Below are 144,179 nucleotides of genomic sequence, written 5' to 3' on the forward strand. Positions count from 1 at the left end.
CACATGGTGTGTAAACTCAACCGATTCATCTATGGACTTAAGCAAACTGCTAGGAGCTGGAACATCAGGTTTGACTCTATTGCCAAATAGTTTGACTTTAAGCAGTATCCAGATGAGCCCTGTGTTTACATTCTACTCATTGGGAATGATGTAAGAATGTTAACTACGGTGAAGGTATGGCTCTCGTAGCAATTCTCCATGAAAGATCTTGGAGAAGCCTCCTATATCTTGCGACTTCGACTCTATAGGGATAGATCAAAGAGAATAATAGGATTATCCCAATCTACTTAGATTGACAAGATTGTCAAAAGATACAATATGGAGAACTCCAAGAAGGGATTTATTCTTTTCAAACACAAAGTCACTCTCTCCAAGGGTATGTCTCCCAAGACTCCTGAGGAGATTGAGGGCATGAGAGAGGTTCCTTATGCCTCAGTCATAGGGACCATCATTTATGCCATGTTGTGCACTTAGCCAGACATTGCTCAGGTAGTGAGTGTGGTAAGTAGATACCAATCAAAAGTAGGACAGGAGCACTGGACAGTTGTGAAAAACATACTTAAATACCTTCGAAGGACAAAAGAGTTTTGTTGGTACTCGATGGTAGTTCACTATAGATCCTAGGGTATACCGATGCTGACTTCTAGTCAGACCCAAATGATAGAAAATCTACATCTGATTACATCTTTATGATGGTGTTCTATGAAGTTAGTTGGAAATGTAGCAAACAAGGGTCCATAGCAGATTCCACGGCCGAGGCTGAGTACATTGCAGCAAGTGAAGCTGCCAAGGAAGCCGTTTAGATGAAAAAGTTCATTCAAGAATTAGGTGTAGCTCCATCCAACACATCACCCATTCCACTGTTGTGTGACAACACTAGAGCCATTGCTCAAGCAAAGGAGCCCTGAGCCCACTCGAAGTTGAAGCATATCGAGACGAAGTACCATGTACTGTGGGAGATTATTGGTAGAGGGGACATCTAGATTTAGAAGGTAGCATTAGCAGAGAACGTGGTAGACCCATTGATTAAGCCACTAACACAGAAAGTGTTTGAAAAACATATGGAAAGTATGGGACTCCGGCTTATACCCAATTGGACTTAAGTTCAAGTGGGAGCCGTTAGACAGTGTATGCCCTTAGCTCCAATCAGATTGATGTACTTTTGACATTTACTATAAATGAATAGTAGTACATAATTGATTCATGTTATATCTGGTGTCTTTTGGTGTAATACCCTTAAACTGGACACTTATGAAACTCGTGTTACTTTAGAATGTTCACAACTGTTGGATAGACATAGGGAGGTTTATGTTGCCAGGGCTGACACTAATGTGCCGACAAGTTGGTTGGGATAGCTTGTCTCAACTGCTAGGGTGATACTCAAAGCACATGTAGTGTGGGTTTGCTTGAAACTCTGAAACAAACCAGATTCCAGTTGTGCCCTGGACCTTGGAGACAGATGGGCAAAACTGAAAAGTTACACCTGACCCCTAGACTCGATTATGGTACTACACTAGGTGTTGGATTGGACTGTCTTTGATATGTCAACCAGTGAGATCCTTAGTGGGGGTCAGTACTTTGGTATGTTGGGGTAGTTTAAGAATTCACCTGAGCAGGTGATTATAGTGACAAAATCAACCCCTTTGTTAGACAAAGTGAACGATCGGGGACATCACTCTCTAATGGAAACCTAAGCTACCGACAGTGAATTTCAAACTTGTTTGAGATTTGTTTTGCAAAATATATATTATATATATTATGTTTTTATGAAAAGGTTTGCAAAGGTTTTAATTCCCAGGATCCATCCTAAGCAGAGAGTGCGACACTACACCTTACAGCCGAGGGAGTGGTCATCTCTTGTCGGGTAGTGTTTGATCGGTATGGGCTGAGAGGTTAAGTGTAAAACCATTTAGGGCTTATAGACCTGATGGGCTAATCTCACTTAAGACCATAGTACTTGGGCTTTCATATAGTGGCTGGACCCAAGGACCATTTAGTGTAAATGTTGGGCTTGCTAACAGCCCATACTGATGGGCTCAGGGGTTCACTTTGTTCAATAGTGAATTCGGTTAGGCCTTGTAACAGATGATAGGCTAAACCCATATAGCTTTTGTGGAGATCAATGTTAGGGTCCCACGCCATACAAAGAGAATCAAATGAGCCAACAATTAAAAGGGAAGTGAGGCTGATAACTTAATGGGCCCAAAGCCCATATCGAACTGGGTTAATTTGATTAATTAAATTTTGGTGAATTTGGGTTTAGATCTAGATATGGATCAGTAAGAGGATAAGATAAATCTTATCCACTGAAGAGTTCAGATCCAAATAAAGATTTGGATCAAAGAACTCTTTCCTAATAGGATTTGGATGTTGATCTTGAAAGGCTATAAAGAAAGGGTTAATTCCTTTTGTTAAACACTTTTGCTGAACCCAGTTCTTTCCTTTGTTCTTACCGCTCTTCCCTGTTCGATCTCTAGAGTCTTGGACTGATCAAGATTTGATCTTGATCTTAATTTTTGCTAGAAAAACCATATCTGAAGTTGTACTCACCTACCTTGCGTGATCCTTGGTGAAGGACTGCTTTGCTGATCCTACTTCACCTCAAGTTGCACCATCTTCAATGAAGGTAGGATTTGGTGACCTCTTTGGGTGTGAGCACCTACGTTGGGAGCTACGTTTGTGAATTCCGTATTAGGTATATTCCTCCCTTATTTTTTTTTATAGATCTAGTCTGGTTTGTTTCAAGAATGAACCTTGCAGTTTTTCTAAATTAGGGAATACGATTCCCGAAAGGGTGAAAGAAATTTTTGAAAATTTCGCCCAGCCACCCTACATGGTCAACTATCCATATGGTGGATCTCCCTTCCCTTTAGGTTGGGTATTGGACCTTTCTCATGAAGTTTGCTGTGAGAAGCTTCTTGTCCTCCTCATCTACTATCCTCCACTGCTCTTAGGTGAGGTTCCTCTTCCTCTACCAGACTTGTCTGATAAAGGGTCAACATTTAGCCAATGAGTTATGACAAAGGGGTCTATATCGAGAACATAGGCTGTCGACCAACCAAAAACATCTTAATTTTTAAGTAAAAAGTTATCAATTTATATTGCAATGCCTCTCTGAGGCATGTTCTGATCTACACTATCTTTGTGGGTTAATATCTAAAACCGGCACCCGAACAATGTCCTCCATAGGGTGAGCTCTTTCATCACCGTTCTCTAGGGGTGGCTCCAAATCAATGTTGACATCTTGTTTGCCCTTCCCTTTCAGCGTGACCACGTAACACTTCCAAGACTTGAGTTGATCACCTCGCACCACTCCAACTCCATACTCTATTGGGAATTTCATCGATAAATAGTAGGTTGACACCACGACTCTAAGGGTGTATCGGATCGGTCAGCCTAAAATTGTGTTGTCGGGCAAGGTAGTCCCTACCACTAAGAAGTAGTGGTTGAAGTGTTCTTGATTTAGTGTTGAGTCCGCTGTCATTGGCACATTAACTTGGAAAAGAGGCCGTAAAACCTCTCCATTGAAGTCGACCAGGCAAACGTCGACTGAAAACAGGTCCTTCCTTTCCAACTCCATCCACTCGAACGCCTCTAAGAAAATGATATTTGTCGAGCTGCTGAAGTTGACCGGAATCTGCTTTACCTTGAAGTTCTTTATAACTTGACGATGAGGGCATCATCATGCGGATACTAGATCCTACGAGCATCATCCTTGGTGAAGTAGATTACTTATTCCACAAGAGGGCGCTTCGACGGGTTCTCATCTTCGTGCACGAGCTTCCGAATTGAGTTCTTTCTGATTGACATGCTACATCCTGCTACTATACATCCAATTCCATGATCATGTTGATTACATCACAGAAGGGCCACCCTACTAGTGGTGGGTCTTGTGGTGGCTGGTCCCTTTTCTGGTCCTTGCTGGTCTATGGCACTTCTCTTGTCTAGTCTGCAGGTCGGTCATAGTCTTCTTACTTGGTAAACATTTTGAGGTAACCTTAGTAGATCAATTCCTCGATCTTGTCCTTGAGGTTACAACAGTTTTTGATGTTGTGACCGATGTCGCGGTGAAAGTGATAGTACTTACTTGGGTTCCTGTTGGTGGGGTCTCCCTTCATCTGAGGTGGCCATCTTAATCCACATGATGATTTCCCCTCTCTTTGCATTTAGGGCAGTGTAGTTGCAGTGCTGGGCAGGAGGGGTGCGAGAACGTTGGCCTAAGGATCCACTTCTTCTGCATGACGACCTGCTATGCCTATTGTGAGGGGACCTATTATGCCTTGGTGACCTACTCTTCTGCCTTTGCTTACTACTCTCGGGCTCATCCTCCGATCTCTTTCTCTAACTACTTAGCTCTATTCGACACCCTAGCACTTCCTCAATAGTAGTGAAAGGTAGGGTCAGGACCCTAGCGCTTCCTCGTGCCAAACTACATGAGGAACTGCTCCATTGTTGTTGGAGGGTTCAACACGAGCTCCTAGCAGAAGTCAGGGTGCCAAACTTCATTGATCATCATAGTAAACTAAATAGCTGGGTCGGGGTTGGGGATTTGAAGCCACTCTAGATTGAACCTCTTGATGAAGTCCCTAAGCGACTCATTTGGATGCTAGATAACATTCATCAGGATTGTCGAGTTGTTTCACGGAGTGTGGTCAGAAAGACCATACATAAGCTCGCATTCGTAGCTCCATGAAGCTGCATCAAGGACTAGAAACCATCCAAATGGTTGATCGGGTCGATAGTGCCATCGTATGACTCTAGGTTGGGGGCCTTAAAATCTTTGGGTTGTGGGGCCATCAAGATCTCAACCGCTAGTGGGGATATGCATATTACAAGTGGTATCGACAAGGTGATGATCTAACTCCCTCTTCCTTCTTTTCTTCCTCCTTGTTTTCCTACTCCTCATCCTTTGGGGAGAAATGGCTCTTTTTGATGGCATAGTGTGAACGCCTATGGGGCCTCCTCTTGGACCCATCGATGGAAGTAGTGGTCTCAATTCTAGCTAAAGAGGTCTCTCAACTAATCTCCACCTGTGGGTCGTAGGTTGGGTCTCGGGCTTCCGAGGTGCAGGTCCCCACCTAATTGTGGTTTTCACGGTGGAGAGGAGGGTCCAACACCTGTTCCTAGCTCTAGCTTTAGTTGCCAAGCTGCTAGTTTAGGTTCTAGTTGGTGGTGACCTAGTTCTACTGCTGGTGGATCTACACTCTGGGTGCAAGTTATGGCTGCACCCCAACCATTGTTGCAAAGCGACCTTCCCAGTGCTACATCCACAGGTCTATACCATAGATGTATTGTACCAGCTCAAGGAACTGGTGGCCGTCAATCCCAGTGGGAACCACAAATGGTCGACTGACAGGAAAGGCGTGTTCATGACGAGTAGAGGGAGGTTCAAGCCTTAGGTGGTTGATATGCTTGGCATGGTCAGGGGCATAGTGAATTGCTTGATGGTAACAATGGGGACCTTAGTGTGCTTCACAGACTGGTCCTACTACTCGAAGATGCCATTGTAGTAAAAGTTGGGAGATAGGTGAGAACTAGCCTTTTGTGTAACGTGTTCCCACAAATGGTGCCAATTGATGGTGCATGATCTGGTGATCCCTACTGGCAAACAGCTCGGACACAGGGTTGATGAGGTCACTTGGTCAAGCTGCAAGAAGAACAAATTAGTGTCCGGGTTGCTTGACCTAGGATGGCACTTTAAGGAAGAGGACACCTTTATATAGGCTAATTTCCATGAGCTCCACGAAACATGTCTGAGATCTCTGACCCGTTTGATTTGGAGGTGGTTCCACGCCCAGAGATAGACTCCATTTAAGTTGATAATGCTTATTTGGTCTCGTCCGAAGCGGGTAGGACCAAGATAAGCTCCATCAACATGTCATCATGATCCCGGAGATCAGAGACAACAACCTACTAAAGAAGGAAGTCGCCCACCACATCGGACAGGTCACTAATTGGATCCGAGCTAGGTTGGTAGAGGCAGTTTGCCTCTTCACGCCATCCTAACATCTCCCGAGCTATTTGAAGGTCATCCTACCAAGGTGGGGCCAAGGAGGTTGAAACAAATGCCAGATCTTCGAGTTTTGCTTGTGCGGTGCTGATATAGATTGAAAATTTATATGATAAACTTGATGAGGGGTGATTTGGTCCTCTAATGGATAGTTCTGTAGTGCCATGTGTCGTGATATCATTGGAGAACCAAATCACCCTGAACAAGTTTATCATATAAAAATTTCTATCTATATATTAATATAAAATTTGTTATCTATCTATCTATATACATACATATATACATACATACATACATACCTACCTACATATATATATATATATATATATATATATATATATATATATATATATAGAGAGAGAGAGAGAGAGAGAGAGAGAGAGAGAATAGAGGAAGAGGAAGTGCGAAGGTTATGGGATAAAGTAGGTAAAACATCTCTCTAGATAAAAGCAAATCATTGAGATTTTTTCTTTTGTCTTTAAGTGAAAATACTTCCTACAAAATCTTTTTTTTTTCTCTAGTACAAAGATTTGTAGAAGACAAAACGTAGGTCATTTGGAAGACCGACAAAAGGTCTTCCCAAGAGCTCCCAATTCGTGAATTTACTTCACTATTTCTGTTGTTGCAAAGTTGCAAATTAAGTAGAGAAAGGAGTATGAGATGCGTTTTCTGAAGTGCAAATCCAGACTCTACCTAACCCTCTTCACTCTTTTTCTTTTTCTTCTCTTTTTTCTTTTACCCAATGCACCATACTTTGGAAAAAAAAAGTCTGGATCTTCTTTCAACAAAGTATTTTTAACACAAGGGGAACCATAGGGAAGATGATCAAATTTTTACATGAGATCTCAAACTGGGATGAAGATTTCTTCTTGAACTTTTGGGAAGATGAATAGATTAGATTTCTTTTGCATGGTGGATCAAATTATATGAGGAAGATAAAAAGAACAATAACAACTTCATGAAAAGGAGTGCTTACTTGCTATGGCAAATCTACAAGAATAGAAACCATAAAACTTTTACGAATATGGCTGCCCCCTCCCCCCCAAGCTAAAATATTTATTTATTTAAATATTTAAAATTTTTCATTATTTAAATTTTATTTCTTTTAAAGTTACTACATAATATTAAATATTTTGTTATATAATATTTAACTATTTTTAATATTTTATTTATAATATTTAGTTATTGAAAATTTTAAATAATATTTTTATTTTAAATGTTTATTATTTGAATAATATTTAAATTGAATAGTTCATAAAGTTATAACTTATATTGTTAGCACATAATTTTGTTATGAATTTCATGAAAGTATAAAATTATTAATAATATGAATATTATTAAATCTATGATAATTTTTTGTGTTATTAATGAATACTTTAAAGTTATGACATAATTTTATTATAGTATTTAAATAATTCTTAAATTTTTTAATCCAAACTTTCTTTTGATAGATATAGATGAAAAGTGGGGTAGGATAAATAGGAATTAGAGATAATTTTTGAGAGAATCTCTACTAGATTAGAAATAATTTAGGAGATAAATAGGAATTATAGATAATTTAGGAAAAAGTGGAGGATAGTGGTGCTACTTGGCTAAATTAGAATAGGTTTTGGTAGAGAGAGATTTTAGGAAGTAAACATAGAGGAAAGAGGGGTGGGTTCACATCTGCCCCCACATACTTGTCCCCCAAAAATGTCCCATAAAACCGGAATGCAACACATGTCATGACACATGCACATTAAGCAAGACGCATGCGGAACACATTTCAGGCCATTAAACGCACCTCCATTAATTCCTCTCTTGCCTAAAAGCATTTCTTCTCCCATACTCTTCCATTCTACTTCAAACTAAAACTCTTGGCGCCGGCCCCCTTTCGTAACCTAGTCACCGGAGATTAACCCGACTGAGTTCTGCCAGCCGACAAAGACGGCCATACCGGCAAGAGGTAAATACTCTTTAAGTTTTTCTCATTTCTTATATATATGTGTGTGTGTGTGTGTGTGTGTGTGTGTGTTTCCTCATTCGTTTTCTAACATTTACATATCTGAACCTGCCGGAGTGAGAGACTCCTGACGCCATTTCAAACCCTTGACACCCCCAAAATTCCAAACTCTCCGGTCATAAGCAATTAAAATTCATAATGGTAACAATTAAAATTCAAAATGGTAAACAGTAGTTTGGAAGGAAACATAACTGCCATGCTAGGAACTATTGGTGTGTTTCAACACTTTGACAGTAAGAAGATATGGCTGACAATTTGTGTTGATGCAGCATGGAGGAATCTATGTCAAATGAAGTTTGGGAGTAGGATTATAAAGAGAGAAGCTAGAGGTCTGAACTCTTTCAGCAGTTGGTCCTATCAACCATTTTCTAAAACCCTCTACAACTTGAGCGGTTTATCAGAAAAAGTATCAAAGAAATGCAGTGATATCTTCGAAACACCTTGTTTATTGCTCATGTATGCATTTAGGTAGCTGCTATGTCTAGAAGTGTGATTTTGGTAATAACCAAAGACCAGCAGTATTTCTACTATTGTAGCAAGGCAATGTATATTTATTTGTATATCTGTAGTAGTAGGAGTCATAGTGTTGCGTTGCAAGTACCTCAGTAGATATATACTTTCATTAGCACTAATGCTTCTTTAATTCATTGCTTTCCATTGTTGTTACATGATATCTGCAAATATGGCTTTTAGGTCTAAGGCTGCATTTGGCATTCCTTGTTTTAAGGACTCCCTTTTGCAGTTAAAATGCCCCCAACGTCAAAAAGAAATAAGTCCTTAAAATAAGGAAAGGCAAATGAAGCCTAAGGTGCCGCTTGATTGCACTTTTTAGAGGTCTGAATCTGAAAATGCTACTTTTCAGATTAACCACACACCTTGTTTGGTTATACCTCTTAATACATTCAGACGTGTTTCAGAGCCGGCCCAATGTCCAAAATATCCTTACAATTTTTCGTAAATGACCCAAGTTACCCTTGATACCCCAAACCTAGAAAACCAAAACATTCAACCTCTCTCTCCAACTTTCTCTCTCCCTCTCTCTCTCTCTTTCTCTCTCTCTCTCTGATGAACCTACAATTTTTCTATAATTTTTTAGGACTTTAGCATGGATTTTTATGCCGATTTTATTAATTTTTGCCTTAATTTAGCTTAATACTAAGAATAAGTTTCAAGGGTAATTAATCCAAGAAAATGAAGGAAAAAGGCAAGGAAAGAAGGTTCAAAAAGACCAAATTCAGCCCAGTCCGGTTGTGGAAGCAAGAGAGAGTACTTCGGCCCAAGAAGAGCAAGTGGATTCCTTGAGAAAACCCAAGAAAAGAAAGCCTAGCTAAGAGTATAATTCGGCCCAGCAAAGAAGGCCCATTCTCAGCCCAAAAGAGTAGCTCAAAACATAGCTATCATATGCTAAGAGAGAGCCTAAGTGCAGCCCAAATAGCAGCCCTTAGGAGGCTTCCAAGAGTGCTCTAGAAAGTTCAAGAAAGGGGTGTAATACACCCCATTCTAAAGGCTTCAAGAAGGGGCAAGAGCCCCCTTGAAAAACTATATAAGGAGGCCTCTAGGAGGGGGGAGAGGTGTTCAATTGCTTGAGAGGAAAGCTCTCCCACTCTTAGAGGTTCAACCAATTTGAGAGAAGAGAAGAGAAGAAGGCTTGGCGCAAGGAAGAAGAAGAAGAAGGGCTGAAGGAAGTTCAAGTCAAGCAAACAAGAAGAAGAAGGTGAGTTCGAAATTGGGGGTTTATGATTCAAAAATCTTTTGTAATAACTCAATTGTAGTTTCGTTCTCCTTTAATTTGAATTCAATTTCTTTGTTATATTTTCTTTCTTCTTTCTCCTTCTTCCATTATTTCTTGATGTATTTTAGCTTGTAAATTTTTAGTTCAGCAATCAAATTCTTTTTGATTCATTCGAATAGTTATGAATTGTACTTGAAGTTTCTTGAATAGGAGTTAAATTGTAGATTAATTCGGCCAATAAACCTTCAAAACTCATATTTGAATTTTCAGATTTGAGATTGCAAGATCTAAATTGCTTGAAAGAGAATTCAGATCTACAAATTTCAGATTGGTCGAATGGATCCAAAGCTTGGAATTCCTAGAGTGCTTGAGAGAGACTCTAGGAATTCAGATCTAATATTCAAGAACTGAATTGAGTGCAAAGTTATAGATAACTTGCACAATTCAGTTGGTGATCAATTCAGATTTGAATTGATGCCTTAGAAGTGTTTGAAGAAATGCATGCATGGGGATTAGATTCTTGCTAGAGATAGAAGAATCGTCACTCATGCATAGGATGAACATGCGCCTGAGAGACGCTGTTCATGACCTTGGGGTTTCACCAAACCAAGGCTCAATCATGATTTATTCGAATGATCCAAATTGATAGATTGCTAAATTCTAAGATTGCCATTTACTGCTTACTCTTCTAACCTAACTTGAAGGCAATTGAGTCAATATTTTAGATAGATTTTAGTTTATAATTTTTAGCTTTCATTAAAGTTTTGATTTATTGATGATCGGATAAGAAGAGCCCAGTTTAGTATTGGTAATTGTTTCCTAAATCCTCGTAAGAATGGTACTTCACTCACTACTTTATTACTTGAACGGCTAGTGCACTTGCTAGTGTCACAATGAGCCATGACACCAAGTTTTTGGCATCATTGCCGGGGATGTAGGGAAGCAATATTAGGAAACATTGGGCATTCTTAATATGATCTCATTTAGCATTGCATTCATAGTTGGTTTAATTTGCTTAAATTTTCATTTAAGCTTGGATTGCAATTGTTGTACTACTATAGTTGTGTTTTAGTAGATTACTTTCTTTTCTTTGTTTCAGTTTAATTTTAATAAAGGGAGACTTGTTTTCCTTTCTATCTTGAAGTTATTGTCTTCTAAAAGAAAAAAAAAATTAAAAAAGTTGAATGTTGCAGATCTGAGTTGCATTCGACACTCAGATTTGCTATAGTAGAACTGCAGCACTCAACTGAGAAAATCTGTTTATGTTTAGCCCTTTATCTTCTTTTTCTTTCATCTCAAAAAAAAAAAAGAAAAAAAAAATATATATATATATATATATAGAAATTGAAAAAGAGAGAGAGAGAGAGAACCATATAACCAAAAGAATGGAAACCAAGGATTTGGATCAAAACTCAGACCTGAGTTCAGATCTGAGTTTTGTTGTAGCAGATCTGCAACAGTTCAAATCTGAGTTCCCTTGAACTCAGACCTGAACTGATGTAAATTTCAAGGGTAATTGGGGGTTATCATCACCCCAATACACCCTACAACAAATCTGCAATCTCCCAAAAACAATTGGATAGCCTTGGGTAAAGAAACTCAGATCTAAAATCACCCAGATCTGAACTGGGGCTGTGAATAGAGCAGGATACAAGACAGACTTTGCAATGTTAGATAACTTGTACTCTGATCCATCTGAGCTGATTTGGTTGAGGAAAAGTTTGTTTATTTTGAGATTTTTTTTGAGCCTCAATAGTTTTAATGCAATGCAGCACCTCCACACAATTCTCTATTTCAGACTTATCTTTTGATATTGCAGATCTACAACATTTCAGATCTGAGTTCATAAGAACTCAAACCTGAACTGATGCAATCATGAGGTGAATTGGGAGCCATAATCACCCCAATTCACCCTATTATACATCTTCCAGGCCCGAAAAATAGTTGGATAGCAAAGATGGGCAATTGAGATCAGAACTCAGATCTGAATTCAGTTATTAACAATACCAAAAATTGCAATGTGTCACATTGCAATCTAATGCATCAGATCTGATTTATGATTGCAGTATATTTCATTGATGTGGACTTGTAGCAGTATACCAAAAATGTGTAAAAATCAAATCTGCATCATTGATGAAATAGTAGCAATTTGTGATGATATCAGAGTGCACTTGATTTCTACTGTGGACTGACTGATGACATGAGGCAGTATGTGGGCTGATGATCTGAAATCATATCTGTGGACTAATGTTTTTGTTATCCTTTAAATTACTTTCATCCGATCTGATTGATTGTTTGTCTGTGGACTGATGTTTGTGTTATATCTGTGGACTGATAATCATATATGTGGACTGATTTTTCTAGCTTTAAACCATTTGCACCAGATCTGAACTGGATGAGTGTAATATACTGGCATTCAGGGCTGCTTACAGTATATAGTTATCAGACCTGATTTCAGGTTTTTGTAACTACTTAATTTGAGCCATCATGATTTTAGGTTTCTGCTTTAAACCTCTTGCACATAGTCTTGGATGTCCATTAGTAAAATCAAAGTTTTAGATGGCCAGCTCTGATTGCTATGAGATCTGATATGAAATTGGACTCAGTTTTGTTCTGCAACACTGCTAAGTTGTAGCAGTAACAATGCCAAACATTGCAGACCTGATTTCAGGTCATAGAAGTCTTCAAGATTATGAAGCCATACACTTGCATAGCTTACAAACCTGAATCCAAACCTGGCTCAGGTCTGGTTGTAGCCCAATTTAAGTCCTCTGAAGGAACATTGACAATTCAACTCTGAATAGCAACCCACAGTATAGCAGATGTAAATGGTGATGTGCAATAGTTCCAATAAGTTTATTCAATTCAGACTCCAATTTTTATGGTTTGTTAATTGCATATTTGAACTCAGATAAATTGTATCTGAATTCAGATGCTATAATTAAGGAATGTAAATAAGATTGTTGGTTTGGACTCCCTTTCTAATAATCAAAATCATTTATGATCTAAAATCAGTGGTTATTTGAATGCTAATAACCACTGATTTCAGTATAAATGACTACTGTATTTTCAGATCTAAACTCAGATCAAAAGGTGATTGTTCTCAGTAGGTAAGTTTGCAGATCTGATTTCAAGTCTCTGCAATTTATTAAGGCATACAAGACATATAAATTGGGACTTGAAATAAGAAGTCTTAAACTCTTCAGTTCAGAGTTATTTCAGACCTAATTGCATCATAATTCAGACTTATTGATGTTAGGTTTTTTTTGTAAGACTGTTCTCAAAAGCTAAGACTTCAAGTCTGATTCTATTAAGAGCCTGAAGAGCAGCCTAAAGATACTAAATTTAGTAATTGATTTTAGATCTGATTACAGTAGATGTTAGATATGTTTACTTCTATTTAGTCTAGAATAATGTGTAATAATATCTATTGCTAATTTAGCTAGCTTTCTTTTTCATTAATGATCTACTTCACACTTGAATGCTGGTTTTCAATAATGGAGCTTTGTTTTTCTTGTTTATAAAAAAAAATAAAGAGAGAGAAAGAGAGAGAAAAAGTGAGAAGCAAATGACTTTGGTTTGTCTTATTAATTACTTGGCTTTGTAAATTTTTCTTGTATAGCTGGTAGATTAGGATTACTTACATTCTTTTGAATTGTGAATAGTAGTCTTTTTATTATTTGGTTTAAATTATTTTTAGTTAGAACAAAGCTTCTGATCTCTATTGCAAGTAAATTCTAGCAGAAGAGGCTCCCACCAAAAGAACTCTTGCATATCTGGAAATTAATCTTCAGGAAGTCCTCTTTACCCTTTTCTTTACTTGGTATTTCTCTTGTTGGTTTTATTGTGATCCCCTAACACTAGGAACATTGAGGACAATGTTCATCTTGAGTGTGGGGGAGTGAGCCCGAGGCTAGGGTATGGGGGCTGAAACCATGCACCTCTTTCACCCCAACACACATATGCAGGCAATGACATAACCAAAAAAGACTGGAACCCCTCAAGTTCATTACTATTTATTTGATGATTTTTAAGAAGGAATTCAATGAGTTGAGGGAGACTGATGTACTTGTTAAGTTTTTATTCTTGTGAATAACCCAATTTGATATATGCATGAGAAAATGGGAGCTGAATATGCCTTTCAGCATGACTAGCCCTAACTATCTTCATGTGTATGGAAGCCCTTGATTTCATGGTTAATGGTCAAGAGAGCTAGTGCACATCTGAAGTGCTGATTCTTGAGGTTCAATAATTGCAAAGAAGGACAAAAGCCCAAATTGACTCTGCTATTTTGAGCTGAATAGTAAAACTAGCAGCTCAGAACATGAGTCCTATTTACTTACCTCAAGCAAGTGACCAGTGTGAGATGGAGCATAAGATGCACTCACACTAAAAAAAAAGAAAAAAAAAAGAAAGAGAAAAAGAGAGAGAAAAGTGTGTGAGGTGGAGCATAAAATGTACTCACACCGAAAAAAAGAAGAAGAAAAGAGTGAGATGGAGCATAAGATGCACTCATTCTTAGAAATAAGTAATTGTGGTGACAGTTGAGGTTCAAAGGGGCACTTTAAAGTTGAACTCTCATTAAGATTTAGTTATAGATGTGAAACTTAGTGAAATTTGATTTTTAACCTTAACAATTAAGGAGTTGATTTATATGTGAATTAGGAGTGAATGCTAGACTATAATGAAATTCATATTCTCCTTTCCTTGGATCTTATATATATGTTAAATGGTAATTTACAAGAATAAGAGCTGAGCACTTACAAAATTTTCTCGACTACTCAATGCATTTCTATCTTAAAAAGTTCACCAGGTAAATGGTGAGAACAGAAGGGGGGAATGTTCAGTTTATGGCTGATGTCTTTGCTTGATGACAGATGTAAGTGTGGGGGTATTTGATGAACCTACAATTTTTCTATAACTTTTGAGGACTTTAGCATGGATTTTTATGCTACTTTTATTAAATTTTGCCTTAATTTACCTTAATGCTAAGAATAAGTTTCAAGGGCAATTAATCCAAAAAAATGAAGGAAAAAGGCAAGGAAAGAAGGTTCAAAAAGACCAAATTCAGCCCAGCCCAGTTGTAGAAGCAAGAGAGAGTACTTCGGCCCAAATAGAGCAAGTTGATACCTTGAGAAGACCCAAGAAAAGAAAGCATAGCTAAGAGTATTTTAGATAGATCCAAATTCAGCCCATGACCTTGGGGTTTCACCAAACCAAGGCTCAATCATGATTTATTCGAATGATCCAAATTGATAGATTGCTGAATTTTGAGATTGTCATTTACTGCTTATTCTTCTAACCTAATTTGAAGGCAATTGGGCCAATATTTTAGATAGATTTTAGTTTATAATTTTTAGCTTTCATTAAAGTTTTGATTTATTGATGATCAGATAAGAAGAGCCTAGTTTAGTATTGGTAATTGTTTCCTAAATCCTCGTGAGAATGATACTTCACTCACTACTTTATTATTTGAACGGCTAGTGCACTTGCTAGTGTCACAATGAGTCACACACCACTCTCTCTTTCTCTCTCGGTCTCTCTCTGCCTTGTCTTCCTACCACTGCCGCTACATTGCAGCGGCGGCTCTCTCTCCCTCTGTCTTCTCTCGCTCTCTCTCTCTCTCTCTCTCTCTCTCTCTCTCTCTCTCTCGCTCGCTCGCTTTCGCTCTTCACCCTGTATTCTCGCTCTCTCTCTCTCTCGCTCTCTCGCTCTCGCTCTCGCTCTTGCTTTCGCTCTCTCTTCGCTCCTTGTATTCCTGCCACCGCCGCTGCAAGCCGTCTTCTCTCGCTCTCCCTCTCTCTCTCTCTCTCTCTCCTTCCTTTTCTTTTCTCTCTTGCTCGTTCTCTCTCTCTCTCTCTTTCTCTCTCCCCTGTATTCCCACCACTACCACCATCGCTGCAAGCTGTCTTCTCTCGCTCTCCCTCTCTCTCTCTCCTTCCTTGTCTTTTCTCTCTTGCTCGTTCTCTCTCTCTCTCTCTCTCTCTTGCTCGTTCTCTCTCTCTCTCTCTCTCTCTCTCTCTTTCTCTCTCCCCTGTATTCCCACCACTACCACCGCTGTTGTCTTCTCTCTCCCCTTGTCTTCTCTCTCTCGCTCTCACTCTCTCCCCTATCTTCTCTCTCTCCCCCTCTCTCCCTCTCACTCTCTCTCCCTCCCTTGTCTCTCCCCTGTCTTCTCTCTCTCGCTCTCGCTCTCTCCCCCTATCTTCTCTCTCCCCCAATAGTATTTCAGTGAATAATACTAATGTTTTTATTAATTATTAATTACAAAATATTTGTATTAGTTATTTTAATATTTTTATTAAACATTAATTATATTTTATTAAATTTACTTGTGTTATTTAATAATTATTTTTATTAACTAATAATTTTAATTATTTCATTAATTTTTAAATTTTATTTTTATTTTTATTTGTGTAAATTATTAATTATTTTAATATTTTTATAATCATTATTTATTTTTTTAAATTTAAAATGTTTCATTTATTAAATAGTAATTATTAATTTATTGCTTTTTATTTATATTGTTTCAATATTATTTTGAGGTTGAAAATTATTTTTTATGAGATAATGTAAATTGAATTCAACATTTTCAAATTGTATATTTTAGGGGTAAAGTAGTAAAATCAATAAATTTCAGATGGTAAAAGGTTGATCCAACACAAACAAAATCATGGATTTGAATATTCTAAAACATACAAAAGCAACTACACCTCTTTTCAGATTTCAGACACATTTAATATCTTTTTAACTTTTCAGATCTAAATTTTCAGATTTATCAAACGCCACCTAAGACTTAAAAATTTTTATCATTGCTGAAACCAACTGCCTCTTCCGAGAGAGAGAGAGAGAGAGAGAGAGAGAGAGAGAGAGAGAGAGAGAGAGAGAGAGAGAGAGAGAGAGAGAGAGAGAGAGAGAGAGAAAGGGAGAGAGATTGTATTATAGTGTAGATACTAATAAAGAGAGACGAAATATTGACAAAGAACCTTTAATATTTCATGAGAGAATACATGGCAATCATTACAAAGGGAATTATGATCAAATTCATTTGTCATGACTGATCTCTCAGCTTCAACAACATCCTCTTCTTCCGCTCCCTCCGCTGCCTCTGCTCCACCATTGGATCAGAAGCAGTACTTATTGGTGGTGCAACAACAACAATATAATCTTGTCTTCTTTTCTTTCTATTGTAAACGAAGTTGTCGTCATTGCATAGCTCCCACTCCTCCCAGGCTGTTCCAACCATGGCCAAGCACCTCAAGTCAAAACTCAAATTCTGGAGAGTTTGGAATTTTGGAGGGCTTTCGAATTTTGGGGGTGTCATGGGTTTGAAACGGAGTTAGGGGGCTCCCACTCCGACGAGTTCAGATTTGTGAATGTTAGAAAACGAATGAGAAAAAACAATATATATAAGAAATGAGAAAAACTTATAGAGTATTTACCTCTTGCCGGTATGGCCATCGACATCGGCCAACGGAACTCGACCGGGTTAATCTCCAGTGAGTGGGTTACGAAAGGGGGCTGGCACCAAGAGTTTCAGTTCGAAGTAGAATGGAGGAGTATGGGAGAAGAAACACTTTTGGGCAAGAAAGGAATTAACGGAGGTGCACTTCACGACGTGAAAATGGGTTTAGCATGTGTCTCGCTTAATGCGCGTGTGTAATGACACGCGTTGCATTCTGGTTTTGTGAAACGTTTTTGGGGGGCACGTATGTGGGGGGCAGATGCAAACCCAAGAGGGGTAGGCCAAGCATAATGAGGTGTCATTATGAGAGAAGGAGAAGGAAGTGATGAGGTGGCTTTATGAAGAGTAAGGAACCATTCTGGCCATCGGTTTTTAGGTCGTCGATTTGACCATCCAGTTCGAACGGATGGCCCATTCTGACAACAAAAATTACAGGCAAAAAATTGACTGTGTGAGGTCAATTAAGAAATATCATACGTGTTATGTCATTTTAGCGTGTGATTCATACGACCCGAAGATGGAACTGTTCTGGCCATCGGTTTTTGGGTTTATAGTTTGACCGTCTAGTTCAAATGGAGGACCCGTTTTGACAACAAAAAATAAAAAAAATAAAAACAGCCAAAAACAATTGAATGGGTCAACGGGTTAACAGTTCGACTGCTTGGGTCAACCGGTCATTGATCGATTCAACGGTTTTTGGCTAGGGACCGGGATTGGGGTAAAATGGAGCCGGTTGCCTGGATGATTCTCAATTAAAAAATAAAAAATGACATTCGGCCGTCCGGTTCGAATGGACGACCCATTCTTACAACAAAAATTACAAGCAATTAAGCGGTATCATACGTGTTATGTCATTCGAGCGTGTTACTCATACGACTCGAAAACAAAATTGTTATGACCATTGGTTTTTGGGTTGATGATTCGACTGTCTGGTTCAAACAGTCGACCTGTTCTGACAACAAAAATAAAAAAAAATAAAAAAAAGGCCAAAAACCATTGAATGGGTCAACAGTCGACGATTCGACCGCCCGAGTCAATGGGTCATTGACCAATTCAACGGTTCTTGGCTAGGGACCGGGATTAGGATAAAATGGAATCGGTTGCTTGGATGGTTCCCTATTAAGAAAATAAATAAAAAAATGGCCAAAAACCATTGATGGGTCAACGGGTTGACGGTTCGACCACCCTGGTCAATGGGTCATTGACTAATTCAATGGTTTTTGGCTAGGTACTAGGATTGGGTAAAACGGAACAGGTTGCTTGGACGGTTCCTAGGCCGAAATGTTCGTTTGTCAGGGTCAACGGTAGTTCAAAAACCATGGTTTTTTATGCTTATGGATTTTTACTATTCAAAGGTTTCTTCTACCGTGGGCTTTATTCGAGTGTGTGTGGTATGTTCCTTTTTTTTTCCTTTTCCTTTTCTGTTTTTGTTTTTTTTTTTTTTTTTGTGTGTGTGTTTGGTCTTCTTCAAGATTCTCCAAAATGGTCTAGGGTTTACCACCATTTTATTTCTTCCCTTTTGCTTTTTCTTTGGGTTTTCTTGTGCAATGTTTTTTTTTTCTTATAAGACAATATGTTTTCTCTCTTTCTTAGATTGCATGTATGTTTAGCTCCATCTCAAAGTGGAACTTTGGACTCGATTTTTTTTTCCTTAGTTTTTCTAGTTTAGTGGATATATTGCCATTTTTTTCTGTGTTTAAGGTCACTTTGGATTTATCTTTCAATGTTTTGGAATCCCTTGCACTGTCCACCCTTCCCATGACTATGACTAAAAAGTTATTTCATCTAATTATTGACATCTAGAAAAAACAACTTGGAAATGGAATCATTCTGTCACCAGTTTCCAGGTCAACGGTTTGACCATCTGGTTCAAATGGATGGGTTGTTCTGGCAACAAAAATTAAAAAATAATAAAAAATAATAAAAAATAAAAAATGGCCAAAAATCGTTGAGCGGGTCGACAAGTCGATGGTTCGACCACCTGGGTCAACGAGTCATTAACTGATTCAATAATTTTTTGTCAGGGACTAGGGTTGGGGTAAAACAGAACGGGTTGCTTGGATGGTTCCCAAGTTGAACGGTCCTACCATCCTAGTCAACTACGAGTTCTCGTTATGAAACAAAGGATAACTATGAAGTAGAACTTAAAACTATCACTGTATGACCATGTTCTTTTATATGAAATGCTTTGCTGAAGCAATATTTAAAAAACGAGCACATGATGATCTCTTTTAAGTCTTTATACTAGCAGGGACCGGTGCAGTGCACGGGGTTTGGTAAAAAAGGTGAAATAATGCATTTATAAATGCTTATAATTAAATACTATATTTAATAATATTAATTAATTAATATAGTTAAATAATAAAAATTATGAAAACTAATGCAATTATAAATACTTCTAATTAAATATTGTAATTAATAATGTTAATTAATTAGTATTGCATTTTTATAATACTGTATTACAATCACATATTAATATTATACTGTAATTAACTATATATAAAAATACTGCAATTAATTAAATATATACTATTAATTAATATTGAATTTATTAATTAAACGAAATACCGTATTTAGTTAACTGTAATTTAACATTAATTAACAGTAATTAAATTACATTTTGCATTAATTAATAGTTATTAATTAAATGAAATACTATATTATTCTAATACTATTATTAGTTATTAATTATTATTATTATTACTAATTTTCTTTTAGGGATATAAAATTGCAACAACAAATTGAAAATAGCAGAATAACATTTATATTCGAAACATTTTCAAATAGATGGCAACATAAGAAAACACAAAGTATCTAACAGAATTACAACAAGTTGAAAACACATCAATCACATAAATAAAACAAACATTTTCAAGTAGATGGCAACAACAAAAACAAAAATAATCTACACCATTTTCAAATAAATAAACCAAGCATTTTAAACACAAAATGTTAATAAATAAATGCTGTAATTAATAATGTTAATTGAATAATACTGTTAATTGTTAAAACTATTGTCATTATGAAAAAATACTATTAATTAATAATACTATTTTTCAATAAATACTATAATTATAAAATTACTGTATTTATTTAAGTTACATTAATTTTTAGAAATTATCATATTTTTAGAAATATATTGGTAATTTCTTGGATAAAACTAATTAAATGTAATTTTTTGGTAATTACAGTTTAAAAATAATTTAGTTACAGCTTGAAAACAAATACTGTGAATTATATTACTGTTAATTAATAATTAGTGTTAATTAACTACTATTAATTAATGTTAAATGTATTTAAATTTAATTTTCTGGTAATTAAATGTAATTTTATGCTATTCATAGCTTGACTTATAATCACTATTAATTATAGTTTAAAAATCATTTATAGCTTGTAATTTTATGCTATTTATAGCATAACAGACATCACTAATATATTTTACATTATTTATAGCATAATAGCATAAAGTTACATTTAATTATATCACTAAATTACATTTAATACTGCATTCCAGTAGATGCTATAATTATGAAAATACCAAATTATTAATAATACTGTAAAATTAATTACTGTTAATTAATACTATTTTTTATAAATATTGTTAATTAAAAATACTGTATTTATTGAGAATACTGTTAATTATTAACAATATTGTAATTATGAAAAATAATATTAATTAATAATACAGTTTTTCAATAAATATTGTAATTATTATATTACTGTATTTATTTAAAATACAACAATTTCTGAAAATTATCCTATTTTCAGAAATATATTGGTAATTTCTTGGCTAAAACTAATTAAATGTAGTTTTCTGCTAATTACTGTTTAAAAATAGTTTAGTTACAGCTTAAAAATAAATACTGTGAATTATATTACTGATAATTAATCATTAGTGTTAATTAATTACTATTAATTAATGTTAAATGTAATTTTCTAGTAATTAAATGTAATTTTATGCTATTTGTAGCTTAACTTATAATTACTGTTAATTACAGTTTAAAAATCATTTATAGTTTGTAATTTGATGCTATTTATGCTATTTATAGCTTAATTTATAATTACTGTTATTTAATGTTAAATCTAATTAAATGTAATTTTATGCTATTTTAAATGTAATTAAAAATAATTAGTGTTAATTGCTATTAATTAAAAAATATATTATTTTTTTAAAAATAACGTATTTAGTAATTACTGTTAAATGTAATTACTTTGAGTTACAGTTTTAAAATAATTACATTATTTATTAATATTGCTTTTCAGTAAATATTGTAATTATTAAAATACTAAACTATTAATAATACTGTAATTATTAAATTACTGTATTTATTGAAAAAATATAATTACTGTTAAAATACTGTTGAAAAATAATTATTTAGTTACAGTTAAAAATATAAAAATAGATTTATAAATAATTATTGAAAACATATTCATAAAAACAATAAATAATGACTGAAAATAAAAAAAAATATTAATTATAGTATATATAAATATATAATGAATATACACTATTATGGTAAAATTATTACTAATAAATATAATTTTGTTGGTACTTATTTTCTATAATTATTAATTGACATAAGTGAAATTAGTTACTTACAATATTATTTAGTTATTGAAATAATATTGTTATTTAAATTCTTAAAATATTAAATGTTTATTGAATTTAATAATCCAAAAAATTATAATTTTACTATTATTACATAATTCTTTATTAATTTTATAAAATATTAAATTATTATTAATATGAATATTATGAATTCTATTATAATTATTTTTCTACCTTTAAGATTTTTTTTTAATTTATTACATAATTTCGTTATTTTAACTATTTAAAATTTTGCATGTTAAATATTGTGTTATTTAAATATTTAAATAATATGTAAAATTTTTAAAAATTTTCATTATTTGAATTTTATTTATTTTATTCTTATTACATAATATTAAATGTTTTTTTATATTATTTAGCTATTTTAATGTTTTATTTAAGATTTTTAGTTATTGAAATATTTAATTAATGTTTTATTTTTTAATGTTAAATTTTTATTATTTGAATAACATTTAAATTGTATAATTCATAAAATTATAATTTATATTTTTACTACATAATTTCATGATAAATTTTGTAAAAAATATTGAATATTAATAATATCAATATTATTAAATCTATTAATTTTTTATGTTTTAAATAAATATTTTAAATTTAGTATATAATTTTGTTATAACATTTAAATTATTCTGTATTTTTTTTTAATTCAAACTTTCTTTAGATAGATATAGATAAAAAGTGGGAGAGAGGATAAATAGGAATTAGAGATTGTTTAGGGGAGAATCTCTCTACTGAATTGGAGATAATTTAAGAGATAAATATGAGTTAGAGATAATTTAAGAGATAAATAGGAATTAGAGACAATTTAGGAGGAAGTGGTGCCACTTGGCTAAACATTAGAAAAGTAAAATTCTCTTTCTTTATGATTGTAGGAAATAGTTAAGTATACATGATTTCCTTATTGGTTTAATGGATAATTATGTGGAATTAAAAAATAAGTAAAAAAAATGAATGAGGGGGTTTCATGCAATTATATATATATATATATATATATATGAGTTTCAAAACTTAGATTAATTATAATTGCAAGTTTGTTATTAAGAAACCAATGCAATTCCAATCCTGTAACTCTGCTAGTAAACTCTGCTAGTAATTTATTGGTTTGGTTTGACGTCTTATCCAAGTTATAGCTTTCAACGGTGCCCAGTGGGACTCTTGCATCCAAACAGGCTAATTAGCAGATGGGCGCATGTTAGCAGTATTCATGTCAATTGTCTATTATGCGCTGGATTTCACAACGGCCCTTTTCTCCTCTGTTCTCCCAAACCTGAACGGCTGAACACCTTTACAAGCTCACCCGAAGCAATTAAATTCTGCCGGAGATTCCTTTCCGGCCTTTTCCGAAGGTCAAGGAATATAAAAGTCCCCATTTTCTCCATTCGAAGCAATCTCTTCTTCGTTGTTTAAATAGAAAACCCTTCTTAATTCCACCTTTTTCGAGACTGTTCCTGTCCAAGGTAAGGCTAGATCTCATCTGATTCTTTAATTTCTAAGGTTTCCTGGGATCGTTATAAACTGCTTACCGGGAGTGGGTTCATCGTTAATCTTGGCGGTACATCAGGGGAGTTTCTTCAATCTTTGATAAGAAGGGGTTTCTTGTCCGGTGGGTTTTGTTAGAAAACCGGTATAATTTCATTAGTTGGATGCTGAGGAGAGTTGGTGGTGGAATATAGAGTTTGGATTTGATGGATGTGGATGGCTCTGGTGGAGAAGCTCAATCTATCACGGCTCTTTCCAGGCGACAGAAAGGTATGATGCAATCTCCAAAACTTACTTCTGATTCTAGTTTTCTTATTTGAATCAATCATCTCTAGTGGTTAATCTTTATTAACGGATGCTTCCTAGAAGGATTTGGAATTATAGACATTGGTGTCAACTAAAACAACAAAAAGACCCTGTTTTTGTTTATTAAAAGACTAAGATCAGTTCTTTGGGTTGGAGTTATGAAAAATATGTGACAAAATAATAGATAAGATCAATGGGTTATTCTATAAAGTGTTATTCGGTATTAGCATGAAGTTTATAGAATTTATGAACTCAATTTGTTGATTGGTTAGTGGTGTGGTGTCCTATTTCCTGTGACAACGGATGAGACCCTGTCTTGGGCCGAAGTTCAGCACGAGCATGTTAGTGTGCTTCTCATTATGATACTAGAAATACTAGATCTATATTTAGTTAGAGGCCTGATCATTACATTCTAGAACAGTTTGTTCTAACTGAATATGTTCTTTGTTCTTCATCTCATGATATTTTTGAAGGTAAAGTATAATTTGTACTTATTTCATAAAGGGTTTAAGGTGTGTGGGTGCGTTGCCCATGATTGGGAGATATAAAATGGTTCAATATTTTTCCAAAACTAAAGAAGTATAGCTAATTGTCTTACACATAGAAATCTTCTAAATGGGAAAGTATTGAAGGATAAACTTCCTGACCTTCATGTGAGTTGACAGCCATAAGAACACCACCCTGGATTTTGCATATTATGGTGAAATGACTAGTCTCCATTTACTTTCTCTTTCTTGTTTAAATGCTCTACTTTCCAACTGTGGAAGCTTGTCCACCATGGACTGATGATTGAGGAAGACCAGCTTACTTGAGAGCTTCAAAGAATTATCACCATAGTTGAAATTACAATGAAGCAATAGGTGGTTTGCCACGTCAAGTATTTTACACAACTGAGTGGTTTGCATTTGTTGTCCAAGTGATCTGTTACAAGTTGAAGGGTCTAGAAGTGCTAGGGGGGATGCTAGAAAGAACATTTATTAAAGTAATGAAAAATGATTTATGGCCCATGATTTTTTTTTTTTTTTGTTTTTTGAAGGAGAATAACAAGAAGATATGTTATATAACAATTAACAAAAAGAGGATTTACAGACAATGGGAGCACTTTCCCAATCAGAATTCAGGGGCAATATTCCTGCTATACAAATCAGCTCTGTGCACACAGGATTTAGCTAAGCTGTCTGCAAAAGCATTATGCTCCCAATGAGTCCAAAAACATGACACATAGGTCTCTAGCCTCCATCGAGTAATGATTCAAAACCCAGGGGCCCCTTTGATTATCAGTTAACCATTTTATGACAATTGCAGAGTTGCCGACTACTGAGAAAGAAGATAGACCGAAAGTTCTTGCAATACGCAAGCTTGTAAGATCAACAAGGAGCTCTGCTTTCACAGAGCTGGATTCACCTATTGGACCACTGTAAACCCAAATTATCACCTATTGGTTACCCATTGAGCTGTCATCAAAGAATAATCTAAACTCTGTCGAGTTTCAGCACAAAGGTCTGAGCTGATGCTGCACCACTGGAGAAGAAGATAAGAGTTATGATAAGTTTCTGTCAAGGTCAATCCAACGGAAGCCAGCAAACTCCCTACAGATTGAGGCCCAGGATTTGCACAGATTGGCAATTCTAGATTGAATTTTCTGAGGCAACCTGAACCTATTTTCAAAGATTCTAAGCTAAGATTCCTCTCTTCTCAAATTCCCCATATAACTCCTCGAGGGATAAGATTCCAGAAAACTTTTCCCCTTTTACCCAAGCCCCAACACCTCCCAAAAAACATCAAGAATGTGCCGGGGTGGGGGTTGACCCAAGAGAGGCCAACCAGAGAGAAAAAATTGCCAGACTTTCCTACTTGTGTTGCAATGGAGCAATAAGCAATCTGTTGTTTCACCAACTTGCATGCAAAGTACACAAACATGAAGGGAGAGATAAAACGGCATCTTCTTTTCCTCTGTCTAAGATCACAAGTTGTTATTCTTCCCAAGCAAGCTTCCCATGCGAAAACACAAATTTTGAGTGGGACCCTTTGGTTCTCAAGCTTCTTGACAGGGAAAGGAAAATTCTGGACCTGTGAGGAAGTCTCTGAAGATACATTTCCAGCAGAACGCATCTAGCAAAAAGAATTAGTTGAGAACAAACCAGAAGGGTGCTCCAACAAGACTCTACTATCTGGTCTATTTGGAGAAATGTAAACCTCAGAAAGAGAGGATTGAAGGTTAGAAAGTTCTTGAGATTTCAAGTCTCTGAGGGGTCTATGCCAAGTGAAGTTCCAGGAAGAAGGCAAGAGAAGAAGAAAAGTTGGAAATGGGAGCTTTGGGGGTGAGGGGTAGTCTAAACAAATGAGGGAACTGAAGACAAAGGGGTCTATCTCCCCACTAGAGGTCTGTCTAAAATTTAATGTGGACACTATTGCCAACAAAGTACCTAATGTCGGAGATAAAAAGGGGGTAAATAGTGATGATACCTTTCCAGGGAGACCCAGAGCGGGGATTGGGGGTGCAGAGATTATTGTTCCACCTATGTGCAGTCCAAACTTGCTGATGATGACTAAGGTCCACATGCTGCCTTGTTCAATTTAAAACCTCTAGAGCCACTTCCCTAACAGCACAATGTTCCTAATCTTCAACTTCCAAATACCCAATCTCCCCTTCTCCTTTGAGCTGTAGACATGATCCCAATTCACAAAATGCTATCCTTTGTTGTTCCCTCCTCATAGAAAATCCCTTTGGAGTTACTCAATTTTTAAGATGACCTTTGCTGGGGCCTTAAACATTTAGAGGAAATATGTGGGAAGGTTAACCAACATTTATTTTAACAAAATGAGTCTGCCCCCTTTTGAAAGATAGTTCAACTTCCAACTAGCTAACCTCTTCTCACATTTGCTGATCACTGGATTCCAGAACTGAATGCGACTTGGGTTCTCACCCAAAGGAAAACCTAGGTAGGAGATAGGCCAAGATTCAATGCGGCAGCCTAGCAACTCTGCCAAAGAATTTAGAACACTTCATCTGTTATATTAATGCCCACCATACTACTCTTCAATAGATTGATCTGAAGGCCTGTAACAGCTTCAAAGCAAAAAAAGAGCAACTTCAGATTCTCCAACCCCTCTGGCATCTGCCTCAAGGAATAACAGGGACAGGGTGTCACCCGCATACTGTAAGTGATTTACTTCAACTCTATCTCTGACCAAAGCCTAGCAGATTCCAGTCAGATGCCTTCCTTAAGAAATAACTTAAAATGTCTGCCACTAAGGTAAACAAAAATGGAAACAAAGGACAGCCTTGCTTGATTCCCCTTGAGGCTCTAAAATAACCTTTTGACTCTCCATTAAGCAAAACAGAGAACCACGTGTTCTTGATGCAACTCATCATCAGTTTTGTTAAGATGTGCCGAATAGGGGTAGTTTAAGTCTTCTTCTGTTTATTAAGTAACCTGCTTATGTGGCAGTGTTATTAGAGTTACTCTGCCCCACACTTAAGTAAGGTCATTTCTGTCTTTGTAACTATGATTAGAACCTAATATAGATTAAGGGGGTCGACTGAATGGGCAACCCATCAGATTTTCGACAGACCCTTCTTCTTCTTCTTCTTCTTCTTCTTCTTCTTCTCCTCTTCCTGTTCGGACTACTGTAGCAACAGTCGAAACATGGTATCAGAGCAATGCTCCTGACCTAAGTCAGTTGGTAAAGCACCTCAGCACTGTTCGTGACTCTTCACCTTCGCTTCTGATCAGTCGATGGAGAGAACTGGTTCGCCCTAGGTCAGAAACAGTACAGCTTGTTTCTCTGCTGTGCATAACCTTCTTCAACAAGGAAAGTGACTTCAGTAGTGAATGGTTGATTGATATTCTCAAAGGAAGGTTGGTTCTTTCTTCTTCTAGTGTTACTTATATTTCTGGGTAGAAACCCTACAAGAAGCTGTTGTACTGAGTAGAACCTAGAGAACTAGGTTCATTGTTGCCCTAGGAAGGGCTGTGTGTGCAGTAGCCGAATGTGTAGGGCTGCTGTAAGTTGTTGTGTAATAGCCGAATGTGTAGGGCTGCTGTAAGTTGTTGTGTAATGCCCTCTTGATACGGTATAAGGTAGAATGCAGTGACCTTGCCGAACTCCTTGTGGTTGTGTAATGCCCTCTTAAGTGTCTTAAATAAGTCTGAACTGGGTGCAGCAGATTTGGCTGTGTTGTGGTGCTTGAGTGGTTGTAAGAGGGCCTCTACTTGTGATTAGTGAATGGTAAACTGATGCTTATGTGGGACATAAGTGTGTGAAGTCAGCAGTAGTGTGAATAAGAACAAGTGTGTGAAGTCAGCAGTGGTATTTAGAGGCTGCAATAGGGGCTGAAATATCAAACTGTGAACAACATCAATCAGCTTGTAGCTGAGAAGTAAAGTTAGAGACAACTGTGAAAAAGGTACAATGGCAGCAATAGGAGATGGCTACAATGATCAGAAACCTAGTGTAGTAATTTCTTCCGACTACCTAGGAGTACAAATGACCTCAATTAAGCTAAATGGGGAGAACTATGTTCCATGGGCTAAATCCGTGGAAGTTTTTCTCAAGGCAAAGAAGAAAGCAAAGCATGTTAGAGATGAGAAGCCACCGGTTGACTCTCCAGGGTTTGATGATTGGGAACAAGAAGATGCTCAAATCATGACTTGGCTGTGGAATAGTATGGAACCCAAAATCAGTGCCAACTTCATGTTCCTTGATACGGCTAAGGATATATGGGAGCATGCTAAGAAGCTATATTTTGGACAAGATAACACAACAAGAGTATATCAGCTGTATCGGGAGTACTTTGATTTGCAACAAGGAACCAAAACACTAGAAGAGTACTATGCCTGCATGAAGAATATAAGGAATGAACTCAATGTCTATCATCCCCTTAATCCAGATATTCAAGTTCAGCAACAACAAAGGGAGCAGCTAGATGTTACAAGATTTTTAGTGGGGCTGAAGTCGGAATATGAGCCAGTTAGAGCTCAAATATTGGGGGCCTCTACTCTTCCTACACTTGAGGAAGTATTCTCAAGACTTCGTAGAATCTCTTTGGGCCAGACAAAGAACCCCACACAGTATGATAGATCAGCACTTGTGGCAGCTAGAGGTGGTGGACATAGTACAAGAGGGGGAGGTCATTCCAGAGGGGGCCGTGGCAATTCCATGATTGGTAGGGGTGGCCGTGACTCAGGGGGAGGCCGTGGCAGAGGAAAAAATAACTCTACAAGGAAGTGTACTCATTGTGGTAGGGATGGACACACAGTGTATTTCTGTTATGATCTACATGGCCCTCCCTCTAAATGGGCTAATCATGCTGTAGCAGGCGAGGTTGCTATTAGTGACAGTAAACTGGCAGACCTAACTCCTTCCACATCTACATCTACTTCTGGGAGGGAGATGGTGAGTGTTTCGCGTGATGAGTATGAACGGTTCCTTCGAACTACTTCACAACATACCACTGCCACATATGCCCAATCAGGTATCGCTTGCATGTCATCTAAAACTCCTTCATGGATTATTGACTTTGGAGCCTTAGATCATATGACCGGGACTCCACGTGGGAACTTACTACTCTTCCACCTGGGAAGCATGCTGTGGGCTGTAAATGGGTGTATACTGTGAAATACTTGCCAGATGGTAGTGTGGAGCGTCTGAAGGCCAGACTTGTTGCTAAAGGTTACTCACAGGTGTATGGTGTGGACTATATGGAGACATTCTCACCGGTGGCATAAATTGGTTCCGTTCGTGTCCTAATTTCCTTGGCAGTTATGTATGATTGGCCTCTCCTTCAACTTGACATAAAGAATGCCTTCCTCCATGGTGATCTAGTGGAGGAGGTATATATGGAGCAACCACCTGGGTTTGTTGCTCAGGGGGAGGGTGGTAAGGTGTGCAGGCTGAAGAAAGCAATTTATGGGTTGAAGCAATCTCCACGTGCTTGGTTTGGGAAGTTCAGCAAAGTGGTGAAGAGTTTTGGAATGAAGCAATGCCAGGTTGATCACTCAGTGTTTAGCTATGACTCAGAAGCTGGGAAGATTTTATTAGTGGTCTATTGGATGATATTGTCATCACTGGTAGTGATAAATTGGGGATTGGCAAACCAAAGGTATTTCTGCAAAATCATTTTCAAACAAAGGACCTTGGAACATTAAAGTATTTCTTGGGAATAGAGGTTGCCAGGTCAAAACAATGTGTGAATCTGTGCCAAAGGAAATATGTCCTTGATCTATTGGAAGAAACAGGATTGCTAGGTGCAAAACCGGCTGAGACCCCTATGGAACCAAATGTTAAGTTGAGCAGTGATATAGGAGAAATATTTGAAGATCCTGGAAGGTATAGACAACTAGTGGAAAAGCTGAACTATCTAACTATCACGAGACCCGACATCTCCTTTGCAGTCAGTGTGGTGAGCCAATTCATGCAGAACCCTCGTATACCTCACTGGGATGCAGTCCTTAGAATTGTGAGGTATCTGAAAGGTGCTCCAGGCCGTGGGCTATTGTATAAACCAGGAGGAAATCTTGTGACATGGAAGAGTAAAAAGCAGACGGTTGTAGCCAGAAGCAGTGCTGAAGCCGAATATAGGGCCATGGCTCACACTACCTGTGAATTAGCGTGGCTGAGGAATCTCCTACAAGAAATTGGGTTTCACATGGATAAACCTATGAAATTGTACTGTGACAACCAAGCTGCACTACATATCTCATCCAATCCTATCTTTCATGAGAGAACAAAGCACATAGAGGTTGATTGCCACTTTGTGAGAGAGAAGGTTCTTGCCAGAGAGATAAATACAGAACATGTGGGCTCCAATGACCAGTGGGCAGATTTGTTTACAAAAGCTCTAAGCTCAGGGAAAGTGAACTATCTATGTAACAAGCTGGGATTATATGACATATATTCTCCAGCTTGATGGGGAGTGTTAAGATGTGCCGAATAGGGGTAGTTTAATCTTCTTCTATTTATTAAGTAACTTGCTTATGTGGCAGTGTTATTAGAGTTACTCTGCCCCACACTTAAGTAAGGTCATTTCTGTCTTTGTAACTATGATTAGAACCTAATATAGATTAAGGGGGTTGACTGAATGGGCAACCCATCAGATTTTCGACAGACCCTTCTTCTTCTTCTTCTTCTTCTTCTTCTTCTCCTCTTCCTTTTCGGACTACTGTAGCAACAGTCAAAACAAGTTTAATCCACTTATCTCTGAAATTTTTTAAGAATGGAAGCCATGGAACTCTAGTTCACTCTATCATATGCCTTTTCTAAATCTAGCTTAATCACCACACTAGTTTTGTTGCTACTTTTTCCATCTTCTACACTTTCATTTGCAATCAAGATGCCATCCACTATTTGTCTTTCCCTTATAAACACACATTGGTTCGAATCAATAACTGATCCTAGCACCATTTTTAATCATTGCTCTAGGACTTTAGGAATCACCTTATACAAACTGGTTGTTAGACTTATCAACCTGTAGCCCTTGACTTCTAGGGCTCCTCCCTTCTTGGGAACTAAGGAGATGAAAGTGGAATTAGTTTCCTTGTTGATGATATAAGAGTGGTAGAAGTCGGGAAACACCTCTAAGAAGTCTTCTTTCAAAGTCTTCGAGCACACTTGAAAGATAATGATGGGGAAGTCATCTGGCCTAGGAGCTTTGTCCCTGTCCAAGCTAAAAACTGCACTTTTCACTTCCTTTTCTTCAAAGGACCTTTCTAGCCATATTCGCTTCTCCTCAGAGAGGGTGGGACCATCCTGTTAGACAGTTTTGTATGCCCTTAGCTTCAATCAAAATTGATGTACTTTATGAGTTTATTGTAAATGAATAAAAGTACATATTTGATTCATGTTCCCTTGGTATGTTTCTGTGTATTACCCTTAAACTGGACACTTATTGAGACTCGTGTTAGTTTTGAATGTTCACAGCCAGTGGGTCGGTCTGGGGAGACCTATCCTGACAAGGCTGGCACTGTGGTGCCACCAAGTCGGTTGGGGTGGCTTGTCTCAGCTACCGGGGTGAGACCCTAGGCACATACAGTGTGGGATTAATTGAATCTTTGAACTGGACCAGATTTCCAGTGTTGCCCTGGACCTTGGAGATTGATGGGCAAAACTGGAAAGTTACACCCGACCCCTAGACTCGATTATGATACTGCACTAGGTGTCGGATCGGTCTGTCTTTGATGTACCAATCAGTGAGATCCTTAGCGGGGGTCAAAACCTGGGTATGTTGGGACAATCCGAGAATTCATCTGAGTGGGTGATCATAGTGACAGGATCAGCCCCTTTGTCGGACAAAGGTAATGATCGGGGATGCACTCTCACTGTTGGAAACCAAGACTGCCGGCAGCCGATTTCAACCGTTGAAATTTGTTTTGCAAAATATATTTTATATGAGATATAAAAGTATATATATTATGGTTTCTAAAATGTTTGCAAAAGGGTTTTAATTCCCGGGAGCCATATAAGTGGAGAGTGCAACACTGTTCCTTGCAGCCGAGGGAGAGGTCCTCTCTTGTCGGGTAGTGTATGATCATTATGGGCTGAGAGGTTAAGTGTAAGACCATTGAGGATAATACCTGATGGGCTAATCTTGCTCTGCCCACAGTCCCTGGGTGTTACAAGGTGGCTTGGCCCAGGGACCACTTAGGGTAAGTGTTAGGCCCATAGAGCCCATTTGATGGGTTTCAGGGGGTGCACTGTCTTTAACAGTGTATTCGACCAGGCCTTGTAACAAAGGCTGGGCCGAACCCATGTGACTGATGTGTAGATCAATGCTTGGGTCCCACGCCATACAAGGAAGCCCAACTGGGCAGCAGTTAGGAAGGTTAAGTGAGCACATAAGCTTAATGGGCCTAAAGCCCATTTCGAACTGGGCTATTAATTTAGTTAATTAAAGGGGCGAATTCTGAGATGGATTAGCAGTTAGGATAGGGTCTTAATCCTATCCACTCAGAGAGTCCAGATCTGAATGTGATTCAGATCTAGAAACCTCCTAATAAGATTAGGATAAAGCTAATCTAATCTGCAGATAAGATAAGGGTTTATCCTTATCATTAGAAGAGAAGGCTGATCCAAATATGATTTGGATAAGCACCTCCTAATGGGATTAGGAGCTGATCTTTTCAAGTTAACAAAAGGAAGGAGGGGGCGGCAGCCTTGTGAGAGACCAAGAAACACATCAAATCCTCTTTAGTGCTGAAATCAAGAAGAGAGAATTCTGCACCCTGCGAATACTCTCTTGCCGCCTCCCTGCTCTTGCCGCCCTGTTTGCCAGTTCGATCTCCAGCTGTGGGAGAAGTCAAGATTGGATCTTGACATCAATTCTTTGAGAAAGGATTGAAAAGGGAGCTGTGTTCACGTTCCATCCTGCTGTTTCTTGCGAAGGACAGAGTTCTTGGGGAAGAACACTACTGATTCTGCTCCATCCTGCACTGCGCCATCTTCAGTGGGAGCAGTCTTTGGATCCTTCCTTGGGCATGAACACCTTCGTTGGGAGATATTGCTTCTCCGTATCATGTATCATTCTCTCCCATTCCTTTTGGTTCAGATCTGGTTCAGTTTAAGGTTCAAGATTTATCCTTGAAAATATGATTTTCTAAATAGGGAATGTGATTCCCAATTGAATGGAGAGAAAAATTTTTTAAATTCGCCCCTTATTCTGCAATCTTTGGGCGTCCATGTGATGGATCTCTCAACCCTTTAGTGGTATCAGAGCCAGGTTCAAATCTTGAACCATTCTGTTTCAGATCTGAACCTGCGCAATTAGGGAGAAGGCGTTCTACCCAATTTGCGCAGATTTGGTTTTGGGAAATTTGTTCCCAAATCAGATGGGCAAATAATCTGAAATTAATTTTAAATAAATCTGATTATTATTTAGAATTGTTCTTTATAATTTTCTTGATTTATGGGCTGTACGTACAAGAGGAGATCGAATTCTTGGTTTGCGCAGGGAATCTGCGATTTTGCAGTTTTTGATTTTTTTTGGGTCTGTAAATAATTTTTTTTTATTTTCTAGACTCAATGTATAGGTATTCGATCTGATGTAATTATTAATAGAAATAGGATTTCTATTTATTTTATTTTGGATCGAAGATGGCGGCGCAGAGAAGGAGATTTCACAGATAAGAGAAATGCTATCTGCGATTTGCAGTTTGTGAAACTGCATTCTGTGATCTAACCTCTGTTTTGCAGGAAGGATTGTGCGAACAGCCCTGTTTGACTGATTCTTGTTTTTCATTTTATCAGTATTTAATTTCAGATTATTTTCTTGAATTAAGGATTTAATTAAAAATCAAACACTAGACCCATTCGAACCAAGATTGGTTCAAAACTGTTTGGACCAATTCTAGGGTTTAATCAAGGCTGAATGTCAGCCCTAATTTCCCACTAATGGGCCTAAGGATTGATATTTAATTAAATGGTTAATTCGGCCCAGCCTGTAAAGGCCCAGTTTTAAATAGTTAAAACTGCAAAAGCCCATTTCAAAGGATAAAGCTATATAGGCCGAACTGGGTAACCCTAATTCAGCCCATATACCTAGATAATATTAATGGTTAATATTATGAAATTTTAACGGGCTTCCAACGGGTCTTACAGATAATTAATTGATTGGATCAATTTATCCCTGCATGTGATGTATGGATGTGTGATGTGCTGCGTACATGGGCCATAAGTACTTGGCCCATGCTCATTCGACAGTGGCTCTTGTGCACACCATGGCTGAATGCACATCATTGCCATGGTGTCCCTTTTGGTCATTGGATGACTTCCCTCAGTGGTGGGCCCCACACCTCATCAAGAGGTTGCGTGCGGAACCCTAGCCGATTTAAGGCCCACCGAAATCTGGCTTTATGAAAGTCAGTGGGAGCCACTTTGGTTTGACCTAAATCAAACTAGGGCGTAATTTTGTTCCCTCCAGCTAATATGAGTGCGTGTGATAGGGAGATTCATATGATGAACTCTCTAAAGGCCTTCCATCATTAGCATGAGGATGGGTCCTTCAGTAATGAGGAAACGCACCAGAAAATGGGCTATCCATTTGCTGTTGGGCTTGTCTGAGTGTTTCATAAGATGATAGGGGCGTCATAGACCGATGTGGGAGGGGCTTCACCAGAAAATGGGAACTCTCTCACGGTACCTTGGCGTTCATGAATATGATGGGTAAGCACTCACTCGATAGAAAGGTTTACCTGAAAACGGCTCTGAACCTTGTCTGACAGGGGCCAAAGGGAAAACTCATATGATGAGTGGATGTGATCCTTCACAGAAAGGTGGAGGGGTTATGCAGCTGAAACAGTTGGCTCCATGCACCCTATGTGATTTCCCACATTTCCAGAGACAACCCATAGTCTCCGTCACTGAGAGAGGAGGGAAATCTCAGAGACGAATAAATGGAAATGGATCATAGATTAAAATCCATATCTATGAGATGAACATGAATCAAATTAGGCTGTGGACTGATGTTTGCTCTTTTATCAGAAAATGGCAAACGGATCTTTTGCAAAACTACTTGATGACAACAAGTTGAAGGGCCCAAACTATGCTGATTGGTACAGGAACCTTATGCTGGTCCTAGCTTCTGAAAAGCTGGACAAAGTGGCAAAGAATCCTGCCCCGGAGCGTCCGGGTGATAGGGCTTCTGAGACCCGAAGGAGAGACTATCAAGAATGGGAGGAGAAAAACTCCCTTGCCCGGTGTTACATCATTGCCTCCTTAGACAACCCGATACAGAGGCAGTTCGATCAGATCGAACTTGCCAAAGACATATTGGACAGTCTCAGGACAATGTATGAAGAGCAGAATCGTTCTACTCGACAAAAGGTCTTGAAACAGTTCATGACCGCACAAATGTCCAAGGGTCAACAAGTTCACGACCATTGTCTTCGGATGATGGGATACATGAACGAACTGGAGGCTCTTGGATCCGGGCTGGACTTTGCTACCCAGATAGATGCTATCCTTAACTCTTTGCCTCCTTCCTTTAATCCGTTCATCATGAACTATAACATAAACAAGCTGAATGTCAGCTTACAAGAGCTCAGCAATATGTTGCAAAGAGCTGAAGAACTGATTAGAAAGGATGAGCCTGTAGCCATGCTTGTTGAAACTGGCAAGACAGGCAAGAGAAAGAGGAAGGCAAAGAAGCCTCAGAAAAAAGCCACTAAGAGCAAGAAGCAGAAGAAAGACAAAGCATCGGATGCCTGTCACTTCTGCAAGAAACCGGCCATTGGAAAAGGAATTGTCCTACCTACCTGGAATCCAAGAAAGGTAACTTCGAAACTTGTGTTATAGAAACCAATTTGTTGGTAGCTTCTGCTTCCTGGTGTATTGACTCCGGGGCTTCGACTCATGCTTGTAACTCACTGCAGGGGTTCAAGGTAAGCAGAAGGCTGAGTGAAGGAGAAGTCACACTCTTCTTGGGGACTACTGCAACTGTTGCAGCCGCGGCCATAGGAACCGTGGAATTAATTTTTAGAGAAGGAATAATTGTACTGAAAGACTGTCTTTATGTACAAAATTTAAGGAGAAATTTGATTTCTATCTCAAAACTGTGTGCAGATGGTTATTCTGTCTTCTTTAGTAATACGATTACTATTAAAAGAAACAACAGATTCATCGCATACGGGGAACTGGAGAACGGTCTCTATGTTCTACATCCTTCTCTAGAAACTAACATAACCGAAACTACGTCGGCTGAAATCCTTAAGAAGAGAGCTCGTGATACAGTTAATCCCACGTGTCTGTGGCATTATCGACTTGGCCACATCGGTGTTGACCGAATCACAAGGTTGGTAAAGGATGGTCCTTTGGATTTTCTAACTGTAGAAGATCTTCCCACTTGTGAGCCTTGCCTACAAGGCAAGATGACGAAACGACCATTTAACGGTAAGCCTGAAAGATCTGCGGGCACACTTGACCTAATACATACTGATGTATGTGGTCCCCTGAGTGTTAGGACACGAAATCAACACGTGTATTTCATCACCTTCACAGATGATTTTTCACGATACGGTTACGTGTACTTAATGAGACACAAGTCTGAATCCTTTGAAAAGTTCAAAGAGTTTAGACAAGAGGTCGAGAAACAGTTAGGGAGAGAAATTAAGGCCTTTCGATCAGATCGAGGTGGCGAGTATCTCTCTGACGAATTCAGGGACTACTTAAAGGACAATGGGATAGTATCACAATTAGCTCCTCCTGCTACACCACAACTTAAAGGTGTTTCGGAGAGGAGGAATATGACCTTATTGGATATGGTCCGGTCACTTCTCATACACTCAGAGTTACCCACATCCTTTTGGAGTTACGCATTAGAGACTGCGATTTATGTGCTGAATCGGGTTCCAACCAAATCGGTTCCGAATACTCCATATGAACTTTGGACCGGAAAGAAACCAAGTGTCAGACACTTGAAGATTTGGGGTTGTCCAGCACACGTTAAGAGAACGAGTGCAGACAAGTTGGAATCCAAACCAGTCGTTGCCTATTTGTAGGCTACCCAAAAGGCTCTGTAGGTTACCTATTCTATGACCCAAGTGAGCAGAAAGTGTTCTGCAGTCGTAATGCGCAATTCTTGGAAACTGACTATATCCTGGACACCCATTGTCAGGAAGTTGTTCTTGATGAGGAGAGCTCAGGAGCAGTGGGAGATGTCCCACAAGTTCTAGGTAGTGACCAACCTAGAAGATCCACTCGGGTATCCAGGCCACCAGTCCGTTATGGTTATGACCAAGATAGTTACCTGGTGGAAACCTTGACTAGTGAGGAGGATCCCGTGACTTACACGGAAGCTATGTTGGACATAGATTCCCAGAAGTGGGTGGAGGCCATGAGAGCAGAGATGGACTCAATGGAGACCAATGGAGTCTGGACTCTAGTAGATCCGCCCTCCGGGGTAAAAGCAATCGGTTGCAAATGGATTTACAAGAGGAAGAAGGGCCCCGATGGTAAGGTTGAGACCTTCAAGGCTCGTCTGGTGGCGAAAGGGTACACTCAGAAAGAAGGCATCGATTATGAAGAAACCTTTTCGCCTGTGGCCATGCTTAAATCCATTAGGATCCTGCTAGCTGTAGCAGCATACCATGATTATGAGATTTGGCAAATGGATGTCAAAACTGCATTCCTGAATGGAGATCTTACTGAAGATATCTATATGCAGCAGCCGCAAGGCTTCATTGCTGCAGGTCAGGAAAACATGGTATGTAAACTTAATAGATCCATTTATGGACTTAAGCAAGCTTCTAGAAGTTGGAACATCCGTTTTGACTCTGCCGTCAAATCGTTTGACTTCGAGCAGAATCCGGATGAACCCTGTGTCTACAGGAAGTACAGTGGAGATAAGGTTACCTTCTTGGTTCTGTATGTAGATGACATTCTACTCATTGGGAATGATGTAGGTATGTTAACTACGGTGAAAGTATGGTTATCACAACAATTCTCCATGAAAGATCTTGGAGAAGCCTCCTATATACTGGGTCTTCGACTCTATAGAGATAGATCGAAACGGATAATAGGATTATCCCAATCTGCCTACATTGACAAAATAGTCAAAAGATACAGCATGGAAAACTCCAAGAAAGGAAATGTTCCTTTCAGGCACGGAGTCACTCTCTCCAAGAAGATGTCTTCCAAGACTTCTTAGGAGATTGATGACATGAAAGACGTTCCCTATGTCTCTGCTGTAGGGAGCATCATGTATGCCATGCTGTGCACTCGTCCTGACATAGCTCAGGCAGTGAGTGTAGTAAGCAGATTTCAGGCCAACCCAGGGCAGGAGCATTGGACTGCTGTGAAAAACATACTTAAGTATCTTTGAAGGACAAAAGAGTTTTGTCTAGTATTCGACGGTAGCTCACTAAAGATCCAAGGGTATACAGATGCCGATTTCCAGTCAGACCTAGATGATAGAAAGTCTACATCTGGATATGTTTTCACGATAGGATCGTGTGTTGTTTCTTGAGTGTCAGCAAACAGGGGTCCTAAGTTGCAAATTAATAGTCCACAACCCAAGCCGAATGCATTGCCGTAAGTGATGCTGCCTTATGATTGAAGGTGTTCATTCATGAATTTGGAATTCAGCACATCACCCATTCCATTGTTGTATGACAACACTGGACCTACGGGAGGATGATAGTAAGAGGTAGGATCAGCGGAGAATGTGGTAGACCCATTGACTAAGCCACTGACACAGAAAGTGTTTATGAAACACGTGGAAAGCATGGGATCCGGCTAGTACCTGATTGGACCTAAGTGCAAGTGGGAGCTGTTAGACAGTTTTGTATGCCCTTAGCTTCAATCAAAATTGATGTACTTTATGAGTTTATTGTAAATGAATAAAAGTACATATTTGATTCATGTTCCCTTGGTATGTTTCTATGTATTACCCTTAAACTGGACACTTATTGAGACTCGTGTTAGTTTTGAATGTTCACAGCCAGTGGGTCGGTCTGGGGAGACCTATCCTGACAAGGCTGACACTGTGGTGCCACCAAGTCGGTTGGGGTGGCTTGTCTCAGCTACCGGGGTGAGACCCTAGGCACATACAGTGTGGGATTAATTGAATCTTTGAACTGGACCAGATTTCCAGTGTTCCCCTGGACCTTGGAGATTGATGGGCAAAACTGGAAAGTTACACCCGACCCCTAGACTCGATTATGATACTGCACTAGGTGTCGGATCGGTCTGTCTTTGATGTACCAATCAGTGAGATCCTTAGCGGGGGTCAAAACCTGGGTATGTTGGGACAATCCGAGAATTCATCTGAGTGGGTGATCATAGTGACAGGATCAGCCCCTTTGTCGGACAAAGGTAATGATCGGGGATGCACTCTCACTGTTGGAAACCAAGACTGCCGGCAGCCGATTTCAACCGTTGAAATTTGTTTTGCAAAATATATTTTATATGAGATATAAAAGTATATATATTATGGTTTCTAAAATGTTTGCAAAAGGGTTTTAATTCCCGGGAGCCATATAAGTGGAGAGTGCAACACTGTTCCTTGCAGCCGAGGGAGAGGTCCTCTCTTGTCGGGCAGTGTATGATCATTATGGGCTGAGAGGTTAAGTGTAAGACCATTGAGGATAATACCTGATGGGCTAATTTTGCATCTGCCCACAGTCCCTGGGTGTTACAAGGTGGCTTGGCCCAGGGACCACTTAGTGTAAGTGTTGGGCCCATAGAGCCCATTTGATGGGTTTCAGGGGGTGCACTGTCTTTAACAGTGTATTCGACCAGGCCTTGTAACAAAGGCTGGGCCGAACCCATGTGGCTGATGTGTAGAACAATGCTTGGGTCCCACGCCATACAAGGAAGCCCAACTGGGCAGCAGTTAGGAAGGTTAAGTGAGCACATAAGCTTAATGGGCCTAAAGCCCATTTCGAACTGGGCTATTAATTTAGTTAATTAAAGGGGCGAATTCTGAGATGGATTAGCAGTTAGGATAGGGTCTTAATCCTATCCACTCAGAGAGTCCAGATCTGAATGTGATTCAGATCTAGAAACCTCCTAATAAGATTAGGATAAAGCTAATCTAATCTGCAGATAAGATAAGGGTTTATCCTTATCATTAGAAGAGAAGGCTGATCCAAATATGATTTGGATAAGCACCTCCTAATGGGATTAGGAGCTGATCTTTTCAAGTTAACAAAAGGAAGGAGGGGGCGGCAGCCTTGTGAGAGACCAAGAAACACATCAGATCCTCTTTAGTGCTGAAATCAAGAAGAGAGAATTCTGCACCCTGCGAATACTCTCTTGCCGCCTCCCTGCTCTTGCCGCCCTGTTTGCCAGTTCGATCTCCAGCTGTGGGAGAAGTCAAGGTTGGATCTTGACATCAATTCTTTGAGAAAGGATTGAAAAGGGAGCTGTGTTCACGTTCCATCCTGCTGTTTCTTGCGAAGGACAGAGTTCTTGGGGAAGAACACTACTGATTCTGCTCCATCCTGCACTGCACCATCTTCAGTGGGAGCAGTCTTTGGATCCTTCCTTGGGCTTGAACACCTTCGTTGGGAGATATTGCTTCTCCGTATCAGGTATCATTCTCTCCCATTCCTTTTGGTTCAGATCTGGTTCAGTTTAAGGTTCAAGATTTATCCTTGAAAATATGATTTTCTAAATAGGGAATGTGATTCCCAGTTGAAGGGAGAGAAAAATTTTTTAAATTCGCCCCTTATTCCGCAATCTTTGGGCGTCCATGTGATGGATCTCTCAACCCTTTACATCCCATCTACTTAGAGTTCACCTCTAATTACTATCCATAGTTTTCAAGGCACCAAGGCGTGGCTAGGCGACAGGGGGGTGCCTAGATGGATTTTTTATGTTAGAAACATAGATCCTAGGGTAGTTCCCTAGGTACCATAACCTTATTTCTTCAATAATTATTCATGATTTTCATAAGAAAAGTATAAATTTCATACTAAAGTATAGAAAATCAACATATTCATGAGAAGAAAAGGAAGAAGGGAAATAGAATTAAAAAAAATATAGGGGCTGAACCCTTATTTTTGTTATAGGAAAAGAAGAAAATAAAAAGTATTGGTAGTAGTACTAGAAGAAGAAGAAGATATATGGAAGAGGAAAATGTGCTGATTAGATAAATTCTTAGTTCTTCCTTACTTATTGGTTCAGGTTTTTAAGTCTTTGAGGGTTCAATACAGCATTTAGCAATGCTTGTGTTGATTAAACCCTAATAAATAAGAAAATAATAAAAAGAAATTAGTATATAAACACACAAAATGATTATTTTAGTTTAATCATGTCTATTTTATAATTATAATCTCAAAAAAGAATGAATAAAAAAGTATTTTATAGTAGGAAGTAGAAAACTGTTAGGCGATTAGGCCGAGGCGAGCCTCAAAGGGCGCCTTGTTGCCTAGGCGTCGCCTTGACAACTATGTTACTATCTTCAGAGAATGAACTTTGGTAGAAATTGATAAGGGCCTCTACAATCTCTTCAGTATAAGAAATTTCCTGTTGTTTGACAGTTACTCTGGAGACGAAATTCTTTCTCCTCCTACCCAATGCATATTTGTGAAAAAAACTTGTTTTATTATCTCCCTCCCTCAACCAAGTGATTCTTGATCTCGGCCGCCAATAAATCTCCTCTCGTCTAATAACGCTTTCCCATTCCTTTCTCAGCAAAGCCCTTCTTTCTCTCCCTTCAGTACCCATAAATTAATAATGTATATGGCACTAAACAAGTGGAATGGCAGAACTTGATTCATTTAGCTGACTCCATATACTTGGGACAAGACTTAGTTGAGTTGAGTTGAGTCACGTGTTGTCCAAAGTCCAAGCCCATGCCTCTTCTAACCTGTTATTATATCATTCATTGTCAGGCATTTCCCTACTGATGTTGTCTAGATCATAAAGGCTATCCTTCATTGGACCTAAGTTCATATACCGATTTTCTAGTTTATGAATCTCCCACCCTTGAATAGAGCCATCAAATTTTCATCACATATCGGTGGGTCACCAATACGCCAAATATGCATGCTTTGGTGTTTTAATCTGTCTCAGGGAGTAGAGAAGCCTTAGACTGACCCCTCTGAACAGGTTTTGAAAAAAATTAATAAAAAAGGGAGAGCATGGAGTTGAAACACCTGATACGCCCCATTAGGCGTATTGGTGTATATCGATATTTGGAACCTCGAGTACAGCTTGTTGAAGGATAATTGAGAACATATCTGCTTTATTTAAAAGTCAAATTCTTTAATCTGTTTGTCCTTGAAAAAGCAAGTTTCTATGCAATTTCTACCAACTACATCCATTGCATCAATCTCCAAGCAAGATGAAACCATATGTTCCAGACAACCCTTTCTTCGAGAACCTCGTACTCATATCATTCTAGCACTATAGATTCTTTATATCAGTCATGTTAGAAAGAAGGGGAACTGCCCTGCCGAGAAACATTATTGGACAGAACATGCTTCACAATCTTATTTAGACCCATTAGTCGATCTCCATGTTTATAGTCAGTGCTTTGAGTGGATTCTGGGAGCACTTTCTCTCTCTTGCTTTTCCACAAGGAACATCCATAGATTTGCATACCTCTTCTCATGTATCTTTTACTTATATATTTCAGTATGTTATGTTTGTATTATATATGTATGGCATTGTGATCTAAGTACTCATCCATACCCAAGTTCTGCCATCCTCAGTCAACTACAGCCATCAGACTGTAACATTTGTTACCAATTCTATTATCACCATCTCATGAAATGCCTTATTCCAGCATGTAGGGTTGCCAGGATAAATTATGTTTATCCACAATTATTCTTTTTGATATGAATGTTTCTACGTATTTTCTATATCTATTCTTTGCCATATGATAGGAAAAACACATTACCATGGATAGGAACCACTCCAATTTCTTAGAGAAAGAACAGTCTAATTTGCAAACTTTAAAATTAACTCACCTTGGCAATGAGGATACATGATTCCTTATGTTATTCCAAGATATGATTTTTAAAGAGTTCTACAAAAGAAAAACTGATTTTAAAGCTCCTTTTTTGTCAACATATAAGTGATGTGGTGGTTTTGCAGCATTATATCAGTTTACCCAACAAAGTCTTCCAGCCTGTAAACCTGTATTGACACCATCATGGGTAAGCTATTGCAACAAATTTATGTTATCTTCTTATATATTTAATATGTATACGTTCTAATATTTGTGGCATCTTTTACTACTTTACAGGTAATCACTACATTTTTGCTAATGGGTATCATTTTTATCCCTGTTGGTTTCATCGCCATTCATGCTTCACGGAGTGTAATGCTTCCACTAATTTATTTTAATGCATTCTTCAGCTGAAATACATTTTCACATTTCTTACTAAAATAGTGTAAAATCTACATTCTGCATTAAAGCTTATTTCTTTAAAAATTTGATTTGCAGGTTATTGAAATTGTGGAGCGATATGATACTGAATGTGTTCCAGAGGAATTTAGAGACAATAAGGTGGCATATATCAAAGATGAATCAATTTCCAAAAACTGTACTAGATACTTCAGGGTAATTTTCCAATTATAATTTCATCTTCTATATGGACATGCTTAAATTGTGAAAGTTTCCAAACCTTGTTAATTCTATGGACTCCATAAAAGGGCAGCCTAGTGCACGAGGCTCCCACCAATGCTGGGTCTGGGGAGGGACAGATGTACACAGCCTTACCCCTGCACATACAGAGAGGCTGTTTCCGAGATTTGAACCCTGGTCACCCAGGTCACAATGGAGCAACCCAACCATTGTGCCAAGGCCCACCCACATTCTATGGACTCCATAAACTTTCCAAATAGTTCTTGATATGATATTCCTGTGGCTTGGGAGGGTTAACTGGATACAGACCTATCCTTTTGGTTGATGGAGATCATATGCAGCCTTTAAGGGCATATTCTAGAAGGAAAAGCCCAACCACTTGTGCTGATTTGGCAGGATGAACATTCTTGGGAATTGGGTTGATTCTGGTTGTAGGGGTATTTTTGTTGTTTTAACCATTGTGTCCATACAATTAGTTTGATTTGTTAGTCACTAGTTATTCATGTTTAAATTTTCAATGTCATTGGTTAATTAGTTTAAGAGTTATTTAATTTTCTATAATCTGGTTTATGAATGGCAGAATTGTAACTTTGAGTTTTCCTAGTCTAAGAAGGAAATTGGCTGACCCTAGACAGTATATATATATATTGTTTGCTGAAGTGCAGAAGTAGAAGAGAAGAGAAGAGAAGAGAAGAGAAGAGATCAGTGAATGAGCGGCAAATCAATCTCAGCCGGCCCTAGAAACTAATATTTCGTATTAGCAATATGAAATTACAGCAAAACACTAGAATGCCCCTGATCAGTGATGGGACACCTAGACAGTACACACATAAAAACCAGCTTAGGCCCAATAACTAAAGGCCCATAACAGACAATAGAACTAGGACAAGGAATGATAAATAAGCCCACTAACACTTAACCACTCGGTCCAACACTCCCCTTCAAGCTAACCATGGATGTCAGTCATGTTTAGCTTGCCATGTATGACTAAGAACTTCACTGAAGATAGTCCTTTTGTCAAAACATCAGCAATCTGCATCTCTGAGGGTGTATAAGGAATGCAAAGTTCGCCCGAGACAATTCTCTCTCTTACAAAGTGTTGGTCAATCTCAATATACTGTTAGGTCCCAGAAACTTTACACACAATTCTCAGACTTGCAGCAGAATTCACACAACTCAAATATCAGCAAAGAAACTGGTATTCATTCAGAAGAAAGGAAGAACAGTAACAGTTGGTCGGTTCTACGAGAGACCGCCGGCTCTCCCAATCACTCACAGTATTCTTCACTCTACAAAAGCCTGTCACCCCCATCCCCCAAAGCCCCTTCTTATACTCCTCTCACAGCATAACTGACTCCCTTAATAAATGCCCAGTTGGCCAAGTTATAAATGCCCATAGTCTTCTTATTCCTAACTGAAAATGCCTCAAGACTCTCCCTATTCCCTCCATCTATAATTGCCCCCATGTTCAATTATTTCCCCCCTTAGTCGAAATTTGACCTTTCCCCTTCCTGGCATACGTAAAGTTAATTGGGGGCCTATCATTACCCGCTGCCCAAAGTCTAACCTTGCCCTCAAGGTTAAAATGAGGAAATTGGGCTCGAAGTAAGTTAAAAGGCTCCCACGAATCTTCAAAATCGGGCAGGTCCTGCCAATGGATGAGCACTTCTGAACCAGTAATTCCAGGCATAGTGGATGGACGCACCCCTCGAACGGCTGCAGGATCAACAAGCATTTCCATATCAGCTGACAGAGTGGAGGGAATCATGGGAGAAAAGATATGATTGCCAATCGCCTTCTTGAGTTGCGAGACATGAAAAACTGGGTGAATCCTTGCATCTGGAGGAAGTTGAAGTTTATAAGCGACAATGCCAATTCTTTCCACAATAGCAAATGGTCCATAAAAACGAGGCGCAAGATTTTCATTGACTCGGCGAGCTAGAGACTGTTGGCGATAAGGTCGCACTTGCACATACACCAATTCCTCAACATCAAAATTCACATCACGTTAGTTCACATTAGTCGAGTCTTTCATCTTTTGTTGTGCATGATGTAGGTGAGCACGCAACTCCCTAAGTATAGCGTCTCGCTGGAGGAGAACAACTTCAACATCAGCATTAGCCGTAGAGACAAGCTCATAGCGGGTTAATGGAGGAGGATTGCGCTCATAAACCACCTTGAAAGGTGTCATTGCCAACAGCAATGTGAAAAGAGGTATTATAGTTGTATTCTGCCCACGATATCCAAGAAGACCAACGGGAGGGAGAATCAGCCGCAAAGCATTGCAAATAAGTCTCTAAACAGTGATTAACCACCTTTGACTGTCCATCCGTCTGAGGATGGTAGACGCTGAACTACGACGCAATTCTGAACCTTGCAAGGTAAAAAGCTCGTGCCAAAAGAAACTCATAAAGACTTTATCACGATCAGACACAATTGGTCGGGGAATGCCATGTAAACGGACTATGTTGTGCAAGAAGGCCTGAGCAACCGTGAGAGCTGAGAAAGGATGACTGAGAGGGATAAAATGGGCATACTTGGAGAGACGATCGACCACCACCATAATTGTATCAAATCCCTTCGACTTAGGAAGAGCCTTAATAAAGTCCATAGCAATATCCTCCCAAATCTGTTCAGGAATGGGTAAAGGTTGTAAAAGGCCGACAGGGGACATGGCTTCATATTTACTGCGTTGACACACATCGCTGGCCTGCACAAACTCCTGGATAAAATGCTTTATCCCCCGCCAGTAAAATTCAGCTGCTATTCGCCGATATGTCCGGCGGATACCCGCATGACCTCCCACAACGCCAGAATGAAACTCTTTAGGTAAGAGGGGAACAAATGGGGAAGAAGCCGATAGAACCAATTTACCATGATAACGAAGGTGATCTCCAACTAAAGAGTAGGCGGGATAGGCAACCGGATCATGCTGTATGGCATGCTTAATGTTGGCCAGAAAAGGATCAGCATCAACTTGCTCCTTAAGGTCATCAAAATCAAGAAAAATAGGGACTGTAAGAGAATTTAAGTGCATTTCAGCAGGAACTTTGGAGAGAGCGTCAGCCATGGCTGGTTTGTACTGAATCTCAAAATCATAATTCATAAGCTTAAGGAGCCACTTATGATGCTCATCTTTGACCACCCGTTGCTCCAACAGATACTTAAGACTACGTTGGTCGGTACGAACAATAAAGCGTCTTCCAAGAAGATAGGGGCGCCATTTTTTAATGGCAAAGACAATAGCCATTAATTCCCACTCGTAGACAGATTTTGATTGTGCAGACGGGCTAAGCTTGTGGCTGTAAAAAGCTATAGGTTGATTATTCTGCATTAATACCGCACCGAGACCTACACCGGATGCATCTGTCTCGATAAAAAAGGGATGGGGAAAATCCGTAAGGGCCAACACAGGTATGGTCGTCATAGCCCGTTTAAACTCCCAAAATGCATTCTCAACTTCCGCATTCCATGAGAAGGCATCCTTTTTAAGCTGTTGCGTCAATGGCCATGCTATTTTACTGTAGTTATGCACAAAACGACGATAATAGCCTGTAAGTCCCAGAAAACCGCGAAGAGCTTTAAGTGAAGATGGTTGAGGACAATCAACCATGGCCTGGATTTTAGAAGGATCGGCCGAAACACCACCCGCACTAATAATATGACCCAGGTATTCAATGCTAGGCTGAGCAAAGATACATTTCTTTGAGTTGGCAAAGAGACGGTGGGCGTGCAACATAGAGAAGACCTGTCGAAGATGATCCAAATGGGCAGCTTCGGAAGCATTGTAAACCAGAATATCATAAAAAAATACCAGCATAAAGTGACGGAGGAAATCATGGAAGACAATATTCATTAATGACTGGAAAGTCGAGGGCGCATTGATGAGACCGAAGGGCATGACAAGGAATTCATAATGGCCCTCGTGGGTGCGAAATGCAGTCTTGGGAATATCCTCACTGCGGACCCGAATCTGATGGTAGCCCGATTTAAGATCAATTTTGCTAAAAATAGAAGCACCATGAAGCTCATTGAGAAGTTCTTCGATAACTGGAATGTGGAACTTATCCGGAACCGTAGCTCGGTTAAGGGCTCTGTAATCCACACAAAAACGCCAACTTCCGTCTTTTTTCTTGACTAAAAGGACCGGGCTCGAGTAGGGGCTTGTTCTTGGCTGAATAATACCTGTAACTAGCATCTCAGAGACAAGGCGTTCAATTTCATCTTTCTGGAACTGAGGGTATCTGTAAGGGCGAACAAAGATAGGGGAAGTGCCCTCCTGCAAGACAATAGCATGCTCTGTAGCCCGAGTAGGGGGTAAGCCTGTAGGCATATCAAAAACATCTTTGAACTCATCTAGTAAAGCGGAAATTGGTAGGGATGTAGGCAAGATAGAGTTCAATGAAGAATCTGCCACCTGTAATTGTTTTAGTTCTAACAAATCCCCTTGTCCCTCATGTTGTAAGTTACGCACCATAGCATGCAAAGATACCTGAGAGGAACAGAGAGAAGGGTCGCCCTGTAATTTCACACGGACACCTCCCAAATTGAGCTTCATAGACATGTTGCCCCAATTCATCACGAAGTCCCCGAGGGATGCTAACCAAGGAAAAGCTTCATAGACATGTTGCCCAACTTTAAAGGAAAGAAATCAGCAATGACATCCAATTCGGGTAAGTTGAGGCAAACCTGACGGCAGACTCCAGAAGTTCTTACCCCATCGCCATTCCCCATCTGAACTCTAAACTCGTGTGTAGGAGTGTGGGGTAATTTCAATTCTTCCACCAAAGCTTCATAGATAAAGTTGTGGGATGCACCCGAGTCTACAAATATGACCACCTCACATGACAAAATGCATCCACGCACCTTAAGGGAATTAGCCGCACACAATCCAACAAGAGACGAAACACAAAGCACGACTAAACCTGGAGCCGAAGCAATTTCAGTGTCCTCGGAAGTGCTGTCCAAATTAGACACATAAGAAGTAATTTCCTCCACCTCATCTTGAACCCATAAAATCTGAAGTGATTTCTGAGCACAACAATGTCTTGGACTGTATTTCTCGTCGCAACGGAAGCATAGACTCTTCGCACGTTTCTGCTGTATCTCTTTATCGATCATCTTGTTGAAAGCAGGGGGTGGGGCCTTAATAATAGGGATTGATGAAGGAGGAATTGCGGCACGTGCAGGTCGGTTGATGGCAAAAGTAGTCACTTGCGAAACCCATTAAGTAAAGTGAATTCCAGAGGGGGCCATTGTGGGCCCATGAGGAAATATACTTGATCGATAAGCCCATAAGGCCTGATTCTTCTCCTCAATTTTTTTGGGCCGCAACCATTTTCTTGATCCACCCAATGGGTTCCATCTGTCGGAGTTTGGCCTGGATATCCGGGCGCAACCCATTAACAAAGGCTGCTTCAAGGACTGATTCCGGCAGGTCACGTAAAGGAGCGGAGAGCACCTCGAATTGGCGACGATATTCCTTAGCAGTAGTGGATTGATGTAACGATAGAAGTTGCTCCTGCAAATTTCCCTCCTGAGTCGATCGAAAATGTTCATGGAGAAGCTCCTTGAATTCTGCCCAACTACGAAAAGGTCACCGACCATCTTCCCAGTAATACCACGCCAATGCATCACCCTCTAAACAAACCACGGCCGCATGTAAACGCTCTGCCGGAAGCAAGCCATTAATCTCAAAATAGCGCTTTGCGCGTAAAAGCCAGCCGTCTGGATTCTCCCCATCAAAAATAGGTAACTCCAACTTTCGAGGAAGTGAATCAGAAGTATATTCTGACACCGACATTGAAGAAGGCGTCGGAAAAGCTGCACTTTTCCCTTTGTCATCCGCACGGCTTGATGCAACTAAAGGAGGAGCAATGTCAATCGTAGACAAAGGAGCTGAAAAGGTCTATTGCTGAAGCAACAGATCAAAACGTCTTACTAGCTCTTGAACGCCTCCTTCCAGAGATGAGATCTTCGAAAGTCCAGTTGCTACCTTTTCTGGATCGAGTCGTTGAATCTATTGCATAAGCCATCCATCTCCACATGAAGTTCAGAATCAAAGAAGTCAAGCATTCTTCGAAACTCTCCACCTGCGATGCCACTTCCTTAGCTGTCACCATGGCCGAGGAAAGACGGGCTCTGATACCACTATTAGGTCCCAGAAACTTTACACACAATTCTTAGACTCGCAGCAGAATTCACACAACTCAAACATCAGCAAAGAAACTGGTATTCATTCAGAAGAAAGGAAGAACTGCCAGTTGGTTGGTTCTTCGAGGGACCGCCGGCTCTCCCAATCACTCACAGTATTCTTCACTCTACAAAAGCCTATCACCCCCGTCCCCCAAAGCCCCTTCTTATACTCCTCTCATAGCATAACTGACTCCCTTAATAAATGCCCTGCTGGCCAAGTTATAAATGTCCATAGTCTTCTTATTCCTAACTGAAAATGCCTCACGACTCTCCCTATTCCCTCCAACTATAATTGCCCCCATGTTCAGTTATTTCCCCCCTTAGCCGAAATCTGACCTTTCCCCTTCTTGGCATACGTAAAGTTAATTGGGGGCCTATCATATACTTAGTCCTATTATGTTGTACTAGATTATTTGCAATATTGGTAACAGCCTTGTTGTCACAATACAGCTTGAGGGGACCATCAACTTTCACTCCAAGCTAACCTAGGATGGTCCTAAGCCATAGTAGTTATGCAACACCATGTGCCATGGCTTGATATTCAGCTTTTACACTTAATATTGCAACCACATTCTAATTTTCACTTCTCCACGTAACCAAATTCCCCCCAACAAATGTATAATATCCAGAAGTGCACTTCCTATCTCCAATCGATCTAGCCCAATCAACATCAGTATATGCTTCTATTTCAAGTTTATTGTGCCTCTTGAACAAAATTCCTTTTCCTGTACATGTCTTCAAGTACCTAAGGATCCTTTCAACAGCTTTCATGTGATGAATCTTGGGTGAATGCATGAATTGGCTGGCAACATGTATTGCATAAGCTATATTAGGTCGGGTAAGAGATAAGTTAATAAGTATATCAATTTTCCCACCAGCTTTTGGTATCTTTCTTTATTAGAGTAGTCTTCACCAACTGATTCCTGGAGACAATGATTCTGCTCTATTGGAGTATTTGTTGCTTTACTCCCCATCATACCTGCCTCCTCTAGAAGATCTAGAACATACTTCCTTTGCGTATATATATATTTATATGTGTGTGTGTGTGTGTGTGTGTGTGTGCCTTCTTGTGACCTTGCCACTTCAATTCCAAGGAAGTACCTCAAATGGCCTAAATCTTTGATCTCAAATTCCGATGCCAAGAACTCTTTCAATCTTTTTGCCTCTTCTAGATCATTCCTGTAATTACCATATCATACACATAAACTATAAGAGCTATAAGCATGTTATTCTGTTTCCTTATGAACAAGGTATGATCTACACCACTTTGAGTATATCCCACTTTCTTCATGGCTCCACAAAGCCTCTCAAACCAAGCTCGAGGAGATTGCTTAAGCCCATATAATTCTTTCCTTAGCCTACATACTTTTGCATGAAAATCATAGCCAGATGGAGGATTCATAAATACCTCCTCATGTAAATCACCATTCAGGAAAGCGTTCTTTACATCCAGCTGATGTAGCTCCCAAGAAAAATTTGCAGCTAATGACAATAGAACCCGAATTGTATTAAGCTTTGCAACCAAAGCAAAAGTCTCCTTGTAGTCGATTCCCTCCTTTTGAGTAAACCTTTTTGCTACTAATCTGGCCTTTATCTTTTAATGGAACCATTTTTCTTGTGTTTTACAGTGAACCCCCACTTACACCCCACAATGCTCTTCCCTTTTGGTAGATCCACTAATTCCTTAGTATTGGCCTTCACTAAGGCTCTTTCATTTCCTCATTCATTGCCTCTTTCCACCTTGGGTCAGATGTTGCCTCTAAGTACCTAATAGGAAAATGAGCAAAAGAAAAAGCAGATGCAAAGGAATAGTAACGAGGAGATAAACAGGAATAAGAAACATACTTAGCAATGGGATGTCAGGTAGTACAAGAACGGATAGGCTTACGAAGAGCAATGGGAAGATCCGTGTCAGAAGGAGTGATAGGGTTACTTGGATCCACTGAGACGGATTGACCTGAGTCTGGTTGGATGATGCAACAATTTGGAGGATCTCTTTCCTTTCTCATGTAGACAATTCTCATATCTTTCTGTTGTCTATTAATGGCATTAGTCACATCCTCAACATTAGGAGTAGTAACCGGTTCAGTAGGATCTCTTTCCTTTCTCATGGATCCAACTGTTTCAGCTGCAAAACCCCACCACCTTTCTGTAAAGGATCATATCCACTCATATTATGAGTTTTCCCTTTGGCCTCTGTCAGACAAGGTTTAGAGCCGTTTTCAAGTAAACCTTTCTGTCCAGTGAGTGCTTACCCATCATATTCGTGAACGCCAAGGTACTGTGAGAGAGTTCCCATTTTCTGGTGAAGCCCATAACCCACAGGTCCCAGGATCGGAACATGGCTCTGGTATCACTGAAGGGATGAGAGATCCATCGTATGGACGCCCAAATCTTGCGGAATAAGGTGGGCGAATTTCAAAAAAAATTCTCTCCCTTTCAACTGGGAATCGAATTCCCTATTTAGAAAATCATATTTTCAAGGATCAATCTTGAACCATAAACTGAACCAGATCTAAACAAAAGCAGTAGGGGAGAATTATACCTGATACGGAGAAGTAATATCTCCCAATGGAGGTGTTCACGCCCAAGGAAGGATCCAAAGACTGTTCCCACTGAAGATGGCATAGTGTAGGATGGAGCAGAATCAGTAGTGTTCTTCTCCAAGAACCTATTCCTTCGCAAGAAACAGTAGGATGGCACGTGAGCACAACTTCCTATCAGTCCCTTCACAAGAAACTGATATCAAGATCAAATCTTGACTTCCCCACTGATTTGGAGATCGAACTGGCAAGGTAGGCGGCAAGAAGGAGGTGGCAAGAAAGAATTCTACAGGGTTGCTTTGTTCTTTCTTCTGTGATTTAAGCTCTGAAGAGGATGTGAGTATGTATCTTCTAAAGGCTGCCGCCCCTTCCTTCTTTTGTAACCCAAGAGGATCAACTCCTAATCCAATTAGGAGTTGCTGACCCAAATCATATTTGGATCAGACATCCGTTTAGGTGATAAGGATAAACCCTTATCTTATCTGCAGATTAGATCAGCCTTCTCCTAATCTCATTAGGAGGTTTCTAGATCTGAATCACATTCAGATCTGGACTCTCTGAGTGGATAGGGTTAAGACCCTATTTGCTAATCCATCTCAGAATTCGCCCCATATTTAACTCATTAAATTAGCCCAGTTCAAAATGGGCTTAAGGCCTATTAAGGTTATGTGCTCACTTAGTCTTCCTATCTGCTACCCAGTTGGGTTTCCTTGTATGGCGTGGGACCCAAGCATTGAAATACACATCAGCCACATGGGTTCGGCCCAGCCTTTGTTACAAGGCCTGGCCGAATACACTGTTATGTACAATGCACCCCCTGAAACCCATCAAATGGGCTTTATGGGCCCAACACTTACCCGTAGTGGTCCTTGGGCCAATCCACCTTGTAACACCCAGGGACTGTGGGCAGATGCAAGATTAGCCCATCGGGTATTATCCTCAATGGTCTTACGCTCAACCTCTCAGCCCATAATGATCATACACTGCCCGACAAGAGAGGACCTCTCCCTCGGCTGCAAGGAACAGTGTTGCATTCTCTGCTTATATGGATCCCGGGAATTAAAACCTTTTGCAAACATTTTAGAAACCATAATATATATACTTTTATATCTCATATAAAATATACTTTGCAAAACAAATTTCAACTATTGAAATCGGTTGCCGACAGTCTTGGTTTACATCAGTGAGAGTGCATCTCCGATCATTACCTTTGTCCGACAAAGGGGCTGATCCTATTACTATGATCACCCACTCAGATGAATTCTCAGACTGTCCCAACATACCCAGGTTTTGACCCCCGCTAAGGATCTCACTGATTGGTATATCAAAGTCAGCCCAATCCGACACTTAGTGCAGTATCATAATCGAGTCTAGGGGTCGGGTGTAACTTTCTAGTTTTGCCCATTAATCTCTAAGGTCCAGGGCAATACTGGAAGTCTGGTCTAGTTCAAAGATTCAATTAATCCTACACTGCATGTGCCTAGGGTCTCACCCTAGCAGTTGAGACAGGCCACCCCAACCGACTTGGTGGCACATCAGTGTCAGCCTTATCAGGATAGGTCTCCTCAAACCGACCCACTGGCTGTGAGCATTCTAAACTAACACGAGTCTCATTAAGTGTCCAGTATAAGAGTATTACACAGAAACATACCAAGGGAACATGAATTAAATATGTATTTTTATTCATTTACAATAAACTCATAATTTACATCATTCTGATTGAAGTTAAGGGCATACAAAACTGTCTAACAGCTCTCACTTGCACTTAGGTCCAATCAGGTACAAGTCGGAGTCCCATGCTTTCCACGTGTTTCTCAAACACTTTCTGTGATAGTGGCTTTGTCAATGGGTCTGCTACATTTTCCGCTGATGCTACATTCTGAATCAGGACGTCCCCTCTACCAACAATCTCTCGTAGTACGTGGTACTTCCTCTCGATGTGCTTCGATTTCGAGTGGGTTCGTGGCTCCTTAGCCTGAGCAATGGCTCCATTGTTGTCACACAACAATGAGATGGGTGATGTGCTGGACAAAACTACTCCCAACTCGTGAACGAACTTCTTCATCCTTACGACTTCTTTGGCAGCCTCACTTGCGGCAATGTACTCGGCCTCGGTCGTGGAGTCTACAGTGGACCCCTGTTTGCTGCTTTTCCAGCAAATAGGTACATGATCCTATCGTGAAAACATATCTAGATGTAGACTTTCTATCATCTGGATCCGACTAGAAATCGACATTTGTATACCCTTGGATATGTAGTGAGCTACCATCGAACACCAGACAAAAATCTTTTGTCCTTCGAAGGTACTTAAGTATATTTTTCACAGCAATCCAGTGCTCCTGCCCTGGGTTGGCCTGGAATCTTCTTACTACACTCACTGCCTGAGCAATGTCAGGACGAGTGCATAGCATGGCATACATGATGCTCCCTACGGCTGAGGCATAGGGAACGTCTTTCATGCCCTCAATCTCCTCAGAGGTCTTGGGAGACATCTTCTTGGAGAGATTGACTCCATGCCTTAAAGGAACATTTCCTTTCTTGGAGTTTTCCATGCTGTACCTCTTGACTATTTTGTCAATATAAGCAGATTAGGATAATCCTATTATCCGCTTCGATCTATCTCTATAGAGTCGAAGACCCAGTATATAGGAGGCTTCTCCAAGGTCTTTCATGGAGAATTGCTGTGATAGCCATACTTTTATCGTAGTTAATATTCCTACATCATTCCCAATGAGTAGAATGTCATCTACATACAGAACGAAGAAGGTAACCTTATCTCCACTGTACTTCCTGTAAACACAGGGTTCATTCGGATTTTTGCTTGAAGTCAAACGATTTGACAGCAGAGTCAAAGCGGATGCTCCAACTCTTAAAAGCTTGCTTAAGTCCATAAATGAATCTATTAAGTTTACATACCATGTGTTCCTGACCAGCAGCTATGAAGCCTTGCGGCTGCTGCATGTAGATATCTTCAGTAAGATCTCCATTCAGGAATGTAGTTTTGACATCCATCTGCCAAATCTCATAATCATAGTATGCTGCTATAGCTAGCAGAATCCTAATGGATTTAAGCATGGCCACAGGCGAAAAGGTTTCCTCATAATCGATGCCCTCTTTCTGAGTATACCCTTTCACCACCAGACGAGCTTTGAAGGTCTCAACCCTACCATCGGGGCCCTTCTTCCTCTTGTAAATCCATTTGTAACTGATTGCTTTTACCCTGGAGGGCGGATCTACTAGAGTCCAGACTCCATTGGTCTTTATTGAGTCCATCTCAGCTCTCATGGCCTCTACCCACTTCTGGGAATCTGTGTCCAACATAGTTTCCGCGTGAGTCACGGGATCCTCCTCACTAGTCAAGGTTTCCACCAGGTAACTATCCTGGTCATAACCATAACGCACCGATGGCCTGGATACCCGAGTGGATCTTCTGGGTTGGTCACTACTTGGAACTTGTGGGACATCTCCCACTGCTCCTGAGCTCTCCTCATCAAGAACTACTTTATGATGATGGGTGTCCAGGATGTAATCTGTTTCCAAGAATTGTGCATTTTGGCTGCAGAACACCTTCTACTCACTTGGGTCATAGAATAAGTAACCCACAAAGCCTTTTGGGTAGCCTACAAATAGGCAACGACTGGTCTTGGATTCCAACTTGTCTGCACTCGTTCTTTTAACGTGTGCTGGACAACCCCAAATCTTCAAGTGTCTGACACTTGGTTTCTTTCCGGTCCAAAGTTCATATGGAGTGTTCGGAATCGATTTGGTTGGAACCCGATTCAACACTGTTGAGCAAGAGCAAGAGCAAGTGAAGAGACGAGAGGAGAGAAGAGAGGGAGAGAGGAGAGAGCCGAGAGGACTGAAAGCCCCTTCTGAAGTTAGGGGGCGAAAGAATGATATGTTATTATTTATACTAGTACAACCGAACAATGTAAACAAAGGAGAAATTACAACAGTACCCTTATGGTACTAAACCTGAATACATAAACAACTGACAACACTCCCCCTCAAGTTGGAGCATAGATATCATTCATGCCCAACTTGTCACAAAGATCATGATGTCTGGAAAGGCTTAAACCCTTTGTAAAGATGTCTGCAAGCTGGTTCTCAGAAGTGACATAGGGGGTACACACTTCGCCTGTGATAACTTTCTCTCTGATAAAATGCTTGTCAACTTCGATGTGTTTTGTTCTATCATGTAGCACCGGATTGGCAGCAATGCTTATAGCTGCTTTGTTATCACAAAATAGAGTTATAGGTTTGGTCACTGGGAAACCCAACTCCCCCAACAAATTCTTTATCCACATGCCTTCAGCAACCCCGTGGGCCATAGCACGATATTCAGCTTCAGCACTGGATCTAGCTACCACATTTTGCTTTTTACTCCTCCATGTAACAAGGTTCCCTCTTATAAAGGTGCAGTAGCCACTAGTAGACTTTCCGTCACTTTGGTATCCAGCCCAATCTGCATCTGTATAAACTTCAACTTTCAAATGTCCGTGCTTTTGAAACAACAAACCAGTACCCGGATACTTCTTCAAATATCGGAGGATTCTCTCTGCTGCTTCAAGATGAGAAGACCTAGGAGCATGCATGAATTGGCTGAGGACACCAACAACATATGCAATGTCTGGACGAGTCATAGAAAGGTATAGCAATCTCCCTACAAGCCTCTGAAACTGTTTCACATCCTTGAGTGATTCACCACAGTTGTCACCTAATTTATGGTTGGGGTCAATGGGAGAGTAAATTGGCTTCACCCCCATCTTTCCAATGTCCTGAAGTAAATCTAGGACGTATTTCCTTTGAGAAATGAAGATATCCTTCTTTGATCGGGCAACTTCAATTCCAAGAAAGTATCTGGCAGGTCCTAGATCTTTCACTTCAAACTAAGTTGCAAGAAAAAATTTCAATTTCTGAATTTCATCCTCCCAATCACCAGTAACAATTATGTCATCCACATAAACAATTAGAGCAGCAATTTTACCTTCTCATTTTTTCACGAACAGTGTGATCTGATTGACATTGCCTGTATCCTTTCTGCTGAACTGCCACATGGAATCTACTGAACCAAGCTCTTGGTGATTGTTTCAGCCCGTATAAGGACTTCTTCAACTTGCACACTTTCTGTTCATTGCCTTGGGCTAGAAACCCAGGAGGTTGAATCATGTACACTTCCTCTTCAAGGTCACCATTCAAGAATGCATTCTTGATGTCCAGCTGGTGTAAAACCCAATCCAGATTGGCCGCAAGAGAGAAAAGGACTCTAATGGAATTCATCTTGGCAACGGGGGCAAAAGTTTCTACATAATCAACTCCATACACTTGAGTAAATCCCTTTGCCACTAAGCGAGCTTTATACCTTTCCACTGTTCCATCAACCTTATGCTTGACTGTGAACACCCATTTACATCCAACTGGAACTTTTCCCTTAGGAAGATCAACAAGTTCCCATGTGCCATTTTTGTGAAGGGTATTAATTTCTTCCCTCATGGCATTTGTCCATTCAGGAACTGAAAGAGATTATGCCACATTCTTAGGGATAGGGACACTGTCAATAGAGGTAAGGAAGGCACGGAATGAAGTTGAAATGTTCTCATAGGAGACAAAGTTGGAAATGGGATGTTTTATGGTGCACAATCTAACACCCTTCCTGTGAGCAATAGGACGGTCAAGATCATTAGCAGTAGAGGAATCATTTTCAATAGATTCAAGGATATCATTGGGAGCTAAAATACCTGAGTGAGTATGATCCTCCCTCGAGGAGTCTGGTGGCACTGGAGGTACAACTCTTGGATTTGGCTGGCCTTTGCGACGACGAGAAAAAACACGAAAAGGTGGAGGGTCAGGGAGAGAGGGAAGCTGAACCAGTTTCTCCTCATGTCTACACTCCCCCTGAGGAGAAACATGATAGAAAGGCTCATCCTCAAAGAAAGAAACATCCATGGAGACATAGAATTTATGAGAAACAGGATCAAAAACACGGTATCCCTTTTGAGTGAAGGAGTAACCAAGAAATATGCAAGGTATAGCCCGAGAGTCCAATTTCCCACGGGTGGGAGACAGATTTTGGACAAAACACCGACAACCAAAGACACGAGGAGGAATAGAAAGAAGGGGAGCCTTAGGAAAGAGAAGTTGATGTGGGGCTTTGTACTCTAACCGACGAGAGGGCATATGGTTTATAAGGTAAGTGGAACAAAGAACAACTTCAAGCCAAAACCGTTTGGGAACATTCATATCAAGTAGTAAACCTCGAGCCACTTCAAGGAGATGTTGGTTCTTCCGTTCGGCCACACCATTTTGTTGTGGTGTGTGTGCACAAGAGCTACAGTGAAGGAAACCATGCGAAGCAAAAAATTCCGTGAGGTCACTATGAAAAAATTCTTTTGCATTATCTGATTGGAAAATTTGGATTTCAGTTTGAAATTGAGTGATGACCATCCGTTGGAAATCTTGAATGATTTTTGGTACTTCTTCCCTGGTTCGCATCGGGTATACCCACGTAAATCTAGAATAATCATCAATGAGGGTAATGAAATACTTGTAGCCACTCTCAGATGGTAAAGTAACAGGGCCCCACACATCAGAATGAATAATGTGAAATGGAGATTCAGATTTACTTTGTTTTTGAAGAAAATGAGTTCTACAATGTTTACTCAATTGACACGTTTGACAAGAAAAATCAGAGACAGACATTGACTTAAACAGTTCTGGGAATACAACTTTCAAAGACTCAAAAGACAAATGACCAAGATGACAATGCCATAAATAGACTTTTTTCTTACAGGACTGACTCATCGACTCTGTAACATGAAGACCAGCCTTATTCTTCAGCATGTAAAGTCCATCAGCCATACGACCCCTACCAATCGTCCTCCCCGAGGCCAGATCCTGAATCACACAATGAGAAGGGAAAAAAGTCACCGAGCAATTTAATGAATTAGTAACACTACTAACAGAGAACAAATTAATGGGAAAGTTTGGAACATGAAGAACATCAGAGAGGGTAAGGCCAAGAGGAAGAGAGAGAGTTCCTTGACCAGCTATGGAAGAGTATGATCCATCGGCTAGTCTCACCTTGTCTCTTCCAGAAAGAGGGTGATAGGTTTGAAAGTAAGAGGACGTACCAGTCATATGTTTTGATGCTCCAGAATCAATGATCCATGGAGAGTCATGAGTGTGAGAAGCAACATGGAAAGCAGTGGCAGGGTTACCTGACGTAGATGCAAATGAGGTTGAGGGAGGAGTATCCATCTGACGAATTGCTCTACCATAGAGCTCTAAATGGTCACGAAAGGAATTCATAATGTCCTCCTTCGGGTCAGGTCCAGTGAGATGTGTCTGAGTCACAGTAGAAATGGGGGGCTGATGCTCCCAAGTAGCCATGTTGGCCATGTGATGTTTCTTTGTCTTTTGCTGCCCGTACTTCTTATTCACCTCTGAACCTTGCTTCTTAGTCAGATCTTGAGCCCATTTTGGTTTCCCATGAAGATCCCAACATGTATCTTTGGTGTGTCGGGGTTTCTGGCAATGAGTGCACCACAATTTTTCCTTATCTTCTGTTTTTTTAGAAGATCCCCCACCAGTAGATACACCCCCTTTTGCAACTAACACAACAGCATCCCCACCAGGGCTGTTCATCAAATTTCTCCTGCTTTCTTCAGATTGTACAAGAGCATAGACTTCCTGAACAGAAGGGAGATCCTTAGAGCTGAGAATCTGAACTGATAGATTCATACATAGGATTCAGACCATGTAAGAATGCAAACACCCTTTGCTGGGAGACAAGCTGTTTGTACTTCTTAGCATCCTCATCACACTTCCAATCCACACTCTGGTAGTGATCCAACTCCTTCCAGGCAGATGTTAAGTCAGAGTAATAGACTGATAAACACCACTCCCCCTGTCTACAAGTAGAAGATGCTGCCTGCAGTTGATAAATTTTGGCATAGTGTCGCAATTCTGAATATGTAGACTTTGCTTGTTCCCAGATTTCAATCGCAGTTTCAGCCCACATGAAATTCTTCCTGATTTGAGGTTGCATGGAAACCAAGAGCCAGGACATAACAATACTGTTCTCCTGATTCCATCTATCATATTCAACACTCCCGGAGGATGGTTCTTTTATCCTCCCATTAATATAGCCTATCTTCCCCCTTGTAGTGAATAACTTGATCCTTCTTGACCACTCTAGGTAATTTAAACCATCAAGAGGGACAACAACCATAGGAAAGGATAGGTCACCCCCACCCATTCCATTCAGCATTGAGGAAACTCCAGATGTGGCTGAATCTTCACTACTCATGATTTTTGGTTTAAGAAAAAACAGCAACCAAAGGAGTACTTCCGAACAAGGCTATTATAGAAACAGGTCCTTCTGACCTACGGTTTCATTGGGAGCAAAGACTGAACACTGTTGTTGCAGTACTGGAACAGGTCTGTATAACTTGCGGTCTTGTAGGAATCCAAGAAAAAAACACTGCAGTTGCAATACATAATCAGGTCTGTATGACCTACAATTGTACAGAGGTCATATGACCCTCCAACATAATAGAAAAAACAAGGTGAAGTTCACCACACCCCTAATCGGCAGGTCTGGTAGCCGAACAGTCAATGACTGAGATCAATACAATATCTGCTTTAGGACATCAACAGTCCATCGAAGGGGTAAAGAAATACAAAAAAAATGTCGAATACAGCTTCTTTGTTAAAGAAATACAGTCCATCAATCGGCTGAACAGTCAATCCGTAGGGCAGCCGAACAGTAAATGAACAGTACCTCTTTTAACTTCAAATGATAGCCTCTCTGTAAACCAGAACTCCCTCTACGAACCTCAGATGATAGCCTCTCCACAGTCGAATAGACAATGAATACAACTTTTGGGCTGGAAGATGAAAAGTCTATAACTTCTGGGTAAAATTGAATACAACTGATTAGCAGTTCGATGGATACAGCCCTGGGAGATGAAAAGACTATCTGCTCGACATTGAACAATATGTTTGCTTGACACCACCCTTCAGGCCTGGTCGACTTGCTCTGATACCATGTTGAGCAAGAGCAAGAGCAAGTGAAGAAACGAGAGGAGAGAAGAGAGGGAGAGAGGAGAGGAGAGCTGAGAGGACTGAAAGGAGAAATTACAACAGTACCCTTATGGTACTAAACCTGAATACATAAACAACTGACAACAAGCACGTAAATCGCAGTCTCTAATGCGTAACCCCCAAAGGATGCGGGTAACTCTGAGTGTATGAGAAGCGATCGGACCATATCCAATAAGGTCCTATTCCTCTTCTCTGAAACACCGCTAAGTTGTGGTTTAGCAGGAGGAGCCAATTGTGATACTATCCCATTGTCCTTCAAGTAGTCCCTGAATTCGTCAGAGAGATACTCGCCACCTCGATCTGATCGAAGGGCTTTAATTTCTCTCTAATTGTTTCTCGACCTCTTGTTTGAACTCTTTGAACTTTTCAAAGGATTCAGACTTGTGTCTCATTAGGTACACGTAACCATATTGTGAAAAATCACCGGTGAAGGTGATGAAATACACGTGTTGATTCCGTGTCCTAATACTCAGGGGACCACACACATCACTATGTATAAGGTCAAGTGTGCCTGTACATCTTTTAGGCTTATCGTTAAATGGCCATTTTGTCATCTTGCCTTGTAGGCTAGGCTCACAAGTGGGAAGATCTTCTACAGTTAGAAAATCCAAAGGACCATCCTTTACCAACCTTGTGATTTGATCAACACTAATGTGGCCAAGTCGGTAATGCCACTGGCATGTGGGATTAACTGTATCATGGATTCTCTTCTTGGGGATTTCAGCCAACGTAGTTTCGGTTATGTTAGTTTCTAGAGAAGGATGTAGAACATAGAGACCATTCTCCAGCTCCCCATATGCGAAGAATCTGTTATTTCTTTTAATAGTAATCGTATTACTAAAGAAGATAGAATAACCATTTGCACACAGTTTTGAAACAGAAATCAAAATTCTCCTTAAATTTTGCACATAAAGACAATCTTTTAGTACAATAACTCCTCTAAAAATTAACTCCACGGTTTCTATGGCCGTGGCTGCAATAGTTGCAGTAGTGCCCAAGTAGAGCGTGACTTCTCCTTCACTTAGCCTTCTGCTTACCTTGAACCATTGCAGTGAGTTACACGCTTGAGTTGAAGCCCCAGAGTCAATATACCAGGACGCAGAAGCTACCAATAAGTTGGTTTCTATAACACAAGTTTCGAGATTACCTTTCTTGGATTCCAGGTAAGTAGGACAGTTTCTTTTCCAGTGGCCAGTCTTTTTGTAGAAGTGACAAGCATCCGATGCCTTGTCATTCCTCTGCTTCTCGAGTTTGGCAGCCTTCTTCTGGGGCTTTCTCTTTGCCTTCCTTTTCTTGTCCGATTTGCCAGTTTCAACAAGCATGGCAATGGGCTCATCCTTTTTAATCAATTCTTCGGCCCTCTGCAACATATTGCTGAGTTCCTGCAAGCTGACGTTCAGCTTGTTCATGTTGTAATTCATGATGAATGGATTAAAGGATGGAGGTAGAGAGTTGAGAATAGCATCGATCTGTGTTACCAGATCCAGTCCGGATCCAAAAGCCTCCAGTTCGTTGATATAATCCATCATCCGGAGAAAATGGTCGTGAACTTGTTGGCCCTTGGACATTTGCGCGGTCATGAATTGTCTCAAGACCTTCTACCGAGTAGAACGATTATGCTCTTCGTACATTGTCTTGAGACGGTCCAATACGTCCTTAGCAAGTTCGATCTGATCGAATTGCCTCTGAATTGGGTTGTCCAAGGAGGCAATGATATAGCAGCGGGCAAGGGAGTTTTTCTCCTCCCATTCTTGGTATTCTCTTCTTCGGGCCTCAGAAGCCCTATCTCCCGGACGATCCGGGGTAGCATTCTTGGCTACCTTGTCCAATTTCTCAGAGGTTAAGACCAACATAAGTTTCCTGTACCAGTCGGCATAGTTTGGGCCCTTCAGCTTGTTGTCATCAAGCAGCTTTGCAAATTGTCCGTTTGTCATTTTCTGATAAAAGAGCAAACATCAGTCCACAACCTAATTCGATTCATGTTCATTACATAGATATGGATTTTAATCTACGTTCCATTCTCATTTATTCATCTCTGAGATTTCCCTCCCTTCTTAGTGACGGAGACTGCGAGTTTGACGGGATGAGATATCCATCACATGGACGCCCAAGTCTTGCGGAATGGACTTGGTGAATTTCAAAAAATTTCTCCCATCTTTTCAGGGAATTGAATTCCCTATTTTAGAAAAACATATTTTTCAAGGATCAATCTTGAACCATGAACCAAACCAGATCCGAACCAAAAGGAGTAGGAGGGAGGATATACCTGATACGGAGAATTAGTATCTCCCAATGGAGGTGTTCACGCCCAAGGAAGGATCCAAAGACTTCTCCCACTGAAGATGGCGTAGTGCAGGATGGAGCAGAATCAGCAATGTTCTTCAAAAGAACTTGACTCTTCGCAAGAATCAACTAGATGGCTTGTGAGTACAGCTCCAATCAATCTTCTCCCAAAAGATTGGTAATGGCGGCGACAGGAAGGACGCAGCAAGAGAGATTTTGCAGAGGTTGCAGAAATCTCTCTTCTGTGATTTCAACTCTGAAGACAAGAGTCTTAGGTTGCATGTCTAAAGGCTGCCGCCCCTTCCTCCTTTTATAGACTTAAAGGGATCAGCTCCTAATCCTATTAGGAGCTGCTGATCCAAATTATATTTGGATTAGAAGTCCCTTTAAGTGATAAGGGAGAACCCTTATCTTATCTGCTGATCAGATCAGCCATCTCCTAATCTAATTAGGAGGCTTCCATATCTAAATTATTTAGATCTGGGACTCTCTAAGTGGATAGGGTCTAGGCCCAATCCTATCAGCTGATCCATCTCAGAAATCGCCCCCTTTAATTGACTGATCAAATCAGCCCAGTTCGAAATGGGCTTAAGGCCCATTTAAGGTTATGTACTCACTTAGCCTTCCAAACTGCTGCCCAGTTGGGCTTCCTTGTATGGCGTGGGACCCAAACATTGATCTACACGTCAACCACATGGGTTCAGCCCAGCCTTTGTTACAAGGCATGGCCTAATACACTGTTATGGACAGTGCACCCCCTGAAACCCATCTTATGGGCTCTATGGGCCCAACACTTACCCTAAGTGGTCCCTGGGCCAAGCCACCTTGTAACACCCAGGGACTGTGGGCAGATACAAGATTATCCCATCAGGTATTATCCTCAATGGTCTTACACTTAACCTCTCATCCCATAATGATCAAACACTGCCCGACAAGGGAGGACCTCTCCCTCGACTGCAAGGAACAGTGTTGCACTTTCTGCTTACATGGATCTTGGGAAGTAAAACCTTTTGCAAATCATTTCGAAACCATAACATATATATATGTATATATATATTTATATATATATATATATATATATATCTTGATATAAATATATTTTACAAAACAAAATCTCAACAATTGAAATTGGCTGCCAGCAGTCTTGGTTTCCATCAGAGAGAGTACATCCCCGATCATTACCTTTGTCCGACAAAGGGGCTGATCCTGTCACTACGATCACCCACGCAGATGAATTCTCAGACTGTCCCAAGATACCCAGGTTTTGACCCCCGCTAAGGATCTCACTAATTGGTACATCAAAGACAGCCCAATCCGACCCCTAGTGTAGTATCATAATCGAGTCTAGGGGTCAGGTGTAACTTTCCAGTTTTGCCCATCTATCTCCAAGGTCTAGGGTAATATTGGAAATCTGGTCCAGTTCAAAGGTTCTATTAATCCTACACTGCATGTGCTTCGGATCTCACCCTAGTAGCTGAGACAAGCCACCCCAACAGTTGGCAGCACACCAGTGTCGGCCTTGGCAGGATAAATCTCCCCAGACTTACCCAATGGCTGTGAACATTCTAAACTAACACAAGTCTCACTAAGTGTCCAGTTTAAGGGTATTACACAGAAACACACCATAGGAACATAAATCAAATGTGTACTTTATTCATCTACAATAAATTCATAATGTACATATTTCTAATTGAAGCTAAGGGCATACAACTATTTAACAGCTCCCACTTGCACCTAGGTGCAATCTGGTATAAGCCGGAGTCCCATACTTTCCACGTGTTTCTCGAATACTTTTTATGTCAGTGGCTTAGTCAATGGGTCTGCTACATTCTCCGCTGATGCTACCTTCTGAATCAAGATGTCCCCTCTACCAACAATCTCCCAGAGTACGTGATACTTCCTCTCGATGTGCTTCGACTTCGAGTGGGCTCGTGGCTCCTTAGCATGAGCAATCGCTCCATTGTTGTCACATAACAATGGGATGAGTGATGTGCTGGACGGAACTACTCCCAATTCGTGAACAAACTTCTTCATCCACACGGCTTCCTTGGCAGCTTCACTTGGAGCAATGCATTCGGCCTCGGTTGTGGAGTCTGTTGTGGACCCTTGTTTGCTGCTTTTCCAGCAAACAACACACGATCCTATCGTGAAAACATATCAAGATGTAGATTTTCTATCATCCGGATCCGACTGGAAATCCACATCTGTATATCCTTGGATCTGTAGTGAACTACCATTGAATACCAGACAAAACCCTTTTGTCCTTTGAAGGTACTTAAGTATGGATTTCACATCAGTCCAATGCTCCTGCCCTGGGTTGGCCTGGAATCTGTTTACTACACTCACTGCCTAGGCGATGTTAGGACGAGTGCATAGCATGGCATACATGATGCTCCCTACGGCTGAGGCATAGGGAACATCTTTCATGCTCTCGATCTCCTTAGAGGTCTTTGGAGACATCTTCTTGGAGAGATTGACTCCATGCCTTAAAGGAACATTTCCTTTCTTGGAGTTTTCCATGCTGTACCTCTTGACTATTTTGTCAATATAAGCAGATTAGGATAATCCTATTATCCGCTTCGATCTATCTCTATAGAGTTGAAGACCCAGTATATAGGAGGCTTCTCCAAGGTCTTTCATGGAGAATTGCTGTGATAGCCATACTTTTATCGTAGTTAATATTCCTACATCATTCCCAATGTATAGAATGTCATCTACATACAGAACCAGAAACGTAACCTTGTCACCACTGGTCTTCCTGTAAACACAGGGTTCATCCGGATTCTGCTCAAAATCAAACTTTTTGACCGTAGAGTCAAATCGGATGTTCCAACTTCTAGAAGCTTGCTTGAGTCCATATATGGATCTATTCAACTTACAGACCATGTGTTCCTGACCCGTAGCTATAAAACCTTGCAGTTACTGCATGTAGATATCTTCAGTAAGATCTCCATTCAGGAACGCAGTTTTGACATCCATCTGCCAAATCTCATAGTCATAGTAAGTTGTTACATCTAGCAGGATCCTAATGGATTTAAGCATGGTCACGGGCGAAAAGGTTTCCTCATAATCGATGCCTTCTTTTTGAGTGTATCCTTTCGCCACCAGACGAGCTTTGTAGGTCTCAACCTTGCCATCAGGGCCCTTCTTCCTCTTGTAGATCCATTTGCAACCAATTGCTTTTACCCCGGAGGGCGGATCCACTAGAGTCCAGACTCCATTGGTCTCCATTGAGTCCATCTCAGCTCTCATGGCATCTACTCATTTAAGGGAGTCTATATCCATCATAGCTTTCGTATAAGTTACGGGATCCTCTTCACTAGTCATGGTTTCGAGCAGGTAACTATCCTGATCGTAACCAAAATGGACCGGTGGCCTAGACACCCGGGTAGATTTTCTAGGTTGGTCACTACCTGGAACTTGTGGGACACCTCCCACTGCATCTGAGCTCTCTTTATCAAGAACAATTTCCTGACGAAGATCGTCCAAGATGTCATTTTCCAAAAATTGTGCATTCCGACTGCAGAACACCTTCTGCTCACTTGGATCATAGAATAGGTAGCTCACTGAGCCCTTTGGGTAGCCTACGAATAGGCAACGCCTGGTCTTGGATTCCAATTTGTCCGAATTCGTTCTTTTTACGTGAGTCGGACAACCCCAAATCTTCAAGTGTCATACACTTGGTTTCTTTCTGGTCCAAAGCTCATAGGGATTCTTAGGAACCGATTTGGTTGAAACCCGGTTCAGCATGTATATCGCAGTTTCTAATGTGTATCCCCAAAAAGATGTGGGTAACTCTGAATGGATGAGAAGTGACCGGACCATATCCAACAGGGTCCTATTCCTCCTCTCTGAAACACCGTTAAGTTGTGGTGTAGCAGGAGGAGCTAACTGTGATACTATCCCGTTTACCTTTAAGTAGTCCCTGAATTCGTCAGAGAGATATTCGCCGCCTCGATCTGATCGAAGGGACTTAATTTCTCTCCCTAACTGTTTCTCGGCCTCTTGTCTAAACTCTTTGAACTTTTCAAAGGATTCAAACTTATGTTTCATTAGGTACCACGTAACCATACCGAGAATAGTCATCGGTGAATGTAATGAAATACACGTGTTGGTTACGGGTCCTAACACAAAGGGGACCACATACATCAGTATGTATAAGGTCAAGCGTGCCTGTACATCTTTCAGGCTTACCACTAAATGGCATCTTTGTCATCTTACCCTGAAGGCAAGGCTCACAAGTGGGAAGATCTTCTACAGTTAGAAAATCCAAAGGACCATCCTTTACCAGTCTTGTGATTCGGTCAATACTGATATGGCCAAGTCGGTAATGCCACAGGCATGTGGGATTAATTGTATCACGTGTTCTTTTCCTAGGGATTTCAGCCGACGTAGTTTCGGTTATGTTAGTTTCTAGAGAAGGATGTAGAACATAGAGACCGTTTTCCAGTTCCCCATATGCGATGAATTTATTGTTTCTTTTAATAGTAATCGTATTACTGAAAATGACAGAATATCCATCCGCACAGTTTTGAGACAGAAATCAAATTTCTTCTTAGATTTTGCACAAAAAGACGATCTTTAAGTACAATATTTTCTCTAAATTTCAATTCTACGGTGTCTATTGCCGTAGCTGCAACGCTTGCAGAAGTCCCCAAGTAGAGCATCGCTTCTCCATCATTCAGCCTTCTGCTTACCTTGAACCCCTGCAGTGAGTTACACGCATGAGCTGAAGCCCCGGAGTCAATACACCAGGACGCAGAAGCCACCAATAAGTTGGTTTCTATGACACAAGATTCGAAATTACCTTTCTTGGATTCCAGGTACTGAGGACAGTTCCTCTTCTAGTGATCGGTTTGTTTGCAGAAGTGACATGCATCTGCTGTCCTGTCCTTCTTCTGCTTCTTGGGCTTGGTAGTCTTCTTCAGAGGCTTCTTTGCCTTCCTCTTTTTCTTGCCCGTTTTGTTAGCTTCAACAAGCATCACCACAGGCTCATCCTTCTTAAGTAAGTCCTTGGCCCTTTGCAACATATTGCTGAGCTCTTGGACGCTGACATTCAGCTTGTTCATATTGTAGTTTACTATGAACCCATTGAAGGAAGAGGGCAAGGAGTTTAGAATGGCATCCACTTGAGTGCCAAGATCTAGCCCAGATCCAAGGGCTTCCAGCTCGTTAATGTATCCCATCATCCGAAGACAATGGTCATGAACTTTCTGCCCCTTGGACATCTGAGCGGTCATGAACATTTTCAAGACCTTCTGCCGAGTAGAACGGTTCTACTCTTCGAATTGCCTCTGTATTGAGTTGTCCAAAGAAGCAACGACATAGCAGCGGGCTAGGGAGTTTTTATCCTCCCAGTCTTGGAATTCTCTCCTACGGGCTTTAGAAGCCCAATCACCCGGACGCTCCGGGGCAGGAGACTTGACTACCTTGTCTAGTTTTTCAGATGTTAAAACCAGCATTAGGTTACAGTACCGGTCGGCATAGTTTGGGCCCTTAAGCTTGTTGTCGTCAAGAAGCTTTGCAAATTGTCCGTTTGCCATTTTCTGATAAAACAACAAATATCAGTCCACAACCTTATTTGATTCATATTCATATCACAGACATGGATTTTAATCTATGTTCCACTCCCATTTGTTCATCTCTGAGTTTTCCCTCCTTCTCAGGGATGGAGGTAGCGATTTTTCTCTGGAAATGTGGGAAACCACATAGGGTGCATGGGGCCAATTGTTTCAGCTTCAAAACCCCACCACCTTTCTGTGAAGGATCATATCCACTCATCATATGAGCTTTCCCTTTGGCCTCTGTCAGACAAGGTTCAAAGCCGTTTTCAGGTAAACCTTTCTGTCCAGTGAGTGCTCACCTATCATATTCGTGAACGCCAAGGTATCGTGAGAGAGTTCCCATTTTCTGGTGAAGCCCCCTCTCACATCGGTCTATGACGCCCCTATCATCTTATGAAACATTCAGACAAGTCCAACAACAAATGGATAGCCCATTTTCTGGTGCGTTTCCTCATTACTGAAGGACCCATCCTCATGCTAATTATGGAAGGCTTTTACAGAGTTCATCATATGAATCTCCCTATCACATGCACTCATATTAGCTGGAGGGAACAGTAAATTACGCCCTAGTTTGATCTAGGTCAAACCTAAGTGGCTCCCACTGACTTTCATAAAGTCAGATTTCAGTGGGCCCAAATCGGCTAGGGTCCTGCATGTAACCTCTCCATGTGGTGTGGGGCCCACCATTGAGGGAGGTCATCCAATGACCAAAAGGGACACCATGGCTATGATGTGCATTTAGCCATGGTGTGCGCAAGAGCCACTATCGAATCTGCATGGGCCAAGCACTTATGGCCCATGTACGTAGCACATCACACATCCATACATCACATGCAAGGATAAATTGATCCAATCAATTAATTATCTGTAAAAACTCATTTGAAGCCCATTTTAATCCATAATATTAACAATTAATATCATCTAGGTATATGGGCTGAATTAGGGTTACCCAGTTCGGCCCATAAAGCTTTATCCTTTTGAAGTGGGCTTTTGGCAGTTTTAACAATTTAAAACCGGGCCTTACAGGTTGGGCCGAATTAAATATCCAATTAATTATCAATCCTTCGGCCCAAGAAAAAAAAAATTGGGCTGATATTCAGCCTTGATCGAACCCTAGATTCGGTCCAAACAATTTGAACCAATCTTGGTTCGAATGGGTCTAGGGTTTGATCTTTAATTAAATCTTTAATTCAAGAAAATAATCTGAAATTAAAGAACTGATGAAACAAAACAAGAATCAGTCAATCCAGGGCTGTTCGTACAATCCATCCTGCAAAACAGAGGTTAGATCACAGAATGCAGTTTTACAAACTGCAAATCGCAGGTAGCGAATGTCCCATTTGCGAAATCTCCTTCCTTGCGCCACCATCTTCGATCCAAAAAAAAAAATGGAAAACCTAATTTCTATTATAGTTACATCAGATCGAATACCTAATACATTGAGTCTAAAAAATAAAAAAAATTATTTACAGACCAAATGTAATGAGTAAATCAAGAAACTGCAAATCTTGTAGGTTCCCTGCGCAAACTAAGAATTCGATCTCCTCTTGTACGATCAGCCCATAAATCAAGAAAATCATAAAGAACTATTCTAAACAATAATCAGATTTATATAAAATTTAATTTCAGATTATTCGCCCATAATTTTGGGAGCAAACTCCCAAAAACACTTATCTGCGCAAATTGGGTAGAACACCTTCTGCCCATTTGTGTAGGTTCAGATCTGAATTAAATTGATTAAAGATTTGAACCATGGCTCTGATACCACTAACGAGATGAGATATCCATCACATGGACGCCCAAGTCTTGCGGTATGGACTGGGCGAATTTCAAAAAATTTCTCCCATCTTTGTAGGGAATCGAATTCCCTATTTTAGAAAAACATATTTTTCAAGGATCAATCTTGAACCATGAACCAAACGAGATCTGAACCAAAAGGAGTAGGAGGGAGGATGTACTTGATACGGAGAATTAGTATCTCCCAATGGAGATGTTCACGCCTAAGGAAGGATCCAAAGACTGCTCCCATTGAAGATGGCGCAGTGCAGGATAGAGTAGAATCAGCGATGTTCTTCAAAAAAACTTGACCCTTCGCAAGAATCAACTGGATAGCTTGTGAGTACAACTCCAATCAATCTTTTCCCAAAAGATTGGTATCAAGATCAGATCTTGATTTCTCCCAAGAACTGGAGATCGAACTAAAGGTAATGGCGACGGCAGGAAGGTGGCAGCAAGAGAGATTTTATAGAGGTTGCAGAAATCTATCATCTGTGATTTCAGCTCTGAAGACAAGAGTCTAAGGTTGCATGTCTAAAGGCTGCCGCCCCTTCCTCCTTTTATAGACTTAAAGGGATCTGCTCCTAATCCTATTAGGAGATGCTGATCCAAATTATATTTGGATTAGAAGTCCCTTTAAGTGATAAGGGAGAACCCTTATCTTATCTGCAGATCAGATCAGCCATCTCCTAATCTAATTAGGAGGCTTCCAGATCTAAATCTTATTTAGATCTTGGACTCTCTAAGTGGATAGGGTCTAGGCCCAATCCTATCAGCTGATCCATCTCAGAAATCGCCCCCTTTAATTGACTGATCAAATTAGCCCAGTTCAAAATGGGCTTAAGGCCCATTTAAGGTTATGTACTCACTTAGCCTTCCAAACTGCTGCCCAGTTGGGCTTCCTTGTATGGCGTGGGACCCAAACATTGATCTACATATCAGCCACAGGGGTTCAGCACAGCCTTTGTGACAAGGCCTGGCCTAATACATTGTTATGGACAAAGCACCCCCTGAAACCCATCTTATGGGCTCTATGGGCCCAATACTTACCCTAAGTGGTCCCTGGGCCAAACCACCTTGTAACACCTAGGGACTTTGGGCAGATGCAAGATTAGCCCATCAGGTATTATCCTTAATGGTCTTACACTTAACCTCTCAGCCCATAATGATCAAACACTACCCGACAAGGGAGAACCTCTGCCTTGATTGCAAGGAACAGTGTTGCACTTTCTGCTTACATGGATCCCGGGAATTAAAACCTTTTGCAAATCATTTCGAAACCATAACACACACATATATATATATATATATATATATTTTGCAAAACAAAATCTCAACAATTGAAATCGGTTGCCGACAGTCTTGGTTTCCATCAGAGAGAGTGCATCCTCGATCATTACCTTTGTCTGACAAAGGGGCTGATCTTTTCACTATGATCACCCACTCAGATGAATTCTCGAACTGTCTCAACATACCCAGGTCTTGACCCCCGCTAAGGATCTCACTGATTGGTACATCAAAGACAGCTCAATCCGACACCTAGTGTAGTATCATAATCGAGTCTAGGGGTCAGGTGTAACTTTCCAGTTTTGCCCATCTATCTCCAAGGTCTAGGGCAATACTGAAAATCTGGTCCGGTTCAAAGGTTCTATTAATCCTACACTGCATGTGCTTCGGGTCTCACCCTGGTAGCTGAGACAAGCCACCCCAACAGTTGGCAGCACACCAGTGTTAGCCTTGGTAGGATAAATCTCCCCAGACTTACCCAATGGCTGTGAACATTCTAAACTAACACAAGTCTCATTAAGTGTCCAATTTAAGGGTATTACACAAAAACACACCATAGGAACATGAATCAAATGTGTACTTTATTCATTTAGAATAAATTCATAATGTACATATTTCTGATTGAAGCTAAGGGCATACAACTGTCTAATAGAGTTGTCTCTAGAAATGTTGGGAAATCACATAGGGTGCATGTAGCCAACTGTTTCAGCTGCAAAACCTCACCACCTTTCTGTAAAGGATCATATCCATTCATCATATGAGTTTTTCCTTTGGCCTCTGTCAGACAAGGTTCAGAGCCATTTTCAGGTAAACCTTTCTGTCCAGTGAATGCTTACCCATCATATTCGTGAACGCCAAGGTACCGTGAGAGAGTTCCCATTTTCTGGTGAAGCCCCCTCTCACATCGGTCTATGACGCCTCTATCATCTTATGAAGCATTCAGACAAGTCCAACAGCAAATGGATAGCCCATTTTCTGGTGCGTTTCCTCATTACTGAAGGACCCATCCTCATGCTAATGATGGAAGGCCTTTACAGAGTTCATCATATGAATCTCCCTATCACATGCACTCATATTAGCTGGAGGGAACAGTAAATTACGCCCTAGTTTGATCTAGGTCAAACCTAAGTGGCTCCCACTGACTTTCATAAAGTCAGATTTCAGTGGGCTCAAATCGGCTAGGGTCCTGCATGTAACCTCTCCATGTGGTGTGGGGCCCACCATTGAGGGAGGTCATCCGATGACCAAAAGGGACACCATGGCTATGATGTGCATTTAGCCATGGTGTGCGCAAGAGCCACTATCGATTGAGCATGGGCCAAGCACTTATGGCCCATGTACGTAGCACATCATACATCCATACATCACATGCAAGGATAAATTGATCCAATCAATTAACTATCTATAAAGCCCATTTGAAGCCCATTTGAAGCCCATTTTGAATCCATAATATTAACCATTAATATTATCTAGGTATATGGGCTGAATTAGGGTTGGTTGGTTCGGCCCATATAGTTTTGTGTTAAGTGGGCTTTTAGCAGTTTTAACTATTTAAAATTGGGCCTTTACAGGTTGGGCCGAATTAACTATTTAATTAATTATCAAGCCTTAGGTCCACTAGTGGGAAAATTAGGGCTGACATTCAGCCTTGATCGAACCCTAGATTCAGTCCAAACAATTTGAACCAATCTTGGTTCGAATGGGTCTAGGGTTTGATCTTTAATTAAATCTTTAATTCAAGAAAATAATCTGAAATTAAATACTGATAAAAGAAAAATAATAATCAGTCTCATTGGGCTGTTCGCACACTCCATCCTGCAAAACAGAGGTTCGATCACATATTGCAGTTTCATAAACTACAAATCGCAGATTGCAAAATAAATAGAAATCCTAATAAAATAAAATAAATAGACCGAATAATTACATCAGATCGAATAAAATAAATAGAAATCCTAATTTCTATTAATAGTTACATCAGATCGAATACCTATACATTCAGTCTAAAAAATAAAAAAAAAAATTATTTTACAGACCAAATGTAATAAAGTAATCCATAAACTGCAAAATCGCAGGTTCCCTGTGCAAATCAAGAATTCGATCTCCTCTTGTACGAACAACCCATAAATCAAGAAAATTATAAAGAACAATTCTAAATAATAATCAGATTTATATAAAAATTAATTTCAGATTATTCGTCCATAATTTTGGGAACAAATTTCCCAAAACCTTTATCTGCGCAGATCGGGTAGAACACCTTCTGCCCATTTGCGCAGGTTCAGATCTGAAACAAATTGGTTCAAGATTTGAAACATGGCTCTGATACCACTGAAGGGATGAGAGATCCATCGTATGGATGCCCAAATCTTGCGGAATAAGGAGGGCGAATTTAAAAAAAAAAATTCTCCCTTTCAACTGGGAATCGAATTCCCTATTTAGAAAATCATATTTTCAAGGATCAATCTTGAACCATAAACTGAACCAGATCTGAACAAAAGTAGTAAGGGAGAATTATACCTGATATGGAGAAGTAATATCTCCCAATGGAGGTGTTCACGCCCAAGGAAGGATCCAAAGACTGCTCCCACTGAAGATGGCGTAGTGTAGGATGGAGTAGAATCAGCAGTGTTCTTCTCCAAGAACCTACCTTCGCAAGAAACAGTACGATGGCACGTGAGCATAGCTTCCTATCAGTCCCTTCACAAGGAACTGATATCAAGATCAAATCTTGACTTCCCCATTGATTTGGAGATCGAACTGGCAAGGTAGGCGGCAAGAAAGAATTCTGCAGGGTTGCTTTGTTCTTTCTTCTGTGATTTAAGCTCTGAAGAGGATGTGAGTATGTATCTTCTAAAGGCTGCCGCCCTTTCCTTCTTTTGTAACCCTAAAGGATCAACTCCTAATCCAATTAGGAGTTGCTGACCCAAATCATATTTGGATCAGACATCCCTTTACGTGATAAGGATAAACCCTTATCTTATCTGCAGATTAGATCAGCCTTCTCCTAATCTCATCAGGAGGTTTCTAGATCTGAATCACATTCAGATCTGGACTCTCTGAGTGGATAGGGTTAAGACCTTATCCTATCTGCTAGGTGATAAGGATAGACCCTTATCTTATCTGTAGATTACATCAGCCTTCTCCTAATCTCATTAGGAGGTTTCTAGATCTGAATCACATTCAGATCTGGACTCTCTGAGTGGATAGGGTTAAGACCTTATCCTATCTGCTAATCCATCTCAAAATTCGCCCCATATTTAACTCATTAAATTAGCCCAGTTCGAAATGGATTTAAGGCCTATTAAGGTTATGTGCTCACTTAATCTTCCTATCTGCTGCCCAGTTGGGCTTCCTTGTATGGCGTGGGACCCAAGCATTGATCTACACATCAACCACATGGGTTCGGCCCAGCCTTTGTTACAAGGCTTGGCCGAATACACTGTTATGTACAGTGCACCCCCTAAAACCCATCAAATGGGCTCTATGGGCCCAACACTTACCCTAGGTGGTCCCTGGGCCAAGCCACCTTGTAACACCCAGGGACTGTGGACAGATGCAAGATTAGCCCATTAGGTATTATCCTCAATGGTCTTACACTCAACCTCTCATCCCATAATGGCCATACACTGCCCGACAAGAGAGGACCTCTCCCTCGGTTGCAAGGAACAGTATTGCACTCTCTGCTTATATGGATCTTGGGAATTAAAACCTTTTGCAAACATTTTAGAAACCATAATATATATACTTTTATATCTCATATAAAATATACTTTGCAAAACAAATCTCAACTATTGAAATCGGTTGCCCGCAGTCTTGGTTTCCATCAGTGAGAGTGCATCCCCCATCATTACCTTTGTCCGACAAAAGGGCTGATCCTGTCACTATGATCACCCACTCAGATGAATTCTTAGACTGTCCCAATATACCCAGGTTTTGACCCCCGCTAAGGATCTCACTGATTGGTATATCAAAGTTAGCCCAATCCGACCCTTAGTGCCGCTAAGGATCTCACTGATTGGTTTATCAAAGTTAGCCCAATCCGACACTTAGTGCAGTATCATAATCGAGTCTAGGGGTCGGGTGTAATTTTTCAGTTTTGCCCATTAATCTCCAAGATCCAGGGCAATATTGGAAGTCTGGTCCAATTCAAAGATTCAATTAATCCTACACTGCATGTGCCTAGGGTCTCACCCTGGCAGCTGAGATAGGCCACCCCAACCGACTTGGTGGTACATGAGTTTCAGCCTTATCAAGATATGTCTCCCTAGACCGACCCACTGGCTGTGAGCATTGTAAACTAACACGAGTCTCATTAAGTGTCCAGTTTAAGGGTATTACATAGAAACGTATCAAGGGAAAACGAATTAAATATGTACTTTTATTCATTTACAATAAACTCATAATGTACATTATTCTGATTGAAGCTAAGGGCATACAAAACTGTCTAACAATGTAGACAATTCTCATAACTTTCTGTTGTCTATTAATGGCATTAGTCACATCCTCAACATTGGGAGTAGTAAACGGTTCAGTAGGAGTCTCACTAGATTCACCTAGACAACTAAAACTGGAAGGATCAGGAGAAGATGGAAGACCTGAAGTTGAAAGTGGCATAAAGAAGGAAGGAGAGGAATCCTCTTCCATCCTACTAGTCTCCCCTTGAAGAGGATTCTTGGAAGACTGAAAATAAGGCTAAGACTCGAAAAACACCACATCCTTGGTAACATACTTTTTCTTGGTAACTGGGTCAAAGCACTTGTAACCTTTTTGTGTGGGAGAGTACCCTAAGTAGACCCCCCTTGTAGCCCTAGGATCCAACTTTGTCTTCTTAGGATCCTTGACATGGATGAAGCACACACAACAGAAGACTCTAGGTGGAAGAAGGAAATCTGGGAGATTAGGTCAAAGGACAAAAAATTGAGTTCTCATACCCAACACCCTAGATGGCATTCTATTTATTAGATATGATGCTGTAAGAACTGCTTGAGACCAATAGTTCTTGGGAACCTTGTGCTGAAACAGTAGAGCTCGAGGTGTCTTCAACAAGTGTATATTCTTGCGCTTAGCAACCCCGCTCTGTTGAGGGGTACTAGCACAAGATGATTGATGCAAAATACTAACATCCTTCATGAATAGATTCAAGGAGCTTTCAAAGTACTCAACAACATTGTCTGAGTGAAATTGCTTAGTTTTCTTGCCAAGCTGAGTTTCAATCATTTTACAAAATGCTATGGTTATCTATGGTACTTCATCACACCCTTTTAACAAGTAGATCCATGTGCATCGTGAATAATGATCAATAAAGTTAATAAAATAACGAAAACCATCTATAGAAACAAGAGGTGAAGGGCTCCACACATCAAAATGAACTAAATCAAAAGGAGCTTGAATTTTAGTACTAGAAATTGGATAAAGAGTTCTACATTGTTTTGACAACTAATACACTTCACATACCAAACTCTGACTCGAAATACACTTGAACAACTCAAGAAACAATCCTTGCATCAAAGAAAAAGATAAATGACCTAGCCTAGCATGCCACAAATGCTATTGACTCCTCATTATCCTGACTACTAAAAGTAGATGATTGTAAAGCTAAACTGATGTCTGCATCAAAACAATAGAGACCTCCAGACTCATGACCGCTCCCAATCGTTCTCTTCGTCAATGTCCTAAAAGATACAATGAGTAGGAAAGAATGTTATTCTACAGTTTAAATTTTTTGTAAGCTTAGAAACAGATAATAAGTTTAAAGCAAGATTGGGAACATGCAGAACAGATTTAAGAGAGAGTTCCTTGCCTGGGTTAACCTCCCCCTTTCCAGAGATGGTGGAGAGGGAACCATCATCCACTCTCATCACATCTTGGCCAGACATCAAATGATAAGAAAATAAGGAAGACATGTGTGTTATATGGTCAGTAGCACTGGAATCAATAATCCAAGAGTTAGATACTATAGGACCAATCACACTGTGAGCAGAGATAGTACCTGATTTGGCAAGAGAGGTGGATGCAAGGGAATTGTTCCTCAGCTGAGCCATGACTCGGCTAAGGATTTCTACCTCATCAGCTGTGAAATCAAGTGATGTGTGTGTCATATGGTCAGTAGCATCAGAATCAATAATCCAAGAGTTAGATACTATAGGATCAATCACACTGTGAGCAGAGACAGTACTTGATTTGGCAAGAGAGGTGGATGCAAGGGAATTGTTCCTCAGCTGAGCCATGACTCGGCTAAGGATTTCTACCTCAGCAGCTGTGAAATCAAGTGATTTGTGGGAACTAGTAGTCTATATATTCTTGCATTGTTCTTCCACTGTCAATAGGTCTTAGACACCTCTCAAATCGTAGAGGCTGTAGGGAAGTGCTGAACAGTCCTTGTTACCCTTGGAGTCATTGAAGCAAGCAGCTAAGACATAACAGTTGCATTCTCTTTGCACCAAGTTGAGTATTCAGCATCATCCTCTTTAGGTTCTTTCTTTTGTCCATCTATATAGCCCATAAGTTCTTGGGAAGTAATAAAAAATTTGGCTGAAACAGATAATTCTCTGAAGTTGTATTCGTCTAACAACACACTGGTGATTTGCAGATTGTGCAGATTTGGGTTTTCAAGGTTTGAGGAACTCCCACCGGTCCTTTTGTCCTTAGAGGACACTTCTCCTGATTTTGTGGACATATTCTACTTCTAACAGAAATCTATAGCTGTAATCTCAAAGAGAAAGACAGGTTTCAGACCTGCTGGAACTGCTGGAATTGATACTGGACTGAAAAAACAAGGTTCAGACCTGCTGGAACTGATACTGGACTGGAAAAAACAGTCATTACCCTGCTGAGATCAATCTTCTGTAATTCTTTGGTCCTTCCCACACCCAATGGATGTTAGAAGAGGCTTTACAACTGGAAAAAAAATTCCACTGACCTGAAATCAATCTTCTGTAATTCTTTGGTTCTTCCCACACCCAATGGATGTTAGAAGAGGCTTTACAACTGGAAAAAAAATTCCACTGACCTGAAAGCAACCTCTGCACTCAAATCTGTAACTTAGAAGCTGCTTTAACTTTTCTGAACTGAGAATTGCTTCTGTAGACAACTCCAACACTTCTGGAAGTCAAATCTGGGCTGAGAACACTTTCTGCGATCTGTTCTAACTCCCAGGCAACAACTAGGACTGTCCACTCAGTCCTCCTTCCTATATCTGTTCTACATAGATCTCTCTAGTAGCTGAATGGCTACTGACTGCTGCAGAACACTAGCAGGGCATAAATGGGCTGGTGAAACTCTCTTTGGTCCCTACACCCAAAGAGAAACCCTAGACACAGATCTTTTTGTGATCAACGATCTGTCCTAGGGTTTCTTTAGAGTAGCCAATACAAGGAGAGAAAAAGAGGAATAGAAGAGAGTAGAAATGAAGAAGAAACTGGATATAATCAGTCAGGCCGATTGGTGCTATGATACCATGTTTGCTGAAGTGCATAAGTAGAAGGAGAAGAGAGGAGAAGAGAAGAGAGGAGAAGAGAAGAGAAGAGAAGAGATCAGTGAATGGGTGGCAAATCAATCTCAGCCGGCCCTAGAAGCTATTATTTTGTATTAACAATATGAAATTACAGTAAAAGACTAGAATGCCCCTGATTAGTGATGGGACACCTAGACAGTACAAATATAAACCAAAAAACCAGCTTAGGCCCAATAGCTAAAGGCCCATAACAGACAATAGAACTAGGACAAGGAATGATAAATAAGCCCACTAACACTTATTTTTTGCTTGTGATGATTGGCTTCTAAGGCCCTAGAGTGATTCTAGGAACCCTAGGACTGATTCCTAGGCTTCTCTTCTTTCTCTCTCTTCTCTTGTCTTCTTTCAAGGTTTTAAACTCAGCCATCCAACTAAGATTGAGTATAATCCCAGGTAAGTTTCCTCTCAATTCCCTTCAATTCTCAGCATCCACAAATCTTTTTCTAGAAAAAAAAAAACTTCTCTCTAAGTCTTTTGGTCATTTTTACTTCTTTGCTATTTCGTAATCTGTTTGGTTGCAGCTGGACTCCTCCTACTAATCTGGAATCCCTCTTAAGCTCTCACTTATTCAGGTGCTCTAAAAGGAGAGGCAGAATCATGGGAAGATGCATTGGGGCAGCAATTGCTTGGACAATTTGGGAAGAAAGAAATCTGAGGATATTTGATGACAAAGAGAGGAGTAAAGAAACTGTGATTGAAGTATAACTCTTAGGGTGGCACATTGGGTGAAAACACTAAAATTGTTTGCTGATTTTTAAGATAGATGAGTTTTTCAGATCATGGGGAGCAATCGCAAACACTGCATCTAGAAAATCTACTGTATTTGAATCCTGGTCTTCTCTGGATGCTGGGTGGAAGAAACTAAATTTTGATGGTAGCTGTTTGGGAAATCTGGGGCCAGCAGGCATTGTGGGCTGATTAGGGATGAGAATGAAAACTTGGTTGCCATTGTTCTCAGGTCCTATTCAGCATGATGATGTGGTGACTTCTGAAATGAAGGCTGCAGTGTTTGGAGTTGAGAAAGCTAAAGAAATGGGGATTTAGAGGCTGATTGTTGAAGGGAACTCAAACTGTGGTGAGCTGGTTGAAGACTGGGGATGGAATTAGTTGGCAACTAAGGAATGAGCTCAGGCTCTTCAAACAAGCTTCTAAAGACATATTGATTCAAATAAGTTGGATTAGAAGATCAGCTAATAGCATGGCTGATGGACTAGCTAAACAAGGAGTTCAAAGACAATCTATGTTTTGGGCTATGTTTTAATTAGCGGGGGTTTCTGTTGGGTTACCCTTTGGGCTGTGTTTTAATTAAAGGGATTGACACTGGGATTGTTTGTGGTAATGATGTATCTAGTATGCACTGCTAGTCCGCCCACAACTTCTTGTTGTACATGACTTTTTAAATTAATGAATCTTTTCTGTGTTGCTGATAAAAAAAAATTCCCAAGGTTACAAGGTATGATACCTTATAGCTTCCAAGTCATTTTCTGATTACTTTGGGTCTCCCATTATGATTTTTATTGGCATTACTATGTGGGATTCCGGATTTCAAAAAAGTGGACTTTGTTTTCTGAGCTTCTCATTACCTGCAGGAATCCCACTGCCATTTTTTTTTTCTTTGATGGATAACTGAAAACTTCATTAATCACAAAAGAAATAATTAGAACATTTAAATTGTTCCCCAATACATTTGTTCCCTGTTAATCTTGCATTCATATTCCCAATTCATTTTCTGATCTGTGTCCATATTAATCTTGCATTCATATCCCTTGAGAGTTTCCTTATCTCCCTCATATCTTGTCTGAACCACCAAAAACCTAGCTTATCTTGCTTCAGCCACCCTGTCGCAGTTCTGGAGTCACCTTCCACTAGCAGATTTGTGATGTTGAGCAATCTGCTAATCCTTATACCTTGTAACAACACCAAGAGTTCTGCTTAAGACCCTCATGATCTCTTTTGATTCCTTCCACTCCTGATGGACCTGGATTGTCAAGACCGCATCCATCAAAGTTGATTTTTACCAATTTGAGGGTGGGGAGGAGTCAACAGGCAAGTTATTGGCTATTCTGAGGATGACAAGTCAGCAATCTGTCTCCAACCTCTTACTATGCTATCCACTGAAAATCCTTAAATAATGACTTTAAGCCAATTTACCACCCTAATAATAATAATAATAATATTTTTTGCAGGCTTCATCCACCCTGTCACAGTTCTGGAGTCACCTATACTGCAGCCCCCGTCCTTTTTCTTCTTGCACACTGCCTCCCATTTGACAAGATGACACCTCCTGGTCTCTCCTGGTACCATAGAAAATCTCTCATAAAAATATCGAATCTCCTTGCCACCTTTACCAAATTCTTAAAGACAAAGAGAAAGTACACAAGAAGATTTGCAAGTATAGACTTGATAAGAGTAATTCTTCCACTCAAATAAATATAATTTTTTTTTCTGTAAAGCAGGCTTTTTGCTGAACCTATTCACTATGGGGTTCCAAAGTAAAGGATTTAATGCTTATTCCCAGGGGTAAGCTTGGATGGGTTAATTTCCATGAAGATGCTGATCAACCAAACCCTTGGCGTATCTTACCTCATCCCTACTCAAGTATCCCCACTAGGAAACTTTTTCCTAGATTTACATTCAAGTTTGACATTCTTTCAAAGCATTGGATTAATAACTTGTGATTCCTTATTGCACTCTCCCTCTTGTCCTCACAGAAAATTATGATCTCATTTGCCAATTGTAGATGGGCAACAACCAACTCTTCTTGTCCCACCCTAAATCCTCGAAGGAGGCCCTATCATCCATTCTAGAGATGAGATGGTTCAAGACATCTGCTACCAAAGTTAACAAGAATATAGGGAAATAGGATCACCTTGCCTAAGGTCTCTTCTAGTAAGAAAGAAATCCTTAATCATGTTGTTTACTAAAATGGAATAGTAACATGATCTCAAACATCCCCTAATCCACTTCCTCCACCTCTCTACAAAGCCATCTCTTTAACACCTCCTCTAGGAACTGCCCATCATTTATCATAGGCTTTCTCTAAATCCTACTTACAAACCCAACATTTTCTTCTAGATTCTCTCATTTCAACACATTCATTTGCTATAAGAATCTGATTGACAATTTGTCCATCTTGCACAAATGTCCCTTGATTCCGAGAGTCTAATGAGAGAAGCATGATTGTAGGGTTCCCCCACAAGACTAATTGTTTTGAAAGCCTTTGGGTGGATGCCTTGTTCTTCTTGTAGATGAGAGCAATAAAAGTGGCATTAGCTCCCATGTTGATAATTCCTCTCTCATAATATTCCTCAAACACTTCCATCAGATCATCATTTATTACATTCTATGCTTCCTAGGAAAACACCATTGAAAATCCATTTTGGTCTAGGTTGTTATGAAGTATGAAAATGGTAGGAAAATAGTGGTTACAGAAGGAGGGAAGATAAGGGATTCTCCATCTAAATCACGTTGACTGGAAGAGTTATGACAACCTACAAAACATAAGGGTTGGGGAAGAAGTGTTGTCATGGCATGATCAAAGCAAGGACAAAAACCAGGAGTGGATCTCACCACATAGAGTATTTTTTGACTAAGGGTCAATCAATTAACAATATAGCCGAAGATGAGAAGAAAGGTCAAGGGGAGAAGGACATCTTGAAGGAAACACAATGATCGGGAGGCAGGGGATACCTGAAAGGTTGGTGGAGAGCATGACAAACAAATCATAGGAGTGAAAACTTTGGAAGTTATTGCCCAATTGAATAGTAAGGTAAGCAGTAAGCTCGAGTTCTCTATGATTTGTGGATGAGGGGGGAAGAAGATTTGGGGAAGATCAACACAGGGTTTACAATAAAAAGAAAAGGATGGTGGTACAAGGAGCTATATGGGCTGGGGTTGAAAGAAGAGAGGAGATAGTGGGGCTCAAAGCTAAAGAAGTTATAGGGGAAGATAACATTGAGAAGGCTGAATGGAAACAAGGGAGGGGGGAGAGGAGACAGTGGGGGTTGAAGTTGAAGAGGTTACAGAGGAAGATAACACTGAGAAGGGGAAGGCGGGTATTGATTGGCTAGTGGGCAGACAAGGGGCAATTGGGAAGTCTCTTGTCCTTTTTCTTTCGAGGGGGGGGGGGGGTAGGGGTGGTGAGGAAGGCAATTGAACACTATGAAAAACGTAGAAGGGAAGAATATCGCAAAAAGAAAGCAGTTGCGGAAGGGGGTGAGGTATGGGAGGAAGGAGAAGGGAAGGAAGAAGAAATTGTCAATGAAGAGTAAAGGAAGGTTGCTGAAGAGATAACAGGGAAGGGGGAGAAGGCTGAAAGTAAAAGATGAAGCTGGTATCATGGAATGTAAGGGTACTGAGAGAAGAAAGAAGAAAACTATTATTAAGGAACATGTTGAGAAAACACAACCCAGACGTGGTGCTGCTGTTAGACAGTGTATGCCCTTAGCTCCAATCAGATTGATGTACAAATACATTTATTGTAAATGAATAAAAGTACATTATTGTTTCATGTTGATATCGGTATGTTTCTGTCAAATTACCCTTAAACTGGACACTTATGAGACTCATGTTAGTTTAGAATGTTTTCAACCATTGGATAGACTTCGAGAGTTTATCTTGCCAAGGCTGACACTGATGTGCTGCCAAAGAAGTTGGGGCAGCTTGTCTTAGCTGCTAGGGTTAGACCTAAAGCACATGCAGTATGTGTTTGGATGGAATTGAACTCAGACCATTTTCCAATTATGCCTTGGACCTTGGAGACTAATGGGCAAAACTAGAAAGTTACACATAACCCCTAGACTTGATTATGGTACTGCACTAGGTGTTGGATTGGGCTATCTTTGATATGCCAATCAGTGAAATCCATTGAGGGTCAAAACCTGGGTATGTTGGGGTAGTCTAAGAATTCATTTAAGTGGGTGATCATAGTGATAGGATCGGCCCCTTTGTCAGACAAAGTAAGTGATAGGGCTTACACTCTATCTGATGGAAACCTAAACTGTCGACAATGGATTTCAACTATGTTTGAGATTTGGTTTTGCAATATATATATATATTAATGTTTTATGAAAAATGTTTGCAAAAAGGTTTTAATTCTCGGGATCCATCCGAATAGAGAGTGTGACACTGTACCTTGTAGCCAAGGGAGAGGTCCTTCCCTATCGGGCAGTGTTGTGATCATTATGGGCCGAGAGGTTAAGTGTAAGAGACCATTAAGGGCTGATTACCTGATGGTCTTTATCTTACTTAAGTCCATTATCCTTGGGTCTTCATAGGATGGCTGAATTCAATGATCATTTAAGTGTAAATGTTGTACCTATAGTGATGTGCTTAGGGGCTCACTATGTTTAGCAGTGAAGTTGGCCAAGCCTTTTCACAGAGGCTCAACCAAACCCATGTGGACTTATGTGAGGTTATTGTGGGGTCCCACACCATATAAATCAGGCCTAAGTTGGCCATGCAACATCTTGGGTCATGAACCTTTGAAGAAAGTGGGCCTAAGGCCCATAATTAATAAGATTAAGTAAGCTATCACATAACAAAGTTGTCATGTGCTCTAGGTCAAATCTGGGTTTGGAAATGAGTATGGATTAACCATCCTCTTAAGAGGATAAGGATTATCTCTTAATAGAGTCTAGATCCTAATTAGATTTGGATAACATCTTAATTTGATTAGGAGAACTGCTCCATAAAGAGATAAAAGAAGAAGAGGGCGAACCAGACTAGAACGCCACTCTTTCTTGTTCTCTCTTCTCTCTTCTTCTCTTTTGTCTTCCGAGAAACCCTATCATGACCTAGGCTTTCAAGGACTGATAGAGATAAGTTTTCTTCTGATTTTTGCAAGAAAAATTCAGAGGAATTTCGGGCTCACCTTCCCCAATTCGATCCAAGCAATTGGGTTGTAGTTTTGCTAAAAACTGTGTTGCTAAATCAGTTTCACCTATACACTGCACCATCTTCAGTGGAGGCTGGTTTTAGGACTGATTTGAGCGTGAACTTCCACCTTGGGATCTACGTTTGTGGTATCTGTATCAGGTATAAATCTCCCTCTTTGTTTGGTTCCAAATATGGTCTGATTCAGTACAAGACCGATCCTGAAAAATGCAATTTTTCAAAACATAGGGAATTCGATTCCTAGAAGGATTGGGAAATTTTTGAAAATTTGCCCAGCCATCTAGCATGGTTGGGTCATCTATATGATGGATCTTAACCCTTCCAACAACTGTTGCAAGAGTTAAAGCTAGATTCAATCTTGGGGAAGTTTGGGGTTTCAAATTTGTAATTTGGATAACTTATGCGAAGTGTCTTCAGGCTAATTCTAATATTTTAGTTTGACTGGAGGTGTTGCCTTAACTCCTGGCTTGGTTGCATCATTTTTTCCTTTTTAGTGAAATTTTATTTTTACTATAAAAAATCCATTTTGGCCCAGGGTCTTGTCTCTATTCATGCTAAAGGCCGCCATTAACACCTATTTTTAGTACTCCTTGAACTCTAGCCCTAATTTAACTCTCATCAACCTATCCTAGACCTGCTCTAAACTCCATAATCCCAAACCTTGGACTAACTCTCAAAACATAATTTCTTTTTCAGTTTTCCCTCAAACTTTTAACAGTCCAACCTTGGGTAACACCAGTCTTACATAAATTTGGCATCAAAATAATCATATAACAAATGATTTAAGTGCTAACAGTTAAACAGAACAGAATGGTAAAACAGGATTCATGTAGCCAACCCCACGTAGTTGGGATAAGGCTTGGATGATGATGAGTAGTTGGTCCTACATCAGTTAGTAATGTAATAGCCAGTCCTACGTCAGTAGCCCTTGCCCCTTGCATTTCCATCTTTAGGTAGTATGGTAACTTAAAAAAATTGGTGAATGCTTTTACTAATCTGAAACACATAATAGGTTTCCTTGCAACATTGTTAATAGGTGAAATTTCTTCCTTTCAGCCACAACTTATCTTTTATGGTGTGAAAAAAGAAGATAAAGGAAGGTACCCCCCTAATTATGCATACATGTGCATATGGCTGTAACTGTGTATGGTTGCAATGGCAGCAGGAACACTGATGATGACTCTTCTGTGTTTCTATTACAATCATGGATGTATAATCAAGGTTCAAAGTATCAATACACCCCGATATGCCGCAAGGATCTATTGACACTTTGAACCTTGTGCATGTATATTTTCTTTTAGTTTTATTTTTTTTAAATATGCCAAGGGGTTGGTTTAAAGGCTATTTAACATTTAAAAACCAAAATTTTGGGAAAATACTTGAAAGCATATCAAATACCTGCCAATATGATATGACATGCATGATACGGGGCATATCGTGTCAAAATTTTTAACCTTGTGTATGCTTGCATACATGTGTATATGTATACATAACACACATATACATAAAACATACATAGAAAAATATATGCATTTACACATGTACATGTCTATGGTAGTTGGCTATGGTGGTTACAACAGCAGCATCTCTCTCTATTTCAGGGAAATAAACATATAGCATCTAGTGGCTGGCAATAACCTCTTTTTTTTTTAAAAGCTTTGCTCTTCCTATTGCATAATATGTATTGTCTTAAGACACTTTATTGTATTTACCTGGTTCAAGTGGTTTTCTGGTTTTAATCATTTCGGTTTTGGTTCCTGGGTCTGTTGGTCCAGCTTTCACAATATTGATGAATATGGTCCTCATGAGTATCATACACAGGTTATGATGCCATTGATCCTGCAACCAATGAATTCCATGTGGTAACTGGTGATTAACCTACAATCATTTTGATAAAGTAGCATTATTCCATATTTCCTTTATCTATTAGACTAATTGAATAGGTCTATGTTAGTACTTTGACAGTGGATCTCTTGTTTTGAAACCTCTGACTTTTTTGTTGTTAACTTTAATGCGTCCTGCAAACAATACTTGCTTTCCAGGTGCATAAACGTATGGAAGCTCCAATCTATATCTACTATCAACTTGACAACTACTACCAAAATCACCGAAGGTGACTACATTTTCCATGTGGTTGTTTCCATGTTTTTGGTTTCTTCCCATGACAAAGTTGATGTTGGACCAGCCAAAGTTTTAAAACTGCTTATCCTATTCCTTCTCAATGTGTGGGAATAGGGTTGATGAGAGTGGATTCTGAAACATGGTTAAGTAGGTCTTAATGTAGGTTTCAGGTTAAGAGAAACGAGGATTTGCATTCAGGTAATTTTTTTTATATGATACTGATGCCAATAAGTATCTGATATGTCAACCTTTAAACATCACTGCATCAGAGGAGTCTTAAATAAAAATGAATTACGTAGCTGATCTAAATTACAATTAACTAAGAAAATTAAAGAGAAGCTTGAAATCGAAGTATTGGTAACATTGGATGTGTCCTTTTTCATGACATTTTATCTAAGAGCAACAAGCTGTAGCATCTTCTGTTGATTTCAGCTTGGAGCATCACCAGCATGTTAGAACTTTGAACTAGTGTAATGACAAGTATGATAAAGTGTTAGCATGGATAGATTCACTGTTGTCAAGGTTTCATGTAAATGCTTCTTTTTGGTTGATGTAGAACAGAAAGGAGAGATGCCCCTACTAGGCTCTATGTAGTAGGTAAAGAAAGAATCCAGATCTGATATAGAGGAATGAAAGGGGAAATACAAGATTTACGGATCTGAAATGTAGAAGAAAAAAGAAGAAAAATATTAGAAAGACCTCCACTTTAGAGAGAGAAAAGAAAAACCTCTCCAAAGTCCGAACATTTGGCACCACAAATTTCATATGATTGGAACTATTTAATTTCATCATACTTCTAAAAATGCAATTACAAGGACTCAATTTTTAGACTCAACACTAGGGCTCAGATCCTCCTTTACACTACAGACTTCAATTTAGACTTGTAAACAAGGCCTTGTTTCTTGTTCTTCGCCTGAATTACTGTTTGACAAGGTTGGAATGGCTGGATCAGGATCCAGATTTTGGGTTTCAGTGAGACAGGAATTGCTGGTTGTGTGCAGCATCTGGTAGTAGGCTGTTATTTTTGAAAAATATAGCCAGCTGAAAATGGAATTAGATGAAAGACAAGGTATGTTATGGGATAAGGTGTAAAAGTGCTAAAGCTTTCTAAAAATAGAATATGATGAACAAAAATGGGCCAGTAGAAGTAACCTTAACAGATCTCTAAGTAGAGATGGACCAATCAGAGCTCACACCCAAAGTCAGAAGTCATCTGAATTATTAGGATCTTTTCTTAAGCACTCTCCTGTCTCACTGAAAGAATAGAAAAAAGGAGAGAATGAAACAAGGATACTTGTAGGGAAGGCAGGGCTATAATGCTTCGGAAGACCTTGAAATAGCTGACATAAGCAACCTTTCATGCATCTGCAGTCTAAAACTACTTTTCATTTAGTCTCTTATAAATCTGCTTAGATGCATTGAAGTTTTCCTAGAAAATTGAAGGAAAAAGCAAATTTAGATTGGATTACATGAGACTCAAAAGGTGTTATGAAACCCTGGATCTGCTAACAAACTAATAGCCTATCAAGAGTTGGATCTGTTTGGTGTCAAAGGTTCTTAGTAAGCTAGTAGAGCTCCGAGTTCCTTTATGGTCGCTTTCACAGGATTTTTCATTGTATGATAGTCTTGCCATATAGCTAATATGTCCACCCATTAATATTCTAAATATTGTCCTATTTGACCTGGCTATAGTGGTTCCTTTCAGAAGGCTAAACTTTAACTTTGTTTTTTTCTTGAATGTCTCTCCTATTGCTAATATTCTAGCAATGGTATTTATGTCCATTTTTAACAATATATATTATTTTCTAGATATGTCAAAAGTAGAGATGAATGGCAACTCTTATATGGGCTGAAATACAATGACACAAGTGAAACAGAAATGGCTGGTTGTGTGGGGTATATGTGGTAGTAGGTTGGTATTTTTGAAAAAGATAGCTTGCTGAAAATGGAATTGGATAAAAAACAAGGTATTGTGATGGAGTTGGTTTAAAGATGCCAAAGCTCTCTGAAAATAGATTACGGTGAACAAAAACAAGGCAGTAGAGTTAGCCTTAACAGATCTCTAAGTAGAGATGGACCAATCAGAGCTAACATCCAAAGTCAGAAGTCATCCCAATTGTGGACAATCTCTAGTCTCACTGAAAGAATTAAAAAACGGAGAGAAAAAAACATACAAGCCCATTGCCTAATTACACATTTACACTTCATTCTCCCTATTAATAAGTTCTTAATGACCTGTTACCAACAAAAAACAACAAAAACAATGCAAAGAAAACACTTCATTCTCTCTATTACACATTTTACTGCTTCTGAAGATCTTGAAATAGCTGACATAAGCCACCTCTGATGCTTCTGAAGTCTATGACTACTTTTCTTTAATCTAAATCTCTTATAAAGCTGCCAAGATGCATTGAAGTTTTCGTAGAAAACTGAAGAAATAAACAAATACAGACTGGATTGCATGAGACCCTAAAGTTGGCATGATGAGCCTTGGATCTGCTAACAGTCTAAGTGCCTATCAGGAGCTGGATCTGTTAGGTGTCAAAGGTTCTTTGTAGTAAGCTAGTAGAGCTTTCAGTTCCTTTTATGGTTGATCTAATAGGATTCTCTTTGTATGATAGTGTTGCCATACACTGTGGGTAATCTGGATCCCTCAGGCATTGGAGATGTTTTCAAAAATGAAGAAGGCAAGTTCTTGCAATTTATTCAGGTCCAATTGGGTTAGGTGATTCATTAAGGGCTGGTATTTTGGCTGTTTTGGAAGGTGTACAAAGGGCAAGGGATATGAATATTAGCAAGTTGATTATTGAAGGTGATTCCAAGTTGGTGGTGGACTGGTTGCAAAAGGAAACAATTTCTGGAGATACAGCAATGAAAGAAGTTCAAGAAATCAACACAGGGCATCGAAGTAAGGCTGCATTGGGTTAATAGAGGTGCTAATTCATTTGCTAATGTAATCTATCAAAAAAAAAAAATCATTTGCTAATGTTCTAGCAAATCAAGGGGTGGGTAGAGACAATCATTTTTGGGCTCTGGTGTATTATGTATTTATGTAAGAAGTGTTGGGGAGAGTTAAGAGAGATTATCTCCCCTTTTTTGATTGCTTATACTCCTTATTGATTCTTAATGAAATTTCACAGCTATCGATAAAAAAAAAAGTCTTGCCATACACACAATATGCCTACTGTGTTTCTAAATATTGTCCTATTTGACCTCACTATAATGGTTCCCTTCAAAAGAATACGCTTTAACTTTGTTCTTTAATGTCTCACCTATTCCTAATATTCTAGCATAGTATTTTCAGTCCTTTTTTAAAAATATTTAATTATTTGCCAGATATGTCAAAAGTAAAGATGATCGCCAGCTCTTATATGGTCTGAAGTACAATGACACTAGTTCCTGCAAACCTGAGCAATCCAACAATGGGCTCCCAATTGTCCCTTGTGGGCTGATAGCATGGAGTTTGTTCAATGATACGTTTACTTTTGTTCGTGAGGCAGCACAATTGAGGGTTAACAGGAAGAATATTGCCTGGAAGAGTGATCGGGATCACAAGTTTGGGAAGCATGTATATCCCTTCAATTTCCAGAATGGAACCTTGATTGGTGGTGGAAAGTTAGATCCAAGTATTCCTGTGAGTTAACTTTTTTTTTTGGATTGGTTTTAATATTTTCTTTTTTTTTTATCAGTTTGGACTAAATTTGTTGAATTGTTCTTTGAGAATTTGTATCTTAAAAGCAAAAAAAAAAAGTTTCTACTTTTGAAACTGTTAACCATTTTTTCCACATTTTTGGCAATCAAATTGTTGCTAAAATTCTACTTTCTGGCAGATTTTGTTACGTGGAGTGATTCTGGTGGAAATGATGTTATTTGTAGGAGTTTGTAGGTGTTGAAGTATCATAAGAATTATTTGATATTTGTTCAAGGGTTATTTGCATTAGGGACTGTACCACTTCCATAGAGATATGGTAGTTAGGTACAGCTTGATAGTTAGGTACAGCTAATAAATTCCTATACCAGAAATCAACCCATACATTATTGAAGATGTCTGCAAAATGTTGAAAGTAGTTAGGAAAAGTTTCCTCTTGGTTGGTCACAAGCGCCAGAATGTATAGAAGATAACTCTCTTTGTTTGCTGATCTTTTCTTATTGAATTCTTCTTTTTTGTTTTTGCTTTTTTATATGCTTTCATCTCAAGTTCTCATAATTAGTTTTACCTCCCTCTATTTTTATTTTCTTATCTTTCTGATTATTTATTTATTTATTTATTTCTCTCATTTTTTTTGGTGTCCTCGGGGGGTATTATGTAAATCAGCTAAGTGATCAGGAGGATCTAATTGTTTGGATGCGTACTGCTGCTCTTCCTAGCTTCCGGAAATTGTATGGAAGAATTGAAGAGGATCTAGAAGTAGATGACATAATAGTAGTAAACATCCTGAACAATTATAATACTTACAGTTTTGGGGGAAAGAAGAAACTTATTCTTTCAACATCAAGCTGGTTGGGAGGAAAGAATGACTTCCTTGGGATGGCCTATATTGCTGTTGGTTCGTCCTGCATATTCATCTCCCTTGTCTTCATGCTACTCCATGTGAAAAATCCTAGGTAAAGCTCCATATGTTCATGGGAATCTATGCTTATATATTTCTCTCTCTATGTTGAACTTTATATCAAAATTATATGTTGATAGAGTGATGGATCTTTTTTCTTTTGAACAACTTTGTGTTCCAAAAAATTAATGGACACGTGCATCTTTGCGGTTATTTCTTTAAGATATTCATATTATTGAGTTCTTGCACAACTTGTATGGTTGCCTATTGTTAAATAGGTGAATGCAAAGCTTCCATTCTGATAATTTGTCAATGTGAGACCTTGAATGTTAGGCTATCGGCCTTTTGGTTGAAGTGAACAAGTTGGCATTCGAGGTCCCACATGCCACATTGACTAATTATTTTGGAAGCTTTGAATTCAACAATATAGCAATAGAAAACCGTGGAAAATAAATTATGAATTTTTACATGAGTTAACTCATGGACATGTGTTGACTTGTAAATCTTTATCAAACATGGGGTGTCCATGCAAACTTATTTGTATATAAATTCATATTCTATTTTGTAAAATATAATATATGTATAAAAAACATATATAGTATATATTCTAAGCCAGGTTAGGTTGGGAATGATCAGCCCTAATTGAAAGACAAAGTTCATGGGAATCTATGTGAAAAATCCTAGGTAAAGCTCCATATGTTCATGGGAATCTATGCTTATATATTTCTCTCTCTATGTTGAATTTTATGTCAAAATTATATTGTAGCACATTTTATGTTGATAGAGTGATGGATCTTTTTTCTTTTGAACAACTGTGTTCCAAAAAATTAATGGACACGTGCATCTTTGCGGTTATTTCTTTAAGATATTCATATTATTGAGTTCTTGCACAACTTGTATGGTTGCCTATTGTTAAATAGGTGAATGCAAAGCTTCCATTCTGATAATTTGTCAATGTGAGACCTTGAGCGTTAGGCTATCGGCCTTTTGGTTGAAATGAACAAGTTGGCATTCGAGGTCCCACATGCCACATTGACTAATTATTTTGGAAGCTTTGAATTCAACAATATAGCAATAGAAAACCGTGGAAAATAAATTATGAATTTTTACATGAGTTGACTCATGGACATGTGTTGACTTGTAAATCTTTATCAAACATGGGGTGTCCATGCAAACTTATTTGTATATAAATTCATATTCTATTTTGTAAAATATAATTTATGTATAAAAAACATATATAGTATATATTCTAAGCCAGGTTAGGTTGGGAATGATCAGCCCTAATTGAAAGAATTAGGCTCAGTTTGGAAGGAGTAAAAATACAAATACGTAGAGTCCAAAACCTTGTATTTTGTATTATTTTGCATGTATTTGTACTATACATACTTGTATTTGTACTCTTTACAAACTGAGACCCTTAAGTACAAACACCATAAATGCAAACAGTTCTAACCATTCCAAATTCCTACTTGACCATAGCTATAAACCCTTTTTGGCTTTGCTAACCAGGTCAAAATTGTTTACCAGAAACTCTCATTGTAAAATTTTTTAGATACTAATCTAATTATGGAAATAATATCCTTGTTCAATTCAGACTGGTTGGCTTCTCATGGTACTCAACTGACATTTTGTTGAGAAGCACATCTACTGATGAATACACAGGCAGTATTACATTGGTGTTCAGCATTGATGTCATCATATACAGACATCTAGCATGTCAAACTCTAGAAACACATGCCCATTAAGAAATAATAAATTACCTATTTGACAAAGTAGTAAGAATTTTAAATTTAAATAGAACCTTGAAAATTCAAATTGTTGGAAGTGAAATGGATATAGTAGAAAGCCTTATGTGCTGGTTCGGCCAAGCTTCTTGTGAAAGGAAGAGGAGAAAGTTGGGGGTTTCAGCAATAGACAGAGGAAAGGGAAGAAAAGGAGAAGGTCGACTAGGATAGTGATTCATAACCCTAGCCATGAGCCCCTCATTCTATTTATAATTAACTTAAATATGGGATATTACAAAGATGCCCCTAGTAGGGTGGTAACTCAAACTAAGTACTTACAATTCTTTTAAAAATAAAAAACTAATGGGCCCAAGGCCCAACAACTTCTTAATTTAAAAGAAAACAAACTAAACATAAATCGGCCCACTCAACAGATATTTCTCATGACAGTTTAGTGACAACAATTTTTTCTTTGGCTTCATCATGGAGCATCATCATCTTGTCAGAAGTTTAACATGATGTCCAAGTACTGACACAGCTTGACCCACCAATTTAAGGTGTCCTGTAACACTGTTTAGAAGAAGGTTCATTATGTAAAAAGGACCTTTGGATCATCATTTGTTTTCTTGGTCTGACTTAGTATGTTCACTTCTTGAGATACACAATTGCCTTGCCATAATATGATTATCAACAAAATATTCCATTTATATCCATCAAAAGAAAAAATAAAAAAAGAACAGCAAAATATTTCATTTGTGAAACTATTATTTTCACCCTTCTAAGAATACTTGGCTTTGTTGCCAGTTATTTGAAGACTTGCCTGATTTATTATATGTTGTTTGTTTTCAGGCCTTATGGAGACATAGTTTATATATCTTGGAACAGGAAAAGTAATGCTAGTTAAAAGCCGTTGTTGCATCAAAAAGAATTTTGGTGGATCTGGATTCTGGAAAAGGTTATATCCTCTCCTCCAAACAGATTCATTGGAATTTTTCTAAGAAAATTATGGGAAATTACATAATGGGAGATTGTTATACAAAATTAGAAAGCAACAGCTAACTAGATTGCTAATGGGGAACTGTTCAGTATTTTCAAATAAAGAGGCAATATCCAGTTGCATAGAATTAATTATTTATTCAAATTAGGATTAACTATATTTTGAATACTACATTGTTTTTAAGCTAACCAATTAAACCAGAAGTTAGAATATTGATACAGGGCAGGACATCAAAGATTCATTTATGAAAACTTAGGATTTGAGAAGGGAAAATTATGGATAGTGATAACTTTTGGCTTTGTCTTTATGAGAGAAGCTTAAAGGAAAACAGGATATCAACATTAGGTCAGTTGATCAACAGGTGTAGAAAGTACTTTGAGATTTTAAATGGACAAGATGATTGTTGTCAGGGGATGGTTGTATCTGCATATGTAAGGATGAAGGGAAGATGATCATAATCATTATTGTTGACATTGTTGTCACCGCTATCACCATTACCACTGCCATTACTTCCATCTTTGATATCATGGAGTATGGACACATTATCTGAATTATTTTGATGATGGCTACACACATCCTCACTCTCTAATTGGGAAATGAAGTCTTCTTATCTTTTCACACTGACACATTCCATATTTTTTGTGGCCGCTTTCTCATGCTGGAGTCATAGGACATATGGATCAAAAAGCAACAGGTTCTGCAGCCCTTAGACAAAGGCTTCTGAGTTAGCTCTTTTTTATTTTTTATGTTTATTACGAAGGGGCTGCATAGCTATATCTTGAGATAGGGTTCATAGCACTTTTTCTTGTTATATTGAACTAGGAAATGTCAAGGATGATTAGAATGAAGTATGTCATAAAAAGTTCAGTCTGCTATTTAAGTAAAAACTGTTAGTGACTTTTTATTAACTAATCCAAGAACTCAGACTGTTATATTTCAGAAACAGATAACAATAATAATAAACAATCCTAACATGAATGCTATGAATCTTTGTTCTGTTCGGATTTTTCATCTAAACCTTCTACAGGTACTACTATGGTAGATACTATTGACAGAAGAGAGGCACATTCTAGTGTTCTGTTCTTTTTAAATTCTATATTAAAAAAATATAGTATGGGATAAAATGGACTTTTGGGATCATTTGCTTTTGATGTTTTCTTCTTCTTATTAAGCATTAGCTTTTCTAGAACCAACATGTGATCCAAAGCTATGTTTGGTTTGACAGGAAGTAAGAGAGAAACAGAAAGTTGAGGGAAAATTGTCAAGAATTTTTATCTCCAAATGCACCATAATCTGTTGCTTCATCTGGTTTACTGGGTGCATCCAAATTTACTGGGTGCATCCAATATACAACACCACTAAATCCTATAAGGGGAAAATTCATTGTTCTATAAATGTCAGCATGAAGTGTGTCACGATGCACTTGATATATGCTAGAATTGAATACAGCTTCCTTGATATTTACAAAGTCCCTTGTAAAATTTTCCACGCAATGGAGATCCCTGGTGTTTTAAAGAAATAATTTTAGAACTACATGAGGTTTGTTCATGATGTCATGATATTTTGGCCAATATACCCCAAATATTGGCATTGCGCATACAACTGCAAGAAATAGAAACTTTGTTGTAGATTTGTTTAGTTTCATGTAAAAAGAGCTATGATGACCAAAAGAACCCATTTTCACTATAAAACGAAAAAAAAAAGGAACCATCAATCACCAATTTTTTCTCTTTTTTCCTGATTCAATAAGAAAGGGAATATCTTTTAAAGAATAAGGAGGAAAGATACTAAATGTGATAAAAGCTGAATTTGGGACTTGTATGAACCTCAGAAGGCTAAACTAAAGGAAAGGGAATAAGAAGATTGACCGAAATTTCTTCCCTTTTTCTTTTTTCTTTTTTTTTTTGGCTTGTAGCTTGTATGTATTTTTAACAATTTTAGGAGAAATAAATATATTCAACTTCAGTTGCTTGAAATCACTAAGCTTGGTAAATAAATTGCTACTGAAAGCACTCAGTCTATGTAAGAAAATCAATCTCTTCTGGTAATTTCTTGATTAAAATGTTGGAACTTTAAAGGATGAGGAGAGACTTTAGTAACTAATGGGGTGTAGGGCTCATGTGGACTGGAGAGTTGCCAATGCTTCACTCATCTAATGAGCAGTCTGCAATTCTACCTCCATTGAGCTGAAACAAAAGAGCATTCATGCAGAGATGACCTACTTAGAAGTTATTGCAATTTATTTGCCATAGCCCTTTAAGATTTGTAATAAAACAATTCTACCTGTCCTCGTTCCTAGTCTTGAACAGGTTTTTTTATTTATAATACTTGTCTTCAAGGTGATTGATGATATATTTTGTTTCAGGAGTTATGCAAATGGCTGATAACTGATTATGGAAGCCTTTATTCTACAACTAGCTGCCAGCAAATTGCCCAGACTAACAATTTTACAGTCCAGACTGCTCATAATTTACTTTGGTCAGGAATCCTGAAGAGGTAAATGGGGAATGGCCAGAACCAGAGCAACCATGATAAACCACTAATTCTCACTTCTCAGGATTACTTTCTTATATTGAAATATAGTTTGTATTTGTATGTATATATACACCACAAAATGACAATAAAGCTATGTCATTTGTATTGTGGCTATACATCTTTACCATATAAAAAGTGCACATGCATATTTTATTGATCAATATACAATCAATTGATAAAAACTCTTCAGTTCAAGAAAGAATGGGAGATGTTTGCTAGTTTTTTTTTAATCACTTGGGGAGAGAATAGGGATGGAAAATTTGTGGGTACTAGACCCATCCTAACCCTAATAGGATCCACTTATCAAAACCCTATAAGGTTTGGGACGAGTTCGGGTTTTATTCTTAGGGTACCCCATAAACCCAAATCCATTTATATTTAACAAGGGTGCCCACTCCCATTTACTTGATTATAAAGCTGTGCATGTATTATGGAAATTATATGATACCGGAAAGACATGATAATAGAAGAGATTTAGATGGTGTTTGGTTTCGTTGCTGTTTATCTGAAAAATGGCGCCACCTTAGTGCCACATAGGTGTTTCCCCTGAAACACTGTTTGGTTAAATCGTTTATTAAATAAACATTTGCCTTTGTTTTGAGTGAGAGCCATTTGTTGGGGGAAGCTTCTTTTTTATGTTTCCTCTTAACATCCAGGCGTTCTTTCACTATTCAGCTTATGTGGCGCTTAATGGCGTGCATCTGTCAAAAAACATCAAAAAACGTTTTTCAACTCTCTTTTCTAATTGGGTCTGACTATGATATAGAAAACCATATCATATCTAAAACCCCTGCTACTGCCATGTATACAGCAGTTACCAGAATTATTTAAGTAATCGATAATTATTTTTTTTTATATTTTAATTAAAATTTAAAACACTCTTTAACCTATCTGTTAAGAATCCTCCGTTACCCATTCTTATCTCTTTCTATTTCCCTCTTCTGGTTGAACTTCTCCCTCTTGAAATTGTAAATCCAAAATGCCTTCAATCAGCATCCAAGAGGTTATTCACCTCCCTCACTCTCTACCACTGGTATATTCTTCTTCTTCTTCTTAAAGAGAACCTCTACCTACATATAAATAAAAGCAAGTGAAAGATATCTTAAGAAAAATAAAATGGAGAACCAAACAGAGAGAAAGGCTTAGGAATCACATATGTACTAGGATCACATAATAAAACACCTACAAAACTACTAGTCCAGTGGTCCTGATCATATTGTCTGAGCCAATATGACCCAATCCAAAATAAATCCTGATCAAACCTTGCCTAAATTGCTGGTCATATTGATGGGGTCAGATTTATATTGGAAGCTGGTCTACAAACCTTGCCTAAGAAGCTGGTCAGATTGGGTCATAATGATCTACAAACTCGCATAAAACAGAATGAATATTCCTGGTCTACAAACCTTGCTGAAACTTAAATGGGATCCAGATTAATGGGGATCTCCCTAAGAAGTTGCTATTGTCTTAGCCTTATTGAGGACCACTTCATAGCATCCTCCTTTGTGACCCTGTGTTGGATCCCAATATGAGATTTACACCTACGACGGCGAGCAACGCGATATCCCGGTCGTTCATGAATGACATAAAAGTCCATACCATAAATACTGATTGAAGATCATAGTTGATACCCAAATCGATATGCTCCTGAATACTGAAACCGAAGCATCCAGTATCACTGAAGTTCCTTCTCAAGAGCTCATATTCCTTGACCTTCAACCCACTCTCCAGAAGTTGCTTCGCCTTCTCACCCCTGAGTGTGGCATAGCACGTAATCTTCTCATTACGTTTTATACTTATACCAAAAGACCAAACAATAGACCTAGCCTTTAAGAAAATGGGGGTCTGCCCACTCAGCTGCTCCAACACCTTCGCGACTCTAGTGAGACAACCTCCACTTTCACCGATGGAGATGTTGAGGACTAATTTTTGAACTTTGATCTCCCACATTGGGTTCGAGAGCTTCTTCTCTGAAGCCACTGCTCTCTGCAGTCAAGGTTACAGAGGCAACCGAATAGGTTGATCGTTTATGGAGGGAAGTGGTGGGATAGAAGAAACCCTCGCCATATTCAACTTCACCTTATTAGCTCTCAGGTGAGTAGGGGGAGGGTGACGTTTAACAGTGAAGACGTTAACGTCTTTCTTATATTTAAACGATTTTCTTTTTTGAAATGTAATTTTAATTGTTGTTTTTGAAACCGGTTACCTGTGATAACCGTATTCACCGAAACAGAAAGTCCAGTGTTGATTGGTCCATCTCATCTGATATGATATGGAAAAGATTATTTTTCCATATCATAGATTTTCCCTTTCTAATTTTCAACATGAAGAAAGTAATGTTTATTAAATAAATGGCAATAGAATCAAGGGAAAAGTACTCTCTAGTTCACTGCAGAATTCTGAATTACAGCCCCCCATAATCTATTAGTAGCCCCCTATAAACCACATCTTTCCCGTGAATTTGGCATCAATCCACGGTCGAGATTCATCCCCCTGTACGGTGGGGCTAAAGAATTTGGAGCTTGGCTGATTAATCATTCTCCCTAGAATCAAATGGCCTTGTAATAAAAAGCATATGATTCATTACCATTTCTATGATATCAGTTGACTAGTTATAACTTATAAGTTGTTATGGTATCATAGTCAAACCATATATACATATAGTAAAAGGGGTTAATTAAGGATTCAAACATACTCAAACCATATACAGATATGGTAAAATGGGTTAAGCAAGGATTCAAACTCTTCCCGAGTTGTGACCCATTATAGGTGTTTTCACCATTAACCTACCATACCATTTTTGTTTAGAGTGACATTAGATTTCACTTATGTGATGACGAATACGGATTTGGAACAAGACGGGTTTAATGGGTTTAGAGTGGGACAGGTTTGGAAATTGAAGGAAGCCTAGCTGTCAAAAAACATTAAAAAAATGTTACAGAACCAAACAACCTCTTAATAAAAAAGCATATGATTTTTTACCACTTTTAGGATACCAGTTTTTTTTTTTTTTTTGGGTGTCATGATACCAGTTGATTGGTTGTAACTTATAAGTTATTAGGGTATCATAGTCAAACCATATATATGCTCATAATATAAGTGGTTAAGAAAGGATCAAATACTTCCCCTTGTGACTCATTAAAGGTGATTTCACCATTTACCATAGGTTGCGTTTGTTTTTTAGTGTAATGTTTTCATGACTTAAAAGTACATCCATTGAAAAGTGGATCGGTCGGTTTAAATATAATGAATTGGTAAAGTGAAAAAGGTGTAGTCAGTGTACGTAGAATATTATATCGATAAAATCAATGTAGTCTTTATAAAACTTCATTGTGAGTGGAACTTACATGTAAAACTTACATTGAAAACAAACCTAAATAAATTTGAACCAGGGTGTAAAATTTACTCTGGTTCTCATTTACACCAAAACAAACGCAGCCATATCATTTTTTTGAGCGATATTACATTTTTCTTATATGATGATGGACTTGGGTAGGATGGGTTGAATGGGTTTGGAGTGGGATAGGCTTGGGAATTCTTAACAATAAATCCCACTAGAAATAAGAGAGAAAGAGAGGAGAAGAAGAGAAGAGATTGGCGACAATGGAATAGTGTTGGCGGCGCTAGCTTCTATTAGTATTTATAGGGTGTCTAAAACAAAAGGGAAAAGACCCTTATGCCCCTGTTGTAAGCGAAGTACAATAATAGAAAATAAAAGACTTTAAAATAACCAAACAGATCATAACAAGACATAAAATAAACTATTTCAGCACTCCCCCTCAAGTTGGAGCATAGATGTCAATCATTCCCAACTTGTCACACAAATCATTATGCCGCACATGTTGATGACCCTTGGTGAAGATGTCTGCAAGTTGTTCCTCTGAGTTGACATATGGAGTACATACTTCTCCACTCACAGGTTTTTCTCTAATAAAATGCTTATCCACTTCAATGTGTTTCATCTTATCATGGAGGACTGGATTAGCAACAATGTTGATAGCAACTTTATTGCCACAATATAATGGCATGGGGTTGTTGAATGCAAAACCCAGTTCACTTAACAGGTTTCTTATCCACATGATTTTAGCAACTCCATGAGACATATCTTTGTATTCTGCTTCAACACTAGTTTTAACCACCACACTTTGTTTCTTACTCCTCCAGGTGGCCAAGTTACCTCCTACAAAGGTAAAATACCCACTGGTAGACTTTCGGTCATCGATTGCCCCTACCTAATCAGCATCAATATATATTTCCACCTTTAAATGTCTATGTTTCTAGAACAACAAACCAGCTCCTAGAAATTTATTGAGGTATCTAAGGATTCTCTCTCCGGTTTCAAAGTGAGTTGCCCTAAGGTTGTGCATGAACTGACTAAGGACACCCACTGTATAAGCAATACCAAGTCTGGTCACAAACAAATATAAGAGTCTTTTTACAAGTCTTTGAAACTTCTTCACATCTTTCAAGACCTCCCCCTGACTGCTTCTCCCAATTTATGGTTAGGTTCAATTGGTGAGTCACTTGGTTTCACCCCTAACTTGCTTGTATCTTCTAGTAGATTCAATACATATTCCATTGGGAAATAGAGATGCCCTTTTGAGAGTGGGCAATTTCAATTCCAAGGAAATAACATAAGGGTCCTAGATCTTTCACCTCTAATTGAGTGGTTAAGAACTTTTTTAGTTTCTGTATTTCGGTCTCCTAGTCTCCTGTGATCACTATGTCATCCACATATACAATTAAAGTTGTAATTTTCCTTTCACCTTTCTTCACAAACAGAGTGTGGTTTAACTGACATTGTTGGAACCCCATTTGTTGAATTGCTAAGAGGAACTTACTAAACCAGGCCCAAGGTGATTGTTTTAACCCATATAAAGATTTTTTTTTAACCTACACATTTTCTTTTCATTGCCTTTGGCACAAAAACCTAGAGGTTGGGTCATGTACAATTCCTCTTCTAAGTCACCATTCAAGAAAGCATTCTTGATGTCCAATTGATGAAGTCCTCAGTCAAGATTTGCTGCTAATGAGAGAAGAATTTCGATAGAGTTCATTTTGGCTATTGGAGCAAATGTCTCTGCATAGTATACTCTATATACCTTTATACTTTTCAACAGTTCCATAAGCCTTATGCTTCATTGTGAACACCAACTTGCATTCCATTGGTTCCTTCCCTTCAAGAAGATTCATCAACTCCCAAGTGCCATTTTTTGTGCAATACATCAATTTTTTCCTTCATTGCATCTGTCCATTTAGGCTTGGATAAAGCTTTTATCACATTCTTAGGAATAGGGATACTGTCAACAGAAGAGATGAAAGCACGATATGAAGGTGAAATATGGTCATATGACACAAAATAAGAGATAAGTTGATTAATAGTACAAGATTTAACACCCTTTCTCTTAGCAATAGGAACATCAAGATCATTAATGACAAGGGAATCAACATTGCAAGGTTTAAGCGTATCAATAGAAATAAGTGTACTAAGCTAATGAGGTGGATTTGCCTCCAAAGAATCCAATGATGTTGGTTGCATAGTGTCAGGTTCCACAACTCTAAAACTTTGCTGGATTTTGTGGCAGCGAAGAAAGACACGGAATGGAGGAGGATCAGGAAGAGGAGGTAGTTGAGTCTAAGCTTGGGTGTGTTTCTCCTCAACCCTACTCTCCCCTTGAGAAGAAATCGAGAAGAAATGTTGATTCTCAAAGAATGATACGTCTACGAAGACATAGTACTTGCGAGAGGTGGGATCATAGCAATGATACCCCTTTTGAGATAAAGGGTAACCAAGGAAAATACAAGGAATAGCATGAGCATCAAGTTTACCCCAAGTAGGGGACAAGTTATGAATAAAACAACGACACCCAAAAACACACATTGGAATGGGGGATAACAGAGCTGTAGGAAAAAAAGTTGATGTGGGGCCTTATACTCTAGTAACCGAGATGGCATACGGTTGATGACGTATGTAGCACATAGAACAACATCCATCCAAAAATGTTTCGGAACATTCATATGGAATAATAAGCCATGAGCTAATTCGAGAAGGTGACGGTTTTTTCTTTCGGCAACACTGTTTTGCTGGGGTGTCCTAGCACAAGAGCTTCGTTGAAGAGATCCACATGAAGCAAATAATTCTGTGAGATCACTAAGGAAGTATTCTTTTACATTATCTGACTGGAAAATATGAATTTCAGTTTGGAATTGAGTGAACACCATGCGTTGAAAGCCTTTCACAGTTTTGGACACTTAATCTCTAGATCGCATAGGGTAAACCCAAGTATATCTAGAGTAATCATCAATCAAAGTAATGAATTACTTATTTTCAGCCTTAGTAGGTAGAGTAACAGGGCCCCAAACATCAGAATAGACAATATGAAATGGAAATTCAGATCTTTTATTTCTTAAAGGAAGAGAACTTCTATAATTTTTACTCAATTGACATGTCTGACAATGCAACTGACTAATTGACAATGATTTAAACAACTCTGGAAACATAACTTTTAATGACTCAAAAGAAAGATGACCAAGACGACTATGCCATAAATAAGCTTAGCTCTCACTAGAAAAACTCAAAGACTCTGTAGCCACAAGACCAAATTTATTCTCCAACATGTAGAGACCATCCACCACTTGTCCTCTACCAATCATCTTCCCCGAGGCTAAATCCTGAAACACACATGAAGACGAAAAAAAAGTTACTGAACAGTTCAAAGAGTGAGTAATATTGCTAATGCAAAGTAAATTTATAGGCAATTTAGGAATATGCAATACATTAGAGAGGGTAAGGTTGAGTGGGAGAGATATGGTTCCTTGGTCGGCTATGGTGGAGAATGAACCATCAGCCAATCTCACCTTATCTCTCCCAGAGAGAAGGTTGTATGCCTGAAATAAATTTGATTTACTGGTCATGTGGTTTGAGGCTCTAGAGTCAATTATCCAAGGGGAATCAGATGTATGAGATGACACATGGAAGGCAGTGGTAGTGTTACCTGATGTAGACACAAAGGAAGTAAAAGGAGTAGGACCAAAATCCATCTGGCGAAGAGTTATACCATATAATTCTAAATGGTCACGAAAGGAGTTGATAATCTCTTCCTTAGGGTCAGAACTAGGATGCCTTTCCTGAGTTACCATGGGACTAGTTTCTTGAGATGCTGAAGGAAGGATAGATCCATCATATGAGTGGTCGAACCATGCTAGATGGTTGGGCAAAATTTCAAAAATTTCTTGCAACCTTCAAGGAATCACATTCCCAATTTTAAAAAAACTGCATTTTTTAATGATCATTCTTACACTGAAATAGGACCAATTTTGAAACCAAAAGAAAGGGATAAGTATACCTAATATGGATTCCACAAGTGTAGCTTCAAAGTGGTAGTTCACGCCCAAAGTGAGTCCCAAAACCAGCCTCCACTGAAGATGGTGCAACTTGAGATGAAGCCGATTCAACAACACAGTTTTTAGCAAAATTGCAATCCAACAGATTGGATCAAACTGGGGAGGTAAGCACGGTTTTTCTCTGATATTTTCTTGCAAAATTCAAAGATCAAACTAATCAAGATCAGTCACAAGAAGGGGAGAACGAATTAGGGTTTCTAGGGCAACAAGAGCAGAGAGAGAACTAAAAGCAGAATGTGTAACTAGAGCAGTTCAACCTCTCCTTTTATAAGCCTTAAGTAGCACCACTCCTAATCGAATTAAGAGGTTCCTATTCCAAATCTTTATTTGGATTTGAACTCTCTAAGTGGATAAGACTTATCCTCTTATCCTAATGGATGCTCCATACCTTTATCTAAACCCATATTCGCCCAAGTCATATGACTGCTTGATTAATCCAATTAATCGTAGACTTTAGGCCCATTAAGCAAGTGGCCCACATTCCTAGGTGGTTGCTGGCTCATTTAGGTTCACTTTGTATGGTGTGGGACCCCAACAATGACCTTACATAAGCCCACATGGGTTTGGCCCAAACTCTATGAAAAGGCCTGACCGAATTCACTTTCAAGTACAGTGAATCCCTAAGTCCATCAGTATGGGCTCTTAATGGGCCCAACATTTACATTAAATGATCATTGAGTCCAACCATCCTATGAAGGCCCAAGGATAATGGACTTAAGTAAAATATAGCCCATCAGGTATATAGCCCTAAATGGTCTCTTACACTTAACCTCTCAGCCCATAATGATCAAACACTGCCCGACAGAGAAGGACCTCTCCCCTAGCTGCAAGGTGTAGTGTTGCACCCTCTACTTGGATAGGTCCTGAGAATTAAAACCTTTTGCAAACTTTTTTCTTAAAACATATATATATATATTATCATATAAATATATTTTGCAAAATAAATCTCAAACACGGTTAAAATCGATTGCTGGCAATTTTGGTTTTCATTAGAGAGAGTGCAGTCCCGATCATTCACTTTGTCTGACAAAGGGGCTGATCCTATCACTATGATCACCCACTTGAGTGAATTCTCAGACTGCTCCAACATACCTAGGTTTTCACCCCTAAAGGATCTCACTGATTGACATATCAAAGACAGCTTGATCTGACACCTAGTGCAATACCATAATCGAGTCTAGGAGCTAGGTGTAATTATCCAATTTTGCCCACTAGTCTCCAAGGTCTAGGGCATAACTGAAAATTGGTTCGAGTTCAGTGTTTCAAACAAACACACTATACATGTACTTCGGGTCCAACCTTAGGAGCTGAGACAGGCTGCCCTAACCTTTTCGGCAGCACATTAGTGTCAACCTTGTCAGGATAAACTCCCCAAGTCTATCAAACGGATGAGAATATTCTAAACCGACATGAGTTTTATAAGTGTTTAGTTTAATGGGAAATTACATAGAATTACACCAATCATAACATGAAACAATTATGTACTTTTACTCATTTACAATAAATGTATGATTACATCAATTTGATTAGAGCTAAAGGCATACACTATCTAACAGCTTCCACTTGCACTTAGTTAATGGGTCTACCACATTTTCTACTGATGCTACTTTCTAAATTTGGATGCCCCCTCTATCAACAATCTCTCGAAGATCTAGTGTTGTAACATAACAGTGGAATGGGTGATATGGTAGGATTCCAAATTCCAAGATGAACAACTTCTTCCATACTACTTATTAGGTAGCCTCACTTATGGAAATATGCTTGGCTTGGGTTGTGAACTATTTTTTTTCTTTGTACAAAGAACTCCATCATGAAAATGTAACCAGATGTAGACTTTTTATCATCTGATTTTGATTGGAAGTCGGCATTAGTATACCCGGCCATCTGTGTGAACTATCATCGAAGACAAGACAATACTCTTTAGTCTTCTGAAGGTATTTAAGTATGTTTTTCGCGGCAGTCCAGTGCTCCTATCCTAAGTTTGACTAGTATCTACTTACTACACTCATAGCTTGAGCAATGTTTGGTCGAGTGCACAACATGGCATATAGGATGCTCTCTACGGCTGAGGCATAGGGAACCTCTCTCATGCCTTCAATCTCCTCAGGAGTCTTGGGAGACATACCCTTGGAGAGAGTGACTCCGTGTCTAAAAGAGATAGATCCCTTCTTGGAGTTCTTTATGCTATACCTGTTGACAATCTTGTCAATGTAAGTAGATTGAGATAATCCTATTATCCTCTTTAATCTATTTCTATAGAGTCGAAGCCCCAAGATGTAGGAAGCTTTTCCAAGATCTTTCATGGAGAATTGTTGCAAAATCCATACCTTCATTGTAGTCAACATTCCTACATCATTCTTAATGAGTAGAATATTGTCTATATACAGAACAAGAAACATAACATTGTCTCCCATTATTTTCCTATAAACACAAGGTTAATCCGGATTCTGCTCAAAGTCAAACTATTTGATCATATAGTCAAATCAGATGTTTTAACTTCTTGAGTCTTGCTTTAGTCCACAAATGGATCTATTCAGTTTGCACACCATATCTTCCTAACCAGATGCAATAAAGCCTTGTGGATGTCAATAAAGTTTTGGAATCTGTCCATAACAAATGGGTTTTGACATCAATATAGCCATATGGCCCCAATAGCCATAACAAATTAGAGGTCTAGAAACCCATATAGATCTAAGTTGGATGTTATTTGGAATTTGTGAGACATCTCCCACTACTCTTGAGCTCTCCTCATCAAGAACAGTTTCTTAACGATGATCATTCAAGATATAATCCTCGTCCAAGAAGTAGGCATTTCTACTACAAAACACTTTTTGTTTTCTTGGGTCATAGAAAAGGTACTCTATAGAGCCCTTGGGGTAGTCTATAAATAAGCAATGACTGGTCTTGGATTCTAATTTGTCTACACTTATTCTTATAACATGTGTTGGACAACCCCAAATCTTCAAGTGTCTTACGTTTGGTTTCTTATCAGTCCATAGCTCATAAGTAGTCTTAGGAACGGATTTGGTTAGAACCCGGTTCAACACGTATATAACAGTCTCTAATGCATGTCGTCAAAAGGATATAGATAGTTTTGAATGCATAAGAAGTGATCAAACCATATCTAATAGAGTTCAGTTTCTCTTCTCTGAGACCATTTAATTATGGTGTAGCAGGAGGAAACAACTATGATATAATCCCATTGTCCTTTAGGTAGTCCCTGGATTCGTCAGAGAGATATTCACTTTCTTGATCTGATCAAAGGGTTTTGATGTGTCTCCCCAACTGTTTCTTGACTACTTGTTTAAACTTCTTGAACTTTTCAAAGGATTCAGACTTATGTCTCATTAGGTACACATAACCATACCGAGAGTAATCATCAGTGAACATTATGAAATAACAGTGCTGGTTGTATGTCCTAACATTCATGGGACCACATATATCAATATGTATAAGGTCAACTATTCCCGTAGATTTTTCAAGCTTACCCGTAAATGCCTGTTTAGTCATCTGACCCTGAAGGCAATGCTCACAAGTTGTTAGATCTTCTACAGCTAAAAAATCCAAAGGACCACTATTCACTAATCTTGTGATACGATCTATATTGATATAGCCAAGTTGGTAATGCCATAGGCATGTGGGATTAACCGTATCACATGATCTCTTCTTGGGGCTAATTTCCGATTTAGTTTTGGTTATGTTCATTTTTAGAGAATGATGGAGAACATAGAGACCATTCTCAAGTTTTCCATATGTAAAGAATTTGTTATTCAATTTAATAGTAATTTTATCACTGAATAAAATAGAATAACCATCCTTACACAATTTAGAAACTGAAATCAAATTTCTTCTAAGTAATGGTACATAAAGACAATCTTTAAAAGTTACAATTCCTTCTCTAAAAATTAAATCTACTATTCCTATAACAATAGCTGCAACTATTGGTACACGACCAAGGAAAGAAAAAGAGAGAAAAAAGGACTCTACTAGTCATAGGTCAGTTTCGATCAGCCTAGATTCAACTCTATGTTCCACTTAGATTCAACAAGTTTAAGAGGAAAGAAAACTTGTTTGATTTTCTCTCACAGTCAATAATCTTGCTCTGATACCATATTGACAATAAAGTTTGTGTTTTACTAAAACACCCTTATAGTTTTTAAGTGGTTTACTTAATTGGCCTTCCATTAAATGACAATGGAAAGTAACAGTTTTGAACCTAATGTCCATTTGAATAAATTTAATCAAATGAAAATAAAATTAAAAATACCATTTTTGCCCAAACAACCACTCTATTTGACAGTCAATTTGTTTTTTGTATGAAAAAGTATTAGGGATACTTTTGGAATAAATAATAATATGGCATGCCCTTAAACAGGTTGCAAACTATTGGATTTTCTTTTTTTGTAAAGGGCAAGCTATTGGGGTGTGTTGGTTAAAATGAGAAGATATGATTAAGTAAATTTGTGAAACTCTAGGGGCATTTTATAAAGGGCAAATTTCTTAAAGTACCACTATGATTTAGGAAATTGATTAACTCTAACCTTACTGTTTACATATTGTCTTAAAGTACCCCTAAGTTTTCTAATAATTGTTTGAAATTCCCTTGCCGTTAACTTTTTTGTCACATTCCGTCACATGTGACATCACATGATCGATATACTTTCCAAAAATTCATAAAATATAATTTCTAAAAAATTGTATGAATCCACTCCATAGAAGTCGAGTATCAAGCAATGGCAATCACAACTTTAGAACTCATTTGGTTTAAACAAGTTGCAGATTTTTATAATTTATATAACAAGACCCATGGAGTTGCACTATAATAATCAAGCTGCCGTCAATATCACTATTAATCCAATTTTCCACAAACGCACAAAACACAAAACACATTGAGGTTGAATGTCATTTTGTTCGAGAGCATACTCAAAGCAATGGGAATGAAAATAGTAACAACCAGCCAACATATCTCCTAACCAAAGCTCCCGGGGTGACACAATTTCAAAGCCTCATTTTCAAGTTGGACATTACGTTTCTCATGATCCAACTTGATGGGAGGGTGTTAGAATACTAATATAACATTCTAGAGGTGGACAGCTGGCTACTTAACCAAGTGTTAATTGCCACATGTATTAAATTACGGACGAGTTAGTTACATTTTACGATGAGATATATCTATAAATACCTTCGTTTCATTCAATACATTATGTGATGAGATTCTTGCCCTTGCGATGAGATCTTTTTTTTGGTCTGTTCCCACTATCTTGATTTTTACAAAACTCAACATTGATGTCTTCCTACTCCTTAATCGACAGAACTGTTCTCGCCCCATGGCCATGCTTCTTCTCCAGCGACGAAGAGCCAATTGGCATCATCATTCACCGTTGTTCATCAAGCTCCTTCTTCTTCAATCCTTCTCTGCGTTCAAAGCCCTAACACCATCATTCACCGCCCTTCTCTATTTGGTTTTTGCTTATGCAAATAAAAGAAATTGTTCTCGAGCAATAGATTGCCAAACACTTTAGTTATTCTTCAGGAACTAGAAACAAGATTCCTGTTCTAGAAGAGGAATTTCCTCTGGAAGATTGGAATAGAAACAAGGAGGAGCATTGCCAAACAGGGCTGAGCTGGGAATTCAAATTCTACTTTGTGGTTTTTAAAGGGATTTTGTGTAATTTTGCAGGTTACACAAAAGAAGGAAGAAAAATCCCATCTGCCTTCTAAGTCGTCTGAAATCCCATCTTTCCATTTGTAGAAAAAACTCTGTCGAAAATAGTGGCATCTCATTTTTCAGTTCTTGAAAATTTTCATTGGAAAACTTTAGAATGCTCAATAAAGGTAGAATTAAAAGCCTTAATAAATTTGAGAGAATCCAATCCCATGTATCAACAAGCTTTCCTTCCCGACCCAAAATTAAAGCTACATCAAAGGAACATTTCTGTGCATTAAAGCTTGATGGAATTGGCAACGATCTGTGATGGAGTAGAACCAAAGTGCATATCTGCCACACAAAGAGGAGTATCTCTATCTTGTGTTTTCTTGCTAATCTTAATCCTATCCTTTTCTGTATCTCTCTTTCTCCCTATTGTGATCCCTTTAGATTTCTCATGTGATCCCTTTTTAAGTCTCTCAATAGTTTGGTTGGTTAGTTTTTTCTCTAAATTCTATTTGATTTTTGTCTCGTTTTAGTTTTCTGGAATCTTCTGGTGTTTATGTGCGATCTCGTTTGTAGGAGAAAGGACTCTAGCCGTTCTACAGTTGGCGTTCTGGCTGAAGTATGGGAGTGAAGGTTTTGAAAAAGAAAGTGAAAAAGTTCATTTCAAATATTGTTGAACTAGAGAAGTTCAAATCCTCTAATGGGGAAGTCAATCCCAAAATCAAGAAGTCAGTTCAGATTGATTATGGAGGAGTATCTCTTCTTCCTCATGGTTGTGAACTGTGTAATAATTTTAAGGATAAGAGCATGAAGAGAGGCCCGAAAGGTCTTCCTCCTATTATTAGGAAAAGTTTTAACAACCGCAGTGGAGCAGGCCACTGTAACAAAGAAAAAACCAATGGAAAATCCAAAGGTACGAAAGAGAAAATCAAAGAAAAACATTTCCTTTTGAAAGGCGATTATGTCAGCCGGTCTGGTGACACAGTCCGCCAAGATTTTGTCTCTTAATGTTGACAACCCTCATGGTAAAGGAGTTGCTTCTCCTGATCTGGATTCTGTGTGTTCTGAGGTTTGTACCTTTATGTTTTGGAACAGAAGAAGAAAACAAAATGTCATCAGTAATTGTTGGGGCAAGTCTTTGTTTGCTCTGATAAGAGGAAAGTTAAATCTCCTTAAGGTTGAAAACGTGTGTTGCATAGATTCTGGCAACTAACTTTTGAACTGCAACAGTCTGATACATGAAAACTCGATGTTTAAGGATGTTGTGCATGCTCCGGTGATTGCGAATGCAGTCATTGATGATCTCATTATGTCACATACCAGTCCTTGTGATGCCAAAGAGCTCAATGACCAGTTTGTCCTTAGGGATGTTATTATGAGAAAGCATAATCTCGAGAAGTGCACTGCACCTACGCTGCAATATGCACCACCTTATCTAGCCATGCATGATGCTAATTCGGGAATGGAAAGCGTCGAAACCTCTCTTAATTACTCTACTAGAACGACTCTTCCGCAGGGAGCTGAAAGGCCTCATGAACCAAAGAAAAGCTTTAAAGACTCTCTTCTCTTTGGAATTACTAATGAGAAGCCGAAGAGGTTTTTTGAGGGTATGTTCAAATCCTCAAGTATAAATAGAGAGTCCGGGAATAAGTTAGCCACTTTACCTTCTAAGAATTCTCTAACTTATTCGCAACAGTTACAGATGGCTTCTTCTGTTGGGTCTTCCCTCCTGGTTGGAGAAACAAGCAATGTTCGTGTTGGAACGGGTGGCCATAGGCCCTCGATTTGGAATCCTCAACGTGTAGGAGAATCCACTGGCCATGTGAAAAGCCACACGTTGATGGAGTAGCTTAATGATATCATCTCTATGAACACAATACAACACACACCAATTATAATTTTTGTTATATGTTATTATTTATTTTCTAGTAAAAAAAATAAATCTGTTTTCTGTAAACTGTTTTTGACTTGTTCACAGGGTGCTTATTGGGTCTAAGTTGGATCCATTTCAGCTTTTGACTAAGTAAGCAAGAGGATGTTTGGCTCAGAATGGGCTGAGTGATCATGTGGTTTAAAACCATGATCATTGAGACACTTGTCTCAATCCGAAGGGGTAGAACAAGATAAGTGTTGGTGAGTAAATCTTTTGCAACGGCTCTTATCTCCTTTTTCATAGGAGAGACGTCGTGGCAATCGCCTATAAAAAGGAATGTGCAGAAGTCACAAGGCCCTCCCCAACAAAATTATTCACTTTATTGGACTATCAAAACCTCCAACAAGGTTCTGCCCAATTCGGATTGTATCATCAGCTTGGTGAAGTCCAAGGTTGTGTTCTAGTGTTGTCGGATCCACCAAGTTCAACTGGAGTTACTCCTTATTTGCAGCTTTTTATTTGCACTTTATTTTGTTCCTATTCTGTTATAGTTTTTCATTGGTATCAGAGCTTTGTTATCTATGGTGTGCATGTGCATGTGCTACACCATATCAGTCCTTTAAAGTAAAAGGGACTGTGGGCAAGTAAAAAGAAAGAGCAAAAGTGGTTTGGCAGCTTTCTTTCTTAGACCCCAAAAAGGGAGTCTTCTCTTCTTCACTACTCTTACACATTTGTCTTCCCAAAAGAAAATATTTGTTTTCAATAAGGACAAAGCTTACCCTATTTGATTTACGGCTCCAACATCCGGTCTACTGAAACGACATCGAGATTCGGTGAAAGCATAAAAGGTTTGAGATCTCTATTACAGAGATCTATCAGTGTATTTTCTAAACTTTTTTTTACATTTAGGGTTTCAACCCTTTTTCTGAGAAAACATTCAGGTAGTGTTTACTAATTTTTTTTTCCTGAATACTTGTTGCTTGGTATGATTGATATCTCTACCGAAGTCTATTCTGCGCTATTGTGTGCTAAGCATTTATTTTGTGCTTCTATAAATTTTCTTAGCTTTATCTTGGGTAAAATATTAATCTCATTCTTACGGAGCAAAATTTAAGAAAGCTGATTTCTTTTTTATGATTTTCAGTTAACTATTAATCATAGTTAATCATAGTTAGATCTCATCAATTTTCTTGACTGAAAATAGCTGCTTGCTCATATTAGCTTACCATTACACTATAAATTTCATTCTATTTTTGCTTGCAGCCTCCTTGTTTATTCATAGACATAATGGTTGGATCTGCAATAGCAAATGAAATAACCAAAACTGAAAAACTTAACGGTAGTAATTTTTCTCTTTGGAAACGTAGGATCAGACTTATACTAGATCAAGAAGATGTTGAATACATATTAGAACAAGATGTTCCCTCTGTTCTTGATGATGATGCATCGTTGGCTGTTAGAAGAGCCTATAAGAAATACCTAAAAGATGATAAAGCAGCACGCTCTTGTTTGTTAACTTTTATGGAACCAGACATTGAAGTCTTGTCTGATGAATATGGGAATGCTAAACAATTATTTGATGCAGTTAAGGAAGCTTATGGAAAGGTAACTGAATCTTATGTTCAAATGTTAATAGAAAAATATTATGCTTGTAAGATGAAAGATGGAGATTCAGTAATAGATCATATTAATAAGATGAATGTTATTGCAAAAGAATTAGCAGCAACTGAGAATCCCATCCCCGAAAAGATTCAGGTGTCTACTATATTGCATAGTCTTCCAGACTCTTGGGATAATGTGGTTGTTGCCTTAAATCTTTATGGAAGAGACATTAATATGAAAAACCTACCAACCTTGCTAGGCCTGGAAGCTGAACGAAAGAGCAAAATGGCTCAATCATTATCATTGGTAGTTGCCACTAGTCCAATTGAAACTAATAAAACTACCGAAAAAACTAAGAACTATAAAAAGTAAAGGAAAGAAGTATCATAATAAACCTAAATTTTCAAAGAAGTTCAAGAAAATTAAAGGCAAATGTTTTATTTGTGGGAAACCAGGCCATACCAAATATAATTGTTATCAAAACAAGAAGAATAAAGATAACAATCATAATAAATCAGCAAAGAAAGATATCATTTGTGTGGTTTCTAAATCATTACTTACTGATATTGATTATGTTGATTGGTGCATTGATTCAGGTTCTTCTCGCCATGTATGCAAATCCAAGGAACTATTTATGGAGATGAAGGAAATGAAGCCTGGCGAACATAGGATCTTCATGGGAAACAATACCTATTGTAATGTACTAGGTGTTGGGAAAGTGAAAATAGTCATCAATGAAAATACAAAACTGATCTTAAATGATGTAATGTATGCGCCTAGTGTTAGGCGGAATCTTTTGTCTGTACCCCTTTTGAATGAAAAGGGTTTTGAAGTTCGTTTTAGGGGAGGAAAAGTGAATGTCTCTTCTGCTTATTTTGATTGTGTATATAATGTGGATGAAAATGCCTATATATGGCACATGAGACTTTGCCATATTAATAAAGACAATGATGAGGATGTCTTCAAGTGGCTTAATACCTAAGATGAAAATTAACTTTAAATACTGTGAATTATGTCTTAGTGGAAAATTATCCAGATTACCATTTAATAAAGGAAGAAATTAGAAGAATTGTTAGATATTGTGCATTCAGATGTTTGTGGTCCACTAAATGTCAAGACACACAAGGGAATGGAATACTTTGTGACCTTTATTGATGATAGTTCTAGATATGGATATGTTTATTTGATTAAAAGAAAATCTGAGGTATTAGAAAAATTTAAAGAATACAAGTTAGAGGTAGAAAACCAATTAAGAAGAAAAATAAAGATATTAAGAAGTGATAGAGGTGGTGAGTATATATCTAATCTATTTAATGATTTTTGTATACAAAATGGGATAAAACATCAATTAACCATGATTTATACTCCACAACAGAATGGAGTTGCTGAACGTAGGAATAGAACTCTACTTGACATGGTAAGGTCAATGTTATCACACTCCAATCTAGGAACACATTTCTGGGGTGAAGCATTAACTACAACAATTTATATTCTGAAGAAAATACCAACTAAAGTGAATAAATTGACACCTCATGAAATCTGGACTGGTAGAAAACCATACCTATATAATATTAAAATTTGGGGTTCTAGTGCCTATGTTAGAACTCCTAGTCAACTAAGAAACAAACTAGACAACAAAAGCATAAGATGCACCTTTATAGGATATTCAAAAAATAACAAAAGTTACAAATTCATAAATCTGGATCTATTGAATTCATAGAAAGTCGGGATGTCGTGTTCTTAGAAGACCAAATAAAAGATGAAAATGATAGTGTCTTGACCAAATACAAAGCTAGGCTTGTAGCAAAGGGATATACGCAAGTTGAAAGTATAGATTATGATGAAACTTATTCACCGGTAGCAAGATTTACTTCTATTAGAATTTTAATGTCCTTAGTTGCACATTTTGATTTAGAGTTATGTCAGATGGATGTAAAAACTGTTTTCTTAAATGGAAAGCTAGATGAAGAAATTTATATGACACAACCAGAAGGATACATAAGAGAAGGGCAAGAAAATAAAGTATATAAATTGAACAATTCTCTATATGGACTAAAGCAACCCTCTAGGATGTGGTATTACACATTTCATAATTTCATCACAAAACTTGGGTTTATCCCAAATCCATTCGATCATTGTGTTTACTAATTTTGAAATGAAAGACATGGGAGATGCTAGCTATGTACGTGGAATAAAAATAGAAAGAGACAGAAAATATAAAACATTATCTCTTTCACAAGAAAATTATTTACAAATGATACTTAAAAGGTTTAACATGATAGATTGTGATGGAATGGATACTCCTATTTGCAAAGGAACTAAAATGTCTAAGGACATGTCACCTAGAAATGAAAGAGAAGTAAGTTACATGAAGAATGTTCCTTATGCACGAGTAGTTGGTAGTTTAATGTATGCGATGTTATGTACAAGACCTGATTTGTCTTATGTTGTTAGTCTTGTTAGTAGATACCAAAGTAATCCAGAAACTACACATTGGTCAGTCATTAAAAGAATTCTAAGATATTTACAACAAGCCAAGGATTATAGACTAACATACTCTTGTGACCAATTAGAATTGATGGGTTACTGTGATGCTGATTTTGCAAGAGACCCGGATGATAGAAAATCTACTACCGGGTTCATCTTTCTTCTGGGAGGAGGAGCCATTTCTTGGGCAAGAAAAAAGCAAGGTTGTGTAGCCGAATATACTATGGAAGCTGAGTTCATATCTTGCAGCACAGCAGCATCAGAAGAAATTTGGATAAAAAGGTTCTTGGAAGAATTAAAAATACCAGGTCACCTGAAGGAGCCATCAGAATGTTCAATGATAATGAAGCAGCCATCAAGACGATAAAAAGTGGAGAAATTGGTCCAAAAGGGAAGCACATTGACTTGCAGTACCGGTATCTTCATGATATCTACCAACGGAATGAGATCCTGGTAGAGCACGTGCCGACAAATGATATGGTTGCTGATCCATTGACAAAGCCCATTGGGGTTAGTGATTTTAAAAGGCACGTGGTGTCAATGGGATTGAAAAGCAACCACACATCTCGGGCCTAACTGGCCAAGTGGAAGATGTTGGAACGGGTGGCCATAGGCCCTCGATTTGGAATCCTCAACGTGTAGGAGAATCCACTGGCCATGTGAAAAGCCACACGTTGATGGAGTAGCTTAATGATATCATCTCTGTGAACACAATACAACACACACCAATTATAATTCTTGTTATATGTTATTATTTATTTTCTAGTAAAAAAAATAAATCTGTTTTCTGTAAACTGTTTTTGAGTTGTTCACAGGGTGGTTATTGGGTCTAAGTTGGATCCATTTCAGCTTTTGACTAAGTCAGCAAGAGGATGTTTGGCTTAGAATGGGCTGAGTGATCATGTGGTTTAAAACCATGATCATTGAGACAATTGTCTCAATCCGAAGGGGTAGAACAAGATAAGTGTTGGTGAGTAAATCTTTTGCAACGGCTCTTATCTCCTTTTTCATAGGAGAGACGTGGCAATCGCCTATAAAAGGGAATGTGCAGAAGTCACGAAGCCCTCCCCAACAAAATTATTCACTTCATTGGAAGGCTATCAAAACCTCCAACAAGGTTCTGCCCAATTCGGATTGTATCATCAGCTTTGTGAAGTCCAAGGTTGTGTTCAAGTGTTGTCGGATCCATCAAGTTCAAGTGGAGTTACTCTTTATTTGCAGCTTTTTATTTGCACTTTATTTTGTCCCTATTCTGTTATAGTTTTTCAGTTCGAAGGTCTGTATCAGAGGCTTTCCAGTTGGAGTCTGAGAAGGTTGCACTCTCTAACAAGGCAACTAAAGATTCTTGTGTGGAGTGTACGGTTAATTTGGAAGAGTTCAAAGGAAAAAAAAAAAAAAAGAAGAAGATTAATGGAGAGCAAAAGTGCCCTATGCCTGTTCTCTAAGTTCCTCGGCAACCTGGAATCAAAGTGCTGATTGATAAAATTAGAGAGTGGAAGCTATAGTACTATAGTAAGCTGGATATCCAAATCATTGGCAATGGGTTCTTCCTCTTCTCCTTCTCGTCTAATGTCGACCTTATCAATGGGAGGTATATTGTTTTCATGAGGTGGAGGTCTGGTTTTAATCCTCTTAAAGCTAAGTTGGAGGAAGCGGATGAGTGGGTTAGGATTCCGGGGCTGCCCTTCCATGGAGGATTTAGGACCTTAGAGATGTGAGATCTGTCTTCAAATTGGACATAGATATTGAGAAAGCTTCCCTCTTTCTCTTTCCCCGTGTATGTGTCCGAGTCAACACTACTAAGCAGTTCACATCTAATGGTAAATAAAGACAAACTTGAAGCTTTTTATGAACATGTGCACGACCTTTGCACGGCATGTGGCTGGTGTGGCCACAGGTATTACCAGTGTGAGACTGGTATTACTAAAATGGATGAGGCTGGCTGGTCTGTTGTGAATAGAAAATAGAAATCTAGCTTTGTCAAAGGAGATTGGATAAGAAAGGTCATGCCGAATACAAGAGCAAGGCAATCTCAGGCTCCCAAAAATTTTCCAACCGGTCCCTTCTGAGAAGTCACAAAGACTTGATCGAGCAAAAGGGTACACTACTCGCTTCATCAACCCTATGTTTGCTTAGGTCCTTTTAGATAACATGATGAACAAGAAGCTTCTCTGGGTTCAGGAAAGGAAGACATTTGATAAAGAACCCCTTTCGGCTGGAGGAATTTCTGATGTGTTTGGTTCCAACAGCTTCGGAGTGGGTGTTAAGATCCCTTGGTCTGAGAGTAATTCTAGCCCTAATGCTAAGAATGAGGAAGACAACTCAGATTCGAATAGGAAGATGAAGAGGGTGATAATGAAGAAGATATGGAGGACTGGGAAAGGTCAGCAAGAAAATTAGTCCTGGGAGGATCAAGATAATTTTAATCCAGGGACTGCAATTAACACCACTGAAAGCACTGATGCTCAAATGAGTCTGGACGAGTAGGGTCCTAAGGAGGCCAATGGTTCAAAATGAAGATTCTTGTATGGAATGTTAAAGGTGCTGGTAGGATCCAGTTGAGATGGATCAAAATTATGTAGGTTATTTAAGCCTAGTATATGTTGCTTAACGGAAACAAGGGTTAATCCAAATAGAGGAAAAAACATTGTGTCATCCTTTAATTTTGATAAATGCCATTTAGTTTTAGTTGATCCCATTGGTTTTGCTAGTGGCCTTTGGTTATTATGAGATTCATTTTCTTGTTCTATTGATACTATTTTAACTAATGATAGGCTTATTCATGCTTGCATTACTGATTTAAATTCAAATAAAAGTTGGTTCAATACGTTTGTGTATGGCCCTCCTTGCAAAACTGATCAAATTAGGGTTTGGGATTGGATTAGGAACATTGCGGATAATGCCCTTGGGGCGTGGTGTGTTATGGAGGCTTTAATGCCCTTAGAAGGAGTGAAAATAAAAAAGGTGGTTTGGAGGTAAGGCTTTATCATACCAAGAATTTTAACCAATTAGTTGATTATTGTAATCTTATTGAATTGGATATGGAAGGCGGCCAATACACCCGAAAATGTTGAGTGGGTTAGTTGTGAAGAATTTCAATTGGTAGTGACTAATAAATATCTTAGTAACAGCAGGTTTTGGGAAACAAAAAAATAAAAAAAAAAAGAAGAAAAGTTCTTGTTGGGCTTGGAAAGGAATTTTGGGCTCAAAAGATTTAATTAAAAAGGGATTGGTAAAGGAAACAAAGTGAATTTCTGGAAAGATTCTTGGGCTGGTAATGGCCCGCTGATTGAATTAGGTAATCAGAGCGATATAACTGATATGGATATGACTGTAAGTAGGGTGATCGACCTAGAAAGAAGAGTCTGGAAAGACGATCTCATTAATTTGATTGCCCCTCCTCAGATTTTGGCAATTTATCAAACCAATCTTAATTCTCCATGAGGATATTGAAGATTTAAGAGTGTGGAAGTTTACCCCTGATGGTAACTTCTCGGTTAAAATGACTTATTATGAGGGAGTGTCGTCTTAACGATGGGGATAATCTAGCAACTATCTATCAAAAAAATTTCTGGAAACTCGTACTCCCCCCAAAAATTAAAATATTCCTTTTGTTAAATAACAGACTTCCCACTAAAAAGAGCTTTGGGATCGGTGCAGCTTGTGTTCATATTGTTTATTAAATGTGAAGTTTCTAAACACAGATATATCGTTAAGTCAATGGTGGTCAAGTCTAGGTATGCTGAATGTTAACTTCAAGGATAATTTAATTAGAGAAAAATTTTCTTATGTTTCTTGGTTAATTTGAAAGAATATAAACAATAAATGTTTTAATGGCTTCGCCAATAATGCTGACACTATCATTAGTAGAGCTTCAGCCTACTGGAATGAAATTAAAGAGGTCTCTACTTGTATAGTTAACATTAACAGTAAGCTTTTAACTCGTCTTGACTGGTTCAAACCTAAACCTGATTGCATCTTGCTCAAATAATAGCAACTGTGCCATTGGGTGTATTGTTAGGAACCCAAAAATTTTAGGATTAAAATTTCAACGATTAACCTTGCAGAAGCTTGGGCAGAGAAGGAGACTCTAAAATGATAATCGACTGCCTAAATGCTAGATTCTCGCCCCTGTGAAGAATGGAATAAATCATCAGAGAATGCCGAAATCTCGTCAACTTGTTCAACTTAAATATCAAATTCAAAAATGCTAATCAAGCAGCTGATTGATTAGCTCGTAAAGCTGTAAATTTCGAAGAATCTAATAGAGTTTAGGTTTTGTGACTTTATGCTCATCTTTTACCATAAAAAAAATAAAGGTAGAATTATACATTACACAAGGGTAGAATTAGACATTACATGATACTAGGATAGGGCTTGGATATCTCTGTGGGTCGGGATGTGGGAACCTGTGGGTAGCAGTTGATCCCGAGTGTAGAAGAGAGGGCTCGGATACGTGCGTGTGGATTAACAGAATCTTCATTCCTGAAGGTTGCTTTAGACCTATCTCAGTCACTTCATTGGAATCATGTCATATTTGACCATTAGATGAACTGAACTGGAATGGGAAATGCTTCCATGTGTCCTGACTGCTGTCTTGCCTAAAGTTCTGGGCGTCAGAACTCAGAGGAACTCCACCCTGAGTCCTCCATCGGGTCAATGTTGCGGAGGTCAGTCAACTTTCGGCCTGAAAAGATTCGAATATTGGAGGAATGCCGATTAGTAGCGGTCAGCTATGGCCAAGCCCTGGGTCTTGACCCAGAACACCTTAAGGGAACTAAGCCATATGGCCGTGGGCAATGGGGTTCCTATTAACTCAAAACAGCCACAGCACGACTGAGCTCCTGGGCAGTAGTCTATATAGTCTACCAAGCTGGAAAACTTTAATCAAACGGGCACTTAATCAAACCACAGTTGCAAACATGGATGGAGGGAAATTTTTACTATATAAATTCGGTATATTACAGGGGTATTTCAATTTCATCATCTATTCCAGAAGAGTTTTTCTTTAACAATTGAAAATTGAAACTCCACATCTCCTTTCTTCAGGTAGAGATGAAAGTCTGGCCATCCCTCATGGAAACATTCCATTTCCACACAAAAAAAGCCACATCACTGAAAAAAAAATTGAAAATGAAAAAGCAAAAAACAAAGAAAAAAAGAGAAGATTTTGGGAATCACCCACTATAACTGGGCATTTTCTTCGAATTCATCTGCTTCCTCCTCGGCGATTGTCTCCAACTTTGGAGAATTAGACGACTTTCTGGGCGAGATAACCATGGCTGGTGCAACCTCAATCCAGGATTTCAGAGATCTGATTTCCTTTTCCATCTATATTATTATGAGAGAAAAGCCCAACTGAATCCTTGCTTGCAGAGACTTGAAAGAGACTGAACTGGAGACGGGTTTTGAGAGAGCTATGGAGCTTGAGAGATTTGACCGAGAGATGTGGTAGCGAGGAGTGCTGGAATGGTTTTTATAGAGAGAGGGAGAGAGGGGTGAGGCGTGAGAGAAGGGAAGGAACAGAGAAGGATACACACACGAAGGGATTGGCAATAAAACAAACCATCCACATCGACAACGTGGAAAACGGCTTGAAGTTGGAACTGACTTTTCTGCAAACAGAAGACGAGTGGTTCCTGTGAGAAGGCTGACGCTCCGTTGGCCCCACGCGTTTTCTTGATCGTCGCCTTCTTTGTCCCTTCTTGGTTGCCAAATTGCGGGACACAGGAATCAGGAAAGTGGGTCTGTCTGTGCCTGTGGGCTGAAATGTCACTAACTGGGGGAGGTTTGCTGGAGGAGAGGGGGAGTTTGTTTTGTTGACCCCCACTTTGCAAGCAAATAAATGTTTCGTGATTGAGTTGTCTACGTGGTATGCCACGTGGCAAAACCATATTTCTTTTAGCAGACGTCCACACTTAATGCCACCTGTCACCGACACCAATCTTATGATGACCCATCTTCTCCTGAAGAGCAGGCCACTCAAAAAGTCATTTGTCTGTCTTGAAAGCAGGTTTTGTGTGGTGTGGTTGCATTTGCATAAAGTGGGGAAACAAATGATTTCCTCCAAATGAAATAAGAAAAATTATTTAGCATTTGGAAATCGTTGATTTTTTTTTTTGAGGTGAAAAACGTGTTTGGCAGAAGTAATGCTCAAGAGGCAAATTTTCATAAAAAACACACAGTTGTCGCCATTTTATTGGTTTATACATTATTGTCATTGATATGTCACTTGTCACTGTCATTTCAGAAATCTGTGTTGAGCTTTCTTCGACTATGATATGATACCGGAAAAACAACTCACTAATAAATCAGAAGATTTAGAACCATAAACGTGTAGTAGAGAACATGGTGTTATAAACGTGGTAGGGAATATGATGTTATAAACGTGTTATAAACGTTGTCCAAAACTCTTTCTATACCATATTTTTTCTGTATCATAGATTTTTCCTTCAAGTTTTTATTTTATTTTTGGCAATTGGAAGGAAAAAAAATGAAAATAACATATCGGCCAATATGGACGGTCGGTCACTAATACATTGCTTTCTTAATGTTTTATTAAAATTTTTGTTTTAAATGTTAATTAACATTATTTCCACCACTCTCAAACATTGAAAATTAAAAAGAAATAGTGTTAGGGTGAAGTACAACCCCAAAATCTTCTTTTTCTTTTGAAACAAAAAGAAGTGTACTACGCACAATGGGGGTAGTACGTCCTAAAAAATCTGCAAAACAAATAAGAAGGGATGGGAGAAGGGAGTTGATACAAAAATCTAGGGAAGGGGTAGAAGAAGAAAGAGCTTCATGAGCAAGCCGATCTGCCGCCTAGTTAACTTTTTTGAAAATATGCTGGTACAGAAGACCTCCCTCAAACAGAACTCTCTTCCTCAAGTAGCAAGAGATGATACCTTTAAAATTCCAAGGAACTTCCACCTTTCTGTTGAGGCATGAGGTGGCCAATAATGAATCACCCTTGATTATAATAGGATGCTCCCTATAGTTTGTCACTTGAGTATCGCTTGGTTGATGGTACAGGTGCTAAGTTTATATGCTTTAACCGCTAGCACCCGACCAAGGTGGTCACGAACAATACTAGCCACAGAACATTTTCCACCACTGTTATGAAAGGCATCAAAATTTATTTTAATAGTGTCAAATTTTGGAGCTTTCCAAAAAATTGGTTTCCACACTTTGTCCATTCAGGCAATGTCTTTACCTTTGCTCCCATTAAGAAATTCCAAAAACTTATCAAGAGCTTGTTCCAAAATAATTGGAATGGGAATTGAAACATTATTGAAAGTTTTTGAGTTCCTATTTTTCTAGACACCCCAAAGAAGAAAAGCTAGCTTTTCCTTTACTAAAAGAATTATGTTTTCCTTTTTATTGCCGACCCTTGTCCACTAATCGCTTAAATTTTCATTCTCATTTGGTCCCTCTAGAGGAGTGTTTAAGATAAGCCATATTTGCTTTGTGTGGACACAATTTTTAAAAATATGATCAGTATCCTCCTCATCCCCACAAAAACTATAAGAGCTATCATTGCTATATCCTCTTTTCCTTAGATGGCTTTTAGTAGGAAGCCTATTATTGAGAAGGAAAAAGAGAAAAGTCTTTATCTTTGGGGGGGATTTGATGTTCCAAATATTAGACAACCAATTAAAGGTACTATTTGGGTTAAGAACAGAAGAGCACTTCAACAAATAAGCTTTTTTTATAGAGAAAATCCCCTTAGGGTTGCACTCCCAAATAATTTTGTCCTCCATAGAGTTAGGATCAATAAAAATTGTCTTACTATCTTGCCAAATTTGGTCAGATACCTTCGCCTTTACTTTGTCTTCATTCCAGCATTCTTTTCCAAAATCAATCATGTTTGTGACTTTAATGTCATAAACCCAATTATCATGCCAAAAGCTAATAGACCTACCATTTCCTACTTGGCAATGAGTTCCTTTCTTAATGAGATATCTGGCCAGGAGAATACCCCTCCAGGCCCAAGAGATACCCTTTTTAATTTTGCAATTCCAGTAATTTTCCCTCCTCAAATATTTGCTTTTGATAACTTTCATTCATGGTTTTCAAAACTGGACCGGACCAGACAGTCGAATCGGAAAAATTGGGAACCGGTCACCTATTCTATTTTTCCCCACAAACATTGATTTTGGTAAGCAAACCGCTGAACCGGCCGATTAACCATTCGAACGGTTTTGACCAAATTTTCAAAATTTTTAATTGTTTTTTAAATTTTTTTATTTTTTTGTCAGAATGGGCTGACCGTTCATCCGGTAACCGGTTCGGTTTTAAAAACCATGCTTTCACCCATAGGTTGTCCTCCTCATTAATGACCCTCCACCCTATCTTTGCCAGGGCCTCATTAACCCAGTGGAGCTTTTTTATTTCCATGCCACCCCACCTTTTAGGGGTACACATTTTTTCCCAATTCACCAAATGAAAAGATTTCTTCCCATTTGAATTGTCCCATAGAAAATCCCTTTGAATCTTGTCCAATTCATCTATAAAATTTTTTGGGATTCTAAAAGAACTCATTATATATTGTGGCCTCATATTGGTTGAAGAATTTATGAGGGTTAATCTACCCGCAATTAATAGGGAATGTTTTTTCCAATTTGCCAATTTTTGAACCATTTCTCTTTGATTTTTCCAAAGTTACTCTTTATAACTCTTCTAGTGATTAGGGGAGCCCCAAGATAGGATTTGAAGTTAGTTTCCAATGGGATTCTAAGTATTTTGGATAGCATCTTTTGAAACCTATGGGGCGTGCTTTTTGAGAAAAGTACCGAAGATTTATTGAACTTTGGGCATTGGCTTGAGGCCTTTGCATAGTTTGATAAGATTTCCTTGATTTTCAAGTAGGCTAGGATAGAAGTATTTGCAAATATAAAACAATCATCGGAAAATTGTAGAATGGGGATCTTTGGTCCCCCTCTTGAAATTCTACAGCCAATTTGCTTTTCACTATCCATTGCTTCTTTTTCTAATTTCTTGGACAAAGCTTCCGCACAAAGAAAAAAAATATAGGGAGATAGAGGATCTCCTTGTCTAATGCCTCTACTTGGTTTAAATTCATTTGTTGGACTCCCATTGACTAAAATTTTATAGGAAGTGGTTCTGATAAATTCCATGAGCCAAGAAATCCATTTTTTATGACAAACAAATATTTTCAACACTTTATCAATAAAGTTCCATTCCAACATATCATAAGCCTTCTCCATATCAATTTTACACGCCATTATCCCTATGCTTCATTTTTTCTTCTTCATGGTGTGAATCATCTCATGTGCAATTAGGATATTATCGTTTATCTACCGATTGGGCACAAAGGAACTCTGGTATGGGGAGATGATGTCATCTAGGAGATGTTTAATTCTATTTACAAGGATTTTAGTAATGATTTTGTAAATGGCATTACACAAACTAATTGGCCTATAATCATTCATAGTTTCTGGGTTCTTCTTTTTTGGGATGAGGGTGATAAAAGTCTGATTCAAAATCTCACACAACTTTCCACTATGAAAGAAGGCTTTAACCACATTACACACTGAATTTCCTATAGTATTCCAAATTTTTTTAAAAAATAAAACATTAAGGCCATTTGGGCCAGGAGCTTTGAGATCCTTCATAGACTCAAGAGCTTCACGAATCTCATCATTTGTAACATCTCTAGATATTTGAACATTTTGCTCCTCAGTGATATATTGATCAACCTCATTTATTAAGTTTTCAACTCCATAAGTGCCACCAGATTTAAACTTTTGCCTGAATTTTCTGTGAAGTGGTTTGCAATATCTGAATGGTTGGTGATCAATTCCCCCATATCATTTTTAACTTTTATAATTCTATCTCCCAATTTGATCCAATCATATCGCGCTCTTTGCACCCAATAGGCCTCTTCTCTTTCCAACAACTTGTCAAGTTGTTTTTGTTGCGCAATTTCTAGTTTTTTAAGGGTAACAATATTACTTGGGTCATCTGAAATATTTTTTTTTGGACTTGATTCAATCTATTTATTAGATTTTTCTTTTTTTTCAAAGGTGTCTCCAAATTGGGATTTGCTCCATTTCCTTCGCACTTTGGCAAGGTTGTTTTTCTTTTTAACAAATTTAATCACTTTAGAACCATCAACTTTGATGTTCCAACCTTTACTTACAACCTCAACAATATTTGGGTCCATACACCACATAGCTTCGAACTTTAAAGGTTTAGGACCTAAGAAAATTTCCAAGTTTGTATGTAGGAGAAGTGGGGAGTGGTTCGAAGCAGCGAAAGGGAAGTTTGAGAGAAGAACATTTGGAAATAATCCTCTCCAAGCTTGGTTTACAAAGACCCAATCAATTCTTTCTAAAATATTTTTTATTTTTCCAAGTAAACTGATTTCCTTTCATTTCCAATTCCATAAGATTGCAATCATTCTAAAATTCATTAAAATTCTGAATTTGACTAGGTTGAGGATCTCTTCCACCTAATTTATTTTCAATTGATTTAAAATTGTTAAAATCCCTAATTAAACACCATGGACCAATGTCCTTGACCCAGTTCCATATAACTCTTGGCTGACTCTTATTTGGTGGGGCATAAGTAAAGGTGCACCCCCATGTTTTGCTTGTATCAATTTCATTAACAAGGAAATGAGCCATTCAGTCATTAGAGAAGGTAAGTTGAAGGGTGCATTGAGTCTGGTCCCAAACAATCCGAAGTCCCCCAGAAAAACCGATTGGATCAATGAGAACATAATCATCAAAATTAAACCTTTTAACAATTTTTTTTTGTATGGTTTGGATTAACTCTAGTTTCCATCAAAAAACAAATAGCAGGCCTATGAGTCTTAATTAAATTAACATGTCTTTGCAAACGGGGCCTACCAGCCCCCTTACATTCCAACTAATAATATTCATTTGCAAACTAAACTATTTTCAGGACCCATATTGTCCAAATCTTCTATCATTTTTTTATTCTTGTAGCTGCTGTCATGGGTTTTCTTGATAACATTTTCTTCATCATTCAATATCTCAGCATTGGCTTGACATTTTCTTCCCACCCTTCATCCATTAGATCATCATCAACATCTTCATCAGCTTCATTTCCTTCTCCTTCAAAGTCTTCATATTTATCATTCAGATCCCCATCTTGGAATTCATAGTTTTTGAGATCGTCCTCATTTACAAATTTATTGACTTGTAATTTGCAGGAGATCTGGGGTTTTGCAAACCATTGTTGATGTAGTTTGTTCTTTTACCTCTTTTTGGGACCCAACGCTGAGTTGGTAGAAACCTATTCCGAGGCTCAATCGTCACTGTACCATGAGTAGAAAATATTGTTTTGGAATGGTTTCTAGCACAAACAACCCTCTGGAATTTTGCTTGGTTCCAATTATTTTGCTTGCCGCTCCAGTTGCTTGATTTTAAGCGTTCAAAACCTGAAATTTTTTTATCTTGGGGGGAAGGTTTTCTTGAGAGCTTTTGAAACTTATGCTGTTTAACCAAGATCCAACCTTCATCTTGATTAGTTCTCTGAGATTTTGGGCATTCAAATGCCTTATGCCCTCTCCATCCACAATTTATACAAAGGTCAATAATGTTTTCATAAAATACTCTAATAGTATTTTCATCCCCCTCACCTGTAAGAGGAATATCAAGGACAACCCCAAAATCTTCAAGCCTACATCTTTAACCAATTCTAGTAGAAAGCATGGTCATGTCCAATCCACACCAAACTGCTCTTGCAAAGTGGCCATTGAAAATAAAAGATGTTGAGGTGTCTCTATATATTGGTGACACAGAACACAAATCTTCATGAGATAGAAACTTAGGCTTATTTCTTGTAAGCACAACATCCCAAAACATCTTCTAAAGATCAAAAAGTCTAAATGGAATCTTTAGATTCTAGATTTTGGTCCTTGCATTATTTGACAGATTGGAAGAAGGTAGTGTTCTATTAGTAAACATTTGATATGCAGGCTTGACAAAGAAAATATGTGAGGCAGAATGTTTCCATAGTATTTGGTCCTCAATTAAATAAGGAAACTTATATCATTTCTAAGACAAAAGTTTGGTTAAGTATCTGATTGGGTCCAATTTTTTTTTTTTTTTGTAAGAACCATAGTCCAAAATTAAAAGACCAAGCTCCCCACTATTACAAGAATACAAAAAAAATAGAACCTAGTTCAGTAGAGGATGCTAGTAAAAGTCAATTATATACACTTAACTTCCAACAAGGCTATCAATAGCCTAATAAGAAGATCCAAGACCAAAAGAAGAGGCTCAATGTGAATGCATAAGAGGCTAAACATCAAATTGTTGATAAGATAACTTATCCTCCATTGCTCCATGGAATAATGTTTTAAAAAGTTTAAGGCATACACCTTGGAAACCTTTCTCTAGGCAAGATCAAGGAAAATTTCTTGAGGCTCATATTAGGAAGTTCAAGGCATGTCTTACATTCGAGGTTTTCAATATGTGTGGTTATGAGTGTAACTTTGTCTAGTAGACTGACGATTTATTTATTACTCTTACCATGTTATGGGTTTTTTAAGACCTATTTGAGGTTTTGGTCTACATTAAGAGTTATCTAATAAACATCTTAACAGTTTGTAAGAATGTATATCATTCACTTTAGTTTTTAATCATTTAATATTCCTATAGACCTTCATCTTGTGCATATTTCAATATTTCACTTTAATTCATGCTTTAATTTAAAAAAATGAGACCTCACTAGGCTTAAGTCTCATGTAGGGCAAGATAGGATTGATGTATTCTTAAGCATTGTTTACTAGACTTTGGTTTTAGGATTATACTCTTTAAGTTCTAATTTTTATTCTACACACCAATCAAAAGCTTGTCCTGTATCATCTTTTCATATACCCATACTCATCCAGCACATCTGAAAATGAAGTAAATCCAAATTATCTTGAAATGGAAATATTGCAGGAAGCAAACAAGTTCATTAAACAATTGGTCACTTCTTAGCAATACGGTATAGTACCATAGAATATTAATGCTGTGATAAATCCACTAATAGTCAGATAAGTACTTACTTTACCTTTTCAATAGAGAAGCAAGAAATAAAAATAAGAAATAAGTCTGCTAATGGCCACATAACAATCATACATAAGGCATAGAAGCAGGACTGTTGGGATGGTATTACTTTTTCTAGTGAACATCAAAAAGATTAGCACACCTCTCCAAATTTGAATAAAAGATTAAACATGTGACTTTCAAATTTTCTTTGTAGTGAAAAGAATGGAGGCTTCCTAGATGAGAAAGAAAAGAAAATGAAGACAAAGACAGAGATACCTTGGTCATTTCTTTACTAAATTCTCACTATCTATAATTGAGGTCAAGTTGATGGTTTGAATAATATAACTTGGTTGAGCCATCCATCTTAATACAACCAAACAATGATGCACCTTAAATAATGTAGAGAGACTAGACTGAATGGACCCTAATCCATTGTTTTGTTATTGTTTCTTACATGCTTTCTGTTTGATAATGGGCCTATTAATCTTTTTTCTATTTCTTTTATGTGTGTTTATGAGCTGGCTGCCCACTTAAGGGCAGAATTGTAATTACTTCTAATTACGATTAATAAAAGATTAGAGAGAAATGGGAGAAGACATCAAACTCTCTTCTCCTTCTCCCTTCTTCTCCATTTTCTTCTTTCTTTTTTGTTGTTCCTCTTCTATTTTTTCTTGCTATAATCTAATACTATTTTCATGTTTTATTGGGCTGAATCACACCTTGGTATCAAAGAACCTCTTCCTTTCTTCCTTTTTTTTTTCTTTTTTCTTTCTTTTCCCATACACCCTTCGACTAGAAGAGTATATGGAGAGATAAGTTGCTAATTATTTTGAGAACATTTGTGCCTAGTTGGTAGAGGGTTTGGAGAGACAGGATCTGACTTTAGATCGCCAAGAAAGTAAGGTTGACTATAGATTGCTAGAGAATTTATAGTTATAGTTTAAGGAGATAGTTTGAGTGTGGTGTTCATAGACTGAATGGTCTCTTTTGATCTCTAAAAGTGGGCGGTTGAAGTTGGAAAGAGTCTTGGTAAGCTTAGATAGGAGCAGTTGCTCTTCTCCTTTTTTCCACTAGGTAGTTGAGTATAGTGAAACCCTAATTTTGGGACTTAAAAGGTACTAGACCGACCTCAGTTAGGTCCATAGAAGCTAAAAATCTTGTTTTTGGATTTTCATTTGGTCAGTGGAGCAATTTGGAAGTGAAATGAAGTAGATCCCTATGTCTAGGGTTGGATTTTCCAACATATTCCATTTTAACTAAAGTAACAACAATTAAGTTGGAAGGAACAAATTACTTGTCTTGGGCACAATCCATAAGGATTTATGTTTGTATTAGATGCAAACTAGGGTATCTCATAGGCAATAAGGAGAAACTAGCAAAGATTGATCCTACATATGAAAAATGGATGCAAGAGAACTATATAGTGGTAGGATGGTTATTCAACTTTATGGGGCTTCATATAAGTCAACATTACCTCTGGATGATTTTTGCTAAGGAGATTTGGGGTAGTGTTATAGAAATATATTCTCAGAAATTGAATGTTGTAAGAGCCTATAATTTGAAGAATGATGTGAACAATTTGAGATAAGGGGAGAAGAGTGTAGCTGTTTACTACTCTATGTTGAAGTCATTGTAGTAGGGGATTGATATAGTGGGGATAGTTGTATGGGAGATCACAAAGGATGTAAAGACATTCAAGAAACTAGTAAAAAGAAATAGGGTGTTTGAGTTTCTCACATGACTCAATCTTGAGTTTGACATTGCGAGGCATAATATTCTAGCTAAAGTTGATGTAACCCTTGCTTAGGCATATTCTACGGTTAGTAGTGAAGAGAATAGGTGGCAAGTATAGTTGTAGGGACCTCCACCCCCAAAGCATTTTGCACATGTCGGGATAAAGTCGAAGGGGCCTACTGAGAAAAGAGAGGTGATATGTGAATACTATAGGAAATAGATATACACTAAGGACACTTGTTTGAAACTACATCTAGATCTTTTCCCAAAAAGGTTTCAAAACAACAATAATACTAAGAAGAATGGTCAGACTGGAAAGCCTAAGAATGCAAATATTGCTACTATGCTCGAAGGTGCCCAAAGGTGGAAATGGAAAAAAGTGGGAAGTCTACTATTGAGCAGCTAGCAACAATAAAAGCAGAAGTTGAAAGGCATGAGAGACTAATTAACCACTTAGAGACTACATTTGCAACATCCAACTCCTTAGGCAACACCTCTTCATCCGCATTTGTTCACTCAAGTATTTATAATTTTGCAAATCATGCTACAATTTTAGGTAATTGTAAAGTCTCTTGGATTATTGATTATAGTGCTTTAGATCATATGATCAACATATTTAACTATTTTTGTTCATATCAACTCCTTTCCAATAGAGAGAAGATATCCTTTGCTGGTGGGTCTCTTTATTGCTTCCATCTCTAGCAAAGGGGATATAAAAAACTCTCACTCCCTTGTTTTATCCTTTATTCTTCATGTTCTTGAACTAAAAACACCAATATCTTATCTATTAATATTTTGACTAAATCCATGAATTGCAACATAACCTTATTTCCTATTCATTGTTTTTTTAAGATAAAAAATCTTATAGAATGATTGTGAATGGCCATGAGGTGAATAGATTATACTTATTGGACACACCTAATAAAAGTCTTGGACCACCTTGTGGAGTTTCTTTAGAGTCTATTTCATTAGTCTGTTGATAGAGTAATGTTACGTCATTTACATTTTGATCATTTGTCTTTCTTGCTTTGAGTCATTTGTTTCAAAAAATGTTTAAGGGAATATCTCTATTTAGTCTTCATTATAAGTTATGTAAACTTGAAAAACATTGTAGACATTTTTATTAAGTGAGTAATAAAAGATCAATTTCTCATTTTCATATTGTGTACTCTAATGAGTGAGGGCCATATCATTTATTTTCTATGGGGGGTTATAAGCATGTTATCCTTTTCTTTTACCTTATGAGATTTCGTGATGAACAAAATAGAGTAGTGAAAAGGAAGAATTTTCATGTGCTTATTAAGGTTGATAGAAGCCTCCTCCTTGCATCTTAAGCACATGAAAATAGGGGGGATGTTATTCTAACATCTACATACTTAATAAATTGAATGCCTTCATGAGTTCTAGGTTTTAAAACACCATTTATCATTCTCTTGCTTGATAAGGATCTCTTCTTTCTTCCTCTTTAAGTTTTTGGGTACACTTGCTATGTTCATGTTCACAATTATCAAAGACATAAATTCGAGCCTAAAAAACACAAGTGTGTCTTTCTAGGATATACCTTCACATAGAAGGGATATTATTGTTTTGATCAAGTCCGTGGCAACACCTTTATTTCTAGGGATATCACTTTTTCAAGTTCTATCCCTTTCTTTGGCACTAATCCTAAGGGGGAGCATTCAGAGGAGTTATTTTCTATCCTCAGTTGTTCCCCTTTTGGTTCCTCTTAAGTCCTTTGTTGTGTCATCTACTTTTGTTAGGTTTTCTTCACATGTTCCAATCCCTCTCCTCCTTTGGTTCATCCTCCCACATTCACTTATCATCCTATTGTCAAAAGGTGGTACTCAAGACAAAGACTCAAGTATGAACAAGTTGTTTTTCCTCCTTCAACTGAGCCTTTTGCACATTCCATCACTACTGAGGTAATAGGTCATTCCTCTTCTACTTCTTCTGATACCTTCCTGACCTTAATCTTCCTATTGCCCTTCGAAAAGGTAAATAAAAGCGTACGACTCATTACATCTCCAAACACCTATCATACAACCTTCTTTTCTCAACCTATTTTTTCCTTTCTTGCTTCTATTTTTACACATGTAGTTCCTAGGTCTTTACTAGAAACCTTATCTAAACTAGAACAAAAGGATGTTATGATGACTAAGTTAGATTCTTTGCATAAGAACAATACTTAGGAAATTGTGAACTTACTTGAGGGGAAGGAACTAATTGTTGTATATGGGTGTTCACTATCGAGTATCATTCTGATGGTACTATTGAGAGGTTTAAGGTTCATTTGGTTGCTAAAGGTTACATTCAAATGTATGGTGTTGATTACCTAGAGACTTTTACCCCTATCGATAAAATGATTTCAATTCGGGTTTTTTCTCTCTGACTACTACTTTTGATTGGCTACTCCATCAATTTGTTGTTAAAAATGCTTTCTTGAATAGGGACTTACATGAAGAGGTTTATATGTCATTACCTCCAGGGGTGTATAGGAAGGAAATTCAAGGGAAGGTATATAAATTGAGGAAGTCTCTTTATGGCCCTAAACAATCTCCTAGAGCCTAGTTTAAGAGATTTTGGAATACCTTTGCTACCTTTGGTTACATACAAACTCAGTTTAGTCATACTTTATTTGGTAAGAGGAGAAATTCCATGGTGACCCTTCTTATTATTTATATTGATGACATTATGGTTACTAGTGACGACATTCGAAAAGTGTTTAATCTCAAAAGGTTTCTTAACAATAAATTTGAGATCAAAGGTTTGGTTAAACTTAGATATTTATTGGGAATTGAAGTTTCTCGGTTTAAGATTGGTATCTTCATTTCTCAATGTAAGTGTCTCTAATCTACTTGCAAAAATTGCAAAGTTTGGTGCTAAACTGACTTTCACTCCAACATGACAGAACTAAGCACATAGAGGTCGATAACATTTTATATGGGAGATAGTTGCTTCGGGGGAAGTTCACTTGCCATTTATTGCTTCTAAAGAACAATTGGCTAATATTTTGACAAAAGGTGTTCCAAAAGGGAAGATGATTCATTATATAAGCAAGGTAGGCATGATTGATGTGTTTGCTCAACTTGAGGGGGAGTGAAGAGAGACTAGGCTGAATGAGACCTAGTCTTTTATTTTATTATTATTGTTTCTTACATGTTTTTATTTGATAATGGGCCTTATTCTTGGGTGCGTTTATGAGTTGTCTGCCCACTTAAGGGCAGAATTGTAATTACATCTAATTAAGTAAGATTAAGAAAAGATTAGAGAGAAAGGAGAGAAGACATCAAACTCTCTTCTCTTTCTCTTTTCTTCTCCATCTTCTTCTTTCATTTTTGTTGTTCCTCTTCTACTTTTTTTTTTCTTTTTCTTGCTATAATGTGAGATTATATATTTTCTGATTTTATTAGATTGAATCACATCTAATACAATAATGCATTTGATAACTAATTTGGTTGGTTCTTCCATCAATACAAATCTTCCCAACTTGGAAATAGAGGATTCAATAGTGAAATCTATTTTGTAAATAACAGATAGAGAGAGAGAGAATGAGTGAAATAGAGATAGAGAACAAGAAAGAAAGGGATAAAAGCAAAGGGGAGAGAGAGAGAGAGAAAGCAAAGGAGATAAAGAGATAACAATAGAGCGGGAGAGAGAGGTAGAGTGGGAAAGATAGAGAGATATATAGGGGAAGATAGACATAGATGGATAGAGAGAGGTGATGAGAGATAATGATGGGTTATATAGAGATAATGACTTGTTTTCCCCCTTAGAGATTTAACTCGGCTATCAACCCATTGAGATACATTGAAGCTTGTATTTTGTTTTGTTTTGTTTTGTTTATTTATTTTTTCTTTTCTTTTAATATCTGATTTCTCTAAATGTTTTCACTCCACCCACTCCTATTCAAGGGCGGAGTGAAGGCCAAAATGTAATAAAGTGAGTCCTTGGCCCCCAAAACTTGAACTAAAATGTTTAAAGACCATTCTCTAATGCTCCTCAACTCCCCAAATTGATAAAGTGAGTCCTTTCCCACCCCATTTCCCTACACAGCCTACCTCTTGCACTCCCAACTCATTTTCTTGTTTAACTTGACCCCCCCCCCCCCCCACACACACACACACAAACACACAGAAAATTCCTAGCTTTGCCACTGCTCCTATTGTACAGACATACATGGACGCTCAAGCAAACCTTTAAATAGAGGATATAATAAATGAATGCTACTTGGAGTGAGGCTGAAGAAACGACACTTATAGAGTTGATGGTTGAGTAGGTAAATATACATAACGGATCAACATCAATTTTTAATACTGAATGATGGAAGAACATCATGTTGAAGTTCAACAAATGTTGCAGCAAATCATACACCCGTGACCACTTTAAGAACAAGTTCCATTTTTAAGAAAGATTTTAATGATTACAAAAAAGTTGTGGGTCACACAGGGGTCGCCATAGATCTTGTTAAAAGGAAACCAAGTGCTAGCAAAAGTGTGTGGGGCTATCTTATTTTGGTAAGAATGTTATACAAGTATTGAGATAATTACCAGGGGTTTTAATTTACTAGGATACTAATTTCATGTATACATCATACAGAAGTATAGGTGTACAAAACAAGTAAGGAAGAAGGGTTATCCATATATAGAAGTGTTGGAATTCATTAATTCAGGAACTAGTACAACCATCTAGTTTCACGCCAATAGGTAATGTTGAGACCCCCTTAGACAAGGAGATGGACTACATCCCAATGATACCTAACCATGTTGCTAATAACCCTCCCAATGACATATTCACTCCAAATGCATATACTCCTGAAACACCTGAAATTGACAGTAATACAAAAGTTCATCCATAAATAGATAGATTAACAAGGAGGGGTTCCTCCCATCATCTTGTCTCTTTTTTTTTTGTTGACTTGTATTTAGGAATATCCCTAAACTGACCTATATTGCATGGGTTATCATATTTTGTTATAATTTTTTCTGTTTGAAGCTTATAAGAACACTTTCATTATATGGATTCGTGTTATTCTGCTAATGTTACTGAATGACACCTTGTTATGTTAAAACTTTATGAATAATGCTTTGTTTTAATTTTCCGTTCATTGTAATGTAGTGTATTTTGGAATGTCAATGTTGTGTTTATAAAAAATTTAGTTCAATGGATAACAACAACGTTGTTAGTACAATTCTGTTTCAATCATGGGATGACTAAAATGATGAGTTCTTCGAACTGCTATTTGTGAACGAATTGATGAACTACTATAACACATATTTTGTGAAGCAGCCATTCTGCACTTCAAAGTTGAGTGGGCATGCATTCATTCATGAATGCTTAGATGTCTTATAACACCTAGACAAAGCTTCTAATGCATTTAGAATGGAGAGGCATGTGTTTAAGAACTTTGCAAATCTTTTGAGAGAGTGGGGTCTTATGGAAAATACTCAAAAATCACAATTGGCGAATTTCTTGCAATTTTCCTCATAACTGGTAGCCATAATGAACGAAACCATATGATGATTAGTAGGTTCCAACATTCAAAGAGCACCACTAGTTACCACTTTAGGAGAACTTGTAAGGCCATATACAGACTTGGAAGAGAATTGATTTCACTACCATCATTTGAAAAGGTGCATCCTTACATTAGATGCTTAGAGAAATATTATCCATGGTTCTAGATATCTAAATAGTTTCTTTAAACAAGTCTTTTTTACTTCAATGTATTATATACATGCATTGACATTATGTATGTCTAAATAGAATTGTATTTGTGCAATTGATGGTACCCATACCAGTGCATGGGTTTCACTAGAAGAATAAATACCATATAGAGGAAGCCACAATGCACCACAAATGTATTAGTGGTGTGTGTGAGTTCCGAGAAGCTAATGGCCGGCTCAAAGAGATGGAGTCACCACCCATTTTTTAGAGGAAATAGGCCATCATTTTCGGATTTGGAAAAATTCGATTTAAGTCTTTGATAGTGACTCCATTCTCCATGGGAAAGGCACATAACCGAGAGATTTTGGGTCCCAAGGATTGGGAGAGGAAAGGTATTAGGCACTCCTCTCTTCAAGTTGTTGTAACAGCCCAATATGGGAGTTGTTAAGGCTCAATTTCTTTCGGAGCAAAACAGAAATGGCTGCAAGAATCTCTTAAATTTGGAGGAACATGTTTTCAACTTCTTGTAAGACTGAATTTGATGTGATGTTATCAGATCTTGGGTAGTAATTTCCCTAAGACCCTCGCGTCTTTGCCTCTATTCTCAGTCAAGAAGAAATTACAAACGATAGTTCTCAAACATTTCAAAACCTCAAAGAACCCAAAAAAACTAAAAGAGACTTACCTTTCGTATGTACCTTGTCAAAAGTTTCCTAGTAGTTAAGAGGATTTCAAGCAAAACTTGAGCAAGGTAGGAGTTGGGCTGAGCATTTCTGGTGTTATGTTTGGAAGACAAGGGGTGGTGCTTGAGCTTGGCTTCAGGGATTTTGGGATTACAAGCAAAATGAGTGTATAATAGAAGTTGGGAAACTTCCCCCCTCCTCAAGTTCGAGTTGAGCCTCTATTTATAGAGAAAATGGAGGGAGATGGGTTTGAAACTCATCTAACTATAGCGTCTGGGATTCAACAGAGGTTTTTCACAAAAATAGGTAAAAATTTTTCAAAGAAATAGATGCTCAGTCAAGCTTACCTATTTGGTGAAATATTTTCTATGATTTAGGGGTAGTTTTCATGAGTTTTGTGCGTCCAATGGGAGTTTGGGGCATGCCAGACATTGCAGTTTCGTATTTGGGGTTGTCAGTGGTAGAAAATATAAATTTGATAAACTTTTAAATGTTATTTTGTCTTTTCTTGGTTTTAAGTAGGGGTTGTTTGGTATTTTGAGCTTTTTAGGTCTATTGGGCTCTATTTTATTGGTCCAAGTGTTCAAATGACTCAAGAATGGGCCTGACAACAGCCATCACCCTTTTGAGGTTTCAGGTTGGGACAAATGACATGGCAATTTAATCTGGTGCATCGAAATGGTGTCTTTCTAGTTTAATAGTCAAATTGATGAATTAGGATGTAAAATTTGACGTGTTGGGGTTTTCTGGGTCTCTGACCATAGTGGTGAGGTTTGATTGGACAAATAAGGCCAGGAAGATGGAGATCTATGGTTAACAAGTTTGGGTTAACGAGATTTACTGAAATAGAATCTTTGTTTTATGAAGGGTCAAATGAAGGAATTTTGGGATGAAATTTGTTGGATTGACACTGACGAATGTCTTGAATGTGACAAAAGTGATGGATCATTGATTAGAGGTGTAGATTGACTAATTTAGTTCAGATTGTGGTCTTAGTTTAGGGTTTTTCAGTCAACAAGAGGGTCCAAAATGGAATCTTACTTTTTTAACGGTCAAATGGAGGAGTATAGTCATAAAATTTGACATGATGGTGTTTTTTAGGTCTCTAAACATAGTGATGAGGTCTGATCAGTTATATAAAGTTGGATGATGGATGGGGGGTCAAATGAGGGAATTTTGAGTTATAATTTGGTAGGTAAGTAAGGATTAGGGTGAGGAGTCAAGTGGATGGTTGTGGTCTAAAAAGGATATTGTCAATCTTGGTAATCATTCAGGGCCATCAAAATGAGATCTTGATGTCCTTGCAGTTGATCATCATAGATTTGTGGTGGAATTCACTAGTTGATTACTTCCTAGTGATATTGAGGTGATGGATATGTTGGATTTGATTTTGATAGGTTGGAGCTTGAATATCGCATGGATCGGGGCCATTAGAGATGGAATTGGCATGATGAACAGTGGATCTTTAGAGTTTAGTCATGAAAATTGATGTGTAACTAAGTTATAGTTTTCCAAGTCTAGGGATGGTGTCTGATCGGACATTGATTTTGATCTTCAATGTTCTTATTTGTCTTGTGGATTGTGTTAAAAGAGGGTATTTTGGGTTATTGAAAGTCTCAAGTTGATCTGGTTGTGTCTCTAAGTTTTTTGGGTCTAAGAGGGGGTACAAAGAGGTAGGGTGAAGGGACCGAGCAAAAATTGGTGCTAACAGTGTGCTTATTTGATATGTGGTTCACTTTTGCTTACATGTTTGCAGAAGCCCTATTTAGGGAGTTTGTAGAAGTTGTGTCTCGTCCCCACCTTCTCCCACCCTCCTCCAGGTAATATTATATAATTTGTTTATTTAGTTAAAAGCAATTTTAAAACCAGTCTAGAGGATAACTGTGTCTTACATTTTGTGTAGGAAAATACTATGTTGTGGATAGTGGATTTCCAAAGAACATTGTAGATTTCAAAGGATTTCAAAGGACATTATAAATTTCAAAGGAGTTGTTCAATTATACGAATTCATCATTAAGGAATATCATAGAGAGGTGTTTTGGTATACTAAAAGGGAAATTTTCTATCTTGGTGAACATGCCATCGTTTGATATATGGGTGTGGTGTGGTTTAGGCTACTAACTTTTTACCATAGTATAGAATGGTTATTCTGCTATCGCATGGTGTGTTCTTAACCACATCACAATAGAACACCCCCCTTAACCTCCGGATATCACCAATGATGCTTTGAATGAACCATGGAAAAGAACATTTCATGTTAATGTGATCAATAATGGTCATTGAATTTCCAACAATCTTTTTTATACTAGAAGTAATAATCCTTCCAAAATAATCACAAGCAACCCAAATCATAGTAGCTTCACTATCTTCTTAACTGATGCATCAAAATTGATTTTAATTTGACCCTGCAAGGGTAATTTCCATTTACCTTACAAGAAAGATTTATTTGAGGAAGTGATGGGAGTAGGGGATAGAGACTCAACATAGGATTGAAGGTCACAAGTTGCTTTCTCCAAGATAATTTGGGCACAGATTGGTATTATTGATAACTGGTGCAAAAGCACATGCTATGTACATGTGCAAGTAAGTATTAACCATATATAATATATAGTATTTGGATTTAACTTTTCTGACATGCACAAAGCCTAAGGCAAGTATCCACTTTTTATATAAAGCAATAGGTGGCATTGTTCATCCTAAGCCAAATATGCCAAATGAGACGATCCCATTTTGAAGATCTTTAGGATAGATAAGAATTCCAAAGCACCAAGATGGAAGACTTTCCACTTTTGAACCAATGCTTAGTTGATTAACAAGAGTCCAACATTGAGACACAAGGGGCAAGTCATGAGAACATGGTCTTCAATTTCAAAGTCAAAATTACAAAATCCACACAAAGGATCAATGCCCATACTTTATACCTCTACAAGCTAACTTGCTTTTAGTAGGAACTTTCCCCAGACATATAAACCAAATAAAATTAAGTTTTTTGTTAGATGTTGAGTTTATTAATTTTTCTCTTGAAATCAAGAAGATTTTTCTCATCTGACAAAGCATCCATATCCAACCAGGTTGCAGAATTTATTGTAAATTCACCATTGTTGCTGGGGCTCCACCACATTTGCTGGGATTGATCAGAGTGAAAGATGCAGATGCTACAAACCTTGCTAACCAAGTTAGGTGGTAGCAAATTCTGAAGTTTGACCCTACCCTAAGCTTCCAAATTCTTTGAAAAAATAATCATGCACTTTCATGTTTTGAACTTCATGAAGAGATTGATTATCAATTAATTTAGTTATTTAAAGGGCCATTCTTAGTCCAATTATTAATCTAAAAGTGAATTGTTTGGCCATCTCCATTCAACCACATGTACCTTAATAAGATCTCTAACTTTAAAACACCTTTCCAACAAAGAGAATTACTAACTCTTTGGTTTTATCTCATTGAAATTATCTTTGAAAAGATACTTGTCTCTAATAATTCTAACCCAAAGATTCTCATGGTTTGAGAAAATCTTCCGAGCAAAGTCCCCCCCCCCCTCCCCCACAAAAAAAAACAAAAAAATTGAATATCACCCTATTTCATGGAAAAAACTTGATATTTGAATTAGCGAATCGATTCTTCCAACCAAAGATTAGGCCATGTTTGGTTCAATTCTCATTCTTACCCAAGATGAAATTCTAAAATGGACAATATTGGGTAAAAATAGGCAAAATGAGAAAATATTGCTACGAACCAAACACTTTTTTTTTTCCTAAAAATGAATTCTTTTCAGATTAACAAGTGTCCTATGTTGCTCATTTTCATTCTTCAAAAAAAAATTGTGTTGGTATTCATAAACCGCTAGCCTAGGTCTCCAACAGTCAATGTATACCACTTGGCATAGATGTCTTGTCCAAGTACTTTCGTAGAAGTGCTTTATAAAAGTACTTTCATAGAAGTGCTTTATAAAAGTACTTTCATAAAAGTGCTTTTATAAAAGTAATTTCGTAAAAGTGCTTTACAAAAGTACTTTTGTAAAAGTGGTTTTATAAAAGTAAATTCGTAAAAGTGCTTTTATAAAAGTAATTTTGTAATAGTGATTTTATAAAAATCATTTCATAAAAGTGGTTTTAAAAAAGAACTTTTGTAAAATTGCTTTTATAAAAGTGCTTTCGTAAAAGTACTTCCACAAAAGTGCTTTTATAAAAGTACTTTCGTAAGTGTTTTCATAAAAGTAGTTTTATAAGTGTTTTCATAACGTGCCTTTATAAAGTACTTTTGTAGAAGTGCTTTTATAAGTAATTTTATAAAAGTACTTTTGTAAAAGTGCTTTCATATAAAAGTTTTTTCATAAATGTACTTTTGTAGAAGTGCTTTTGTAAAAGTGCTTTCACAAAAGTAAACATATATGGCAACAGTTTTCTAGGCAAAGTGCTTTAGTAAAGTACTTTAATATAAAAGTGCTTTAGTAAAAGTGCTTTCATGTAAAAGTACTTTTATAAAATTGTTTTCATAAAGTACTTTGTAAAAGAACTTTCATAAAAGTACTTTAGTAAAAGAACTTTCATAAAAGTGCTTTCGCAAAAGTAAGCATCTATTGCAACAGTTTTGTAGGCAGAGTTTCCTCAAAGAATAAAACTGAGCAAGATTGGGTAAGATTATTTTTCATAATGTAGGCTACTCAATTTTTGTGCCATGGGGCTGATTTTTTATTCTAAAAAGAATGTGACCCATGGAAAGAATTTTGTAACCAAACACTCTAATGTTATTCATTCTTGTCCATTATGGCCTAGAATGATCAAGAATTAAAAGAATGAGGCCCATTGCAGTAAACCAAACATGGCCTTAATTTCCTAATCCATTTAGTGCTTGGATTAATTGGCAAACAACCTTAGAGATTTTGCCATTATACCAAGTAATGGCCCCTTTCTAGTAAAATATAAGTAATTACTATAAAAAATTTATTTTAACACTTTTGAGTAGAAATATTTTCTTTTCATCTTTCTATGGAGACACATGTATTAAGGTAACTTTGAAAAATAAAAGAAAAACAAAACAATTTCATGGCAAACTACTAAGGAAGTACTTTTCAAACCTGAACCATCAAGATGCTTTATTATAATTATAACCCATTATAATTCTATAGATATCTTTGAACAAATTATTTCACATTAATTTCCTTTTTCTCCTGAAAATTATTCTCTTCAGTTTTGAGTGATGATATCTTACAAGTTGTAACTTTTCTCTATGCATATTTGTGTCTTTGTATGGTTATTATTGGAGTTGGCCATGCTGCTCTAATTTTTTTTTCTTCTACATTTTACTTTTATTTTATTCTTGGATTTCTTATCTGTCTCGTTTGTTTCCCATCACCGAAAGGAATCGGGTGGAGGTCACCTTATGCTACCAAGCCTATCTCACTAGAACTATAATGGGTTCAATTGTTAGAAAGTTATGACCTTAGCTACAATTAGATTGATGTATCTTTTGACATTTATTGCAAATGAATAAAGTACATAATTGATTCATGTCATTATGGTGTGTTTCTATGTAATACCCTTAAACTGGACACTTATGAGACTCGTGTTAGTTTAGAATATTCACAGCCATTGGATAGATCTGGGGAGATTTATCCTGCCAAGCCCGACACTGATGTGCTACCAAGTTGGTCGGGGTGGCTTGTCTCAGCTATTAGGGTGAGACCTGAGGTACATGCAATGTGGGTTTTCTTGAAACCCTGAATCGGACCAAATTCCAGTATTGCCCTGGACCTTAGAAATAGATGGGCAAAACTGGAATATTACACCTGACCCCTAGACTCGATTATGATACTGCACTAGGTATCGGATTGGGCTGTCTTCAATGTACCAATCGGTGAGATCCTTAGAGGGGGTCAAAACCTGGGTATGTTGGGATAGTCTGAGAATTCACTTGAGTGGGTGATCATAGTGATAGGATCAACCCCTTTGTCAGACAAAGTGAATGATTGGGCAATGCACTCTATCTGATGGAAACCTAAATTGCCAGTAGTTGATTTCAAACATTGAGATTTGTTTTGCAAAATATATTTATATAGAGATATACATATATATATTATGATTTCAAAATGTTTGCAAAAGGTTTTAATTCCCGGGATCCATGTGAATAGAGAGTGCAGAACTGTACCTTGCAGTCAAGGGAGAGGTCCTCTCTTGTCGGGCAGTGTTTGATCATTATGGGCTAAGAGGTTAAGTATAAGACCATTGAGGGTAATACCTAATGGGCTAATCTTGCATCTTTCCACAGTCCATGGATTTTCATAAGGTGGCTGGACCCAAGGACCATTTAATGTCATTGTTGGGCCCATTAA

At 38.4% G+C, this 144,179-nt stretch overlaps 2 protein-coding genes and 1 pseudogene across 7 annotated transcripts; 2 read left to right on the forward strand and 1 right to left on the reverse strand.

Annotated features, from left to right (window-relative positions):
* The first annotated feature begins 22,939 nt into the window (after window positions 1-22,939).
* LOC148866165 (putative ALA-interacting subunit 2) lies at window positions 22,940-97,902 on the forward strand. Of its 6 annotated transcripts, none has more exons than XR_016110692.1 (10): window positions 22,940-23,275; window positions 23,380-23,567; window positions 43,143-43,204; window positions 43,294-43,368; window positions 43,495-43,611; window positions 87,836-87,906; window positions 91,251-91,548; window positions 92,230-92,519; window positions 95,038-95,143; window positions 97,551-97,902. XR_016110692.1 is itself a non-coding variant. In XM_088980777.1 (9 exons), the coding sequence occupies exons 2-9, from the start codon at window positions 23,504-23,506 to the stop codon at window positions 97,567-97,569; spliced, it is 996 nt and encodes a 331-aa protein (XP_088836903.1). In that variant the 5' UTR covers window positions 22,940-23,275; window positions 23,380-23,503; the 3' UTR covers window positions 97,570-97,902. The 6 variants fall into 6 exon arrangements, 3 of the variants coding, with proteins under 3 accessions (XP_088836903.1, XP_088836905.1, XP_088836904.1); XR_016110694.1 differs by having other exon boundaries at window positions 23,092-23,275; window positions 23,492-23,567; XM_088980777.1 differs by lacking the exon at window positions 95,038-95,143.
* Window positions 97,903-99,179: 1,277 nt separating this feature from the next.
* LOC148866166 (large ribosomal subunit protein uL5z pseudogene) lies at window positions 99,180-99,670 on the reverse strand (annotated as a pseudogene).
* Window positions 99,671-110,316: 10,646 nt separating this feature from the next.
* LOC148866167 (uncharacterized) lies at window positions 110,317-115,225 on the forward strand. The gene is made up of 2 exons (XM_088975739.1): window positions 110,317-114,255; window positions 114,849-115,225. The coding sequence occupies exons 1-2, from the start codon at window positions 113,938-113,940 to the stop codon at window positions 114,894-114,896; spliced, it is 366 nt and encodes a 121-aa protein (XP_088831865.1). The 5' UTR covers window positions 110,317-113,937; the 3' UTR covers window positions 114,897-115,225.
* The last annotated feature ends 28,954 nt before the right edge of the window (window positions 115,226-144,179 follow it).

Source organism: Nelumbo lutea, chromosome 3 (genome assembly GCF_056320005.1).
Source record: "Nelumbo lutea isolate HS-2025 chromosome 3, American lotus-T2T, whole genome shotgun sequence".
Classification (NCBI taxonomy): domain Eukaryota; kingdom Viridiplantae; phylum Streptophyta; class Magnoliopsida; order Proteales; family Nelumbonaceae; genus Nelumbo; species Nelumbo lutea.

Bases quoted from the DNA above. Each gene is read 5' to 3' on its own strand.
- LOC148866165 (XM_088980777.1), top strand. From the start codon at position 23,504: ATGGATGTGGATGGCTCTGGTGGAGAAGCTCAATCTATCACGGCTCTT. The intron at 43,369-43,494 runs GTAATGCTTCCA...TTTGATTTGCAG, and splicing joins CCATTCATGCTTCACGGAGT to GTTATTGAAATTGTGGAGCG. The intron at 87,907-91,250 runs GTGACTACATTT...ATTATTTGCCAG, and splicing joins TACTACCAAAATCACCGAAG to ATATGTCAAAAGTAAAGATG.
- LOC148866167 (XM_088975739.1), top strand. From the start codon at position 113,938: ATGGTTGGATCTGCAATAGCAAATGAAATAACCAAAACTGAAAAACTT. The intron at 114,256-114,848 runs GTAACTGAATCT...GCATTGATTCAG, and splicing joins TTAAGGAAGCTTATGGAAAG to GTTCTTCTCGCCATGTATGC.